The 144,179-nt window shown below is 40.7% G+C and overlaps 1 protein-coding gene and 1 pseudogene across 1 annotated transcript; one reads left to right on the top strand and one right to left on the bottom strand.

Moving 5' to 3' along the window:
* Positions 1-24,879: 24,879 nt before the first annotated feature.
* LOC146982726 (E3 SUMO-protein ligase ZBED1-like) lies at positions 24,880-27,211 on the top strand (annotated as a pseudogene).
* Positions 27,212-38,182: 10,971 nt separating this feature from the next.
* On the bottom strand, positions 38,183-109,980 carry elfn1a (extracellular leucine-rich repeat and fibronectin type III domain containing 1a). Its single transcript, XM_085783852.1, has 3 exons — positions 109,177-109,980; positions 62,872-62,962; positions 38,183-42,793 (listed from the first exon to the last, which is right to left on the bottom strand). Exon 3 carries the CDS (start codon positions 42,413-42,415, stop codon positions 40,043-40,045), a length of 2,373 nt encoding a protein of 790 aa, XP_085639978.1. The 5' UTR covers positions 42,416-42,793; positions 62,872-62,962; positions 109,177-109,980; the 3' UTR covers positions 38,183-40,042.
* Positions 109,981-144,179: the final 34,199 nt, after the last annotated feature.

Genomic DNA, 144,179 nt, shown 5'->3' with positions numbered 1-144,179 from the left:
TTTTGTACCCTGCTGGCCAGGCGTCTGATTTTGTTAAATTTGAAGCATGCTTTACCGCCGTCTTACAGCCAGTGGGTAAAGGAAGTTCTGTACAATTTAAAGTTGGAGAGACTTAGGTTTTCCCTCAAAGGCTCTCTGCAGAGCTTTGACAAAACTTGGGACCCCTTGCTATCCATCATAGATTCACAACCAATTGTACCCGAGGAGTCAAATGTCTGAGTCTGTGTCGGTGAGGTCAGGTGTAACTGCCGCCCTCAGCAGAAGAAGGTGAGGTAGAGGAGATGGTTGTTGGTTTGATGCTAGGCTGGGATCCTACAATATCCAAGTCAAACAAAACTTTGTCTTTGTCATGTGATTTGTCTTTATGAGATGGTGATAATGGTTTTGGTAGTTATTTTTGTTGCTCCATCCTTGTTTACAAGTAACAATAAATAAACAATAAACAACAGAAATATCTGTGAAATGAAGAGGACTTGATATTACCCTGATCCTTCACATAGCTGTCCTTGAAGCTCGTAATGGTGTGCACATGGAAATTTCATAAAATGCATTTATGGTTCATTTGGATGTTCCTCATTTCTTTCCCATTTCCTTTCTCTTCATGGGTAATAATAAAACACATGCATCAGCAGTACACTGTACACAATCACTGCATTAATCTATTACAGTATATGTCAAAGAATATTGCACCCCTAATCCTCATTAAATACTTTATGTGTATCTGTGTACCACCTTCAGCTGTAATGTTTTACTTTAAATCAGATAACACTCTAAGTTTATAGTGTAATCATACTACATTAATGTGTTAGATTATTTCTTGCAGTAGCTATGCAGAGTTTCCGCAGCTTGCTAGTGTCTCCGTTCCTTAACAGCCCTTTATATCTGCAGCAGAAGCAAAGCGTTGAGCTCCTCAGCCCATCCGCTTTCATTAAGACAGAGTGGTGCTCTCCCTTTCTACAGTAATTGACATGTGGGTGAGCAATGACTTACAGTGGAGACTTTCACAGACAGGCCAGCTGAAGGGAATATCAAGAACTAATCAATATCGATAGCAAACAGCCCAAATGAGAGAAGCAGACAGTGGAGGGCGGGGGTGGTGGTGGTGGAGTTCCTGTTTAACAGTCTGCAGGCGAGGGCTGAGAGACTTAGTGGGTAGCACTGGGAGTTTTAATAACACCGAATCAATGAGCACTGCCCGCAAACCTTTCACAGTGAAGTTATTAATTGGGTAATGAACAATGCAAAACTGTCACTACAGAGTTTTGGTCTTCCAGCAATTTAAACAGGGCCCATTTACCAGAGCAGGACAGATCCCTGCCTGCTTTGTATTTATGTTATGTAGTACTTAGCCAGGCTACTGCAACTCCCTCTGCTTTGTCTCTAGTTAACACCCATGGATTTAGAAGCGATAGGATAATTCAATCCATGGTCTCCTGTGTAAAATGTTGTTGTGAGAAAGATCCTGCAGCATCTTGTTAGTGCTTTACATGATGTAGAGGTTACACAGTATGGGAGATTTGTCCTCCGTTATCCTGTCAGCCGAGCATTAGTCACCAAACAAAGCCGTGTGATTTATCTCAAAATCTATTATCAAAATGAGAAGGCAGAAAGCAGGGCTCATAATTCAGTTGACACTTTATGGTGTTTGTTATTGGGAGCAGAGGGGTGGGAACACATACAGATGCTGAAATATGGCTGCTGACAGAGTCACTAATAGAGCTACTGGCCTACAAAGTTAAAACACACACAGAGTGGCCTCACTTTAGAAGTCCCCAGCTGAGCCTGGATGAAAGTGACAAACTAAATGAGCTGTTTTGGTGTGTGTTTTAATAAAGCTCAAAAAGTAGCCAGCCTGTGCGCACACAGCCACACACACACACACACACACACACACACACACACACACACACACACACACACACACCTTGTGACGGACAGGCACTTGTAGATGTAAATGAGGGCAGATGATATTTAGAGCAGCACCTTCGTTTTGTGCATGTCGGCCCATAATGCAGCTCAGCATTATGCTGAAGGAAACTGATCCGTTCGTGGCATCTTATCATCACGTCCTTTTATAGTCGAGCAACCTGAAATCCAAATTCATGGAGGCATAGCACGGCTTTATAACCCGATACCTATCACTGTTACTCTGCTGACATAGTCAAGCCAATGCTGATCTGACTGTGCAGCCATTTGCTTTAAGTGGTCAATTCTTTGATGTGTCTGTGATTTAAATATACTGTACTTGAATGCCAGACAATAAAAAAGTCAAACTTTCCCAACTGGCAGCTGTGTGCACCTCATTACAGTATGATGCTCTTGTTTTTTGACTTTATGTGTTGAACTGTTTTGACGTAAATAGAGCAGACACCGCTGTAAATGGAGCAAACACTCCCATCTCTGTAATTTCAAAGACTGATTAGAGATCTGTTGTCTCATGTGAATTGGCCATTAACATTACAGATGTCCTGCAATAGAAATTACCTTGCAGACAATCTCCTGATGATGCAATCTGTTCGGAGAGAGCTTAAGATCATTATGAAGAGACGCGTCAAAGTTGTGTGTTCATGTTGTTTCCTCACTGACATGGCGCACACCATCATAGCTGAACTCATTAATCTTCTTGAGTGTGCTAATGAATGCAGCATTACTAGTCTTCACGGTTTGATGTTCGAATAATGAGAAGACTAAGCCTGAAGTGCACGAGGCTTATTAGAATTACGACATCGAGTACACAGGAACCGATGCACTACAGGTTTTATGACCGCTGACACTTGGCATTTCGTCAGAGCGACATGTTCCAATCTGGAGGGAGTGCAGGTGTTGCAGCTGTGAGGGCCGCCTTGCTGCAGGAAGCCTGATGAACTAAATGGGCTCCGGGCTTCACTCACTTGGCTGATCTGTTGTTGAGAATGAAAAACCAGCAGAGGTGAGAGGGTTACAACGAGCGCGACCAAGTTCAAATCCCGAGCTTAGAAGAGAGTTTCAGCATGAATTAATGCAGCTGTGCTTGAGGGAATATAATATAAATGGTTTTCATGGGGGCTGAAAAGGTCGTTGCACAAAAAAAGTGGGCCAGCTGTTTGATGTTAAAACAACCTAGAGTGGTAATTTCCTGAGAGACATTATACTTAAATGGAATGTGAACGTTCAGATAGTAAACATAATCGTATTGGCAGACTTGAAATGACTCCTGTGTTACTCGGAAGGCTCAAAGGTCCCGAGAAATGAAAAATGTCTTTTCGTCATTGTTACTCCGTGGCCCTGTGGTGTATTGTTCTGCTGTCCATCATTATATGCCAAAAACATGTCACAAAAAGCTTGTTCATGTTTTTTGTTTATACCTAAGCCATTTTTTTCCCATGACACTCTGGCCTTTCTGTACAGAGCCCCACCAACAAAATGTGAGCACAGGTTTTTGGGTGAATGACAGAGCACCTGGAGGTTTCCTCTGATTGTAAAGAAAAGCGAAAGTCATCTGTGTTGGAGCTTAATTGTACCCAGCTGAAAATTCATTGTGTTCGTAAGTATGATGGAGTATGTACGAGATAACTTGGTCCTCCTACACTTGAAGTCTTATTAATATTCCACTAGAGTTTCTTTGAAGATAAAGTCCCCACTATCAAACCAGAGTGAAAAATCTACAGCATCTCTCCAAAAAACTGTTGCAGGGTAAGCTTTGAAAGCCACAGCTTGATATGTGAAAATTGATCTGATTGGCTGATTTCATTCTTCCCTCATGAGAATAAATATTTAATTGGGCTCACTCACAGCAATCTGAAAGAAAACCGGACCATACATCACAGGTGTCATGTCTTCTGATTCAACAGTTTGGACATCTGATCTCTTATAATGCACCCATAGCATTAACTGATCTACTGTAATTCATATATATTTTAATGAAGTGGAATGTGAGGAGGTGGGAGGTACAGTCCGGAACGGAAGTCACCGAGCCGGTGACTGTGATGGTTTTGACTCATTCTGTTGCAACTCTGTCCCCGACACATTGCATATTAATACAACTGAAGGTGAAACAGCAAATGTGTTTTGTGGGAAAGATGATTGCTGTTTTTTCTTTCTGCGTGATGAATTAAATGCTATAATTATTAGACAGTGGACGTCACAGGATGTGGTGGAGGTGGATGTGAAAACAAATCACTTCTTCTGTAATAAGACCAGTATTTTTTTTCTTAGTCACAACGAACGACATAAAAATAAATAAAATCAGGTTTTCTTGTCACTATGTGGTTCTCTAGTATCAAGATATTTGTGATTTGACAGACAGGTTGAAGAACAACATATTCTCATTATATTACAATGAAATGTAATCTGTTCATAGTTAAAGCCTTTCTTGGCTGTTGTAGTTCATATTATATAAACCTCGATGATTTCTAGGAGACAGTGTTGCCTGTGGCTGGTACTGTTTACTTAGTGGCTGGAATATTCACCATTTTGTAATCCTTGCCAAAGGCATTTCAGATATTGGAGGAGAAACCAGTTTTTCTTTTAAGTCAAGGGGAGCATCTTAAAAAATTCAACAATGAATGCTTTTTATACAATGAATATAAGGTGTACCCCTTTCCAACAGCGACTTTTGTACAGTCTCTAACACATATTCTGTGATCATTCATTGTATGTTTGTGTCTGTATTACAAAGTCTGGTAGTTTGAGCACGGAGAGACCTTAGTGCCCTTTCTTTAGGCAGTGTTGGGCTTCATGTTTGCACGGTTACAACACATTGCATCTGGGAACTGCCCAAGAGAACTGTTGTTTTTATGTGTCTACTTTAGAACAATTAGCGGCTCCACTGGAGCAGTTAGCGATGTTAATACTTTGGTGACTACTGTCAAAGTGCCCTTGAGCAAAGAGGAGGTGAGTGTGTCACTTTTCTCAGGCGTGATGATATAAATTTGTAACTTTCCACAGCTTCCTGTCAAATTGTCGTTTTTTGTAGATGTCACCTCAAAATGTTGGTGTGAAACATAACTTTCCAACCTTTAAAACAGGTCAGACTCTTTAAGGACTTCAGTAAAAAAGTAATTTAAATCCAATCTATGAAAATAAGTTTTTAATGGAGAATTAAAATAGGAGACTGTAGTTGTTAGAAACAACCTTCCGCTGGAAATCTGCCTGAGTTTAGGACACCTGATGATAAACTCCATACTCCCCTTGGTCTTAAACCTGAACATGGGGACAATTGGAAACAATAGGTCAGCAGTTTTTAGGCTAGTGTAGGGAGAGAGATAAGGTCAGCAATTTAAGGTGGGGTAAAGCCAATCCATTCCTTAAAAACAAACAAATAATACAAGTTTAAAGTCAGTTTTGAGGGCCACAGGTAGCCAGTGCAAGGAATCCATAAACATTAGAAATATGGTAATATTTTCTAGTTATTGTGAGAACCAGGGAACAGTATTTTGTACAAGCTGAAGCTGTTGAATTGGTTTCTGGGGCAAGCCACAGGATAAAGAATAGCAATTTACAAATTAGCTGTAAATAAAGGCATGAATGTGGGTTTTAGCATCCAGGAATCAGAGAAAAATCTCATCCTAGAAATACTCAGATGACACATTTCTCTGTTTATGACAGAAGTCTGAGGAAAATATCAGGTCAGAATGAAGAATCACCTCTAGATTTCTGGCCTCTTGTGCACGGTGCAAATCCAAGAAAGCAAATCTTGTAGACTGACTCAATAGATGTGGGTGATCATCAAAGTAGTAGCTGATAACTCATACCTTTGCTGATGTCAAGACAACATTTGGCTTGTTCCCTTTTTTCTACAGTCTTGTAAATGGAAATGTTAGATTATGTATTCCCATGCTAGGTAGAGATCTAAGACACCTCTCTCTGATTTATAGAGAACATGGTAACTGCTCTGATTATTAAATATAAATAATTTTTGCTTTCCTTGACATTGTTTTACTCGTAGCTGTATTTGCAGTTCTGCTGTCATCAGTCAAAGTGTCAGAGAAAGAGCAACACTTCTTGGCTGGCTTCTTGCTCACTCTTTGGTTGCTTTTGTCTCTCTACCAACATTCACAGTTTTTTTTCTACAGTCTTTTCTTTGTGGGGGAATTAGCCATTTTAATGATATCGCTCGCCTCGCCATGCTAATGTTTCCACCAAAACAAGTTCTACAGTTTTGCAGGGATTCTGGGCTTAGCTCCTGCTGGCCATTGTGGTTTGTTTAAAAACATGCAAGCAAGACAGAGTGTGTTTTTTCCCCCCAAAAGCAGAATGATAATGGGAGCAGTCAGACCATTCTCTAGCACTGACACGGTGCAACACTGAGAATGGTAAAAGGTGAAGAATAAACCCCTTGGGGATCCCACGGGTAATAAATGCACTGACAGATGAGGCGTTCTCTACACAGACATAGAAAGTCATGCATTCAGATAAGATTTGAATCACTCGAGCAGTACTGTACCTCCCGCCCCACCCATTTTACTAATCCATCGATTAATGTCAAAGCCAGGAGAGAGGGCTAACAAGATTAGAACAGAAAAATGTCTCTAACAGCCTTTAGTAATACAGTTCCAGTGTGTTGATACATTTGAAAACCTAACTTGCACCGTTCAGACAGAGAATGCTCTTTCATGGAGGATGTGAGCTGTTTACAGACCACCTACTCCAATAGTTTGGCGAGAGTAAGGTACATTTTGGTCTAAAATTTCTTTAGTGTCCATTTTTACCTACATATACTCATATACTACATGACTCCAAATTGGACAAGAGCTTTTGCAGAAGATGGAAGAGGTGAAAAGATTGAAGATGAGATGAAGAGAATAATATTAAATTAAATAGATAAGGGCTATAGGAAGCCAACACAACAAAAGTAAAGTATTAAAGTTTCAGAAACAAAAACTTTTTCTTCTGTTTCTTCTTGGTAAATGTGGGTTTTGTTGTGAACAGCTCTGATCATCAGTAGCAGATGGAAAGAAAAGTGTCCCCAGTTTCAAAATTATGCTTTCTATCAGTCTTCCACCCTTGGCTTATCCCTAAGAGTTTTTGTGGCAGTGTATCAATGTCACGCCTTGCCTTTCCCCTGTTATTTCAAAAATGACCAATACTGCTTTTTCTCTGGAGAGAATGGGCATTCACACGAACACAAGGTCACTGGTCAGGAAACATCTGAACTTAGATTGGCTTAAAGTAAAGCTTTTAACAAAGAAGCAGTGTCTCATGAAGCCAGTTTCCACCTGCAGTTACAGTACACATCCATCAATTCACTACAATAGCCATAAATTGAAATGTGATTGTATATTTTACATAGTTCAATCACTGTCGGGAGGAGTGAGTGTGTGGTTCTTGTGTTCCTTAGGCGTTGGCTGTCGAAATCAGTGACCTGAGGTCATCGGCTCAAATGTAGGAATCAGACAACCTTGTAATTTTCACTCCTCAGTCAGTTTTTATTCCTTCAGCTCAAGCTGCCAAGGCCTCACAACAGAACTGTTAAAACTGATTCAGTGAGACAAGGTCATCATTTTTGCCACAAACTCTTAAGCAGTTAATTTTGTGCAGAGAAAGATACACACCACTGTATTTTATTGAAAATCTGCTTGGGCATTTGTCTCAAAGCAAGTCCTGCTCCACCACTGCTCCCATATATCCAACTATTCAATATCCAGGTTTTATTATAGTGGGTGTTAGATGGTGCTACAAGAGCACAAGGGAGATGTGGGAAGTGACTGCAAAGCAAGAGTGAGGAACAAATCAGTGGATCTGTGAAAAAAACTCACTGAAGGAAAGAAGAGAGCTGTTCTCAGCCTCAACTGCTTCATTTCAGGCAGATAACAACCATCCATGGATGTCACGTAGTGTAAAGAATAAATAATTCCTTTGCTTAAAACAATAGGCTCATCAGCTGTGTGTATCCTAGACATCAACTCGATCAAAGGCTGCCCAGTCCCTCACAACCAGATTTATAGTATAGTTCTGGAGAGTGGGTGGACATGCTCACTGTTGTGAGAAACATGTTTCTAATGGCTTTGCATTATGAAGTCATAAGTACTTTGTCCATCAAGTTAAGTAACATGCTATGTGATCTGAAGCTGTGGATGAACCCCCGTGTAGATCTGAGCCCAGTGAAGTGATACATTTCCATTTAATTTCTCATGTGTTCTCATTTGCAATGACATGACTTGCATATTTATTGGAATTCACACGCACTTTGATCACCAAGCCCTTCATAACAAATCTCTGCTGTTATAAAAGCAAACATTATTTATGCATTGTTTCTAGAACTTGCAAAGATAATTTGTCTGGTTTCACACTTTCAGTATTTAAGATTTGAAGACACTTTGTTTTTAACACTTCTAAGCACTGTGAAGACTCAGTTTTTAGTATTTTTCACTTTGGACATTAGATCAGCTTTGTTTATTTTATTCCCTCAAATTAATAAATAATGATGAATGAATAATTATGACATAATGATAAATACTTGTTTGCAATTATATGTAGTTGATGTTAACATTTATGTCAAGAGAAAAGAAATAGTAAGTTATGTGTGCCATCAGTTTAACATGAAATGAATCTCGCCTAAGTTTGTTGCATCTTTCTCTTTGTCATATATTATTGAAAACCTAGATCAAATCTTCTAAATGGATTATTTTGCAGTAAAGTTACAAAATGCTGAGGCTGTAGTTGCTTCGGGAGATAACTGAAAAGACATTGGAACAGTTTGCAGCCAGACATTCATCTTTCCTTTGCAGAAGCTTTAAAAAATGTCAGCCAGCCAGTGACAGTGACCATGATACAATGATACCCCAGGTATCCGTGTGCTTGTTGTTTTGTAACGATGAGACTATGTGTTTTTAGGTGTCCATCAGGGCTTGAAATAAGCACCTGCCCCCCGTCCAAATAAAATTAAAAATTAATTGTAGGTGAGTAGTGTCATCAGGTTACAAGCCAAGAACAGGTGATGAATGTAATGCTGATACTCCACTAAAGGTGCAAACTGAGGGACCAAAAATAAACTTATCTATGCACAAAACAGAAGACTTGAAATATACACCTAAGCATATTAATAATTTCATTTTATTCCAGCTAAATAATACAACATATAAATTGGTAATTTATGAGGAACATTCTGCATAGGGCTGGGTGATTATCTCGATCTGGGATTAATGAACATTAAAGTGAACTCATGTCATCCTCCTAAAGTGAACACATTCTCTGGTTTCTTCAGGATTCAGTCAAGATGCTCCTTGAATTGGCAGCATCAGTCAAAAATACATAGGCCTATCAAATCAGATATCGAGAATCGATCAATATGGATTTTTTTTTTTTTTTTGCCATATTGCCCAGCCCTAATTCTGCATTATTCTGTCTTATTGTAGAAAATATCTTTATTTTCTGGATTGATACATGTTTCTCTACAGCACTGTGCATCAGCCTGATGCCTTTGCGACATCACTGTGGTGCATGAATATGACAGTGATAAGACTACTCCATCAAAGCTTCATGCTGTTATCTGAAATTAATCAACACCCCTTGAGTCATTCGCAATCGCGTGTTCATTGCGACCATGATATAAAAGTGTAAAATTTGTTAGATCTAAAATGGGTGTAACCCTATAAGCATAATACCAGACTTATTGCGTTTTTTGTTGCATTCACTGCTGCACCAGAGGCTTTGATCTGAGATGTATTTACCTAATATCTCCTGCTTCCTATGGCGCTCTTGAAATATTAAGGAAATTTAAATTTTCTTGGAAGTAGTTATGTGAAGTAGTTATGTAACAAAGTAATTTCAGTGTCTGCACCCACTGTGCTTAAGTTGAAGCTTCACCGTGCAGAAAACAAACTAGAGTACTAATAGAGTACAGTTTGAGTGTGATTCTTTCTTTCCGGTACATAGGTTTTTTTTGGGGGGATGCTCCGATCAGCATTTTTGGGGGAGAAATAATGGGAGAATAATAAAACCAGTACTAAAATAAATAAATACAATCAAGTGCACAAGTAGGGTCGTGCTCCTTCTGCAAGTGTGGGGAACTTGTCCTTTTAAACATATTTTTATTTGAAGAAATGAACAATGATCAGATATTCAACATACAACATTTTTCTTATTTTCTTTTCCCCCACCCATCCCCATCGTGCTGCCAATATGAAAAAATAAATTAAAAATATAATTAAAATAAACTGGTGAGTGAGAAGCACACCTCAAATGTTATACAAAGAGTTACAGGGGGGAACTTGTCCTTATTACAGTAGGAGCCATCCAAACCTTCCCATCCCAGCCGGCTGACAGCTGAAAAAAAGGAAAACATTACGCTCGACGTCACCTGCAAACCATCTATTTACGCCACACGCAGTCAAACGGAGAAAAACAGTCTCAGGTAGCTACTGTTAATAACTACACGTGTACTTTATCAAGCTGTTATCAATAAAGACTGGAAAGAAGGGGGAAAAAAAGTCTTGTTATGCAAACATAATGCGATCTTTCCTGATCTGCACTTTGAGAGCCCACCGATCAACCTGTTTTGGGTTCATATTGGCCGATAATGATCGATCGGAGCATCCCTATAATAAAATAAAATAAAAACTTGACTAAAATAGAGCATAAAATATTAGTTTGCAGCACAAAACATTTTTATCCATTATGTAAGACTAAGACAGCAATTATAATCAGGTTTCACAGAATGGTAAATATTTGTACTATTGTAGCCAAACAGGAAAAGTAATCTGAAACTCATCACAGAGTGTTGGAGCTGTACAAGCTTGAGGCGGTAATTGTAGTTTACAGCGATAGTTAAATTTCCAACACTGGCAACATGTTGAAAACCTCCATTCAATCACTCTGGAACAGACTACTGCCAGGAGCTAAAAATGAAAGTATGCTGTTCACTGAGGTGGCAAAGCTGTCCAATACAAAGCTGCTCAGTGACTGACAGGCTGTCATGAACAAAGCATTAAAGGCAAATTAGTTTTCCATGGTTCTGTTTTGGAGACAGTTGACATTAATCAGGAGGATGTAGTTGATAGCCGCACCTCATATCAGCACAAGTCACAACTCTTAGTGTCATTGTTCTTAATTAGTGCTGCCAGTGTATTGGCCAGTACTGTGCTTTGTTTTTTCAGTTGTTATTGAAGTCATGAAGCAGTCTTGTTAAAATGCAGCGCAAGTGTTTGATCTGTAACTTTGCTTAATGGTTTTAGATATTAGATGTTTCTCCATGTCGGAGAAAAAGCGGGTATTGTGACAGCACTTTTCCCCAGGCTAATTATTCTCAGTAATTACAGTAAACAGCTATGGTTAAATGTGTGACACTTTGTCAATGTGATTTTCGTATAGAAGTATGTTGTTAGAAGTATGTTGAACACAAGTTGGGGAGGAAAAAAAAGTTCCTGCATGAAGTTTGGAGGTTCTGTAGCCCACATTTGTGTGTGGTTTCTTCCCGATTTAAATGCCTACAAGTCAGAGTTGAAGGTCCTAATCCATCTTGTTGCTCAGGGATGTGAAGTTGAAGTATTTGTCTTGGTTAGATCTGTCACACAGTGGCAATGTGTGAAGAGTGTTTCTATCCTTTTGCCCACTTTGTACCAGCAGTAGATATAGATTTCTGTCAACCTGGGAGCAACAGGTGAGGGAAGAACACTATGAATCATTGTTTCACTATTTTTCAGATTCTTCTCTTTTCATTGAGTGTTGAATTAAATCTTCTAATATTTTGTGGCCAAAAATGTATTATTTTTTAATTTCCTTTTATCATACATGCAACGTTCTCCTTGGATGACTAGAATTTAATTGCTAGAGAAATGCACTAAGGATTTTTTTTTTCTGTTCAATGTCAAGGTAAAACCATCTAGAGACTTTAGTCCAGACATCCTTACTATGTATCACCTACAAGTCTATTTTGGAAAACATAAGTGGCAGAACAAGTATCTGTGATGACGTTACATCTTTCAGCAGGTACTCTCAGGGGAAAACAGAGTGGCCTTGACTCTGACGCCTCCTGACAATTTATCCACTGCTCTACATTTGCTTTACTAATAAGCATTTGTCAGCTGTTTGTAAACCTGATGATGGGCAAAAAGAATCTAATAGGACAATGTCCATTTGCACTCTATGGATGGGTATTTGTGTTTAAAACACACAATCAGATTATTTGCTCTGATGTTTCTTTACAGCAACAAGCAAACCTTAGCTTAACACTAACTTTGACCTACACGTTACTGGCTAATTATCTTTTTAATTGCCACTCTTTCCATTATTTCCCTTCTGCCTCAAGTCTAATAACCCTGTAGGTAGAGGGCCAGACATATCAGTACATAATGATCTCCAGGACTTACACCCTGATCTTGATACATCTCCGATGATGGAGGCATTCGGGGCATGTTGGGAGCAAATGACAGGTTATTTAAAATGATGGATTGTGTCAGTCAAGGCAACAGTTTGAAATTTTAATGAATATTTGAAAACAGTAGGACCCTCTGAGCCCCCGGAGGTAAACAATCCTGCAGCTGATCAAACATCATCTTCTGACTGTGGGAAGTATCTACATGTGTGTCGGTTTAGACTTGTAGAAGATAAATGATCCAGATTGTCTTTGCACAGGAGGTCAGTGTGAGATTCAGTATTTAGTGAAGTAAGGTTGAAAACTCCACATATGCCCCAGAACAATGTGAATGGACCAGACTGAACCATAATGTCTCTAATTAAAGCAGGCCATTTAAAATAGTGTATTATATCATAGACTGACGATAGTCTGGCCAGAGTGCAGCTACGAGTACAGGCGACAGTTGTCGGTCAGTGTATTGCCGTCTTTTCAGATTTAGTTGCATATGTTTCTTGATTATCTCACATAATGATAAAGTTTAACTCCGTCACTTTCCAATGCAGCTTTCAGTTGCCAGACCCAGTCTTGGCAATGGCTGAACAGCAAGTGATGCAGTGTTACTACATATTTTGCACCAAAGCTTATTTGTCTTTGGAAATGAGCCAGTTGTTCTGGAAGCAAGAATATCATTTGATCTCTTGACCCAAGAGTCGGGCCATTCATCTTCTCTGACATTATAGTTAACATTCGAGGTGTCTGCTGCAGGTGCCTTTTTTTTTTTTGCTGCTGCTTCAACATGCTCCTGGCAGCTAGGAGAAACATTAATGCTTGCATTAGTTTGCTGTTTACATTACATTGTCTGCTTCTGGTTGAAGATCTGTGTGATTCACAACTGTAACCCTAAGTAGCATCACAGAATTTTGAATAAGCTGCTAAGATTAACGTGATTTGTTGAGAAATGAGTCGTGTAGTGTCCCCTGGGTAATGCAGTTCCTACAGGGTCAATTCAAATGGCTCTGAACCTTACAGAGCTCACTATTGATTCCACATATTGATTGATTCTTTTAAATCAATTAATCCACTAATCCAAAATGTCAGATATTAATAAGGATAAGAACATTCAAGGTGACACCTTAAGATCATTTGCGTGGCTCAAACAAAAGTCAAAAACACAAACATTACACTATATATATTTTTTGTTTTATTTGAGACAATGAAATAAACAGAATGAACACATGGCTTCTCTCCTCTGACCTGTCTCACTGCTCTGTCCAGGTGTTTCAGAGCAGAAGGCAAATTAAGATCAATCACACAGACTATACTGTCTGCACTACTTCACGGTAATGCCACACTGGCATGCTCTCAGAGAATATATCCCACTACCAGCTGGATACCTGGCCCACTCACTCAGCAAGCATATCCACAGCAGTTTGGCCAGAAAAGCAGGGAGGAAAAATAAAGAAGGGATCGATCACTCAGACTCGACAAACATATACTGCATACAGAACCTGGAGGGGAAAGGATTCTCCATGCATGAAAAACACTGTTGCTCAGTTTGACACTGTTCTGCCTTGAGTTTTTGATCACTGAGTGTGGTTGAGTTGGGGAACATTAGGGACGCAGGGGACAGCGGAGAACAGGTGGATCTAATTGTCTTAATCACATCCTGCGCTATCCGAGCACAAATGACATTGAATAGTTTCAGTTTTAGATTGTTATTCTTACTCTCATATTGACGTGACATGACTGCTAAAAGGACTGATGTTTGGCACTAACTGAAACTGTTTAATGCTTTTTTCCCCCCTCACATATTCAGCGGGAAAAGCACAATCACAACTGAAAATATTGATGATGGCTCAGTTACATTTAGGCGTCCTAGTCAGCCATCAGCTCGTACGCATAATACCAGGAAATTGAAACCGACAGAATTAAATCTAATGGAGCCATCTGTAATATTATTACTGTCTAGAAATGTCTAGAAAGGTATATTCTGCACCGCTTGCGGAATGCTAATGGACTATTCACTCACTCACCATTGTTGCAGGAGTTGCAATACTTTTATTAATTGTACCTTAAGGCTGCACAGATACAGATAATCATTTATTACATGTATGATTATATTTAAATGTAACACTTACCATGGATGTGCTCAGAATCTCTCCTGATCTTGAGCACTGTATTTATGCTCTGCCATTAGATTTAATTCTTAGAAGATCATCAGTGATGACACAAAATTACCACTTTCTAGTGAGCAGAGAGTTTAGATCTTTGACACTGATGAACCAAAACTGTTGCGCGTCTAATGTGTTTTGATATTAGTTTCGGACACAGCCAGTGAGACAGCATGCACAGAGTGTGAAGTCTGAAACCAAAACAGCCAAATGGAATTCAGCTGGTCCTCATTAATTTCAGTATTTACAGCTGTGCTTTTCAAGCTGTGACATGTCAAAATGTCTTCAATGAAGAAGGCAGTGAAGCAATGATAGAACAATGTGGTGGATATTTTACAGAGTGTGGTTTATTTGCATCAGGCAGTCCCAAAAGACCAAGAGAGCAGTGGTGCGACAACATATTATATTATATTATATTATATTATATTATATTATATTATATTATATTATATTAATACAGTTGCATAATTAATTCATTTTAAACTTTTCTCCAAACAAAACAACAAATACCACTGAAATACGGCTGCAAGTACAGTCGCCAGTTTTAAATTTAGAAGTATTTTGAGAACTTTACAACTCTCAGGAACTGGCTCCCATCAAGGTTAACCCTGTACTCATGTTTTATTTATTTTACACAAAGTGTACTTCCTCGTCTGGATGAGCTTTTTTTGGTAAATGGGTAGAGTGTTCCTAAACAAAAACAGACGCAGCTGTGGAGGTCAACAGGGCTGGAGGGAAGTGGATCATCCTGTTTTATCGTCATCTGTTGGAAAACTAAATGAAAGACTGAATGAAGGAATACGTTTCTATCTGGATCCATGAGGTGGTTCTCATCAAAGTCTTGGACAGTTTGAAGGCTTTTCTGTTACAGATTCAGTTCATTATTTGTACCAAATCTCTCTCTGTGGCTTTTATATCATATTCATAAAAACTCTTTAACTCGACTCATGCTCTATTAGTCCAGCACCATTTTTATCTTTCTGACTTTCAGTTTTAAAATTAGAGGATGTATGGAAGATACATGAGCTATTGGTTCACATTTCCAGCCTAGAGAAAAATCTGTATTGAATTAGTGGACAGTTTTTCATGAGGAAAGGAATAATCTAATATGACTCTTATAAATCTCAGTGTGAGATCTTCTCCTTTCATTTTAGATGCCATATCACACTATCCATCCATCCATGGAACCTCAACCCACTCAGGGTCACATGGGGCCGATGTCTATCCCAGGATGCACTGGGTGACAGGTGGGGTACACCTCTAGAGAGTTTGCCGGTCTATAGCAGAGCTAATACATACAGACAGACAAACAGATTTCACACCCACAGGCAATTTCAGGGTTCTGTCACCTGACCTTCGTGTCTCTGTGCGGACTATGGGAGGAAATGAGAGCACCCAGAGGAAACACATGCAACCACATTAAGGCCATACAAATATCCAGGCTCACTCCAACACAGGCAAAAATAAAAACAATTCTCATGCTGTGAATCTTGACCCCCCCCCTCTCCCCCATATTATCAATGTGAAGAACAACAGGAAAGGGTGCAAGTCTTTTTGATAAATTCACTTTACTGCTCTGATTTCACATCAGCACCATTTAATAACTGTTAGACAGAGACCTACAGCTCATTTTCTTTACTGCGAAACACAAACAAAATGCAGGAATCTCTGTTCACGCTTTCACAAGATGTAATGAATTTATTCACAGCCACCTACATCCATAGAATTTTGATTTCTCTGCATGCCAAAGCTGTAAAATGGAGAACAAAGCCTAATTTCAGGCACAATGCATACTAACACACCATTCCCTGGTCTAATGCATCTCATTCTCTATTCAGCAAGTGTGTTGTTGTTAAGTAGAGTGCAGAAAAGGTTCAGTCCAAATTATCACTTTTTTCCACAATTTATCTCTCAAAAGTAGTTTCTGTTGCAATGACAAAGCACAACATTGTGTAGTTCTAAAATGTGAATGTACAAAGTGCAATATCCCCAATGTTGTGACAACAGGATCATTTGATAATTTTCTTGCTGAACATGAATGTTCTTCCTGGGGTGGAAGATATGGCCAAAAGATGGGCTTGTTAGAATTGGCACATCAGTATTAAGTGTTAACATTTCCAGTAAAGCTATTCATATGACCATAAAAGATGCACAATGACTGCAAAGTGACAGAAAATAACTATAAAGAGACACATAACAACCACAAAGAGACCCAGAATGGTTACAAAGACACATAAACAAACCAGGGGATGCAGAAACAACCACAAGGAGACACACAAAGCAACTACAGATGCAGAACAGCTGCAAATAGATGCAAAACAATACAAAACAACTCCAAAATCACTCAAAACAACCAAAATGGGATCCAAAACAATTGCAAAGAGAAACGACTCAATGCAAAATGACCAAATTATTTACACAACTACTGATGCTGTTTGTCATCTGTTTCATCTCTGCAGTGCCTGATTGGGAGCCTTTTACATTTACATGTCCAGGGCCCCATTGTGTCATAGTCTGTCCATGCCTGTGTAGTGTTTATTTGACATTCATTTATTACTGTACTCTGCATAAACATTTAAATATTAATAATGTAGCTACGTGTTTATTAAAGGAGCACAGCTGGGTTAGGCTCAGGGTTGGAGGGAGTCTTAGCACATTTTACACAAAACAAAAGTTTTCAAACCTGCTCCTGAATCATTTGATTGACTTGAGTCACTTGATCATCTGTAACTGTTTGGTCTGTGACTGGCTGGAAACCTGTCCAAGGTGTTTCTTTCTGGGCCCTCAGCAGCAATGCACACTGGGAAAGGCTCTAACCCCCATATTACCTGTGGGCATGGAAAATTAATGAGGTAATGACAATCTGCTAATTAGAAATTAATTAGAAAACAGTTGCATCATCACTGATACAAGCAGCAATTCTCCTGTAATTTGACTCTGTGCAGATGCCTCGTTTATGATCATCAGCCTCTTCATTTCCTATTGTCTAATTAATGCTCGGATTCATGTGTTTAAAAAAGAGAGAGAAAGAAAAAACAGGAATTGTGGAATATGATGAGTGCAGAGTGATATCTCCTGCCAAAGAAAATCATGACACTTCCTCCCTTTTCTGTGGGATTTAACAGTCAATAGCAATGGCATAATAGAGAATTGTTTCTCACTAAGAGATAGAATAATGCACCAAAGTATCAAGTATTCAGAGGACTCAGAGGAAAATGCTTTTAGTGTATGATGGGATCATGAGAAACGCTAATAGATTGCAATCTAAGCTATTTAAAGTCATGAAGCCTCTGTCTAATTGCATTTTTTTCCGCACCACAGTCATTTTATTGTGTCAGCCTGCAAAGCTCAGAGTAAGTGATTTAAAAAAAAAAAAAAAAAAAAAACAAGACCATAATTCAGAGCATAATATAGCTCACAGAGATAAGAGTTGGCTTGCTGTCATACAGAACATGAACACTTAATGTTCTCTTCTCAACTATGTCTTGAAGAGCACTGAAAAATAATCTGTATCATAAATGTCTGGTTATTAATGAATACATGGGCTGTTGGTGGACATGAGTTGATAGTGGCCATGAGTGCAGTTCATTGACAGTGAGTGAATAATTTCTTTTTCTTTTCTTTTTTTTAAACACATCTTCTGAAATCATGTCACTATCAGAGCAATCAGTGACAGCTTCCAGAGACTTTATGATTGCTGGACAGATTAGAGGACTGTAGTATGCACCAGAGCCTCATCCAGGAAATAACAAGTGCCTCCGCAATCAGAAACATGTCCTCCAGGAGAGCAGGAAAAAAAAGAAAAAAAGAAAAGAAAAACCCTGTGATTGCGGTGTTTTGAGATTAAAAGACACCACACTGAGGACATAGCAGTGGTGAATTCCCAGCTGGGACAAAAGCATCAACAAAGTGTGACGGAAAGAAATCTTACATCGTGTGACATCATTGCTCAAGATCTCTCAGAGATGCATACGAAAACGGAGCGCAGCAGCAGGACGTCATTTCACTCACAAAATGATTCAGTGCCTCAGTGTTATCTGAAATGTTCCCTAATGGGGTTACAGCAAAATGTCTGAAACATTTTTCAATGCTATCTTTTTCTGAAAATACAGAGTTCAGCTAAACCCTACTAAAAAAATGACCTTTTTCTAGCATTCATGTTTTGTTTGAAAAAAAGATGAAGTTGTTTTATGGTAAACAAAGTTACTATTACTAGCCAAAATATATTGTCTGTATCCTTAAGGCCCAACAAATGTTTTCCTTTCCTTTCCTTTCTCTTAAATTATTTACACCCTCAATTAAAACCTACCTGCTAGCAGTCTCCTCCTCCACTACCGTTGCTGGCACTTTGTTGCATTACATGTTGTGTTACTCCTACTCATGGACCAGTGGGATAACAGGGATGGGTCGAGAAATATTGACTTTCAGATTCGCCAACGTTGATTCATAAAATCTCACAGAGCGATGATTTGATTTGGTTTGCTTTCTACAGTCTAATGTACTGTAGATGTGACAATGCAATCTGGTCATGTGAGAGACAAAAACGCGGTAGATGCCACTGACGTCTGATAGCAGATTTAGATTCAGGATTTAAAAACACTCAACAGTGAAGAGCTGGACAAAAGCAAAGCCAAGAAACTGTGTGTACCTGCTGGTACACATTATAGCTGGTGCACTGGGGTATGTTAGCATTACCCACATTTAATTAATGTAACCAATATATTGCTAACTGAATTTATATGTGATTGATTTGATATTGAACCAAATAAGGACCCATCAGTGGCAGCTCAGTGCCAGCCGTATGGGACGGCGTTACAGGCAGAGGCAGAGTTATGTCACCTGACAACAAAAACAGGACTCCCCTCATAAAACTATGCTTGGGGCGTCTCGGTACAACATTAAGTTTGCAGTATGACCCGCACCCCCCATCCGCTCTCACTCTCTCCCCCTCTCTTTCTGACACACTGTCACTGTAACACTGTATGAATAACAGAAGAATATTTAAATAGTTAGTTTTAACTCATTCTGGATAATCAGACCTCTACTGAGGTTAAAGTTGGGCAAGGTTATGCTGCATACACGAGGTCATAAATATTTCTAGAACCAATAACAATAAATCAACCTCCTCTGTTAGAGTGGAGATTTATTAACATCCAAAAACACTTTCAAGTCATGATGAAATGCAAGTTGGAGCTTCTTCGCCCTCTGACATGACATACTGTTCTTCCAAGTGAAATGAGTTAGGTGGGTGAGCTATAATATAGCTGGAGCTGAAGAGGATTGGCCTTCCTCCACACCTCCTTCACCCGTATTGTTCAATCAGGAGGACGGGGGAGAAAAGGGACAAAATTAGACCTCAACTGCACTGTTTTTGAAAACGCAAGCAAACTTTTTTTTTGCCAACAGAGCCAAGCACACACCTCTGCTCTGACCCGTGACTCTGCTCGGCAAGCTACTGACGAGTCAACGGTCAAGGGCCGTTCCACGTGCCGCTCCAAATCACATTTGATGTGTGAAATTTATGTATACACCCCCAAGGATGAGTCATGAGATATATTTTAATATTTTACAGAAAGAGAAATTGAAAATAGAGAGAGGCATTTTGACAGAATACACAAATATACAGTACAGTATACTGTAGGCGATTTGTCAAGACTGCATGAGACTTAATCAACTTATAAAATCCAGGCTTTTCTTACTGTATAACAGCCAATGAGTGTTCAGGTTACAGTGGATGGTGGGTCAGTCTGGCAGCACATATCCATTACTTTCATTATAGCCCACTGTATATGACAGATATAAGGAGGAATGTATGTGGTTCCCAGATTCAATCATTCACTCACTGTTTATTTTAAAAATTGAGGACATTTGTGTATTTATGTATGTGTTGTAGAAGTAGGAAAAGTCCAGGTTACTAATAACATTAACAATGGCTTTATCTTGTGACTGAGAGCCAGTATGAGCACTAAGTGGGACACCGAAACAACAAAGTGGAATTCAGCCATCTTTAATCATATTAACACCTGTTACATGTTAAAATGAGCTATTATTTAATTTGCTCAATATTTCGACAAAGCCTAATACAACAACAATATTTACATGTAATAGCTTACCCTGGACAAAATAGATTTCTTTTGGACTTGTGTTGTTTGTGTGTTCGTCTCCTATAAAATGAATGCAAGTCTGCACCTACCACACTCCAGCTCTTTAATTCAGGCAAATAATTAACATGCTACTTTATACGCTGTGAAAGGAAATGAACTGATCTAACCTAATGTAAGTGTGTTCAAGAGAGTCCTCACCTCTGAATTGAGTGGTAAGCAAATTCATAAAGCTACAAGGGGGAAATAATTAAAGCCTAAAAGCTTTTTATCTTCCACAAGAATGGAACCATTGATTTTTTTTTTCTTTTTTTTGTGTGCTCAGCCTCTTCTCGTTTGTGCTCCGCTATGATCAGAGGAGTCTTTGTTTGGCTGGGAAAAAAAAAAGATGAGGACCAAAGATGCGGGGAAGAGACAGACAGGCTCATTATCGCCAGAAGCAAAAGTTCCGGGAACAAAAGTCATGTGACCTGTGTGGGCACATGTCTTATATTTTCTAGTGTCTGAAGACTCTTTGATTTGCTCTCACTTTCATATCGTAATGAGCCGTGTGGCGTCTCCTGCTCCAACATGTAGTGTGCTCAGCACTTCTTCTCATCCCTGCCAGTAGTGTTGACTGGTGGTCCCTGTGACCTGCCTGTGCACAGCGCTCATTTGAAGGATCATTCACTTGTTCTGCTTGGCGATCACTGGCGCACTCGTCTCGGCTGCTGTGCCGTGTATTAATGAGCGGTCCTCGGTCTTTTCGGCTCGTCGGAATCATCCATCAGCATAAATCTTCTTTAACAAGAGTGAAGAGTTTCAGCCCATCAACATGAAGGTGCTCATAGATCACAGGCTTCAACACCCCTTGGTAAAGAGAATTATAGATTCATTCATAATGCTATTTCTTGGGGGATAAGCCACAGCAGTAAGCACATCAGTCACTTGGCTACATATGAAAATGTAAGTGCCGTATTCCACTGAAGTAAAAGCACCAATACCATGATGTAAAAATAACCCATACAGACAGAAAACTGTCTCCTATGACTGGTTATAATACACCATATTAGTGGACTATTACTGTCAGTGCATTGCTCCTTAAGGCACCAACTAGTACTGTTTTTTTTAACCCATCGGAGTGGAGCTAGTTTTTATAGTCCTGTGGTTCCCACAATACAAGTCAGGCCCCTTCAAAGGGTCACAAGATGACTAAATGTCTAAAGAACTGTAAGATGATGAATGAGAGAGGAATGAAACTGTTAACTTGAAGAGATGCACAAAATAAAACGGCAAAATTGAATTAAATGAAAAAAAAAAGATCACTGTTTTAGTTATTTACGTTAGTAAGTTTTTTTTTCTTATATCAACAACCCTAAGATATGCAGATGTGCTTTTCACAATTGTATGATGTTAAATAGAAGAAATTATTAATCCATTAATAAAGAAAATAATTGGTAGATGATGCATTGTTATTCATATAATGTACTATATCTTTTGTACAGTAATTTGTCCAATCTTAACTTTGTTGTAAAATCTGATATGCAAATTGTGATATGTGCGTAAAAGTGCAGTTCTTAACAACTCATATAGATGTTAGAAACTTGGCTAAGGGTCAACAGCCAGAATGACTAGGAACCACATTTAATTTAGCAATGCATTGTAGTCCATTTTGTAACCTATATCATATTCTGGAAGTATTTATTAACTACATCGGTCAAATAGTGAAATAAAATCCAAGATTTCCGTCTGAAATGAAACAGAGTAGAAGTTAGAAGCTTAAAATGGAAATCTAACAGTACATACGTATGTCAAAATTGTAATATTACAATGAATTATACTTGCCCACAATACATAATTAAATGTATTACCTCTCCTCTGTTACTAAATGAAAATTATTTTTAGTTCATTATTATATTCAAATACATTATATAATTTAATTTCCCCCCCTGAGAGCTCGCTGGTCAGTCTCCATGCTGGAAATGCTATTAGCTTATTTCATCACCCTGCAAAGTAGCTTTATATGAGCTCGATCTGTTAATTATCCCAGTGATTTGATCTTTGATCTTTGTGCAGGTTTCATTTTTAGAGCCCACTGTAAACGCTCTGTTCTTCTTAGTTGATCACCCGTATCCAATTAGACACTGAATTTGACAAGAGCTGAGGAACTTGGTGGTGTTTCCTCCCCTCAAATACTCTAAACCCAGAACCTTAGTCATGCTCTGCTGACAGATGATTAATGCTCTCTGTGCCATGTCCAGGGATAGAGGGTCTCCACTGCGAAACTTCAAAGAAAGGATGACAGGGAGGTGTGTGTGTGCAAAAAGTAATCTTTCTTACAGTAAAGGGGGATCTTAAAAAAAAAAAAAATCTTGAAATGAAAGCAATATCTGTGGTTTGTGTTCCACCTCGACTACGGACATGATCTTTTGTCTTTTCATAGTGTGGCTCTTCCAGGGAAGGAAACAACATAAACAAACGTGTTTGGGGATTAGGTTGACCTTTTTTTCTTGTCATTATCTAGCTGTTCTGCTGTGTCCCCTAAAATATTTGTTTGTGCAGGATCAACAGAAGCCCTTGGGTAAAGCCCTGGTTCTGTGATCAGTGTACTGCGCCCTGTTTCCTCAACCGTGACACGATGGAGTGCAGCTCCGAGTTCAGTCTGTGCTCTGTCTGAAATCACTCACCAGCTCGCACAGTCATTAATTCCCTGCATAATAAACATGGACTGGGTTATTAAATAGAGAGCAGATAATTTTGAACATTCATGAGTCATTAGGGATGGGTATCAGATTGGAACCGTACTGCTATCGATACCACTTATTGATACACTACACTCTCATCTTTATATTTTCTTATTTTATAATAAAAAAGAACTAATTACTCAATGGAATTTATAACAACAATATAGATTATTTATGTAAACAAAATATATTAATTTCAGAACCTACCTAGAGCCATCAGCTGACTAATGGTTACTTTTCATCATTAACTAATGTTGGTGTGGGTTGTGTTGTGTGTGGGCTCCAGGCTGCAGGAACCAAAACACCTGACGCAGTGATGGATGAGCCACGAGCTGGTCAGTCAAAAACTGCATTTCTCTGTCTGTGTGTGATGGACTTTCACTCCAGAGATTACTAGTGTTCACATACACTTTTGAATATTTAGTTATCTCCACAATTGTCACCAAGAGCAAAGAGTGTATGCGTGGGTGTTAAAATGCCTCATAATGTCACAGTAGGAAATATATTTTCTTAATTTCTCAAGAACTGAGAGCAGCACCAACAATGTCGGAACTCCAGTAATCCAGGAATGTCACCTTGGCCCCTGTTTAATACCAGGTTTTGGTACCTGCCCCTATGAGTAATCATAAGCTGCTGTTCAGCATTTTGGATTTTGGGGAGTGGCCAGAAGAGTTGGAATATCATATCTGGGATCTCTGTTTACGTTTGGTGATTCATGCTTCATGCTGTGTGCTGACTGAGCTATGTTGTTTTCAGAGAGCGGGGTGCCGCCCGAAGTGAGCATCATTCATGCTTTAGAATAAATGGTGTTACAGTTTGTGTCTCGACAAATAAATCAACCTTTTTTTTTACTTTTCTGCTTATTTATACAGTAAAATATAGAAGATATATTGATCCATTAAAAAGACATGTATGTGGTTTTAAGAACCAAAAACTGTTTTAGTGTTTACATCTCCTCTCTCAGGCTTCTCTAGTAACAAGAGGTTGGTGAGTCAGTCAGAGGAGAGACCTTTCATGGCTCCCGGAGGATGAATCCAAATGACTTAGAAAATTTTAACAATCATCCGCCGGGCTGAAAATTTCATTTCTACCCAATGAAATGTCTCAATATGTCCATGTTGGCCAGACACTCAGATTTCTCAGGGGTTGTATCCTGACTCTGATAATCCTCCAACTTTCCATGCAGCACATTCTTCAGGCTGCTGTGCCCAAGTGCAACCGCAGAGCCGCTTGAACTGTCATTTTAGATTGAGGAATGAAGCCTTCCCAAATCTCTCTTGTCACTAGGGCTGCCACGATTAGTCGACTAGTCACGACTACGTCGACTATTAAAATCGTCGACAACTAATTTAATAGTCGACGCGTCGTTTTTTTTTTTTTTTAACTTTGTTTTTTCTCTCTAAACTGCTGCGGCACCTTCCACTGCTGCATCTGCCTTTCTGTCCTTGACACACATGCGCAGTAGTGGTAATCTGGGTCAGCCGTGATGTCACCGGAAGTTATCAGACGGACTCTGGTAGGCTATCATGGCTACCCGGCGGCAGCGGAGCTCAAAAGTTTGGGAGCATTTAAAAAAAAACAAAGAAAAATGTGTGCAATGCAATATCTGCAAGGCAGAACTTGCCTTTCACGGCAGCACAAGTGCGATGCACGAGCACCTGAAGAGGAAGCACGTCGTTGTGGCTGACGACGATGAAGAGGGACCGTCGTCTAGGTAAGCTAACTGGCTAATTAGCTGCTAACATTAGCGTAAACAGAGCGCTAATTTATATTGATACTAGCTGTACACGTTGACATTAGCGATGACGATTTGATTCATTAGCCTTAGCAGCACACATATTTCATGTGTTTTTTGTAATGTTATAACAGTGATGTGTTTTGAATAGGAAACGTGTTAACGCTAATGTTTTCTAACGTTATGTTTCAGTGCTAAGAGAGTACGTTCCTCTTCAATGGACGCCTATGTCACAAAGCCAGCTACATGTACTCCTCAGCAAGCAAATGTCCTGACTGAGTCCATACTGAACATGTTGGTCACGGACATGAGACCACTGTCCATGGTGGACGATGACGGGTTTAAAGAGATGATTAAACAGTTCAACTATTTATCATGATATCATTATCATGACAACTACCTACCAGGCAGATCCCACTTCACCACACTGATGGAGAAGAAATATCATGCAACCTTTGAGAAGGTCAGTCTCTCTTTCTCTCTCAATTTCAATGTGATTTATTGGTATGAATGTAATAAAACAATATTGCCAAAGTAACAATAACACAGTAAAATAAATAAATGATTTAATAATTAAAAGTTCATAGATCTCTCACTCACTCTCTCCCCCTCACTCACTCTCACACACACACACACACACACACGTTTATTATTTAACCTACTTACCTGTATTTGATAACTGAATTATTGAATTAATAAATAAATTTAAAGCTTGATGCATAAACTGACAAATATTGTTATGAAAAAAGATACTGTATATAATTTTCTTCCTAATGCTTACTATTCTTCCAAATCATCTCATGTCTTTAAGGTAAAGGAGACCCTCAGAGGCATCAGAAGTTCCCTCACTCTGACTGCTGATGTGTGGACCAGTCGTGCAACAGAGGCTTACCTTGGTGTGTCTTGCCATTTCCTGACTGAAGATTGGAAGATGAAGACCTTCAATCTTTCCACCATGCCTCTTGAGGAGAGGCATACTGGTGCAAATATAATGACATGGATGGAAGAGGTTTTAGCAAAGTTTGACATTTTGCCCACAAAAATAAAAGCAGTAGTTCATGACAGTGGTTCCAACATGGTGGCAGCAATTCGACTGCTTGAAGAAAAACATGGATGGGCCTCTATCCGCTGTGCTGGACACACACTCCAGCTCATAGTCAACACTGCACTCAAAGAAAACACCATCAGCAGAGCACTAGGTGCTGCTAGGCAGCTAGTCGAGCACTTTAAGAGAAGCGAGCTGGCTAGTACAAAGTTAAAGATGAAACAGGAGCAAATTAATGTTAAGAAAAATGCACTGGTCCAGGATGTCAGTACAAGATGGAACAGTACATTCCATATGATAGACAGACTCCTCGAACAACGCTGGCCACTCACTGCCACTCTCTCCGATCCCGAGGTCACTCCAAGGGGGAAACACTACTTCGACTTGAAGCCAGAGCAGTGGGAACTGCTTCAAGAACTGAAGGAAGGGTTGGCGCCTTTTGAGACCGCTACTGTTTACCTTAGTGGACAGCAGTACACAACCATTTCAGGTCTTCCACAGGTGGTCAGAGGGCTGACACGGGCTGTACACCAAAGCCAATTCCAGACAAGCTCAGGGAAATCTTTCATTACCAGTGCAGAAAAAGGGAAAACACAGAGATGGGGCAGTGTTTGCACTATCTCAGCAGACAAAGAAAATCCAGTTATTCTTGCAGCGGCCTTGGACCCCAGATACAGAAAACTGAAGTTTTTGACTCCTGAAGATAGCATCAGATTGCAGGGGAGTGTTGAGGTGCTTGCTGTAAAAGAAGGAAAAACGACTGGGACACAGGATGCAAAACTGCAGAGGGCCAATGGTTCAGGCAGAAAGAGTGCTCTGGAAACCCTCCTTCAGTCTGACACAGACAGTTTGAGTGAAAATGAAGATGGAGAATCTGAGGAGGACCGCAAGATCCAAGCTGTGATCAGTGAAGTTCAGATGTACTTTGGAGAGGCCACTCTCTAAAAAGGATGATCCTCTGAAATGGTGGAGTGAAAATGAGGGGCGTTTCCCCACGCTGTCAAAGCTAGCTAAATCTTTTCTGTGCATCCCTGCAACCTCCACCCCGTCGGAGCGGATTTTCTCTGCAGCAGGGAACATCTGCTCTCAAAAGAGAGCAAGCCTTTCTCCAAAACATGTAGAAATGCTAACTTTCCTGGCTATGAACAAGAGCATTGTGTAGTTTGGGATTATATAGAGTCAGAGTGTAGTAAAGTTGAATAGAGTTGTGAGCACTGAGCACAAAATGCACTTTTGTTATTTGAGTCTGTGAGACCAAATCTTTAATAATTCCTTAGATTCAGGTGCCTACCTCATTGCAGCTATGTTTGATGCCAAAGAAAAATGAAGGACAGAAAAGCCTTAAAGTCCCTGGAAAGTGAAATTGGAGTTTTGTTTCAAAATATATTAAAAGTGTTCGAAATGTATTGATAAAAACATGCAAAAAGACCCATTTTTGTGCAGTGCTTAATTTTAGAGGTTAGGGTTTCACAGTTTCACTCTGCTTCAGTGGTCTTTGTTTTTAAGGGCAGGCTTACAGAGGGGGACGCCGTGACGCACTGGCGTCCCTACTTTCATAACTCCTCCCATGTGCACAGTAATATTATAAATACTTCAAGAATGCCAACGACCGTCTGCTGCCACTACCCCTAGAGCTACCAGCGCCGCCGGAGCTACCAGTCCACTAGCTTGGTCTCTGTCTTAATAAAATGTAATGCAGACTTATCAGGTCATTGTAAAACATTTATTTATTGATGTATATGTGGTGTTATTTGAACATAGTCTATACAGATCCCAGAGGCAGCGCTGCTCTTATGTGAAACATGAAGCTCCACTTTTAATTCAAACAAACTAATGAGACTGCCACCGTGGGACCAGCCGGCGCTCGGTGGCAAAACTCTAAAAGCTAAAACAGCCACAGTCCAGGTGAACCTCTGCAGCGTCCGTCCCACAGCTCACCGCCACAGCAACGGCTACACCGGCAACAAAACCGTGGGCCGCCGCCGTCAGCAGACGAATCTCCGCTTGCCCTGATAGCATTAGCTCGGCGGCTAGCACTAGGCCCGTCGTCCTGTGCTGACGGTGGCGGCCCTCATTGTTGTTGTGGTGTAGCCTTCAAGGCTCCCGCTGCTGTGGTGGTGAGCCGTGGGTCCGATGCTGCAGTGGCTCGGGACCATAGAGGCTCGGGGTTTGAACGAACGGGCTAGCCGCCGAGCTAACGGTTAGCGCCGGGCTAGTCGAGCTAACGCGTTAGCGCCGGGCTATTAGCCGCCGAGCTAACGCTATCAGGGTAGCGGAGATCCGTGTGCCCCCAGCATATTTCCCTCACTGCTCAGTGTGTATCCGAGACATTCAGATAAGAGCTGGACTCAGACTCAGGCTCAAGCCCGTAGCTGCTCGGGTACGATGTGACAGTTAGCAGTAGGCCATTTGATTGACAGTTGAAACTTGATTAAGCTCAGCAAGTGGGCGGGGCTTATGTGCCTGCAGCAGACATCCAGAGCTGCGAGAACTGCCTCATTTAGTCATGATTTTAAAACCTAATTTCACCTACTTAACGAATTTTTCTAGCATCTAAAATTGGCAGGATGGTTAATAGGACATATGTCTGGGATGTGATTAACTCAGAAAACGAATCCAGTGTCACTTTTCAGGGACTTTAAGTAGGCCTATTTATTTTTTATATCCTTTTACTCAGCTGTTTGCACTGTCTACACAGTTAAATAATTGTTTGTTACAAGCATATTTCATTAAAGGTTTAATGAACTATCATTTTAATTGTCTTCATTTTTAGTTAGCATATACCTTAAACACTTCAAGCTGAAAGCTAATGATTGTTATATAAGAGCAGCTGCATGCTGGTGCGATAAGATGTATGTTACACATTAAATTTACGCATTATCCGATTAGTCGACTAATCGAAAAAAATAGTCGGTGACTAGTCGACTATCAAAATAGTCGTTTGTGGCAGCCCTACTTGTCACTCACTCTCTGTGTAACAAACACTTGTGAGTCACAAAGTGAGATTCTGGGTACGAACTAATCATCATCATTTTGAGTACCGGTAATCACTGGTAGATGCAGTTTCGCTCCATGGCTTATAAAATACATCTATAAGATGTTGCATATTCTGTCGTGGGATTATTTAAATGTATATACTATGGACCATACAGTGGATACATCTACACAATACTACAGAATAGTAAATAGTGGGGAAAATCTAATTTGCAGAGACTTGGTTGAGATATGACAATCCATCAAAGAAAACAGTCAAAGCTCCTTTGTCACTATTAATGATAGTTGAATTTCAATCATAAACTGGCAACTAACAAACAATGTTATGAACTTGAATACAGCAGTAAAACTTTGAGGGTGGTCCAGCAGTGCCTCTGCAGTACAAAGATTAAATGCGGAGTACGGGGTTGAATCTGTGTGTAATTTCTGCCTTAATGCTAACCTCTGTTGTTCAGCGATGTGAGAAACAAGAGCAAATCAAAGTCAATGCCTTTCACAGTCTCGCTCCTTCATTTCCCTGCAGGCAAGTCAAACAAGCTAACTGCAATAGAAAGGCAGCAAAAGCGGCACCGTAAACAAGTTATTGATGGCAGATGGAAGTTAAGCAGTGAGCATCTATGTGGTTATTGCTTTGCCATTAGGGTTCATTGCATTTTTTTAAGAAGATAGTAATACACACTTCCTAGGCAGTTCACAGTGTATGGGGCTAGGAGCATGTTGATAAGAGTCTTCAGACTTTAGACTTGGCTTCAAGTATGGAAGTGTTGTTGTTCATCTGAAGAATTAACAGATGTCAAAGTGGTAATTTGAACGGTTTGTGGGAGAAAGAAAGCAGGACAGTCAGACCTTCAACAGCCTTGGTGTGTGTCTGTGATTTTGAATGCAGTCTGGACGGTGTACTTGTTTACTTGCCTCTACCAATCAGCAGCCCCTGCAGATATTTACTACTCATTCTGCTTCCAGAAAGCAGCGAGAGAATGAGCAAACACACAGAATCTTCAATATGGTGATCCCGACTCTGAATGTGCCTGGACTTTTGCTTTTGGTGAAGAGTGGCTGCAAGGACATACAACAAGCTTTCAAATACAGCCTTTTACCACCTGTTACAGCTCTAACAACCACAGGGCAGTCTTGACAATGGCAGAGCTCTTGCAGTGTCCGGCCACATTATGTCATGGGTCTCCAGAAGCTTTGTTAGGAGAGAAATGTAATTCTGCTCCTTTTCCGCCTCTGCGATGGATGTAAAATGGCACACCATGACACCGATGCTCTTTGAGAGAGAGAGGGTGTCAGTCAGACCGCACATTCACTGTTATTCTACACAGTACCTGGGAAAAAAATACTTCTAATGTCACTAAATTGCACCACAAATACACACCTGAACAACATGGGTTCAGAAAACGCACCGTAAATTTGTAAGTTAATCCACTGCTGAGTGCTTACTGTCATTACTTTAATCACATTAAAAAAATATGTGACAAGGTGAGCATGGAGACAAGTCTGCTAGTTGAAGAATTCATATCAAAACGAGACAGACAAGCGTCACTGACATGAAAGGAGCTGATGTGATTTTCGGTGAGGTCTATATTGGTGCACTGTTACCAGCTCTGCAAGCTGACCTGATTTGTCTTACAAATCTTCTTTGCTGCCGAGTGCAGCACATATGATGTCATGATGAGCCACAAAAACAAATCCACCTGCACATTTGCCGTGTTACACCCAAAAGTACATGAGAAAATGGGGCTTGATTACTCAAGAACAGCAAGATTCTCACTGAAAAGAGAAGGTTGATTCTATAATGATATGATAAGATCATGGGGCGTCATGCTGCATAAATGTGTGCATTAATGATGAAAAATGGTAGGATGGGTCGTGCTTATCTGTCTCAGTATGAATTTCACCTTAAATGATGGAAGCTGGACTGGGGGGCAGCATAGTTTGCCAAAAGAAAATGGTATTGTTCTTTTTCATTACCATAAAAGGTTTTGCTCAAGAGGCGTTCATAATCCAGCCTTTAACTGTTTTATATTTCATTAAAAAAGTATCAGTACCAATAGTATCTATTTACAGCACAGTCATGTCTCAAGCACGGTTTCAGTGTCCACTGGAAATTGCAGTGCATCTGTTCCTCAGCTGCTACATTTCTAAAGCAGTTTTCTTTTCCCATGTTTTTTCATGTTTTACAGCCAAACACATTTGGAGCTCATTTAGATGAAGTAACAGAAGATTTATGGCTCCTCTTTTGTCATTTTAAACTTCTCTGTCATAACTTTTTTTTTTAAAGTCAATTTATCTGATCACGAAGCACAGACATTATCAGTTTGATACTTGACACCAGACACAATCTTTTTGTTTGTGTACAATCCTGAGAAAAATTTTCCCAAAATGAGAAGTTTTTTCTTTTTGATTGCAGTCATAACCTTGGTCTTCTTTGAAAGGTACCACTTTAAATTCTTCTAAGTCAGAATGAGTACAAGAGATACCAAATCAAAGTTATAGAGGCCTGATTATGGTAGAAATGTAATTTCCTTTGTATCTCAACTACTTTTTGGCACCTGTGGTTGTAACTTTTGAGTGGAAAATACTTGAGTTGTAGCTATAACTCAGATGGGATCAATTCTGTCAACAACTGTTGCAGTGATACAGTATGTGGATAATAAAATGCTTTGCACGGATGGAATCAGGAGACTTCGATCTTTCATACAATACTTAATTTGTCAAGATTGTGTGAAGACACAGACCAAAACACTGGGCTTTTACTTGAGGTTGTGGTTAGTCTCACTGTTATTTTGGTACATGTGTGCAAGTGCTCCCTAGTACTAGAATTTGCTTAACTTTGTCAACAACTTAACAAAGAAAGTCCCAACCTCCAACTCTAGCATAGCTGCAGTTTAGATAAATACGTTCACACCGCAGTTACAAGTGACCTGAATCTGATTTTTTTCGCTCATATGTGACCCATATGTGATTTGCTTTTGACAGTGTGAACAGCACAAGTCGCATTGAATCTGACTTTTTCAAATCAGATTCAGGCCACTTTTAAATGTGGTACTGAATCGGATACGTATCTGATTTTTTGGAATGCGACCGCAATCTGAACAGCCAGGTCGCATTTAATGCGACTTTGACGTCATTCTGACCCACGCTGCACTGTTTTGTAAATTAATGACAAATAAAGTTGATTGAAAAACAAAAAAGCGCAACGGTGACAGAGACCCATGCAGGTCCGACAGCGCAGCGAGGACAGTACGTGAGGAAGAGGAAGATGAACTAATGAACGATGAGCTTGGTTGCTATTGTGTAAAATTTAACTGAGGGATTTAGAAATAAAGGCCATCGGCTGTAGCCTACGTCACACTGAGATGTCAGATGATGAGCCAGGCAGGCAGACTGCATCACATCAAAAGTCGGTGAGTTTAAATTCAGACTCTTTTTTTTTTTTTTGTAAGCATAATGCTGTGGGTATAGTGAGGCTGATGGAGTGCGGGAGGGGTGGCGGGTTCGAATCCGACGTGTTTTTTTCTTCTTTTTTTTTTTTTTTTAGCATCAAGCCATAAAGTCCTACAATACCGGTTGCCGTTGCCATGGTTGCTTCCGTAAACACCGTTGTGGCGTGATGTCATCAATGATCAACTGCGCATGCGGGTCACTTCAGGAGCTTGAGCTGTTCACACAGCAATCCGTAGACAGGCCACATTTAAAGACGTAATGTGAACAGCCAAACAAAAAATCGGATTTGAGCAATAAATCGGAATTGAGCATTAAGACCTGCGGTGTGAACGTAGCCTAAATATCTGCAGGAGTGTTTAATATTGCAAAATTATAAATACTTACATCCTCTCTACTCTGAACAATTAGATCATAATTAGATTTGGTTATAGTTATAATTGATAGTAACATTTGTGAATATTAGTAATGTTTTTCCTGTTTAAGGATGCTGTCCCTGAGGATAAGTTAAGTTTATTTATCAATTGTTTAAGTATCAATATTTTTTAATATTAGAAATGTTAAATTAATATAGAAAAAAAAAAAAATCTGAAAAGTCTCTGATAGTCTATCATTGATTAACTGCCCTATAAGTGCCAAGTGCATGAAGCTGAGTATTGCCCCAACAATGGTCATGGTCATAGAATAATTATTTTATCTGCAATGCAGCAGCTTGGCCGTGGCACCATTGAATTTCACACTTGTTCTTTTGTCCGACAATAGAAACAGAAAAAAAATATTCAAATAGGAACAATTATATTGTTATTTCAGTTCAGTTCCACATTAAAACACAGTGTGATCAGCGAGCTCTCTATACTTCTTTGTATTTCCACTAACCAGATACAAGAAATGCTACTTTTGCTGTGTATACAATTACAAATGCATTGCATCACAGAATATTCAATAAACTGGCTATAAATGTTTGCATTATGTATGCAATATACATTCAAGAGCTGGACTGATTTAAAATAGGCCGGCTGATAAGGAGCAGTACGCATTCAATAGAGAATTGCCAAAGTACGGTTGAGGTCATTTAGACTCATTGTCACAATCATAACAAACACAGATTCCTCCAGCAGACAAGGGGCAGCTTAGAGGAGGATGAAAATTAGCTATATGTCAGCTTTGTGCAAAGACATCTTCTTTCTTGCTGTCACTTATAAGTATGTGAATATTTCATTATTAAGCTTGTACAGCACTTCTGCAGGAACTTGTGGTGACTGTGTACAGTACAGTGGTTATTTCTACATCTCTCAAGTGAACAGTTTGAACACAGATGGCATGAAAGTGTCAGTACTTCAACGAGGCTTTATCTACCCAACGCCAATGACTTGAAGTCTCTAGACCTCAACCCAACTGAACACTTCTGCCAGATTTTTGATGAATATGTCAAAAACAAATATGCTGTTTGCTACTGTTAACACAAGTTTGAAGATATAAAGCCCCTTAGCCATGGCGATCATTGAACTTGCACCGTTTTACACTCAATTTTGAGTGCAGGACATGCATTGTGCACGTAATGTTGCCATATTTGTCAGTATGAACACACAGATTGGTTGGCCAATACATCATTATCAGATTTTAAGAGCCCTTAGATATTATTGGCAGTATTGGTCCTCAAAATCCATTAATTGTTGCTCCAGCAAAGATTAACCCAAGAGGATGGACATAGAAAGAGCAGCATGTGAGACAGTATTACACTGGCTATAATTATGCATCAGCTCCAAAAGCTGCAATGAACCCTGAATGTGATGCAAACAGATATGGTGAACAAATAACCATTAGAAAAACTTTCAATGTGACTCTGGCATAAAAGTCGTCATAATAAAGATGCTGAGTGTATACTGTATGTGCACCCTTAACTTTATTTCACAGTACTTTGTCTGAAAGCAGATAACATAGTATTAAGAAATAAAATAAAAAAAACACATTTTTGTGCTCTTGTTTGTTTTTGATGCACTTGAACAACAACTGTTGATCTTTCTAAAGGTTTTCTCAACACTTTAAACTCTTATTAGACACAGAAGTGCTACAATATGCAAGTATAAAAACATGTTGCTAAATAGCTAAATGAACTAGAAACCTGACAGCTCTCAGAAGATACTGAAATGCTTTTATAAAAAGAACAACAAATGGAGACTCATCAACAGTATCAACATTGAAATTAAAGCCGCAAGCGGCTATGACGGGCCCTCGCTCCACGCCACTCAGCGTCCCGCTCCCACACCCCCCGGTCCCCGCTACCCCTGGGGCGCTCTTCGAAACCCCCATGTGCCACCGGAGGCGGGCGGCTGCGTCGAGGGCGGTCCCCTCATCAAACACGTGAAGTTTCGAGCTAATCGGACAATGTCGATGCAAAACACTACATTTCCTGTGTCCACAAGGGGGCTACTTGAGCGAGCTAGCCCACGATGAAACAGAGGTGTAGAGGGCGGGCCTCTGATCATGTCCCTAAATTTTGAAGTGACTACGATCAAGTATGTGGGCGTGGAAGGCAAACGTAATAGCATGGCGACTAAACGAGCAGTTGGCCAACTTTGTCGCCCCCTAGCAGCCACGCCGTTTGACGTAGAGAAAAGCTTTTAATAGTGTTTGACCAGCTCGGTCTCCTGATGACTTGTAGCGAATATGAAGTCAATCGGGCAAAATCCGTAGGAGGAGGCAGTTCACGGTGGAGCGCTATTCCTGTCTCCGCCACAAGGGGGCCATTAGCCGTAGCTTCATAGCATTCATGAAATAGCTTCACCAACTTGTTCGGCATGTTTTAGAAGTGGAATGAAGTTGATGGGGTCAACGATGTATTTTTAATGAATTTTAGCGCACTTCCTGTTACCACCGGGGGGCGCTATGAGTGACGTATGAAAGTAATATGTCGGATCGTTCAGGGTCACGCCCTCATCATGTGAACCAAGTTTGAAGCCGCAGCGATCAAATCTGTGGGCGTGATAGCATTGCAAACTTCTTAGCTGCTTCGTGGGACTTGGCCGTGCCCTAGCAGCCACGCCCTTTGACCTACACACCTGCGGAGCACAAGCCGTAATCAGCTCAGTCTGGAGATGTTCTGTACCCAATTTGAAGTGAATCGGGCGAACTGCCTCGGAGGAGTTCGTTTTGCGTCAAAGAAATGCTAACCAAAATGGCCGACTTCCTGTTGGGTTTAGGGCGTGGCTCCAATTCAATTTTTTGTATGTTTGGGTATGATACAGGTGTCTGTCGAGTTTCGTATGTGTACGACAAAGTAAGCGAAACTTGTCTATGGAGAATTTCGGAAAAACTTCAAGGGGGCGCTATTGAGGCATTTAACCACGCCCATGGGAAACGACTCTATCCGCTGAAAGAGCTCGCCATTCTTGACCTGTGTATGAAATTTCGTGAGGACACGACTTCGTTAAAGCCACGAAAAAGGCAAACGTAATTGTACGATAAAAAATCGTCAGTCGCCGCGGCGGCACACGGCCGCCGTTCGTCGTATCTTCACAGCGTTCATAATGTAGCTTCAGCAACTGGTTCTGCATGTATTAGAAGTGGAATGAAGTTGATCGGGTGAAGTATGGATTTTTAATGAATTTTTGCGTACTTCCTGTTACCACCGGGGGGCGCTATGAGCCAGGCAGGAAGTCGATACATCAAAACGTTCAGGGAGGAGCCATCGTCATGTCCTTGGAATTTCAAGTGGCTACGACGAAGTATGTGCGCGTAATTGGCAAACGTAATTTAAATTGGGATGATACACTTTCGCCGCGGCGGCACACGGACGCCGTTGCTCGTAGGGTCAAAGCGTTCATGATGTAGCTTCACCATCCGGGTCTGCATGTTTTAGAAGTGGAATGAAGTCGATTTGGTCAACTACGTATTTTTAACGAATTTTTGTACGTTTCCTGTTACCACCGGGGGGGCGCTATGAGCGACGTACGCAAATAATATGTCGGATCGTTCAGGGTCTCTCCATAGATTTGTGCACCAAGTTTGAAGCGTCTACGATGAAGTATGTGGGCATGAGAGCCGTTCGTATTTACATGGCGAGCACCGAAACAGTCGCCAAACTTCGGGGCACGCCAGAGGCCAAGCGCTTTGAGCTACAGACCTGCGGAGCACAAGATAAGCTCAGCTAGGTCTGACGATGTTCTGAACCCAATTTGGAGCCGATCGGGCGTAATCCCTAGGAGGAGTTCGTTTTGCGTTTACAAACTTTGAAGCAAAATGGCGGACTTCCTGTTGGTTTTAGAGTATGTCATTTTATGAAATTTTTGAAGATCTCGGGTTGATAGTTAAGTATACCAAGTTTCGTCCAAATCCGAGACGAAAAATGTAATTCCCTATGCGCGGTCTAGGGGGCGCTGTGGTGCCATTTGGCCACGCCCACATGCGAGACCACCACAGTACGCCGAGTTGCCACAGGTCCCAGGTGCGTGCAAAATCTCGTCCGTTTCTCGGCTTGGGAAAGGGGTCGAAATGGCGTTCGAAGTCGGATAATAATAATAATAATAATAATAATAATAATAATAATAATAATAAACATTTGCATTTCAAGGTAGCGTTTTTTCCTGCCAGGTCACTTGAGTACTTGATTACTTGCTTGGTTACTTGTTGCTTGTCGGTGATCGGTGTGGATGTCGAATTTCAATAGGGACCTCCCTGGGTCGTTGACACAGGCTCGGGCCCTAATAAAACAAAGAAAAAGGAAATTTACACATGTACACATATCCCAAAATCTTAAGGCGGTTGAAATATTAAGTCAGACAACCAAGTTAACACTTTACAAGGTGCTTACATAACACATTCACGTCAGGCTCATGAATGCTTCATCTCACATTAATGAATAATAACAGCATCATGACATGCTTACATGAAATGGATGCAGCATCATGACACAGAAAAAATATAAATGGGTTAACTGATGCCTGCAGTAATACTTAGGTTCTCAATGTCTAATGGAACAAAAAAGGAGTTGATGGAAAAAAAAATCACACTAGACAAATTCATTCCCTCGGGTCAGCTCTTCTCTCTACTCACAGCACATATGTTGTTGTACATGTCTGTCCCGTTTAATGCTTTTTAAGTCACTGATGTGGAAGTGTTTCATATTTATTTATCAAAATGGAAGGTGAGCAGAATCACAGGAGCGGATGAGGTGATCTGGCATGCAGTAGAGTCAAAGCTGCAAAGAGTAGTTGCCAGGTGCTAAAGAGGAAAATGCAACTAAAGAAAAGGTGTTTGTGCTCCATGTTGGACTGTTTTATATGATGAATTAAAAAGTAATTGGTTTTCTTTGAATTTTTAAAGCAAGGACCACAGTGAGTGGGTTTGCATGTACTTGTGGTTTTGGTTAGTGTACGAAAGAACTTGAATATTATAATATAATAATATTAATATAAAAATATGTAGCCTATATTTAAAAGAAAAATAGAATATTGGGCGATAGTGGTGAGAAGACTGTAGCATTGTTGAAATTAATGCATCATATAATATTTCAGGCATGTTTTCAACATTGTTTTCATTTGGTGAAGTTGAGATTTGACTGACACTCTTTTAATTACCTCATTTTGTTGCACCGTCTTGTTTAATGGCACCTGACTGGAAAATTAGCACCATCAACGGTTGATCTCAATGAGGCCAACTGCTACAGTACACGCACCAAACAGTAATTTCTTTTGGAGGTTTTCTGGTCATTCGTTTGAAAATTGCACAAAATTTGGATGGACATTTGACTAATGAGAGCAGAAAAGTTGAAATAGAAAGAAGACATGCTGCTTCTACTGCTGCTTGGGGAGTAGTTCTCTTGGCTTCCTTAAATTGAGACAAATATCTCTGCAGCTCTGGAGATGACTGGTGTGAAATTTAACTGCTTGACCTTAAAGAGCTGTTCTCTGCTGTTAGATTAACCCACATCCTACACCGACAGTTATATTCTAACAAGGGAGTAGGAAAATTGAAAACATATTTATTGCTCATTCATAAATATGCAATGAGTCATCATGAGCCTGTTCAGAATAAGTTATATAAACAACTTACAAAGACAAAGCGGTAAGTCTTATATACTCAAAAAATTTCATATACAAATTCACAGCCAGTAAGTCAGAGGATTCAGTTTCACATTCTCAAATTTTACTTTAGCATGTAGATATTTGTCTGGTACGTAGTTTTCATAATATACAAAAAGATCGAACAGCCTAGCAGTTTAAAACAAAATGAACCCTCTCAGCAAGCAACAGGGCCCAGCCGAATAACAGACTACTTTCCCGCATTTATCAGATCAAACATTATGCAATATAGTACACTGGAAGAAATATTAAAGCAAAGAAAAAAAACCCACAGCCAGTAATAGCATCAAATAAATATTTCCATGAAAATATACATAAAAGCTGCCATAGACAGATCAAAATATGTATCTGTTACATTCATCCATCGGGCTCTCCTTCAGGGGAAAGAACAGCTTGCCGTGTACCCAAACAACAAGTGACAAAGTACAGCTGCCCTCCCTTTTGAAGTGTTAATGATTAATAGTTGGCTTTCAATACCTTATCGCGTGTATGGATGTTAGTATTTCCCAATGTTTCCACCTTTAAAAGAGTAACTGATACAATAGAAAAAAGAGAAGTCAACATGGACCTACTGCTGTTCGTTCATACGATTCCCAGACTGTGCACAGATATTGTAAACACTTCAGCTTTTTCTACTTTGGTACTAAAGATACAAATGATGGCTCATGAAACTGATGAGCTTCATTACAGCATGTGATGATACTGCATCTTGCCCACATGAAGTCTATCAGCAGCCATCCAGAGAAAACTGCATTGTGTGATTTAGGGGACTTTAAAACTGAATCCATCTGTATCTCATATATGCAAGTAAAAGCTTTAAGAAATTGAAGAATAAAAAAAAAACAAAAAACAAACAGGCGGTGATGGTTAAAAAGACAAGTATTCTGACAGGTTTAAAGTGGGACATGCCGTTCTTTGAGCAACAAGATAATCTAAACAAACAGCGCTCCATTTGATAAACCTGATTCATCCACTAATACGTTTCCATTTACACAGCAAACATTGCAAATATAGAAACCCATATCTGTACATAGTTTTGTTGAATTAAACAAATGCAGGGAGGGAAGAAAAAATGTTCATTTTGAATGAAATGTCCAGATAGTTCATCAAAAAATATTGAGGTTTCATTAGACATATCTTCATATAGTAGTTTCATATTACACAACAGCAAATCCACTGTCACAGGACTTGGCCATGCGATACCCAAAAACCTATAATCCATTGTAACATATATATTATTAATTTGCAATATATTTTCTCTTTAATAGATAAAAGTTTTCCCATTGGATGCTTTACATAATATGACAAATTTAAAGAATGTTAACCCCATTTTCCTCACAGTCAAAAGAGAATTTTATACACGTGAGTGAGTAGTTGATTATAATATGGAAGTTTCCATTGATTCAATTGTCAGATGAGGTTCTTGTGTCATTTATGCAATGTGTGGTCCATTTTAAAAACACCTAAAGAGGTTATGATTTATGTTGGGCTGAAACACCTTTCCAGTAGTCTAAAATATCATGCAGGTCCTCATCCTTTGCAAACTGGACTTTTTTACGCAGTGCATGCCCTGCAGCCATGTACTCCTCATCTTTGTGCCGTTTCCGGTGGAGTTTGAAGCGCTCCCAGATGCTGTGTGAGGGTTTGCAGTAATACTCGGGACTGGAGGAATAGCTTAGATTGTGATACTGAGAGGACAGCTGGGAATATGCTAAGTCTCTGGAGCGGGAATGAGTAAGAGGCTCCAACATGGAGGACTTGTGGCTCTCTGGGCCTTCAAGCTCCTCTATCTGGGCATCGGGGTACGAGTGCCGGTGGTCACTGTACTGACGGATCTTCTCTGCCTCCGCCCTCAGGATGTTGGCAGCAGGTGTTACAGTGAGGATGGTCTCTCCTGTTGGGGAGGTTTTCTCTATGTACTTAGATTCAGAGCGATAAGGCCTGGGGCTCCGCATGGGCCCTCCTGTGGCAGTGCTCGGCCTCTTTGGTGAGACATCGGAGGTCCGATGCCTCTGCAGAGAGTGATGGTAGCTGTCCTTGTACACTGGGGACAGCAGACCAGATTTACTCTGTGGGTGTTCTGATATTAGCACCAGCTGAGGCTCTGCTGTAGACACTGCTCCAGATTTTACCCCTTGAAAAGAGGTGGATTCCGACTTGAGAGCATCTATACAGTTGTTGATTATCTGATTGACTTTGTCCACCTCCTTTGCAATGGTGGAAATCTCTGCCACCGACCCCTGGCTATTTCCAGGCATTCCCATGTCACACTCTCTGCGTTCATGGTGGTCCACACTTCGCACCTCCATATAATTTCCCTTCATCATTTTAGGAGTATCACTTATCTCTTGAAATTTGTACTGCTCCATTTCAGCAGCAGATGGTAAGTACGGCATACGCGCCATGCTCTCTCCGGCCAACAACTGCTTCTGTGACATTCGAGAAATAGTCCCTCCTTCTAGTTCTTGTCCGTATTTGAGTTCCATGATGTTTTTCTTCAGACTACCTGCTTTTTTGTGCTTTTCATCTTGCTGACGCTTCCTTCGCAAGCAGTAGTAGACCACCCCGAGAAAAATGACCATGCTAAAGAGGCAGCCTAGAATTGTCATAATGTAATGAGTAGCAGTAGCATTGTTCACCGCTATATCCTTCTCAATCCGAGGGCCAGTAATGAATGACAGACAAGTGTGATTGTGTCTTAGAGAGTTACGTATTGAAGCGACACAGTATGTGTAGTTAGTGTGGGGTTTTAGATTTTTTAGTTCAATATCCTCCTTTATATCTTTTAGATTTTGAATATCTGTGAAGAAGCTGTTATTGTAGAGAACCAGGATGTACATCTTCCTGAAGGGATGAGGAATCTGAACTGTGATGGTGGCACCTGTATTAGTCACTTGCTTCACTTTCATCAGAGGGGTTACCTCTCCAGTACTGTAGGTCGTACTGATGGTAATGTCGTCTGGTTCTGTGCCCGAGGGACAGTCTTCCAACCCACAAAGCGTTGAGTCTGGTGGGGGTGTTGACGACTCGGTGGGCACAGCGATAAATGGCGTCACGTAGTCATCAGTACACACCGTTGTGAGCATGTGAAGCGCATTTCGGTATGTTGGATTGTTAGGATTCTGGCTCAGCAAACTATAACCAGAGACTCCAGGTGGGGAGTCGCAGACCATCCGCTCATTCGTCCTGTTCGGGAAAACCGAGAGCCATTTGACAAAACCAAGTAATTCACATGAGCAGTTGAAAGGGTTGGTGTAGAGCTCGCAGGTGGTCAGTTTCGTCAGACTGGTAAACGTTGACCCGTCTAACTGCTGGATTCGGTTCATGGAGAGGTCAATGTTCTCTATGTTGGGGCATTCCCAAAAGGCATTAGGTGTCACAGTCTCAATCAGGTTTGCCTGGAGGTAGAGGTACTGCAGCTTTCCTAAACCCCTGAGGATTCCCTCTGTCAGGTTCCGCAATTTGTTGAAGCCCATTTGAAGGACTTGTAAGTTAAACTGAGCAGAAAAGGCCCCGTCCTCTATGTAGGAGATTTCATTCTTTGTCAGGTTCAGGTAGGTCAAGTTGGCAAAGCGACTAAGGGCAGAATAATGGATACTTTTGATCTTGTTTTCATTCAGACGAAGGTCCACAATGGTGCTGTTGATATGCTGTGGGATGGCCTCATAAGGTGGTTGATTTTGGCTACAAATTGCAAGCCATACAAAGCCCTTTTCACCCTCAATTAACCAACAGTCTCCACTGACTTTGCCAACATGAGTCAAATATACAATGGCTACAGACCAAAACAAGGCACTCATCACCATGCCTAAGCTGCAGGCCATTGGTGCTTCTCTGAGAGTCATGTGCAGGGCCAAAAAAGTGAGAAGAGGGTGTTATCACTGCAGTTTCAGTGCAGCTTAGATGGTCCTGTTGGAAAATCTGCTGGATGTTCAACTGTTCTCCAAGCCAGAAACAATCCTTTTATTTGTGTCCTCTTCATTGATGGATGGTGCTGTCCCCACGTTCCACTCAGAAAAATGTTCAGTACCTGCCTTTAAGCTTTGTTTCTTTCATTGAGGTTTGCCCACAGTGAACTTATGGTGGTGTTTAAAAGAGATTTCACCACCCCAGGTTGGCTTGTGCTTTTCTCCTTAGAGGATACCATCATTAAATGGTGTCATCTTATTGTTTCTGCCAAAGTCTTCCTTCCTCTGTCTCTCTCGTGTGCACCGAGGAATAACCTGCAATATAAAGACAAGAAAACAAAGTTGACATTAATTATATTTTATCAGACTATGAAATGCACATAAATTGCATATGCTAGTATTGCAATGTTGCACTCAGATTTCAGGATTCATGTTTACTGCAAGGTCTCTCCTTGTCCATGGCCAACCAATTATTTTGTACACAATTTAAGAGGTGTTTGCAGTCCCTGTGGCAGACTGCTATTAAAGGAAACCGTTGGCCAATTACCACTTGACAGGTTGGGAAAAGCAGAGTCCCTGTTTTCACACCATTAACCTGAGGACTGTCAGATGCAACTGAGGGAAGCCAATGTTAAGAAGCTGCATTAAAACAATTATACAACACCACACGAAATGACACTTTGGATCAATGTATAAAAATTTTCTCCGAAAAACTTCATGCATAAATTAAAATCTTTTAGCACCAGATTATATAAGAGAAAAGAGGGAACTTGTGTTCAAGGTAACTAAGTTGGATAAAGATCTTTTGCAAAGGGAGACGAGCCATGGTTACAATATAGGAAAACAAAATTGCTCTGTAATCTAAAGAGCAAGCACCAGCAGAATTATTTCCGGTTTAGTGATAATGGGTACATTTTTAAAGGTTGGGTTAGACTAAAAGCAATTTTCTTCTCTTATTTTGAGATCTCAGAACATAAACCATATGGTCACATTGCCAAAAGTGTCTCAATCTCAAATTTCATTTAACAAGAGTCTTTTAAGTCACTATGACTCTAGAACCACTGATGAAATGTTATCAGTTCTTGCATTTTAGTTACTGTATGTGAACTGGATGTCAAAACCCCTCAATTACCATATTGCCGTAGGTGGAGATTGTTATTTTAAAGTGGTCTTGTGTAACTATTGCTCAACATCAGCCACTGTCACAGTTGCAGCTTCTGGGTGACACTCACTTGTATGATGATAGAATTGCACTGTGGCAAAAGCACCAGTAGAATAAGCACATGAAGTCAGCAGACTTGCTGTTAAATGTCAGCTGCACAGCAGTGTTATCTAAAGCTACCTAACATTAGCCATCTGGTCATAGCAGACCATGGAAGGATGCTAAAGTAAAAACCCATCAGTGTGTTGAGCAAGGGCATGTTTTATAGTTCTGTCTGTGCAAGACAAATTCATAGCACAACCTACTCTATTCTTTCACCAAATCACTCAGTATTATAGCCGTCATTATAGCCTTTAATTGTTCATTCGTCAATGCATTGCCGCTGACAGGGAAATAAAACATTAATGGGATGCTTTGCTTTGCACAGGTATGCAGTGGTGGATGAAATATTGCAATTATGAATAATACATTTTCTTTTCTTGAAGCAATTAATTGGATTGATTTTTAACATGGAGGAAGACAATGTGTATACTGTATTATCTGAGGGAGGAATCTATACTGTACATGTATTGATCTACAAGTTGTGAAATGAGCATTTAAATCAGTTGAGCTTGTAGTTGGTGCAGAAGTAGAGACAATAGCATTAATTTACAAGCTTTTATACTCCAGATCAAAGAGAACACTATTTGTTAAAGTTAGGGTTGTCCTGATTAATGATTGATGATTAATGATTAAACTTAATTGATTACGTCGGTTACACAAACACACAACAGCAGACATTCATATACAGAGGGAAAAAAACGTTCATAAACAGTCAAGTGTGAAGGGGACCCGGCACCCAGTCCCAGCAAGCCTGGAAAGTGAAAGTGAAACTGAGGGTGTTTTCACACAGGCAATCAAACGTATATTGGTATGCAGGGATTGAAAATATGAATGAATAAATGAAGAATTTAAATAAGAAAAGTGTTGATTTTTATACATTAATAATATGAATCGACAAACCAAAAACTTCGCTAGATTGGTTGAAAAATGAGTCATTTGATTGATTGACTAATCGAAACAATAGTTGATAGATTCATCGAGAGAACGTTTTAAGACAGGACTAGTCAGATGCCCTGATTTATAAAGGGAAATACCAAAGCAAAATGTGCCAGAGATGAAGACACTGCAAAACTGCCTCTGCTCCTCTCTCTTACTTTGCCAGTTCTGCCTGACACAGGTCAGGATGATTTGCCTTGTGGGGGGGACATGGGGGGTGAGATGGGGCTTTTGTGTGTTAGAGGACATGTCTCCACACAACAGAGATTATCACACTGTTAGAAGAGATTAAATGTGACAGTTAATGGCAGAGGGAATATACTTCAAGCTGAAACCCCACCTGCCATCTTAGACCTAAAGACCATTCCTGCTGTCATTTGACCTTTTGTGAGTTGGGTTTATCACATTACAGTCACATGAGTGTCGTGGTTCCCCTTATCATACATCATGTTGGCGATGTGGTTGGTGCACGGAAATACAAATTGACAGTTTTTTCTTTTGGTTGTGGCACAGATCTGTGACCAGCACCACTACTGAGACTAGTGTCTTAGTAGAGGTTAAGGGTTAAGTGGGACTAATGCCTGCCATTGGTGATTTAGGTGGTTCTGCAACCTTATGTCATCACTCAACAACCCTGTTCCTTGGAAATTTGCAGATTTATGTTTGCTTTGTTATATTTTCTCGAAGTACTATTTTTATATTTCTGTACCATCTTAGGGAAGTGGCTGAGATAGTATAACAAAAGCACAAATAAAGGATGTAAGAATAGGAAAAGCTTGTGGTTTGGCTTATGTACTTCAAATTTACTGTTGATGTAAATATTTAACAATAACCACAGTCTTTACATAACATCAAGCAATTGCTATAAAAATGTTAACCATGCTTAAGATGCTAACTTTGGTAACCAAATGGATATGTTGTCAGTAAACATTTTGTGATTTTTTTTTTCTTTTTTTATAGTTCATTCAAATGTAGTTGTGTGTAAAGTGTAATTCGGTGTAACAAATGGATGTGTTTATCTTAATATTTCCAAACACACTTATTCTTCGACAGAATCCTCCAGCAAGCGCTGCACTGTGTGCTGATAACCTGATACGGTGGAACAGTGGAGCTATAATCTGAGGCTTCAAATGTTTCACATAGATTTGAGTTGGGCCCAGAGGGTGAGATTTTATGGGAATCTGCGGTATAGCTCATATATTAGCCTATTTGTGCTTCATATTCCATATATTTTCTATAAATAAGGTACAGTATGTTTTCATTGCCTCTTTGCTTTTTCAGCTTTCCCATACCCACTCTTTTCCAGATGTGGTAAATGAATGCATACCACAGCATGCTATCTTTGCCTTATAGTGTATGCCAAAACCACTTTTAGTTAACGTTGATATTTTGTTTAGTGGCAGTCATTATGAAGATTTTACTGGCAATATCAGTCCACAGCCACCGGCAGACCTTGAATTCAGATCTGTGTGACTGTGGTTCTCTGGAAGAATTTCCATACATAAGAGTACATACATGAGTTTCATTCACAAAATTCATAAAAGACTGCATTGTAAACAAAGATGAAAGACAGTTTTGGTGCAGAGAAACTGTTTTGTCCTCCTTGCTTTACACACTGTAAAGAAATAATCTGCTACAGGCCCCAGATAATCAACTAAAGGCACTAGTCAGCTATTCAAGTCCAGATAAAGAACAGGAGTAAATGCTGTGGCGGACGACACTGCAACAGAATGTCAAAGGCTGCCATAACAAAACCACCGTCATGATGACAAAAGAAGGGCGACAGAGGAGCAGCTAAGAAAAGCACACTCCCCAAAGCCCCTGGGAAGAAAGAGGTTCCAAATCAAATGTTCCATGAAATGAATATGAAAAATACAGCTCGACAGAATATCTGGCAAGGCGAGAGATCTCTTAAAGAAAAACGTTGTCTTGTTATTATTCCCCAGTCTCTGACCTTAATCGCAAAATACCACACAGCATTGACTGAGCTCATCCGACCTGACCTCTGCTAGCTCACGGCGTGGCACATGGTGCGCGGCCTTTTAGTGGCTAAATGGAGGTTTAGGTCAAACTGGTGAAGTCGCCTCTCATTTACAATGCATTGGCTCTGTTTTGTTTGTACACAGTGACTCAGTCTAGTGAGCCTCCAACTGATTCACTGCCTCACTAGTGAAGCCCATGCATAAATTACAGACAGGCTAGCTCCCCTTGTAGGGGTAAACACAAAACCACAAGCACACTCGCACTGATAAGTAAAATATCTTGTACTTGACAAAACATAGTTTCAACTACAGTATGAAACTGTAACTGTGCCTTTACTCCTGCAACTGGTCTTGCGGTAAATCCACAGCATATGCCAACAAAAACGCCTGCAGTGGCCTGTTGCTGAGGGATAAACAAAGCAGCAATCTACATCAAAATTAATTTTTACTGCTTTAGTTTTATGCAAATCACACCTTATTGTATATTCAGATCTTGAACTGAGCCCAAGGCAGCCAGCACTGTACGTTGCTGTGTGAGAGCTTAGGTCTATTTGCCACCACAGACCCACTTTCCATAATGGCAGCAATCTGTATGGTCCAGTGCTAGCCCTGAGTGCAGCAGGCCAGAACACCCAAGGCATCAGAGCTGAGTCTATTCCCCTATCAGACACAGGCAGCCATTCCACAGTCTCTTTTCCATTTAGGCTTTATGCTCTGGGTAATGAAGGCTTTTCTTTTTCTTTTCCTGTTCTGTGGATAACCTATTGAAACCCTGCTCTTGAAGAATGATTCAAACACAGCCTTGTAAATTTCTGTTCCAGTTGCTCAGGGCTCCTTCATACTTCACTTCTACTCGGTAAATCATCAGCTCCTTTTTTTTTTTCCCTTTTCCATGAACCTAGAATTACTGCCTTGATGTTTTACGCCTCCACCAACAACTCAAGTTGCAGTTTACATTCATGTCTGTCCAGTCTCAGGTATTAACTATATTTATTATTTGCTTGTTGAGAGAAGCAACAAACTAATCCTCATACGTGTTCACATGCTTCGTCAGAACACCAAGCTGCAGCTTTGTCAATAGTAACAAAGTTACAAATAGATGTTACTGCATTGGATGCTTCACATGCTTCCTATGTGCCTGAAAGGGGACATATGATGGAGATACCACTTTTTGAGGGCTTTTTAACATGTATTTGGGTGTTTGTCTTGCCTTCCGGCCCCCAAAATGCGAGAATTGACAAAAAAAAAATCTGTAATCTTCTTAATCTTCAAGGTAACAACTGTTGTCTGACAATGATGTAATTACACCACCCCTACCTGATACCAGTAGAAGGGGCAGGGTGGGGCAAGCAGTGGTTCATTTGCCTTTAAAGGGACAGGCACTGAAACCAGCTGTTCTGAACAGGGCTGTTTTGAGCAGATGAAAAGAGAGCTGTGATGTTTGATCCTTGGGGTATTTTGCCCGAAGCATGTCACAGATATGTCTTAAAGACACCTGGGAACTATTTTAATTTGTGGAAAAGGGGCATAATATGTCTCCTTTAAATTGGCCCTTGGGGATAAATAATGTTTTTTTAATTGAATTGAATTAAAATTTAGTCCAGCAGCACAGAAGAACACAGAAGAACATCTGAGATTTTATTTTTAGGCCATATTTCCATAGTCACAGTTAAAACTTCAATACCTTAAGTATGGCAGCATTTCATATGTCTAATAGAATAAAATGATGAAGTGATGAAATGTAATCAATGCATTCAAAAAGGTCAAATGTCAACTGTTTGACACCATAAATACATTTAATACAGTTCCTTATAAGTCTTCTTGATATGTATTATTGGACTGGACAGATGTGGAGGTAAACTATAATGTGACTGCTTGGCGAACCTGCTGATAAGGATTGAAGAAGGTCTTATAGTGACAGTTTGGGTTGCACTTAAATGGGAACCTTGAAGCTGCAGCAGCTCTCTGTCCCTCAGCAGATGCTTAAAATGTGAAGCAGGAGAGTTGTCCTCTCTCACACAAAGCCACATGAGTGCTGCTCCACCACAAGAGCCAGTGATTCAAGGCAAACTTTGACAGAAGCTTCTGGAGACCATATAAAAAGAAGAATGAATAAAATGTATTATTATTATTGTTATTACATTATATTATATTATAAGAAGAGGTCCTGAAATTTACATGTCTGTATATTGTATGCAGACCATTCAAGCCACACCTCTCTGGCTATCTCTGCCTCTCGGTACCCTTCTGTCAGTGGGTCTGTCCAAACAATTCCACAGTGCATACTAAGCGAATGTTTTTCTTTTCTATCTCCAAGTGTCTACAAAAGCACGATATCGAAGGATTTGTTTTTATAATTTGAGGGCCTGATTTTTGTTGTGTCTCCCCACGCTTCCTCTCTTGTACTTTGTGACAGTGAAGGTGCCTCAATCTCAGAGGACCCTCCTCATCCATACCAATGACTGCCCTTTATTTGATGTCATTGAAAATGCATGCACTTCTTGCTGCGAAGAATGAAATAAAGTAAAGATGGGAAACCAGAAGTGGAGAATCAATTGAGTTGAAATGGAACTACTTCTCTTGGGGAAGGAAAACATTGTGCTCATTGAGGTACTGAATTACTTTGGAGAAAGGGAGAACGAGGGCACATATGCTTGGGTTATATCAGAGGATATTAAAGTCATACATTAATTATTCTGGGAATATTTCCTGGAAGAGAATTGATGGCCCTGTCTTCATAGAATACTGTTTGGTAAAAGTTCTGCACATTTTATGGCTCCGGTGATATACTTGTTGGACTTTGTATGTCTTTTTTTAGTGGATAGGAACTCAGCAAATTGATTTTTTTGGAAGTATAACCTAACTTCTTTTATAAGTAATGAGTATTGTACACCACCGCAATGCATAGAATTCATTTGTTTTACAGACAAAGCCTTTAAATCCCACACCACAATTGGTGGTCGAGTTGCTTCCTCGTAAAGAATGGAGCCAGAAAAAGCTTTCAGCACAGTATTTATCTCAATGTGACCTCCAGAGAGATAAAGTGGTGAATAGAGTGATAAGGAACTGTAGCTGGACTCGCATAATGTATATGAACAGCTGACGATCAGTTACGAGCCAAAGATTTGTTCAAGAGAATTGCAGACACCAGTTACTCTTGAGATCAGCACTGATTCCCCAAAATAAAGCGGTAACATTTCACAGAACATCACATTAAGTATTTTGAGTAGCCTATATTTTTATAGGTCTATCTATTCTATGTATTTACTGGCATTATTTCTTACTTTGCCAATTCTGCCACAAGACGCATCATCCAGCAAAACAATCACAATGTGTCCACTGTTTTGCTGTGTAGGGGGATTTTATCACATAGATGTTGTTGCCAATACTTGGGAGTGTTGATGTCACATTAGATAACCAACCAGCACATCTGTTGCAACAAAAATAGAGAAACTGAAAAAAAGTTTATAAACATGGATGGTTTCCACAATGATGGTACTGTAGTCCCAAATTTAAGATGATGATTAGGCATCATGTTGTTAATGTAATTAATAGCTAACTGCTATGGAGATTTAGATATTTGTATTGATGTAGTTTCCACTCAGTGTAGTTCCAGGTCCAATGTTTAAAACAGATAATAGGTAAGGTAATTACAAACATCTATGTTGACAGCATGTGATCCTGCACCATACAACTTATATAACTCCAGAGGCATTAATCAACATATTAATAACATGAACATGTCACAGCACTTACATAAAAGGTCATGTCTGTCAATATGCTTTGTCTCTAATGGTTGTGGTAATTATAGACTTATGTTTATGTGCATACACGATAGAGGTGACCTATTGAAAACATGTTGTTTACTTAGTCTATGCTGTTTTTCTCAGTAGATCAAGTAAGCAACATTTGTGCACTATTGAAGCTCTCAGATCCATATCCATATACAGTCGATAAAAAATTGTACAGTCACAGAGGAAAATATGACAAAGACGAGGAAAGGGAGACATTTCTCTGGTATCACATCAAGTTACTTAACCTCAGTAAAGATCCCATACACTCAGTCAGTGTTACCTGGACCAGATTTTCAGAGGTAAACATCCATCAAAAAGTCGAATAAATTAGGTGAGTGATCATGGAAATTGTGAGTGGTCACATCGTGGTTGGTCATCCATGTCTGCTAACTAATTTAATGCCCTTTCTGTAGCCTGTATATTATCATAAATGTTGAATACTGGACAAGAATACAGATAAGGCTTTTATTTATATTATTTTGCCCTTTTATCTAACACACTCAATGTATTTTAGCAGAGATTAATACAGACAAATAATATCTTACTCTTGCCAATTAGCACTGGTCACTGCTAATAAGCTGCAAATTAGCATTAGGATAATAAGTGCTGCTGAAGTGTGGGCTGATCTCAGTTAATGCTGATCATACATTAGTGCTAAATGTCAAATAACAGATCCTTTTTGGATAATTAAGGCCCTGAGTGCAAAGGTTGAGCCGATACAGAGATGCACACAAGCGTCCTGAATTTGAAACAGCCTCTTGGTTTATTCTCAAGTTACATTCAGTCCACTTACTACTTGGTATTCCGCACAGGTGTCATACTTTGTAAAACTTTAAATGACTTACTGCCCTGCCATCTCTTGTAAATTCCCAATATCTCACTCTATTGTTCTTCAGTGTATCAAGAGTCCTTCGGCAGGCTCATGGTCTGGTACGATTCAAGCTTAGACGAGGACAAAAAATCTCATTACAAACTAAAAGCTCTACTTTGGGTGACACCTCTTATAAAGATGATAAGCCACAGAGAATGGCATGGAATCACGCTGCACTGATGGAAACAGATGCATCGGTGAAACCTGGCAGGAGAGTTAAAGCAGCAGGCCTGCACCGTCGTTAGCAGACAACAGCTCAGCCCTCCACAGCTCTGGTAACATCACTGCTTTGATCTTTGCACTGTAAAAAATGCTATTTCTTCACAAAACCAGATGCATCCTGAACAAGGAAGGAGGTGGAGGGGGGTTCAACTGAGCTATAGGGAGCATTTATCAAAGGGACAGGAGCAAAGTAGAGTTTAATTTAATTCTGTACGTCTGAGAGTAAGACACAAGTTGGAATAACACCTGAAGGTTTAAATGCAATTTTCCAGACCATCAACTGACCATCAGCTCAGCACGTTATTTTGGCCTCCGAGCCAAAGTGTCTGCCAGCGGCGTTTCTAGCTGCTGACTCATGACATGTAGAACAAAAGTACTGTGCATCGGTGTGACAAAAACTTATGAAAATTCACTATTCAGGCGGATTAAACCAAGCTGTTCTGTGTGTGGAAGTCTTTAATATATATACTTTTATGAATATCTAATGTTTGGAGAAATTATAAAGTGCGCATATGCTGACAAAAATCTGAGATAAGACGGGTATCCTTATCTTTGTCAATTTCTCCCACCATGCCCAGCCAAGTTTTCCCTATCAATTAACCTTCAGAGAATGACTGGAGCTAATTCAATTATGCTGTTCAGCAGGACCACGCGTGTGACGGACAGCCCAACCTGCCTCAGCTTCCTGATTGACAAGCTGCGAACAGGAGCAGCCGGCCTGTCTGACCCGACGGACTATCTGACACATTTAGGAAGAGGACATTATCACTTTGAGATTAGCTCCACAAAGGGAGCTGTGAGACAAGTTTGACTCAGATAATCTACATTTGGAAAAGTTAGTTTGGTTCCCAGGGAATTAATCAGCTTCTCACACAGTTTTACCTTAATACAGGAAGGCCCCATCCCCATGCATTTTCTGTCTTTTTATTTTAATCAACATCTATCAAATGTCTGACTCACAACCACACATAAAACCATGATTGAACCCACTCCAGGAAGCCATTTGAAACTATGGGATGCTACTGAGGCAAATGGCTTTAATGCGTTGTCCACAGCAGCCAATAAATATCAAATATTTGTTTCATTTTCTCTTCCAAAATTTCAATGATGTTATAAAACTGAGTGTTAAATGTAAACAGTGTCTCATCATGCATCATCCTGTACAGGTAATATTAAATGGCAGCTTCTTTAAATGTTATCTTACAGAAAAAGTAGTAACTGTATGAAACACATAGATTTCATAATGTGGTTTAGTTAAGAAGACATCAATCTTTAGAGTGATGTTTTTCAGTGGTATGTACAGTATAACCCAGAGCTGCTAGCTACAAATCCCACTGACATATTCTACAGTAAGGTCAATATTTGACATGATTTACACTGCAGAGTTTTATTTCAAATGTGTCGACAAATTTTGGCTTTGGGTCAATGTTAAACAGTAAATTTACCAAGGAGCTATGCTAACAAGAACTATAGCTGGTCGAGCACATTTGGCTAGTTCAAGTTCACACTGCCACAAATACATGATCCTGATTTGATTGACCTCTTTCAAAGCTTGTTCATACCTGTTGCTTCATACAACCTAACCCTAACCATGAGGTTAAACGCTACTTCATTCATGGCCTTGGCTTGTTGGAGGGGAGCAGCAACAAAAGCCAGTTCCTTTTCAGCAGAAGACGACTTGGCTTCAGCTCTACCTGCAATTGAATAACACGTACTGTAGGTGAAGGCTGGAGTGGTGGGTGGTGTGTTTTCACATTCCAATGCATGAAAGCCACTTGCCAACTAATGGTGGTGATGGCAAAAAATAGCAAGAGCAACAGCCTAAACTAGAATATGACTTGAGACTATAGCTATAGTGATTATGAACCATCCAATGTACAGTAGGATCAAGATAACACAACAGCAGGAAGTGTGATGATGACCTTGCATCTCTGTAGTGGTTTCATGTCTCTTGATAGTTGTTTTTTTTGTCTCCCTGTAGTTGTGTTGTTCCTTTCTGTCATCGTTTTGCATCCTTAGTAGTGGTATGGTGCATTATAGTCGTCATTATACCTCCTACCTCCTTTTGTGAGCAAATGGTCTATAGCTGTTTTGCATCACTTCTAAGTCATTTTATGTGTATCCTTTGTCTCTTTGTGTTGGTTTGAATTTTTGTGGTCGCTTCGTGTCTCTGGCCAGTTTTCATCTCTCTGGAGTTGTTTCACATCCCTTGGAGTAATTTAGAAAGTTTTTGTAATACTTTATCACTTTATGTCTCTGTAATGCTTTTTCTCTCTGTCATTGTTTTCCATATTTTTGTTCAGGTTTTACATATCTTTGCAGCCATTTGAGTGTTGTTGTTTTGTTTTTTTTGCCTCTCTGTATTTGGTTTGAGTATCTGTGTGATTGATTCTTCAATAGTAAAATGTTAGCAGTCGCCTCATACAGAGGCTGTACGCCTGAACCCTTGGCCTCCTGTGCTTGTGCTCCATAGGCCTGTTCTGTAATCCATCCGTGGGCGGTGCATTTGAGCCTGTGGTTGTCACTGACAGTGGATCTGAGCGGCGGTAGCAACAGACTCACGAAGCAGGGGGCTCATCAGTCTGTTATGTAAATGAGTGTGCATGAGGATATGAAGTAGAGTTGGTGTTCAGCGAGACCAGCTGATGATCATCTGATTTTGCGGTGGAATAATGACTCCATGTTCCTCTTTGAACCTACAGTACAGTGTGAGCTTCTTTTTACAGACCTCAAAAAGAGTATTAAAGTTGGACAAGGTGACAGTAGGGAAAAAAATCAATCTGTGTTGGCAAGGATGTTAGAGAAGTCTGACTTTCCTGATGCAGCAATTTAATCCATCTATGATGAGCAGAGGAATGAAAGGAAACACGGGGGTGGCAAATGGAAACAACCACCTTGTGCGATGGCAGTGTTGAAAAATAAAACTGTCTCTGCCTTGAAAGAAAAGTTATTGTTTCTGACAGGGGAAATTCTCTCAGGCTCACCAAGGGGGGAGAGGATGCAACGGAGAGCTTGTTCACTATCAAAGGAGGGAAAGGTTTGTGGGTTTACCACAAGAAGGCCACCTTTAGATTTGAAGGAGATCTCAACACAAGATGACAGGCACACCACTGGGAGGACTTTTATCCCAGTTAGGCTGGAGGACACAACAAATAAAGGCTTTAAATGCTAATGGACATTAGTAGAGATAAACTGACATAAAATGCTCTGATAGTGCTGTGTCAAAATTTGCATTTTTATTGCTGTTGTCCATTTGAATTTTCTTCCACAAACGCACGTGGGAAGCAAGCAGTATTTTGGCTGATTTAAAAAAAAAAAAGAAAAGAAAAGAAAAGGGAATTTTTTTCTTCACAAAGGAAAAATACGGTTCTAAGTGCTAATACAAAACAGTGGGAAACAAGTCATACTGTGTTTGAGCAGCTCTCACTTGTGATACTATTGTTGTCAAAGCCAGAACAAAAGTATTCACGGTTGCGTCTCACATGCCTCGTGTCTGGCAGGTATTTTATTTGAACGTTTCCTATTTAAAGGGATAGTTCACATTTTGGCAAATTCGCCCATTGTCATAATTGTCAGCATGTTGTTTTGAGATCCACAGGGCAGAGACGTGAGCTGCTTAGGCAACAGTACAGTAGGTACAGTAGTCCCCTGTCCCTCATCAAACTCATAAAATACACAATCCCACAACTCCAAAACACTCTCGTGGACAAGTTGTGATCTGCACATTAACCATGCTATGAAATAATCATGTATGTAACATTACGGCACATAAAGCAAATACTCAGAACTACTTGCGCTTTTGAAATCACTCCGCCCAGCAGCCGTGTCTGGGATGTAGCTCCAGCTACGCATTTGCCGCGAATACAACTCTGTCTCATACTGTTAAATTATTTAGCGAGGTGAATGTGCTGCGGGTCACAACTTCTCCACAACAGCGTTTCGGAGTTGTTGGATGGTGTATTTTATGAGTTTGATGAGGGACAGAGGCCTACTGTATGTACTGTTACCTGAGCAGCTCACGTCTCTGCCCCGTGGATCTCAAAACAACATGCACCGACAATTTAAGGTAATTAACCTACTGTACCCCTATGACTATAGGGATGATGGCAATGGGCGAATTTGCCAAAATGTTGAACTATCCCTTTAAAGGAGCATTTTTAGTGAGGCTTTTTAATAGTTGCTTCTGTCACCAACACACATAACTCAGATCCTCTCTATAACAACATCAGCCTCTCTCTTTCTCCGACAGATGTACCTCATCTACGCTGCCCATTGCACACACGCTATTCTTGTAAAAAGCTTAGCAACAGGGGCGAGTAGTCAATAAATGTCATCTGTGTCATAACCTACTAAGGAGATGAGGCAGAGGCAATTATCATTCTACATCAATGTCGAAAGGTCACATGGCAAGATACGTATATTACATGGTGGACAGATGCCTTATGCAATGTGATTAATCGCTTTGCCGATGAAAGCGTTCTACTTTTACCATGCCTTGTTGAAATGACTGCTCTCAGTCAGGCTGGAGAGACGCTGTTTCCTCTGTGACACAGTCAGACTTCAGTGTGCTGTTAAATAAATGCTTGATCTTATAAAAGCTGCAAGTTTGAAAGAGACTGTGAAAATAAAAGCAAGGTTACGTAAAGTTACAGAAGCTCCAATGAGGTAATGTGGAAATCATAGCAAATATAGGTAAAGCTAATATTAACAACTTGAGGACAGATGGAAAGTAGGACTAAAAAATATGTCTTTGTTGCCTCAGACCCACACACATCACATCATCTTTGTTGGGTATGATTGAACATGATTGATAAAGTAAGTGGATATTGACAAAAACGTTTTTTCATGCAGTTGAACTGTCACTGTTGAGGTCAGTTTGATCAAGTTTACAGTTGAGCTACTTACACAGTAGTTGTTTGTATTGATCAGTTCACTCATTTGTCCATGGTGTTCAGCCGTTCACACATTTCAAGTGTTTATCAGCTGGTTTTAGGCATCAATTTTATGCATTTACAGCGGGGAAAATAAGTATTGAACGAGTCAACATTTTTCTCAGAAAATATATTTCTAATTGAACTATTGACATAAAATTTTCATCAGATGTCGGCAACAACCCAAGTCATGCACACATACAAAGAAATCCAAACATTTATGTCCATAAATTAAGTAATGTGTAATAAAATGAAAGGGAATAAGTATTGAACCCATGAAGGAAAGGAGGTGCAAAAAGTTATAGAAAGCCAAGAAAGCAGCTGGAGTCTGTCAGTATTTAGAAAGTAATCCTGTCCCCTATCAGTGCAAAGTAATATCAGCTGGTTTAGTCCAGTTGACGCCTATAAAAAGGTTTCTCATCACCAACGTGTCACACAAGAGGCATCTCATAATGGGGAAAAGCAAAGAGCCTCTCCAGACCTTCAGAAACTTATGTTGCAGAACATACTGATGGCATCGGTTACAGATGTGTCTGAATGCACCGTTTTATCTGTTAGTGCCATTATCCAGAACTGAAAATAACATCACTTCACCATGAACTGGCCACGACCAGGTGCTCATCGTAAGATTTCTGACAGAATCAAAAGAATACTAAGAAGAGTCGTCCAAGAGCCAAGGACCACTGACAGAGAGCTTTAGAGAGACCTGCAATTAGCAGGTACATTTATAAAAAAAAAAATGCATTTCCACCATGGCCTCTATGCATGCTCACCATGTAAGTCTATTGACGCGTTCAGTACTTATTTTTGCTGCTGTACATGTTCTGTTCAACTGAAAATTCACACAATATCTCTAATTATTTCAGCTATTTATTCATTACTTTTGCTAAACCATTTATACAGAGTTCCCACACACTCTAAACTGAAATGAAATAAATTAATCTGTGATTTCTATTTGTAACTACACACCTATCATCACAAAGTCTATTGTGTTATAGGTTTTTCTATTTTGGTGGTTAGCATTTTTACCAATGAGAAATATTAGCTGCAATAATAATAATAAAAAAAAACCTTATTGATATTAGTTGCTAAATAAGTTAGTCTTGTTTTTGTTCATATGTTTGTTTACAACTAACTTGCCCTTGTAGAAATAATGCTACGATTCAGTGTTCTTCATTTATGAACACACACATGTAGGAGTGTGTATACAGGTATCAGTGTATTACAGTCGACTATTACAGCTGTTTATTTAATTGCTTCATCCCCTCTCACTCCCTGAGGGTGGATTAATAAGTAAATACAGCTGCTGTACAATAAACCTGGGTACATGTGAACGTTGGATATTGCACAGTTGGAGACATTGGATGCTATAGTGATTAGAATAAATGAAACTTAGACATCATTATTCAGTGTGCCGTTCATAGATTAATTACACCTTCAGCTAGCTTTTCGAAGCCCACCGGATGAGTGATTGTTGTCGGGACCGTGCCACAATCCTGACACATTACCGCCCAGGTTGGACAGTCAAGACACTGATACTAATCTATAATCCATCTGAGGTGCAATTTTCAGCATTAGTGCTATTTTCCAGGAGGATAAAGGTGATGTAAAACACATAAATCAATCCTGAAAGTTGAGGTCACTCCCTTAACTAAAAATAAACACAGTAGGTTAAAATGGTAACTTGAAAAAACACAATATAATAATATTTTAAAGTCATGTCAGATAAGCAGGGTGAACTAACACCATTAAAGGCTATTAAACACATTTTTGCAAATAGTATTGTGACAAAACAATGCTGTGACAGGTTTCTCAGTCATGCACAGTAGCGTGCTTTCTCACCTGCTGAAATCTTGTTATCTTTCAGACCAAAGAGAACTTCTTAAGAAAGTCATTATACAAGATTAAATGTGCCATAGGAAGCTTATGTACCTGAGACAGTTTCCACATTAGCTTTAGCTTCCTGTAAAGTTTATCCAATGCAAGAAAGTGAACAATTGATAGTCAGAGATAATTATACAGGCTCATTAGATGTCTCTAAGGACACATTTGCCACCATGTTTTGTTGTCATATAATTAATGTTATTGGTATCTTTTACAAATTTCCAGCCTCAAGAACAAAACATGTTAAATGATGAAAGTAAAAGAAAGAAAGGATAAAAGAATTGAAAAGGTCAGCAGTAAAAAGACATTTTAAAATGAAGGCCAGCGTTTGACAAGAGGAAACATAAAAGCAGATGGCCATGGGATCCTTCTTTAAAGGTGAACGGCCTCTGCTTTTAATCCTATTCTGAAGACGATAAACCCAAGCCTCAATTATCTCCTCTTTTCTAACTCGAGAACATGCCTGACTAAAGTCTGTGTTTTCAAAACAACTGACGCATTAAACATGCGGATCATTGTGTTGTGTTATTGCTTCACTTTGACTAGCTAAATCCCAATAAACACAAGAGGCTTTGTCTTCTGCGCTCCGACTGAATGAATGACATGTAATAAGAGGGAAGAATTGAGGTGTCATGATTGGAGAAAAGTCTCCTGTCATGCAGAGAAAGGTGCTGCAGCGTTTTGTCAGCGATGTGGAAAAAAATCATTAAGGACTCTGTAATGAATGGCTGACAGCTGTCTGTCAAAACCCATGTAGCCCTGTTTTAACTTCCATTCATTTTCTCCACGATTGCCTTCCTCACTGCAAAGTCACAGCCCGCGTGTCTCCGCACGTCTTCATTATCAGAATATGGGACTTCATTAAATTAATGGAGATGACAGCATAAGACCCTGGTCCTGTGATGACTTGCTTCAATCACTGGAATGTCATTGTAGCTCATTTTACAATGTTGTAGAAAGACTCAATTAAATTAGAATTATTCTTTGTGAATGAATTTGTCCAAAACATAAATAACATCATTGTGTGGGATGACAAGATACTTTGCATTGCTTTTCTGTATTTTGTTACTTTCATGAAAAGTGCAAGGTCACCACTTGGCCACTTCTACAAATTGGATATTAATAAGGTTAGAATAAAAACAGATCTATTTGGGAAAACAGGATTGATATGCAATTATAATTTAATTTCTTTTACATGCAGTTGTTTGGTCTGTGAGACGCCAAACCTTTTTGAAGCGCAGCCAGTGAAGGGTTTATAATGGACTCATCTAAACTTTTTTCAGGGGTTTAAGTGCTTTGTTTTGCAAATAAGACGGAAGTTTTAACACTGACTGACAGAATATGACTCGATCGTGCACACACAATGATTGCTGAAGGAATGTTTTGGTCGGATTTGAATCCTATTTATCGGTGTCAGGGAAAAAGCCTTTCATCTTAAACTAGCCATAATTCTGATAGATGTAGGTCTCTTAAGAAAAGTAATGGACTGAAAGAGCATCAAGTGAGTAAAGTGATTTTCTAAAAATTAAAGTACATTAGCACTGATGACAGCCTGGTCAAGGCAAGTGGATGAGGTCGATTCTAGGAAATGCACCAGTATGTATCTACCACAGAACCACTGAGGGGGCAGTCCTGGATGTCGGTTTCATCCTGATTGAACGCTGTAGTTCCCAGTAATAATGTAATCGCATGAATCAAGACCTGTAAACCAGCCATCTAGTCTTTTAAATATGGATTGTGCTGCGATGGAGGGCCGTGGTATGTTGCATCGATCTTGTCTAAAATAGCACAGTGGTTAAAAAGAAGACAGGGGTGTTATATGTAGCCACTATGTATTAGCAGCATGACATCTAAAGTCATCAATGTAACTACATAAACCAAGGCTATATATACAGGGAGTTGTTTTCCCATCCTGAAGGCATTGATCACATCATAATATGCACTGGCTCGTGCACCGCTGCAGCCAACGTGCACATGAAGGCGGAGCAGGTCAGAGCCATATTGATGCATTGAGCAAGCAATGAGGAAGGGTTAAATTCCTTTGATGAGGAGGGAACCCAATAATCGGCAGCCATACGGATGTTTTATAATCACTTTATGTGACCAATTTAAGGCTCCCTCGGGATCCATGTCTCTCACAGGCTAATCCATGATGCTCTTTACGGTAATCCATTCAAATAACTCTTCTCTAGTGCCATCAATTAGGAATCCAGGTTGATGGAGGACCTGGCACTACAGTACATAGCTTGATAGAGCTAAAGCTTAAAGCTGGCGTGACCTGGACAGAAGGATGATCATTACTCTGGTCAATGACCTAACAATATTCGATGTCTAATGCCAACTCATGCACATCTTTTATGTATATTATGTGTATAAATCTGGACAACCACAAAACAAATCAAAATTGTACAACCAGAGACACACAGCATGCATGGTAGTCCCCAATGTAGCCAGGATTTTCACATTTCCTGTTGAGCAACATTGCACATCCTGTACAGATCAGTAAAGGAACATATCTCTGCAGGGAAAGTAGGAAATATAGGTCCCCTAAAACGATATTGCTCTGGACACTCTCTTTTAAAATAAAATAATTAAACTGGGAGTTTTGTGGTCCCTCTCCAGCTCTGGACCCACAGACTTCAACCTCAGTTGCAACAGCATTACATCTTCACTTCTAATGGCAGTGGTTAGACCCGAGCTGCACTAAGCTTTAATGGATTGCCAAACTTGCTTTAGGATGACAGTTAATAGTATCTATTTGTTGGCTGCTTGTGCTTTTCTGTGCATAATATGGTTTCATATGGAAACTGCAAGAATTGGTAAAGCAGGCGTTTTCCTGGACAGTTCGGCATAAGAAAAATCCCTTTGGCTGTACTTGAAAGGCAGCGAGGATTAAATCAAAGTCATTCATCCAGCACTCAAATTCACATTTGATATATCCAACAGGGATTTGGCGTGTGAAGTCTCTCCAAACATGCCGCTCCTTATATGATTGACACAAATATATACAAAAGGGTAATATATACAAAGGCTCATTGTCTCTTAACTTCTGGTTTCCGTACAAAAGATGCAATAAATGGCTAACCCCCGCTTGGAACAAAAACACTGTAAACATGAAAGACCTAAAGTACAAACACTTTAAATTAAATATATCAGAAATACAACTGAGAGGTTTTCTTTGGTCAGTCAGTTTCCATAGGAGCTTTCTGGCAGATCACTGAGTATCTCTTCACAAGCACATTTAGATGATGACACAGGATCCACTGAATACATTACTCTATCGTGAAAGGGTTTTCAAACACATCTTAATTATTATCATTCCTCTACAGGCCCTGTTGTAATATTGTGTGTCTCATATCCACGCTAAGTCAGCCTTCAGTTAATGCTATTGACATGTTAACTGTAAAGGAGCTGTATAACCACGGTAGCAGTTAGTATATGTAGCTAAGAATACATTTGCAAAGATTACAATGTACTTTTTCCTCCTCCTTTTTGTATTGAATAAAAATGATTTAAAAGGAGGTAAACAAAGATACCAAATGCCTGACCTTATACTGCAGTTGTTTACTGTTAATCTCAACCATCTTTCATGCTGGTATTTTACAGTGTCTACCTTTAGCTACAGTTAAGATAAATGGCAAGAGGAAAGTGTTACATTTAGAAAAAGAAAAAAATCCTGCACAGTCTCTGGTGAACCACATGACACGTGCCTCGATGAAGCCGTAGGGCTCTCCCCATCTGCTGTGCTTTGCACAACCAACTAGCTGAGTAACTAGTGAGTCAGTTAAGAAGGAAATGTTGTGCAGGTTAGGAACATGTATTGCTAGAAATTGAGTCAGTGGTGATTCAAAATGTCAAGGCCACATCTCTTTTGTGAGGGGTTCTCTTAATTAGCACTAATAGTTCAGTGTGCACGCACACCCACATCCTGCCACAAATGTTCCCCATTATTATTGGCGGCGGTGAACTGTGGTGGTTTTTAATTATTTTGATAATTCAAGTTCAGCAAATGAGTAAATCTCGTCTGAGAAATGTTACATCATCAGAGGAGGAATAATAGATTTTGCAAAGTTATAATGTTATAGAAAATAAAATCATTGATCCTCTGGAAAGGTGCTTGGATGATAAAAAGAACAAAAAAAAATTACACTGACATTTTAATGTAATGCTCCTGCTAAGATTACCTATTACACTGAGACACTTCCTCCTGAAGCCTATAATAAACATGTAGCTTCTGGTGCTGCTGTACAACTATAAATGAAAAAGCAGAGGTTGGAGCAGGGAAACCTGAACACGACATAAATCCAGCGCGATATTCAGACCGCACAGCCTCAGGATGACATGTCCTTTGAGTGACTTGTCTTTGGCACTGTACTGTACTTGTCATGTTTATTGACCAGTGGATTAGCGATGGATTCTCTGTGATCCTCTTAGGGGGCGTTTGCTCATGCAGAGCTGCAGTTGACTCAAACCACGAGGTACGACTGTATACCAAATATCTGCGCTCACCTCTGTACTCTGGGTTGAAGTCCACAGTGTGAGAGAGCATCCCTGGTGTCCTCCAGCTGTGCAGATGTTCACTGATTTCTCCTCTCCAACTCTGAGGGGGGAAAGGAAAAGAAGAAAAACAAAGATGTTGATGCATTATTTCCATCAAGCTGTTTGTTTTCCAGCAGCAAACCTTCATGTGTGTGGACTTCATGTGGAGACCTAGTGTGTAGAAAGATTTTTTTATTTTTAGTCAACATGTTGTATCCAGTACACAGAGGCCAGTCTTAATGGGCCATGTAATAAAAAGCTTCTTCTTCAGAGGATAACCTTCTTTGGGCATTTCAGTCCAAAGTGAATTCAGGAGCATGAATGTTCTTTTTCATCTCTCTCTCTTTTTCTTTTTTTATACAGAATTGGAACCACCTCATTAACCTTATCTTACAAGCACAAGCTAATGAAATCCTCTGTTTCAGTTTCCGGTCTTGACAAAGTTAGTTTTACTAATTAATTAATTTTTACTCATTAATCAAACATCAATCCAACCCCCGCCCGCCTCCGCCTATCATGAGAAATGTGCTGCACACACACACCGCCCGGGGAGGGGGGAGGCTGCATGGGCACATGTTCATGCATTTTTATTGAAACTTAAAATGAGGAGATAGCAAAAGATTTGTAACAAAGAGAGATGGATGTTTTGTATTCACTACAATAAGTGAAACAGAAATGAAACATAATTTCCTCATCTTTTATCCATGCTTCACCCTTGCTTCTGTGCTTCTCTTTCCCGAGCCTTTAAAGCATGCAGCGATGCACGGCTGCAATTTTCCCCACCTACATACATATTAATGTCTGTAAAAGACAAGCGCCAGATTACTGCACAATCAGTATTCATATTACTTCTCTTGCTCTAATGAAACAATTCTGTGTTCTCATCTCCTGTGACTCAGAGTGTATGACATGCCGTATCAGATGAAAAGCACAGGCAAAAAATTCAATCTCCAACAATCAGTAATGGAAATCTGCAGAATGGGTAGATTTCCAGTAAATGAGAGGACAATAGATAATGCGATTCAATTAGCAGCTAAGGCTGCTATTTGCATGCTGGTGAAAGGGGTGATAGTTTAAGTGGCCCAAGGCAGCTGTCTTTCAGCAAAGGCCAGTGACAACACAAAAAGCAGCGGAACCAAGAGAAAAGGGGGAGTTTGGGGAGTCTTCAGCAGTTTTCTTTTAATTACTCATCATAATGACTCCATTTAGCTGTTCAATGACCCATTTTACGGCATTGAACAGGCATGGGAAGCTCTCTGTCCTTGGCAGGGTCAGTCCTGCAGCTGCCCCTGCTGCCATGCTTCAACCAAAAGGGAACTTTTTCCTTTTTTTCCCCCCACTCCCTTCTGGGTTTTAACACATACAGGTTGCTCAGTAATATCCCCTCACAGCACATTCACACATGTCCAGTATGGCCTCATCAACACAAACAAATTATGTACTGAGAATTGAAAATAATTATTCATACAGATAATGATTTCTGTTTATTTTGTTGTTGCCAGTCCTGTTTCAGTTGCTGCTTCTACAGTATATCATATCAACAGGCAGGGACTTCTTTAAAAATGTGCGTTTACCAGCCAGTAAATGCAAAGGTGATGGCTATAAAGATGGATTGTGGTTAAAACAAAAGTGCAAATAAATGTGCAATTAGACGGGGAATGCAAACGATTTTTTTATTTATTATTCTAATTATTTGAATATGTTGAAAAGCAAATGCCAAAAGTTATCTTCAGGTTAGAAAAAAAAGTTAAACTTAATTCATCTCCGAAGGGAAATTTGTTTGTCACAGCAGCAAAAAGAGAAACAGGACATTTGAGTACTAAATAAATAAATAAAAGCTATATAAAATTTTACGATATAATTGTAAAATACATAATACATGAATATACTTTAAAAAATAGTGTGCTCTCTAGATAGAATAACGGATTAAAAGTGCTTGTTGGAAGACAAACTAAGATAAAAGTAGTTTTAAAGTGCAAGGGGATAAAAGTGCTACAGCTGATTAAGACCGACAGCACCACGTTACAGACATTAGAGGCTATCTATCTAGAACTGTTAAAAGTCTAACTGCTATTGGGATAAAAGACCTTCGGAAACGCTGTGTTTTACATTGAGGGGAGAGTTTCAGTCTGTTGCTGCGGGAGCTTTTCAGAGCGCTCACCGTCACTTGCAGGGGGTTGGAGGTTCAGTCGAGTTTATTAATTCTTATGAGACATAGTGTGCTACAACTGCATACAGTATGTGAAGCTGTAGTATAGATTAAGCAAATTTCATTAGTTTTATGTGAGTTTGTAATGTTGTTTTTTCTCGTTTGCTGATGTATCATGTTTAGCATGCACATTATAATGAGATAATTTACCCATGATTTTGTCTACTTCATAATATAAGGAAGTTTTATTGTCCCCATGAGGATACAGAAACAAAGCCACAGAGGTCAAGTTTCTGCTTTGACTGCTCGCTGCATTATCCTGTAGCTAATGTTATTGATTGTGGATGCAGAGGCTGCACTTATATTCCCGGTGGCTGTACTGTACGGTAGATGAATATGGGGGGGAGGGTCCTTTAGTCCTTTATTCTTGGACACCCATCTGGCGTGTGCCCTACAGTCAAAATCAGTCACAAGCTGAAAATTACTGGCTGGACTGTCTTGTCGGTGAAATCACAGATAGAAGTCAACAGTATAAAGTGCAGCTAAGATATTAATAACGTTCTCATTTACCACATGAGGGTATGACATCTGCATGTTGGCTACAGTATGTTGTTAAGTACGTTTTACTTATTAAAATACTTTTTTTTTTTAATAAAGTCAAGTTATCATATGTAACATCTTATGTGTTTCTTGTGTTTTCTTGAGACAGTCACACGGTGAGAAGACTCACCTCATGTGTTGCTTTTCATGTGACCTGATGTACGTGTGGTTGGGTCATTTTGCAGCCTGGGGGTGGGGGGTGGGCAGCAGGGGGAGAGTGAAGGTGGTGAAGGCGAACAGACCCCATATGGTCTTGAGGAACAGGAATTTCTGGCACATGTCCAGGATGCTGACCCAGAGCAATGAAAGGTTGAGCACTGGCACCGATCTTCCTGATTCTGCTCGGCTGCTGACGCGCAGGGAAGCGCTCATGGATATGAGGACAAAAATAGCTTTGCTGTCGTCCTCGGCTTGACGCAACTGTTTAGAATTTAAAATTCTGCCAGTTTACTCTTCCCCACGTCAACTTTCTGTCAGATGACTTGCGTCACAATGTGGCAATATTTGGTTGTCGTACATGAAGGACGTTTCAGTCCATTTAATTCCATTTGGAAAAAAGAAATTGAATTTGCAAACAGTGGATGTGAGGCTTTCTGTGTGAGCTGCTTAGGTACAGTCTGTTTGCACAAAGGAGGCAGGTGAAATATGCAGGAAAAAGGTGAACCCAAGTCCAATTATGTGTGCCCTTCTCTTTGTCTTGTTAAAAAGGCAAACCGTCTTGTTGTGCTCGTTCATTAATTGAAGACATTAGTGTGCTGAAGTGCTTTTCAGAGTAAAGGCCTCTTCATTTAGGTGGTTATAAAACAAAGATATTGTAGCAGAGAGTGTGATTTTCTAAATGAATATTACATTCAAATCAAAGCTACATTCTCTCATTCCCCACAGCTATAATGTCACATATTTCACGCTCCTGCAGCATTAAGTCGGCGAATAATGAATTCAGAACAGCGTGCACATAATGTATGTACAGTATCTTATCATAGCTCTCGCTGTTAGTGGCACCAGCGAGGGCGAACAGTATTTACGGCCATCCTCAGCACCGGGCACATCAAGTTGATGCTTTATTCTTTGCCGCTTGCGGAGGGTGAAATCTTTCAGACGCTGCTAAGGAAGAGACTTCATGCGTTATATGTTTTACACTTAACAGGGCTTCAGACTGCCCCTAAAGTTTGAGACAGTACAAGTACATTTTTCATCTACTTGCACATGAGCAACCAGTAATATATAGTATTTTGAACACTGGTGAAACATGGAAGGGGCAACTCAAAGAATCTGAAATCTGTCATTACAGGTGTCAGGCCAAGAAATCCCTTTAGCCACCGTAGCGTAGCTCTGAGCAGCTTGCGGCTCTGCTCTGCCGTTCTAAAAATAGCTTGCACCGACAATTAAAGGTAACGAACCTACTCCTAAAACAATAGGGATTATGGCAATGGGCCAATATGCCAAAAATGCTGAATTATCCCTTTAAGTAGTTACTTTGAGACTCCGGATAGAGTTTGCATTTCTACCATACAATGTAAATGAAGATGGATGTAGTCAACACCGTGACACTCATAGTTCTTTGAAGAGTGGTTTTGAAGCTCAGAGTGGGCTGCTCCACTGTCGCCATCTTGGCCGAGCCCGACTCCACTTAACCACTGGTTTATCCAAAAAATTGGCAACGAGGAGGGGTGTATGTGAAAAGCTGAACAAAACATTGGGTTGAGCTTTGAAGGAAATTAAGAAAACTAAAGAATTTTAAATTTTCCTGGTTGTGGCTGATATACAGTGTTGATGATTTAAGCTCTGCCTCTAGTGGGAGTCGAGTGTTGTGTCTCTGGGTGGATCCGGTGGGCATCAGGTGTTACCAACAAGCATCAGCAATTGAGAGTGTATCGTTAATCATGCATTGACCTTGGCAGGTGGTCTCTCTGAACACTGTAGATAACTTTCTGTGGCATCCGACCGTTTGACTGTTTTTATTGGTTGCGGTAACCTGCTAGAAAAATAAAGACCCACACTCATGTCAAAATACATCATTCACTCTGATTTCTTACCTCTGTCTTTCAAGATTGTAAAATCACGCCGCATAAGCTGACAATTCACTGACAGGTTTATGTTATCCTGTAATATTACGTGTTAACCTCCACTGGCCTGTGGCCAAACAGCAGGAGTAAATCTGGGTGTGGAAATGTAATGAGGTGACAGAAGCACAGACTGTACAAGTGCTGCTACTTGCCTAGCAAACTTCACTCAGAGTAATACGTGTTGAACTAAACAATTTTTGATTTTGACAAGGTTTTTTTTTGCTCGTGAACACATCTCTGCTTATGTACTTCACTGATCAAAAGCTGTCAATCTACAGTAGGTGCACCTCACTTTGAAGTACTTAGAAATGTGGCAGCCAGAGTGGAGCAGCCTGTACAAAAGAATAATAAATCTCTGTAGCACGTACAGTCGCTAGCGACAGACTCCACAGAGTGAGCAGCACACTGGCTGAAAGTATCGCTGGTGTCTGACAGGTCTATTTTAATGCATATGGAGTGTGTGATAGGAGGTGTGTCGTCAACACTGCCGTCTGGGTCAGTTTAGTCGAGCTCGTTGACTGAACCTGCGTTGATCATAATTGCAAATAACAGAGAAGTGGGGAAAAAAAGGAACAATCAGTGCAGGAAATCACTACCTGGGGTTGTGTAGGGGCGTGATATAAACACGGGTGATTACCGCATTCGCCATGAAATAACCGAAACATGGGCTAAAGGTATTAAATTTCCGTATCGTCTGCTGCTTCTCAAGACGTGGAGCTCTTGATTTTTCATCTGAGTGACTCTGTCTCAGTTAAGCCTGGAGGTATGGAAGTAGAAAGCAACGCAGCTAGTTTCTCTCCATGGGGAATAAGACGGTATGTGCTGCCTGTTGAACCCACAAACAACAAGCCCTGAGCAAAGCAACACACACACGCACGCACGCACACACACACACACACTCAAGGATCCTTCCATTTAAGCATCATAATGTGTACATACAGTACACTCATGCAACCCATGTGCATGTGTATATGCACACAGTAAACTTTGATATTGCCTTTCTAAAAATAGAGCAGCAGTATAATACCTACTGTACCTTCAACCATTGCAAATGCTATCTACAGTAAAAAAAAAAACACACATTTGGAGGTAGAATGGGTTTTCTGATAGCTTCATGAAAACAAGATACTGGTGTGCTAGTTCTTCACTCATTCAATATTAAAGTAGCATGGCATGCTTTCTAGAGCACACATAATGATGTTGTAATGGCTCTGCAGGAAAACAGAACGTGGCTGGTTGGTTGTGGACTTTGCTGCTGAATTACAGAACCGTCGGGTTAAGCTGTGGCCGTGTGAAAAGGCTTCCCGCTAACAGATCTAAAGGGAGATGGGATTATGCAAGATGCTGCCACTTTATCATGAAAAGGCTTTAAATCTCACATGTGTAAATGAAAACTATTGAAAATCACATATCACATTGCGGTATGTTTCAACAAACGTACAAGATCCTAAAAATGATAATCATTCCTTGTGATTTTTATTTGCATGACAATAAGGCGTTGAGTAATCCTGTACTGTATGAATCCACACGCTGCTTAATTATCAGTTTATTAATTCTGCTGTTGCCTGGATGAGAAGTTTTCCTTTCCTCCCCTAAATCCTAAATTAGAACTAATTAATGGAGTGGGTTACAAAGTCTTATATTTAATTCATAAAAAAAAGCAAGGCCACCCTTTATTTATCTTCATGAAATAAAATACCTTCACCTAAGGAAGAATTGTGAATAGCCTTACATTATATAGCTGAAATACTTTTACAGGAATACATCTCTCTCTATGTTTTGCGTAACATTGAACTCTCAGTGCACAGTGGTGTTGAATGTTCAGCCTGTCAGATTTCTTCCAAGGTGAGCGCTAACAGCGAGAGACCCTGAACTTGGGAGCAACTCACTGAGGAAACATCCAGAAGACACTATATTCTTTCACGATAGCTCAATTTAATGTGATCCCTGCTGGTTTTCTGAAGGCATGTTCGGCGAGTTTATGTTTTATTTTTTATTATTTTTTTATGCACTGTACTTCTCGTCACTTTATTACATAAGACTCCTTTTATGAAGCTGGCACTTGGAAGTGATGTGCCTTGTTATTTTAGCATGCAAAAGCCGTGCACTTAACCTTTTGCCACATTGAAGGAGAGTCTTTTGTTGCAGCCCTTTCTGTGCTCTGTGAACTGGCTGGACCCTGGGGTGAAGACGCACGGAAGCTTAAGTGGCACAAACTCCTGGGCTGTTTTGTTTTGCCCAGGGAAATCATTCATTTAATGCCTGATCTTTGCTTCTTGATTTCTTCTTTGCTCTAAGGGCAGCTCTGAATAGTAATGAATAGCAACCAAATGGTAATCTGTGACTGAGAGTGGCCTTGCACACATGCATGTCACAAAGGCATTAATGTACTCCCATGTCTGTTTTTTTTTTGCTCTCCAGGATTATTCATCAGGAACATCTTGTGAGGCGTTTTATTCTCGGTCAGAGTCGGATCTCTTGAGTGACATGGTTTGTAATTTGTTATTATCTGGAATAAGTGGGGTAGAATGATAAGGATGACAAGTATAACAGGGCCACTGCATGGTTTTACTCCACTGCCTTTATTGCTTTTAGCTGATTTTCTTCGGGGCAGGACGAGCTAAAGAGGCCATTGTGAGCTGGTATTCTAGGATTGCCTGAGAGGAGCAGTGAGGAACATGTGCATGATGGGAACAGACTAATGCACAGAGGCTCTTTTCAGGAAAAGAAAGGATTCATGCTACATTGTGCACTTTCAGTACGGAGATGTAGCAAGTCTTGTAAAGCACATACAGTACTATTCCTATACTGGTCCTTTTAGCACTAAGCATGCTCAGTACAGTATAACATGTGAGAGTGGAACATGAACCGATGCCGATGTGACAATCTTTCAATGCATTAACAAAAAGACTGGTCTTTGAGTCTGTACTGTCGACACATGATGTGATGAAATGCTGATGTTACTGTGCAGTGCTTTTCTTTTAGTTTCAAATAAAGAGCCTGTCTTGAAAAGGAGTCATACAATATCTCCAGCGCTGCTGCAAGGACTCAATTAGGACCTGCAGTAGTGCAAAATCTCACCAAAAGCTCCAGCATCAATTTAATATGAGTCCTGTCATCAGTGCCATCATTAGACCTGAATTCAAACTGTGATTCTGAGGCTTGCAAAGGGAGTTTGTGAAGCATCCCACGGTTCACCCTGGGCGATTTACACTAATTGATATCAACACTTTACCCCTGAATAAAAAAAGAAACGCAGTCTTCTCCTTATTTAAACTGGTTTATTTCAGAATATTCACGGTGCATGCTCTCTATTAATGGACATTTTTAGTTTCTTTGCTTCCAGCCATACTGTACGTTTTAGATGATAATTATCAAATTGAACTTGTCAAACTCTGGTCAGTTTGCTGAGATTGACTAAATCACAGTCAGGTTGTACAGTATGAATAGCTTTAAAGGCAGGCTGGAGTGTGTAAAGGACAAAAGGTATAAGCCATCCATAAAGAGGGGCTCGCAGTTTAATTGATGGGATCAGAGGAGACTTAGAGGACTGAGAGATGTAAAAGCCTGGAGTTGCTGCTTCCCCTGTGAGCACAAGACCTCCGAGTTGTTTGCAGATGTTGTTGAGATGACAGTAGGCTGTATTCAAGTTTATTATTATATCCAAACCAGCTCAAATTGAATATTTCACAGTGACAACCTTGAGTTGCCTGTAATGTCTCAAAAAAAAAAAAAAAAAAATCCAAGCATGAGACGGAAACAACACTCCCTACATTTACTGGTAGGCGATGCATATCTGGGACATGAAAAATGGCACGAGGTAGTTTGTTGCCCTCTCACGAAGCTGTGTGTGTGTGAACGGGGGGGCGGGGGGGAGTGTGGGGGCCCATGGGGCTGCACCGTACATATGTTAACACGGAAAACCTGCGAGACCGCGAGACACGGTGTGCAGAGTGCCCTCACACTGAGAGTGCATTCAAGCAGTTTACAGGGGCATGTCCCTATAGCACTCAGCTGAACACGCAGGCCAGACGCACACTGTACACACGTCCCTCCATGTTCGTCGTTTAGGAGCGAGTGGTCAACGCATCAACGTCCTGCAACACTCGGCAGGGGGTCTCATCCATTCATATATTCAACACTGATAAATGCTGAGAATCAATTTGGCTCTACAGGAGCGATTCCCTGCGACCGTTCATTAATCCACTCATGAATATGGAATCATTCAGACCTCATTGGCTCTTCTTACAGTGATGTGAGTAGCGGAGCCTCGGGTAAAATCTCTCCTGACCACAGTGAGTGAGCCTCACTTTCCAGGTGAGAGCACTTTATCCTCCCTGCTTCCCTCTGCAGTAGGCCCACTCAATAAATCACAGTGCAGCGCTCCGCCTCTACTCGGCAGCCGCTAAGATACCAATGTCAGTGCCTGTGAGGATAAATAGTCATGACTCAGCAGAACCTTTGGCTGAGAGAGGTGTGCCTTGGCTTTCTATTACAAGACTTCGGAAACAAATTTGTGAAAATACATGAAATTTGAATTCAATATGGAGAATGACCGCAGATGGATCATTTGACCACCGATTTCGTCAGTATGAGTGATGATCGGTGTAATTTGCCTCCTTTGCCTGCACTGAATAATTAAAAAGGGAAAATGAACAGACATCATCTATAATACAAAGAGTAGAAAGTAACTTGAGATGCATGCATGTACACGTATTGTTGTCTGTGAGAGACCTGTTCAAAAAACCTGGTGTAACATTTCATGGTTCAATTTACAGTGTACTACAAGAGAGAAAAATCTTAATATAAGTGTTGCAAAGCTGTTTGTATAATATATTATATAACACAAAATAACCATAATGGCCACAATATCTCTGTTAGAAAGGACTCAAACTAATGATATTGATCAGTAGATTTTAGGTTGACAACATGAATAAGAGCAATCTGTGCACTGCAGCTATTTCCCCTCATTTTCCTCAATCAGCACTCATGGAGTGGATAGTGTAACAAGCAAAGTGTCTGCACTAAAGGCATTATTCAGTGTCTTCATTTGATGGGTGTTGCCAGAATTGATTCATTAACGGTTTGAGTGGAGCTGGAAATGCAGTTTGGGGTCTGATGAAGCCGGTATTGCCGACACTGAAGCCAAGCCTTTGGCTCAAGTCTTTCTCCCTTCAGAAAAACCAATAGCACCAATTACAGAATAACAACATAGAGAGCAAATGTGATAAATAGCCAAAGTCTCACTTTCCTAAATGATGTAGCATCATTTCTACCAGATTCAGACAGAAAGAAATGTGTAACAGTCCATATTTTGCATTGTAATTGGGACTTTTACAGTAATTAAATGGCTATTTTAACATTTCAGTGAAATACTGTTATTTTCCAAAGGCTTTCTGCATTGCCTTTCATAATAAGTGAATGGAAAAGTCTTGTAGGTCTACAATACTGCAGAGACTATAATATATCATTATACTGAACACAGTGTGTCTGCATAAAGAAAGTGCAAACTGTACAGTAATAAAATAAAAATACTGCCGGCTTAAATAACCTCCAGTATTTGAGTCATCCAAGGATCGAAGTTGTTATTAAACTCTGAGCAGCAGCCAACTCTGTGTCCAGAATTATTCACTCAATTATTCAAAAATAATTTACTTGAATACCAAAACATCTTTTATAAGTGCTGATTTTAGCACATCCTTTTATACACTTTGTACTCACCCTGTATTGTTGTGCAATTAAATGTGGCCTGTTTTCTTTTTTATAGGTTGTCATTAAGTTCTTTTAATCAATATAGTTGTAATAGTTTTTCGAGTCCAAGTTGGCTACAGTGAGCTAACACCAGTGTAAAATTAAGTCTTATCAAGTTGGATTTCAACCCATTCCTTTTAACAACACACATTTTAATTGTTCTACAGTTAATTAAGTGAGCCCTCCGGTGATTGGCTCAAGTGCAATAGTACCGTCATGTCTGTAATATAGATTAAATAAAAAATAATCGACTTATAGCATGAGTTAATATGGATGATAAAGACCTAAATAAATGTCCATCTTCATTTTTATTGATGACACTCTAATTTGTACTTCAGTTAAAGATTTCAAGCTATTTTAATTTTAGCTGTATAGATCTGCAAACTTTACGTCAGTTCGATTTTGTGCTGAAAACTGATGTAACTAAACTCTTGATGTTTTCTAATTCTGGAAACAGGTCACTAACTCTTCAGTCTATTTCCAGGATAAAGTGATTGCATTTTTTCCACAGCACAAATATCTGGTTTGTCCTTTGAACTGCATTCAGCAGCTCATCAAAAAATAAAAACTGCTGTTGGATTTTCTTTTTCTTTTTTTTTTTTTTTACACAAATTGAGATTTGCCACTCTGTTACAATAGTATTACATCAGTACTTATGTAAACACCACACCTTTTTTCCATCATAAGTATTTTTCATACATCAATTTGCCTTCCTGTGCTTTTACAGTTACGTTAATTACACCCTACTATACAGTATTCAGGTTAAATAAAACGAATGAGTCATAGCAAAATTATCACTCCAGTATAGATTACTATTACATTTTCAGGGAGTCATTGGTGATTGATTGATGGTGTTTATAAGTGGAGGTGTTGGTAATGTGCCACTGCATTAGCATGCAGCGGTAACATTACTGTGACACATAAAGGTGACATGCTGTGCACTATGATGGATTACCTATCTGGCATAACATGAACACAAACAAAGACAAATTCAACTGGGGCGCTGTGACAAGATGATGAAAATCACTGAATTTAAAGGAGTAGGTGTGACAGCATACTGTACACTTCCTGCCTCAAGGTGTAAAAGTTGAATGTAGGCTGCGTGTTGATATAGAAAACACCAACTGAAAAAAAAAAGATCATATTTAATTAAAGATGAAAGCCAAAATCACTGCATACCAAATGCAGTGTACATAGCATTTATTTCATTCCTACATTGCACTTTCTGTGCACTCCTCCTTAGTTATTTAAGAGTCCACATACACAGTGTGGCTACTGTCTCATCGCTCAGCTTTCCCCTGCTCCCCTCCTTCTCTCATCTCTTCCTTCTTGTTTTCCCTCATGAGAGTTTATTATCTAATAGGACCTGAGTGGTAGTGAGAAAAGGGGAAGCAGAAGAGAGATATTTCGTTGCATACCTTGACCTTGGGCACCTTATGAAATTATGTTAGGAAGTTTAATTTAGTCCCAGTGGGTGGTTTTTACAGTGCAGATTTATGTAGCATCGTAGTGAATGCAGCAGACTGACTCGTTAAAGAAATTTGCTTCTGTCACAGTAATGTAAATAAACTGCTGTTTAGACTGTCAGCACAGTTACATGAGTAAGGTTCCTGTTCACCAGCAATTTGATTTTCTTTCTTGTTCCATATCTACCATTCGCAGCGCACTAATCACACAAGTTCACTTCGATTAATAAAAACATGTCACATCGAGCAGCTTGGACTCCAGGCTGCTTTAATGCAACTAGGTTTGCCATAATCCACTATAACTGCGCCAAGGAGATGAGTGCTTCAGATACCTTGGCTAATGTCTCATTGGAAAACATCATGTGCTTCTTTTCCTGGTTGTTATCTCTGGGTTAAGTTGTGGTATCGTCTCTTATCACGTGCGACATCTGTGCAGCACAGTTCATCGTGTGTCGCGTTTGTCATTTAAGATCCTTCACGCTCTCTGTGCTGCACAGATCTTTCGTATTGTTGCATGCTACAGTTCCAGGATTGAGCGTATACTGTGGAGCTGCTACTTCAGTTGTGGTATTTTCAGTTTTCCACTCGCTTGATTACTCTCTGTGAGCCCTCTTGTTGCATAGAGCAAGCCAGGCAATCCAACAACCACATCTCAAACCGTCTGGGGGTAAAGTTTGATCAAATCAGTCAACTCAATCAGACTGCAGACTCGCATAAAGTTTCTCATTTAAATTTAATTGACATGCGTCATCTTTTCCCCCCCTTCCTTCCACTTCACTATCATTTCTCCGTCTCTCTTCAGCTGAGACATGTTTTACTTGACCTACGGTGGCAGGATTCTTCTTTTCCCACATTTCTTCCATTTTCTTCCTGCCAGCCGGTACCTGCCGTTGTGCTGGATTTTTGGTGCTATTTCCAACATCTGCTTGTGCTGGCTGTGTTCCTGGGCTTTGCCTTTCTCTTTCTCTCTCTCTCTCTCTGCCTCCAGAACTCCCCTGCGTTGGTCACTGATGAGAAACGTCTTGTCTACTGAATGCATGTTTCTCCTCCGCTTGATTTTCTGGATTGTGGCGTCTCACTGTATTTTTGCTGTGTCATTTGTGAGCTGTTGCTCTGTGTGTCATGAGCTACATTTCGGCTATACTGTCTTGCCTTAAATGATCAAGATAAGCTCTTCCTGTAGTAGCAGTAGTAATATTTAGTTACAGAAATGGTATAAGACAAACTGACAACATAACTTGCAGTTCAGTACAATAATACTGTATATTCTATTTGCTACAACTTTCATTCCCTCCATTTATCTTCTTCTACACGGTTCAGAGGCTTTAGGTAATAAACTATCTTTCTGGTGGTGCTTAATGCCTCCTACAAAAGTCCCTGGCACAGCTAACATGACAACATAATAATATCATACAAAATGAATGAGTTACCAAGCTAAATACAGGGGGAGAGCCAATGGAAACGTTCAGTGATGAGGTCATATATCACAATGCTAAATACTGCAGTAACAGTACTCTCTCATTTGTTTTTTTGGCAAAAGATCAAAACCAAGAAGGTGTGTGGCCTGCTGCGCGGTGCATTACTGTGGAAATGGGAAAACGTAAGTGGTTGGAGAGCTTTTATTTCAAAGAGCAGCCACCTTAAGAATAAAACAAGAAAATTCAGTTGGGAAAAAAAAAGAAACTTATTGAATGCAGAAAAGCAAAATGCATATTACAGTATGGCCAGATCTGGAAGGAATATAAAGTAAATATATCCAGTTGGTCTTAATGGAAAGCTGCCTTTAATCAGTTTTCTATAAAGGTTGCCAAACTAGTAATTCATCTTTCTGCTTTAACTTTTTATGTTGTGTGTGTGTATCCAGAAATTTGTCTGCAGATTTATGTACTTCACTGTCAAGCAGCAAAACCCAAGTGTTAAAGAGAGAATGAACCTTTTTTCTGTCACCTCTCTTTATCTGATTGGTCGGTGCTGTTACTCTGGTGGCCTGTTAATGTGTGAAGAAGTACATGGTTTGAAAGCTGTGCTGATGACTACGCTGCTGCTGACCTTTCCACCAAGAACACACACCCTTGTGAAACTTCATTAAAATTCACTCTTAACATTTGCAGCTTTTCTAAAGATAAAAAAAAAATAATCAAAAAGCAGGTTTTTGAATGTGCACATCGCTTTTTTGTAAATGCCTCAATGTTGGATGTGTGAATGTTGACGTGTGCATGGGGATAAATGAATCTATGCATTGAACTGCAACATTGAAGCATCAAAGAAGAAAAGGCAGTGCTGGACATTTGTTCATGGGAAAGATTAAGACTTAACATTGCCCATGGCTGCTCTAAAACCACACTTCATAACAGCCTCTCAGCTCTGCAGCTGCCTCTTCTCTACCAGGGCTAACGGTTTTGGAAGCACCACTAACGGTCCCCACAATGCAAAACCCTCTCAGAGCTCGCATGAATAGAGCTGGCCCTCGATATTACTCCACGCTCACCTTAGTGAAGTATGATAATAAATGAAACATCCTCCTAAACACCCCATTAGTAAACCTTATCTTTTCACAGCCTCCTACAGCCAGCAGCTATCACACAAAAGCCCACAAGCCGTCTGAAAAGCCTCTCTTCTTATTCCTCTCTCTTTCTCTCTTTCCTCATTTGTCTCTCTTCTCCCTCCTTTTCACTTTTGCTCTCTCATTTATTCATCGACTTGTTTCCCCTGCTGCAGTATGAGTGTATGCAGATCCTTACTCTAAAAAGCCCAATACATCTAAACCAGAGGTTATATTTAAATGATTGTATTTGGATATATATTATATTTTCAAAAGATGATACTAGCATTACAAATCATCCGTGTGTCACCTAAATGAAAGGTTTTCTTGGATTGCTCATGTTCTTAAATGGCCTCATACTTCAGAGGCTTCTCCCAGTGTCCCTGTTGTGTTGTTTTTGATTTTCTGGATTGTTACTTGTATTTCCTGCCAGTGGGCTCTCTGCTTTTGTGACCTACTCATGCCTTATTGAGGTTCTTTCAGTGTCACTGCCTTTTGAAGTCTGTTCTCCGCCCTGAAGTCAGGCTCAAGGAAATACAGAAAGGCATTGGAGGCGTTCAAATTGACTTAGGGCTTCTCTTTGCCACATTCAAACCCACTTAACTGTTCCACCCCCCTAAGGAGAGACTGTAGAAAAACACTTTCTTACCTGACAGCTGAGGGCTGCCATTTATTTTTCATAAGGTCTGTTTTAATAAGTGCATTTTTGTAACTTACCACTTACCCAAAATGCCAAAAGAATATATGTAAAAATCCCAACCTTCCTGTCACAGACGTACCTTTATTCTGTTTCTAAATATACTGTAACCACAAGCCAGTGACTGAAAATGTTGGATGCTTTTCACACAGTTTTTCACACTGTTGTATCACCTGAAACTCGGTCTACTCCTCCTGCTGCAGCAGTAGGATTATCAGCAAAGACCTTTTTAAAGAATGTTTGGCCAATTATTGAAAGCACGATGCTCAGTGGAGCCTCAGCCTCTAAGAGAGACAAACCCACTGTGAATGAATTTAGCTTCATTGACAGTCTGTCTGAATTCAGACCACCTGTGCTCACCTGACTGAGGCAGCCTCAGCTCTGTCTGGACACGACTATGCCCAAGTCCCAGACCTGCTGCAGTTGGATTTATGTCATGTTTTTAAATAGATGAGTGTTTTTCTGGTCAAAGTTGAACAGTCAAGTGGGTTTTTTCAGGCTACTGTCATGTGGCTATAAATGTTTAGGCCTTTGAATCTCAGTACGGTGTAGTGAGGGTTTGTGAGAATAGTCCCTTTTTCCTTTTTTAAACAAGTGCACTTAAAAGTGGGATTTAAAAGGTATTTGTCTTTGCTCCCGGGAAAACCAAATGTTTTCCTTAGCCTGCACTGAATTATTTATGAAACCTAAAAGTCAAGGCAGAGATTGTGTTCACCTAAGTGTGATTTGCAGCACACTGCACATGCCTCCTCGCCATATGTCATTCTACCTGGTTGCACACCAGCCACCTAAAAAGCCTATGTGCTTACATCATCGTTCTGCTAGCAGGAAATGTTCGCAATAAAAAATAAATAAATACATAGAAAAAGCCCTGAACCATCTGAGAGAGAGGACCTGTACACAGTTGAAACAACACTGGCTATGTTACTACAGACTGTAACTTAAACTACTGACTCATTATCCAGGGCAAGTGACATAGTATATAAAGGGTATGCATTACACTCTCTTAATAAAACAGCTGTGACACTTCCCAGCCCACTCACAGTGAGTTTGTGTGATGTAGTGAAAGGTGAAATCAAAGGTGGTGTCATGAAATCTGCTGTAATGTAATCACTTAAACAATTAAAAACATGTAACAGACTTCCTTTTCTCAATGAATCCACTATAGTAAAGTATTACCACAATATTATGTAAACACATTCAATCTGAACCAGACTAACTGTTGGATTGAAGAGAATATTTCTTTAGCACTAATTAGATTTTTTATAAGTCACACTGCCTCACTATTTTCTGTGCGTCCTGGTTATTAGATAGCAGCAGTATATTACAAGTGTCTGCTATTAAGTGGTAAGGTTGGAAATGTGTTTGATTTAAAGTAAGGAAGAAGAGAAGCGCCTATACCTCCATTATTATGCCAGAGGCAGAAACTCTGATTTGTTTTAAGTTTATATCTTGAGGAGTTAAGAACACTTGAATTGCATAAATAACATGTCATCATAGTGTTAGTTATAGCTATATGGGTAATTTGCATAACTGTAGCAAGCGTTGCCAGGTGCAATAGGTACAAGAAAATGAATGCACGGCGATAATAGAAAACAAAAACCTTTTATTATGATTTTTTTTTTTTAGATGTTTTCTATTCTCTTTCATGCTGTCATGTATTCTGCTTTGTTGAGCTGTAACTTTGTGTTTCCTGTGAGTTGTCCCACACAGAGGGGGGCTCCTGTGTTGCGTCAGGCCACCCATCAACGTCTCAGTAAAGGTGGGACGTGATGGATTGTTCCTGTCTGACTTGTTAGGCAGTTGTCTATTGTCAGGGTCGATACAGACAGACCATGCCTCAGGATAGATGGGGAGTGGCAGGCGAATCCCCGCTGACCCGATTCACGGGGGTTAAACAATGAGAGCTGCATTGGGCCAGCTTCAGATATAATTACGTTGCTGTGTCAGTGTCAGGGCAGAGGTCGCAGTAATTGCACTTTACCACACAAGCCTAAGAGGAATGGTGTTGAATTGCAGCCCCCTCCACCACCACCCAGGAGGACTTGGTTATATCATCGTGACTGGTTGAGCACATGCAAATTTCGCCGAGCAGAGATTCACATAGATAGGTGGCAAAGAGCCTGAATAAAGGGCTCTGAAAGCAGTTTTTACAACTAGAGTTACAATACGTAACCATGGAAACCTTTTAATCAGTCCGTCCAATCTGTATGGTTGTACTTAATGGATCCTTAGCTTAGAACAATGAATCCACAAGTGCTGTCAAAGCCAGCAGGATGCATGCTTCCACAAATTGCTCACTTGCCTAATGACTGCCCATTTGGTGGCTTTCAGCACACGATGCCCCATTCATGCAATCAGTAAATAAGCCTGAAATTTACCAACTAAGCTAATGATGGGCACTAAATATCCCCTTGAATGCAGAATATTATCAGCATTTGCTTTAGTTTGCTTTTGTGACAGTGCAATACCCTTATCACTGCTGGTCACTGGGTCAGCTCACTGTGGTAGCAGCTTTGACATATTCACATATTCAAATTCATGTCATGTTATCCATGTGACCAAATGATACTTTTTGATTAAGCAAAACACAAAATAACACCACAATCCACGAACAGAAACAAAAAAAACATTGTTAGTTCGAAAGCATTTGTTCCACAATCAGCTGTTCAGCTGTACAGTTGGATTACACTTTACTTTACTCCTTGTGAAAGTGGCAACCAACTGTGTGCTCTTAGAACTGGACAAAGACTGTTAATTAGCATGAAACTTTTATAACTAATGTATAAAAACAGCATTTGCAGCCAATGATGTATGAACAAAAACTTTTTTCATATACTGTGATAGAAAAATAAATATTACAGCCACTGTAATGTTATTTTCTGGGCATAACTCCATGAACAAATCAGGACGTCTGAATGTCTGTTTTTAAGAAATCCACAGAATATCACATTTGTTTTTTCTTCATACATAAGATGTCAAAATCCCAATAAAAAATATTTCTGCTGGTCTGTCCTATATTTCCTTGTTTTATCTGGAAAAACAGGAGATTCTTGTAAAGTTAATTATCAAAGAAGACATGTTTGAATCAGTAGTACAGTTTTTAATAGTAGTGGTGGTAAACTAAAATTATCTTTATCATTCTTTATCATATCATTGCTGATTAACTGGTATCCGTTTGGTTACTTCTCAGCTCTACATTAATGCAAAAATACTCCAAATATAATATTGGCGATTCCTAACAGAGATATTCATCCTGGTAGAAACGGTTAATCCCCTGGTTCCTCACAGTTTATCAACATGTCATCCATCCAAACCGGTGTAACAGCCTTGCTCCTTCGCTAACACAGCCTCACCTAAAACAACAGTTACGTATGATGCAATGTGGGATTGTGCTGAACTTCACAAATTGTCAGAACACTTGTTTTCCCAGAAACCAATGGAAGACAAAAAAAAAAAAAACATCCCCCAAAGCAAACAGGCAACACATTCGGAGGAGTATCGTTCAAGAGACACTTTCAAAAACGGAACGGTTTCACACCAGGCAGACGCAGGCTGCTGCTTCTTTGAGAGAAAAGAGGCAACTGTCACTTCATTGAGTTGAACAGCTGATATGTAGGAAGAGGCCTGTCTTCTCCAGGAGAACTGAGAGAACACTTTACTTCTGTCTATCTTCCCTTTTACTCAGACACCTTAAACCATCGAGGTGTAAGGCGGCAAACGGTCGGTGTAAGTCACTTGACTTTTTCCTCGGCACCTGACACACGTCCATCACTGTAATGTACTGGAGGAGCTCAGGGGAGATGGGTCCTGTGCTCACAGTTGTGATTGATTCACGGCTCAATGCTCAGAAAGGAGTGGCGTTTTTGTCAGGAGCCAAAAAAATATAATAAAATAAAAAACACTTGTGTGACAGTTTGCTGCTTTCAAGTTTCCCTTTGAGCCTCAAGGGAGGTTTGCTGCTTAGTGTAGGTAGGACTCTAGAGTAGTAGACTGAGTTTTCATTTAGCATGAGAGATTAAATTCACCTGTAAGCCCTTTTATTTAAGATAAAGCACACAGAATATCTGTAAAAATGAAAATAGAAGAATCAGCAAAATCATTATTTGTCCCATATCGAATACACATGCAGTGTTTATTATTTCATTTTCTTCGTAAGAACCTAATTAGCCACTGGTTATGTAAAAATGAACTCAGTGTTTGTAGCTGTACAAACTCCTCCTGTAGATGAAGCTTGGAAGAATCACAGTCTTCTTTTTCGGTATACTTTAATTGCCAGTCCCACATGGCTGAACAACGCCAGAAGTTCAAGGTTATGTGCCGCCTCATGAATGGAGCTCAGTTTGTCTGCCCACAGAGCTCAGACAACCTCAGCTTTTCAGTTGTCACCTTCTCTTGTGCACTTTCTGAGTCTCTCCGACTTCAAAACTTGCTCACAGAACTTTACCAACTTCCTTGATAAGTCTTCTGGAAAAACTTGTGATGACGATCATGTAAATGATTTGAGAGGGGGGAAAGTTTCAGTTAGAGGCGTAATTAGTCTTTGCAAATACCACAAAGCCTTCAAAGACCTTGGGTAAATGAAGGAGCTGCAGAAACACTGAGCTGCTTTAACTGCTATTTATTTTCTGTTTCCAAATGTCAGTCAACATTTATGTTTCCGCAGCTTTGAATGCATTCATTCCCTCACCGTGATTAGGTAGTTATCAGTAACCATGACAATGAAGATCCTCTAATTTTAACAAAGAAGCCATTTCAACAAAGACAATGACCTCCTTAAGCTTTACCAAGTAGTTTTTGTTAGATCAGATTTGTGCCAACGTTGCCTTGTCAACCAACAGCATATTTAGTTGGATTTGTAGTTAGTTATTTGGCAGACTTCCTCCCTGACTTACTGGAGCTATACAATATCATGGCATGTTTGTTGCAGGATATTATTTATGACATTTAAAAATTTCCAAACACACATTCAAAGTGTGCACACAACAAACCTAAACTAAAAAGGTAAAAAAAAAAAGAAAGAAAAAAAAGACCGCCTACCACGGCTGTAAATAAGCAGAGTGAGGAGTTGGAAAGGGAAAAGTGTGACAAGAAGGGGTGAATTGTTTCTCTTAAGAGGCTCAGGCTCAGTGCTTGTAACAGACTATTAAACATTTTCTCAGACAGTGGTGGTCAGCGCACAACTCTCTGGTGTGGGAGTCTATGGAGGCAGGCAGGATAAACAAACTGTGTGAAGGAGCTGCTGTGTTTTTTTTGTTTTTTTTTTTGTGCGTGGCTGAGGCTGGACAGCCTGGAGGCAGAGAGGAGACTGACGTCTAAACTGCATCTTAGACAACACCTGGTGAGCTTATGCAGCTACAGAGCACCTCCAGCCTCTGGCGCAGCGTCCCCATGTGCCTTATCGAGCTCTGAAGGGGCTCAGCGACCATCATGCTTTATAGCAAGTCCTTTGATATAATGCTTGGCTCCATTTCCAAGTTTGGGTGAAAGTCGTGCATGTGAAGAAACCCCAAGCTGTTCAAGATGATGGAGACACAATACAGAGATTGAGCTCTGCTTGCTTGTGGATTTTCTCTCTAATCCTCAACACAAGGCTGTAAGGCATGTTAAAGGGGATTTACCACAGAATGTCAGTGTTACATGTTATTCGAACAAACACTGTAGATAGTCATTTGCATTGTGCATTGTCAAAGAGGAGTTTACTTTGTACGAGCGTGTAGTTAACACACTGGTGACAGGCACTTTGAAAACATCAAGCAAGAGCCTCATCTGTTAAAGCAGAAGTTCAGCATTAGGGAACATATGCTTGTTTGCTCTTTTCTCTGGAGAGTTACATCTGAAAATTTATACCACCCGTATGCTGTATGTAGCCTATAGTAAATCCCTATAGCAGGATGGTAACTCTGAACTGGCTACACGTTAATTGATAATGACTGAAATAGGAACACACATTTTTCCATATATTTATTTTCTAAATGTTTTCATTTTTAATCTGCTGAAAGTGGATGCACTTTCTTTTAAAACATGGGAACAGTAAACTTATTTCAGACAGATACTGTAATGTTAATGGTAATGTTAACCTGTCGGTAAGTTAATGCTCAACTTTTCTCCACGTCTCAGTGGGAAATGATGGAAGATATTAGCTGATTCAGGAACCTGACTGACTTTTGGAGGCAATGGGGTTTGAGCATCTTGGTGTTTCTCTGTTGCTGTGACTGTAATTCAAAATCCTCTCGAAGCAGTTGGCTCATACACCGGCCCTGAGAGTCAGCCTGACCACATTAGATCAGTGATGGCATTAAGGAAATGGTGTCAACCTCGGGGTGGGATGTGCCTGAGGCAGTTTTGAGTATCAGCTGGTGACGAAAGCAACTCAAGTCTTTTTTTGTACCAGTATCATTTGATAATACTTCAGCGCAGACACGTAGCACGTATTCTCAGCATGCTAAATAATGGATTTTGAGGATTAGAGACAAACAAACATGAAAAGAATCATATGTTTTGAATTTCTAATGCTTTAGATTCATAGTATACTCTTACAAAGGACAACCTGAAGCCCAGTGTGGCAGTATGTGAGCGTCGTGACTCAAAGTCAGAGACAAGAGGTATTATGAGCACATGTTTGATGTGCAACGCGGTGTGTGGCAGAAATCAATTTACGGGAGATAATTGTTCATTTCCGAGGGGAGAGGAGGAGGCAATGAAAGGCAATGAAGGATTGAGTCTACATCACTGTACACAAATGGCACTAATGGGGACAATGATCATCTCCAAATGAAGTCAATTACAGCAGTGTTATTCTCACACCTCCCAAGTCCCCATGTCTTCATATGGGCACAGCCATTCAGCCTGAAAAAGCTGATAAAAAAGTTGTTGACCACATCACGCCGAGCTAATAAACTCATATCTGTCCCAACAGTTTGACAGTTAAATAGAAACAGATGACAGCTGTTCGGGAAAGCTCAACCAGGGAGGTTGTGGCTGCAGTGAAGTCGATGGGATTACCTGGGGGATTAGGAACTGTAAGCACAATAACAAAATGGCTTGACGAGGACACAATTACTCTGCCATGTTTGAGACGAGCTGATAAAGGCCAGCAATGTGGATGTGAGGACCCAAGTCTCTGTCAGGTCTGAAATGGGCTCCTGCAGCCTGCTGACGTGAGGATGGAAACCTGACTCAGAGTGGGATTTCACCCAACATCAAATTATAGTTCTCACTAAAAAATCCAACTCAATACTAGGTTTACTAACGTTAATGTTAGTTTTTAGACAGTTTTATTATTCAGCCAGATGAAAATACCTTTTTCTATGCCCTGACGGTGGACTGGTGTGAGTGAGTGGGCTTCACTGCTGTCGCCATCTTGGCAGCGCTTGACTCCACCTAACTCCCACTTAATCCAAAAAAAGGGCAAAGAGGAGGGGCACGTGTCGGACCACGATTTCCTGTGCATGCCAGCTTATGGCAAGCATATGCTAATCCATCTGCCACTTAAAGTAGCCACACTGTCAAACATACAGAACTTTAAACTAGAGGTGTGTCAGTGTACAGTACATGTGTAAACGTTTACAGAGAATGAAACAGTAAACGTTTAATAAAAAAATCCCTATATGATACACACATTTTTTCGAGTGTGATGGCACCAGCAACTAATATATAATATATATTACGGTTATTATATTATTATATATTTTTTCATACAGATATTTTTTATACATATATTTTTGGGGGGCTGGGCAGGGCGCCCTGGAAAGAGAGGGCCTCGATTACGGACCACAGCGTTGTTTTCCACACAGCCGTCATTTAACTGCAGAATTGCAACAGTCTCAGTACAGATCACTGATCGCTGCTGCCGTTGTGTTTTTAGGGTTTGATTTTCGTGTCGTATCAGTTATCTGATGGACGCTACCGTGTACACATTTAAACGGAAAGCATTGCACAGTTTACACGTGTACATATTTTAGGACACATTCACATCCCTACTTTCAAATAAAACATTTATCAGGGCATTTTTTAACAGGCTGCTTACACTTTATTTTTCTGTTTAAATTGGGCATTTGAACATGGTAGTCTGTGGGGATTGTCACTCAAGGAAGTTCAGTGTTTGGCCTCAGTTTTCAGCCCCAGAGGTCACTGACTTGGATGCTACAAACTCAAGTTTTACCTGGAGCTGGTATAATAAATGTATTGCCATGTGCTCATTATATTCCAAATGCACACATATTATAATATACAAATCTGTAAACAATATTGACATTTCTGGGTCAGTTTGGGTAGTTAACTTAACAGCAGGATAGAAAATAAATAATAACTCAACACAATCCCATGTCTTGAGTGCTTATCTAGTCATGAATATGCGATTGAGAGCTATAATGACCCAAAATTGATTATTTGAATGATTCAGACCTTTCCCATGAATTCTTTCCAAGGGTAGCATTAATCTTTGGCCATATTTGAGACTCATGAAAATGTATCTAGAGTTCAGGGGAACGTCACAAAGTCACATCTTATTTCCACTGGCATTGAAAAGTCCTCTGACTGTTTGGAAAATTGAAATCCCACAGGAGAAACCCAAAATATATATCTTCCCTCTATCTACTTAACCCAACATATTGAAAAGTCTGCACATCATTTAGAGTGTAATCAGCCCTCTGCTGAAATTACATTAGATCCCAGACTCCCATCCATGAGACGCTCATCAACTTAACATTATGCTTGAAATTATGGAAGGCATTTGTGTAAGGGGGCCGCCCTCTCTGCTCTGATGAAACCTCTGGTGATGGTTTAGCGAACGCCACAGTCACATATCATTTTCTTGGGATATTAGACAGTCCAAAACAGAATCCATAAATATGAAAAACTCCCTTTCAAAACAGGAGAACCAATACTTAACTGCAGTGTCACAGTGATGCACAGCATCGAGCTCCTCCATTGATAATGAATGGGAAACGGACTTGGATGACTCATACGTAGTTTTCCTGGACCACAGCACAGGCAGTTTTACATTAGCTTGCTAATCAGAAAAGAGAAAACTGATGATGTGTGCTAAGAATAGAATATTTTCTTTACTGCCATGGTCACTTTCTTTTCATCCATTAATCACTCTCTTTCTCTATTGGGCTGTCTAAGTATGTGGAGGGTAGAAAAATCATTTTTCCCTGCTAATGTTATTAACAAAAGGTCAAAGTCTACTAAAAGAGGAATAATGTTTGAAAGCTGTCCTCTTATCTTTGGCAGCTATGTCTGATTGATTATTTGGGTGTTGCAAACTCTACAGTTGATTTCTCTTACAAGCCAGGATTTAAACATGTTTTTTGGTGATCCCAATATAGTGTTAGGCAATTTTATCATTCATTCGTATACACTTTTCATTTCAGCTTGCCTTGTGCTGCATCACTGACACCAATGTAATAGTTTCTATTGTCCTTAGAGAATAAGAAATAGTGTTGGTGGTCAGCTTGAATTCATGGCCTAAATGGATTCCAATAGTGTCAAGCAGTGCCCTCCTGAAGGTTTCTTCCAGTACCATTCACCTCTGCACTGCCTGTTTAAGAAAAGTGACCAGTAGCCACGTCTGGTGAACAAATGGTAAAGATCTCCTATAGACATTCAGACTCTTGTCTGTAAGTGGCAGACCAGAGGAAGTGGGAGGAGTTGCATGATGATTTTTTGGGTGGGGAAATGGAAAAATTGATTTAATGTTTGTTTCCATCCTGCACTGTTATGCTAGAAGTTTGCCCAGATGGCTCCTAGATCATCAGTGGGTGGTGCTAACTCTCCAGTTGGGTGCTGTTAAACCACTGCATAAGAAGTGGACGCAACAAGATGATGTAGTTAAAACAGCACCAGTCAAACAACAAATATTCACTACTAGCAATGTGGGAAAGTTGATGGAAATTAAACATTTATGTTTGTTTCATGAATTATTTTAACGATAATCACAACCCTTTCATTAGTCAGCAAGGATCTGATCTTTCCTTTATCGTCCACAAAGAGGTTATTTTATTTCATATTATCTTACATCTCTCCAGTCTTTCTCCAAATCTCAGGAAACCTTACCCACCCTGGCATCATAAAATCCCTCAGTTTCAATCTAATACCTTATTTCACGCTTTTCAAACTCACTCTTGCCCACACACCTGTCTGAGTGCTGTGTGCTTCAGTAACAATGCTGGGGGATTGCTAGAGCCTCTACTGGTGTGTCTGCATGTGAGGCGTTTAGGGGACACCTGCGAATTGTAGCTACAAAAGCTAACCTACATTACACTCTCCCCCTCTGAACTGCATGAATCTCTGCATGCACATCGATCACACGTCGTGCCACTCACCACCGCGAGTGAATTGTCAACCTGTGGGAAGCACCGCATCATATCGGCAAATAGTTTGATTTTTCCAGCAGTGATTTGTAATGATTTTGGAGGGTATAAACAAATCCTGTTGTCAAATGTTCTGCAGGACAACGAGAGCACAAACATGATTTTTTTTTATCTGTACAACCATCCATATGATCTTTGTGCAATTATTGTTACTTTGACATAGACTATCTTTAAATTTCTTGGGAAAACCAATAACTAACCTTATATTTTAAGATTTAAATTCATATAATTACAGCTGGATTAGGTTTTATTAAACTATACTACTAAAATTTAACAGCCACATCATGAATCCACAGAGTGTTTTTAGATATGAAAAAGAAAGACTTAAAGTGGAGTATCACTCGATTTTAACAGATAAAAAGAAATATTTTACATCCAAGTAGACATCAATCGTATTCATAAGGGATGGGGGGATACTCCTGTGCACCATAACCTTTGGGAAACGGCCTATTTAAATTTATATATTTCCAATTTCACAAACTAAATGAGCAGAATGTTTTGTTTCTGCTTGGATAGCAGCCGAAATGGGACATTCGCTTTGGAATTCGCTGTCAACGAGGTGTGGCGAGAGAGATGAGGTTGAATAGGAGCAGACAGATAGCTTAGCAAGAGGGGTTAGAGAAGGGAAAAGAAAAACAAGGTCTGAAAACAAAGGTGAGAGGAGAGGCGAGGGACAGGGGCGATAGGGAGAAATGAACAGATGAGGACAGTGAGTGCTGCCAGCTCGCTGTGAGTGCGTGCGATTGTGTGTCTGTGTGTGTGAGTGTGTGTGCGTGTAGCTGGAGGATAATATGGTCACAGCGGAGGAACACACATCTCACATCACACTCCACAGGTGGGTCAACAAGGGGCATCTCAAACAGGCAGGCAGGAGCTTATCTTAATTCTGAGAGAGAGAAAATCCAAGATCCCATCCACACTGACTCTCTGTAATCGATGCTGACAGGTAATTCAGAGGAGTGCATGGGATAGCTTACAGCTCGCAGGAGTGGCAGGGCATTTGTGTGGCCTTGGTTGCTACACTGCATGCAATCAAAGTGCTTGGCAGTTCTAATACATGTCCAGATGAACACATATTTTAAAGCTAAGGAACAATTCAGCAGAACGGTAATGCAACGGTAGAAGTAAAACTTGAAATTCACGATAAGATATTTGTCCTTCTCTGACTGGCTTGACTTCCTTCGTATGTAAATATTGCTGTGTTCATATGACAGGAGAGCTGAGTGGAATAAAAATGTTTTATTTACCGACTTTCAATGGCATCATGTTTTTCTTCTCCTTAACTGCCCGTCTTTTTGCTAAATCACTACACGTGTTAGCCAGACATGCTGTGTGTCATTGATTTCAGAATAAGTCTGGCAGCCCATGAGTTTGTATGTTGTGAGTGATACTGCTCGTGTTTTTGGAAACTTAATTGACTATGTAAGTTATTATTTTCCCCTTCTCTCTTTGATTGGACCCATAGGAGCATTAACAGGATGTAAAATGTCAAGTTCAGTGGATTCCACGAGTTATCTATGTTTCAGGAAACTGGCACCATTAACCGGAGTATATTCAATTAGCTGTTTGCATGGATCACTGGGTTACTTTAATACTGAAGAAAACTTTGTTCTACGTGATTTCTAAGCTGATGAACTGACATTTGAGGTGATTCACAGTGAATGTAAAGGTAGTAGTTATGGCTCTGAGAAGAAGTCAAGAAGTGTTGCTGTAGGTTGATAGTTCACATGGATTGCAATGTGCAAATTGCATTGTTCTTTGATTTGATTATTTTATATAAAATATGTGCATTTGTTGGTTTGCATTGATATGCACCGCTATCAGAAATCAGTACTTGTGCATTATAGATTTCAGCAGTTCAGTACAACACTGCATTGCCTCAGAACACAAAGTACCACCCGTATTCCCTGACACCTCTGTATCTGTTTCCTCTCCAAGTCTCTCTCGCTCTGTGCTCTTCAACAGTCTGAGTCAATAAAAACAATATTAAAAGGTGAGTGGTCCTCCCACTTTCCCATTTAAAACTAATGCTGGTGTTTTGGGGTAGAGTCAGACACTGCGTGACATAGAGGCCAAACCCAGAGGACAATATATAAAAAAGGAAGAGGAGGTGGGTGGGTGTGTATAGGCTAGCAGGGGGAGTGTGGTGGCTCATGGCTGTGTATCCAGAGCACATTAAAAAGAGAAGAGTGGCCCGGTCTAGCTGGTTCCTCAAAGCTGCCATTGGCATCCCTCCAGTTTTGTGAGAGGAGTTGTTATGTAATTCCACAAGAGTCTGTTTTCTCATACTTCACTGTTGCTAAAAACCAATACAGCCAGTTCACACTTAGAAAAATCCATGCGCTGAATGAAAAAACAAAAACAAAATGAAAACAGTATGTGGGGGGGATACAATGATATTTTGTGAATGTGAACTGGAGTAAGATGTAAATCCAGATAAATCTTCTGCAGACAGCAGCAGTCTTGTGTATGCACTGAATAATATTACAAAGTGTATTGTTTTGAGCTACACGTGCAGAGAAAGCTGAGCTGAGATCTTGCACCATGCATAAAATATACTTTGCATGCTATTTCCCTATGAGCATAAATAAATTCATTCATAAAGACTCATGGAAAATGAACATTGCATCACATTATAATGTGTTGTTCATAAATAAGGAAAAAAAAAAAACATTCACATGCAGGAGAAATGCGGAACCTCTTGTTTGATTTTGCACTGTATGTAGTTGTGCTTTTAATTTCAGGGATTTATCTCCCGGGAGGTTTAAGGCAGCAGCAACAATACAAATCAATGTGTTGCGTCTTAAACAACAACATGGTTTGTGTTTCCTTCAAAACCAGCAGAGTGTTTTGCACAGCTTTTCCCAGCTCTGGCTGTGTATCCCTGTATAAGTGGATGATCTCATTCATATGTAGCCGGCGAAAAGTTTAAAGCTCCAGCTCAACTGAGAGTAATTACTGGATACAGCATGATAACAGGAAGGCCTGTGGTACTTTGAGCTAGGGGAGAAAAAAAAATCTGCATGAAAACTGCTGTAATATAAATTGTATTATTTAAGTGTGATTATTATTTCATGATATTTTGTGCCTTCATTTGTCAGTTCACAGTAGAAAGTGACAAATAACATGTGGTGGGGGAGAACAGGGCATGACATGTGACGAAGGCCCCTCAGACTGAGGACAACGTGGCTACATGATGGCACAACACCGGGTCACCGGGAAGCCCCATGTGGTCGGGGCCTTGCATGGTTTGTGATGCATATAAATGCAAATGAATCATGGCAGGGCAGCTCAGGCTACAGCCCAGAAAAGCCAGTGGGGCTTTTACACAGACTAATACTTGGAAGAAGGATGGTCTGTTATTTTGTTAGGGAAAGATCCGAAAGTCAAATTTGAGTATTTGGTGGGAGAAAACATAAAATTAAACATAATACAGATGATAGCAGAGAAAAAAAAAAATTCAGACGATACCAGCTGCAATTTTTAAGCAGATTAATGATTTGATAGTTAAACAGATTATGCGAAATTGAGGGTTGTAATGAGCTCAAGATAGTATAACAAAAATGCTTAATCTTATTATAGTTCCTTTCACAGGGATTACGGGTGCCTTTAATTACTTCATAATAAATTGATGAAAAACATGTAAACACTGAAATGATCAAAACGCTGCCTTAACCTCTGTAACGCTACATTATCATAAGAGCATGAAAAACATGGGAAGCTGCATCTTTAAGCTTTTCTTTACAGAGCAAACAGACCCTTTAATCCCAGTAAGTCCGTTTGCAGGAGTCGGTTTCTATATTTAGTAGAACGAAAGAGAGGTTAACCGACCTCTTCAGCCCTCTTTTACAACTTGTCGGCAGGGAAAACACTTGGACTTGGTGGGAGAGGATTTTCTTGAGGTCTATAGATGTATAGGCTGTAATGTTAGTTCCTGCACTTTGGAGTGTTGTGAATGTTTCTGGGTAAAAAAAAAAGAAAGAAAACTTTTGATGAGAGCTGGGACAAGAGGTCAAAGTCACTTTGTATCACAGAGTTCATTTTGACAGAAAGCTTAACTTTTAATCAATCAACTAGAATGGCATCCAAAGTTCAAATGTCTCTCTCCCTCTCTCATTCACGGGCCTTTTAAACTCCGGAGCCCCCGCCTCAGTTGAATCCCTGGCTGCGGTCTGAGCTGCAGGGACGACAGCCAAGATTGCCCGCACAAACCCAGCTCCAGTGAATCAGCCTGGCCTTTTCCCCACTGATGTATTCAGCCACACACACACACACACACAAAAAAAACTTTTAAAAGCTTTGATGTACACGCCGGCCACCAGTGAACGACATTCTTTAGTCTATATTTCATTTTTAACGACTAAAACATCCTGTGCTCTTTGTATGATGGAAGCTGCGCAGTGTCATCACTTTGAACACTGTTCACATTAAAGATTTATAAACATCTCGACACATTTTTTTTTCTCTTTTCACATAGAGTGGTAATGAATGTAGAAGGATAAATATGCTTTGAATTATATGTGTTTTGTAACTTGACCCCATAAATGAGTCCACTTTGCACAGAAGTCTTATTATAGCGCTGTGACTTAGACAGAGTTGCATTCAAGAGTTTGACATATTATTGAAGTTAGTTGCATGCGTAATAATCCAAATACAGTCTTTTAGCCTTCTTTTGACTTATTTTGGTATGTTCTTATGTTCAGGCTGTGATGTCTTGGTCATACCTTGACAGTTTTAAGTGTCGCTCCTGTGACAAATCACAGCAGACGTCACAGAAACAGCACGTAGCTCTCCTGAAGAAGACTGGAGCAGCAGCAGTTGGAACTGTGACCAAGAAATCATAGCCTGAACATAAGAACAAACCAAAATAAGTAATGCTGCGTGGTACCGTACGGTTTGTAATTATTAAAAGTACATTGCCGTTCTCAGTCTCTCCAGTCTTTACATTTATATATATTTATCATCAGAGCAGATCAGAAAATCCTTTAACAGCAGGAATAATGAAAAGTGAAGGACCTAATAGTTTTAATTAAAACTACAGTGACACAGGCACATAACACCACACATAAGCATTTAACTGTGCAAATCAGATTAGACAGAAAAGGATACAGTTAGTCAAGCCTGAACCTCTAATAACAGGATGCGGAGCCCCGCATTCACAGTGTGGACTCCTCATGGTCATATCCACTCCCTCTGATGTGGATTTATACGCCAGTGAAAATGGATTATACTTTTTAATCACGCTCGTATCTTCAAAGACTATCAAAGAAAACTAAATTGAAATTTCAACCTTTTTTATGCGCGATTAACGTAATTATAATAAAGCTTTTTTCCCTCTTTTTTCCCCCCTTTTTCTGGCATTACATGTAGTAATGGGGAGGTGGAGGGGGGGTTGTCTACGCACATTTCCAGGACCATGTTTATTCTTTTCAATTCAATTAAAGATAATATAAGATAATTTACTAAATATGCAATTAGTGTTGTAAAGTTGAAATCATCCTTGATTAATGCAAAGACCCTTTTAACTCCTGCATGATTTGTTTAGTTGTTCGACTCAAATTATCATGAATACTCATATTATAATTCAATTGTTCAGTTTGATGTGCAAGATTAAAAAAAAAAAAGCTCTTCATAATTTGTAGAAAAAAACCCACTCGTAACAAGTTTATCATCATGTTTAGACAAGCGTCACTGTGACAACAGATGTAGCTCTTTGAAAACGTCCCCGGAGGAAGGACTGGAGGCACAACATGGAGGAATTGACAGAGGGACTGAGCTGGAGGCGGCTAGAGCTGAAGTCTGAGCGGGCACACCCACAGGGCTAATAGGCACTCTGGTCCTCATGAGAGGCCCTGTCCTCAAATAAAACATACAATATATACTGTAGTAATTTTCACTGCTCAGGCTTATTCCTGCAGTTCATCCAGCAGCACCCCATGAAGCACTCTGCGCCTGTTGAAGAGCCCGAGTGGTGTTCGTCTATTTTAATGGTTCGGGGAGTTACAGTATATGCGCGGCACTTACAGTCAGACTGTAGAACATCATGCTGTAAAACTATTAGCTGAAGCCCAGCTGGCTACGGATCCGAGCAGACATCTTTTACTGATATTGCTTTAAACACACACACATTCCCCGGAGGTGAGCAAATCTACAGCGCTGTGCTATATTATGTACTGTATGTCTGCTTTTAGGAATTTTTCCTCTCTCTGACACCATCTACTTATAGTCTGTTCCCATAGCGAGATGTCCTCTGGAGGCAGAACACATGTCCTGGTATTCATCACTCCCAGGTCATAAGGTTCTTCTCTCTCTGCATCAAATCGGTGACAAGAGGTTCCAGCTCTGAGCCGAGAAGAAGAGAGAAAACAGCAGGCTCCTCTTTGATTGTTTATGAGCACTACTACAGTACATATTTCCTGCCTGTGCCATGCATGCATGGACTGCATTTTATCCAGTATATTTCACTGATATAAATCTTCTTCATATAGAGCAAGGGAGCCAAGATCTGGATATGTTGTATAATGAGGTGAGCACCCTGCGCCACCTTTCATTTGCAGGTTGTTTCCATGCCCTGACACCACAAACTCTCTGAGTAGTACTTTTAAACCACTAGGGAGCCACTCAGTTTTTTCATCTTTCTGTACTGAACTGTAATTAACAACATGTAAATGAAGCCTTAAGTCCCCAAAAGCCTGCAATTTAAGAAACTAAAGTGGTCATTTACAAGATTCCTTTTTCCTGTGTTACTGCAGACTACAGGTTTAGTCGACTACCTGCTTATGGTTCACCATGGACCTTGAATTGGTTTTCCAAACACGTACTCACATACAAAACAGTGACAATCTCTCTCAGTCTCTTGATTCAACTGTAATATTCTAGTCAATCACTCAACGAGCAAATATACAGAGGTGAGAACCTGTAATGATCACTTATCTTCCACTATGGCAAAGAATAGGTTGAGCTACATGGGCTTAAGTGGACTGTGATTTAAACTTTGACTCCGACATGCATTAGCGCAACTGGGAACACACTTCACACACCACCAAAGCATATATACGCCAGTAGAATCCTCAACATGTCCAGACCTCAGCAGCATGTGGTACTACTGTATGTAGCTCCTATCGAGCACCTGTTGTGACTTCCTGAATTTTCTTTCATTGTGTTATTGTGCTTTTCGTACGTAAATAGTCTGCTTACACTGTCAGGAAATAACCTAGTTTTCTTCCATGAAGTTGTAATCTTAACTGCAGCAGTGCAGGTTCGTATGCAACCTGTGGCTCTCTGCAACATATCATTGTCTCTCACTTTTACTATCAGAATCAAGGCAGAAAAAAAAGATTGTGCTGGGACGTGTTATTCAGTGCTTTTAACTTCAAAAGTCACAATTGGGTATTGAACAAGCCAGGTTCATCATATTTTAGTGCCCCATGGAAACACTTTTGTTGTGTTTTTTTTTGCAAGTCATGTGTTGTCAAATTGATGTTTCTTAATTTGCAGTGTTTGTTTATTTATTTGCGAGTCTTTTGCAGCTTTTGAAGCTGGTGGTGATCTCTCAGGGCCACTAACAGTATAACAAGATATCTTTGTGATTTTTAAGAAGCAAAACACATCACAGTGAAGTTTTCCATCTCCTCTCTGAAGCTTCTCACTGGAGCTGTAGTCAGTTTCTGAATCCAGGTTTGGTCCATGGATTGTATATGATGAAGCTTTCTCTATTCAACCTGATTTGTTATTAAAAAGACATGGAAATCTCACTATAAACAATATGAGACAGATACAAACACGGTTGTTTTTTCCCCCTTTGCCAGCAGTTTTGGAAGCTGGTTGTAAATGTGAAGATTATTGGCACCTGTATTCTGCCTAAAGTGGGTGGGCAGAATCTAAATCCAGACAGGTTATGGAGAGCATCCAACTTTAGTTTTTTTTTTCTTTTTTAAAGCCACTTACTGACCAACTACTGGCCTTTTTCAACAACCCATCTTCAGCAATGGATGCTGTACAGTTTGAATTGCATGCTAACATTTGCATTCCACATTCTCAGTGTTTATCCAGCACATTTAAGTGATGACAGCCACATGCCGTCTCTTTACATTTGGACATCCAATCTATCCATTGCACCTTTTCTATGCTCTTTTTTTTTGCCCCCGTCTCTTGGTTTATTTAAGCAGCTGTGCTATTTTGCATTCATCTCTCCACCAACACCTGAACTGTGTTTGTGCAGTCTGTCTCCTGAAAACATGCCTTAACAGCAGACCTAACTCATCTCGTGGAAGGGTAGAAATCAATTTGCTGAAATTGCTAACACAGAGTACACCTCTATTATTATTTAGCTGCTGCAAATTACCAATCAAAAACTGGCGGATGGTAATAATTTGCTTCCACCGGTTTCTTCCTCAGCTTTTGATCAGTGTTACCGCCGTCAATATTACTGCTATTAGACAGACAGGGATGTTATGTTGAATTGCAGAGGACACTGAGGTTACTTCTAACACTGACATGGCTGCAAGTTGCCTCAAGTAGTGATTTTGAATCTTGTTTTTGCTGATTTTCATAGGTTAACATGCTCATGCTGGTGTTTTTAGGTGAGGTCAGGCAGCTGGACATCCCTGCTGGCTTAGAGGAGCTCAGGTTTGGCAACACTCACAGTGATAATAGCCAGGTCAGACATTCAGTGTTTCCTTTGTCTTACAATCTGCATACAATTATTGAGTCAAACTGTGCAGAGAAACCGCTCTGCTCTGCTCCGCATTGGAACGTGGACATTTTTTATAATTGAATTACTGACATGTAAACAGTCATGTACATATTTGCAGAGATCTGTGTCTTGGCTGTCCTTAACCCCAGACACATCAACCAAAGAGCTTGTCTAGGAGCCAGAAAAACATGGCACATGTTTGAATATGCAATGACCCAATGTGCGGTAAAGTCTATTGAATATTCAGTGTTCTAGCACACACAGTAAAAAGGTTTTACAGGCTCAGGCGGGATGACTAGCCAATTCCTTCTTCGGAGACATGCGCCTTGAACACCAGCTGAAATAAACCCACTTCTTAGCAGCAACCTGGGATAAAAATCATAGAATATTTTATTTTATCAAGGTACCATACGGAGTGGCACCTTGATCGTTGAAGAGGTGCACACAAAGACTGAGGGGAGAATATGTGTGTGAAATTGGCTTTATATGCCCATGGGAGAGGACGGAGTCTGTCCTCAAACACAAAACACTTATTGTGGCAAAAGGCTTTCATTTTTGGCACAAATGCGTTTCCAGGGTTTTCAGGTTTGTACAGACAGGAATCCACTGAAAGCTTGTCTCCAGCCCCTGTTCATTTTATATTACATGTATTCATCAAATCAAAGAGGCACAAACTGTACATTTTTCCCCCTTGTATGCATCGCTTTGCGCAGAATTCCAAGTGGTTTTTACTGAAGAAGACGGAAAGCATAATTGGTGCACAGGCTTTACACATAATCTCCATATTTATTTGAGGAATAACACCTCACAGGCCTGACAATCTGGCACCCCAGATCCCTTCTCTCTCTCTCTCTCTGCTCCGGTCTCACAGTGGGTGATCACCAGGCTGAGCTGATTCGGCCTGAAAGGCAGCGCTGTTTAATGAGCAATGGAGGGCGTGAGTGAAGAGACAACAGGTGGAGCGTCAGATTGATGCGCTGCAGCTGGGGACGGGCCACTTTTCTCGCCAGCTGTCGGCCTTTATAATAATCATTTAAAAAGCACGTTCGCAAAACTATTTCCTTCCACAATGATGTTCGGCTGCAGTTTCATCAGCTGCTGGGAGAAACAAGCTATATTCACAAGATGTTATTCATCTAGCTGTTGTTAAGAGACATCGGCTCTGAACATGGCAGATATCCAGGTAAATATTGATATGTTTCTGATTTGCTGCTGTAAGCAGCAGCAAGGAAGCTGCCAAGAAAGGTCTTGCATCCGATCTGAATCATGATCTGTAGTATTTGGTAACAGCACTCTCAAAACTTGGCACAGCACAACACTGACTTCATTGCTCTGGGCAGACCAAACATAGCAATTTTTTCCAGTTGATGTGGCTCAGTTCAGTTATTGCTTTGAAAGTCCAGTGTGCCGCCTCGCGTTGTTGCTCTGCAATCAATCTTCTCTGTAAAGGACACATTTCTTTTTAAAAACATAACTGCATTGTTTAATCAGTAACAAAAGTGGAAACACAGGTAACACAGTGGGGTTCTTTACAAACACTGTGAGCCTTAATTAATTTATCATGTTGGTTGTTTCAAGGTCTCTTATGCAAGTCATTTTGTGAAGCACTTAGGCCAAGGCCTCCAGAAGACTTCAGCAGATCACACTCTTTGAATAATTTGCATCATATTAAAGCTGTCTGACAGTGTCAGCGAGCAGTAAGTCAAGTATGCAGCGACGCTCTCCAGTATGAGTGTTATGGTACACTGTGGCCTGCTAAATGGTGTGAATACTGGCACACTTTTAGTATAAGTAGATGCTAGTGTGTTTTGCTCCAAGTTTGGAAGCAGTTTCTATGGTAACAATGTCCTTTCCTCACTTTCTCACTGACAATCTGTAGATTTAACCAGTATTACTGATTGAAAATGAACAAACTCTGCTACCAGTCTGTGCGGAGCTGTAGCACGGACTCACCGAGGAACATGTTGCGCTCTTTAATCATGACAAGACACATGTGCTTAGGTAAGAGAAGCTGCTGGGTGGGCAAAAACTTAAAAGCCGTACACCGTTTTGACAGAAGTGCTTAAAGGCTTTTAAGTAGAGCATTAGAGGTTTTCTGGCAGCTTGCACACTAGGGAAGTCAATAGCGATCAAAAGACGATCTACTTAATTATTTCCCCCACAAAACTCACCTTTGATCCCCACTATATAACAAACAAGGTCGTCTGCAGGTTGCAAAGGCGGGACATATGGCTGATAAAATTATTGATGAGTCAAGTCACCCTATTATTTACACCCTGCCCTTCTCAGCCTGTCTTTGAACAAGCACCCTCTTATCCGGAGCGGCTTGACTTTGTGAATCCTCTCTTTGTGAAATTGTAAGATTCTGAGTTGAAGTACTGAGGATTGGTGTGCTGCTGCTGCTGCTGCTTTGCTCAAAACTTCATTCACTGGAGTTTTGATAATCCCATAATAACAGAATTGTTCACAAGCTAAAGTGGGGAGTTTAAGTTTTGTTTCCCTGCCGTCTTTCTGAAGGCAGAGACGCAGAACTTCAATAGTAAAACAGATGCTGGGATTGTTGTGAGATAAAAGCCGTCTGTTAGAACAGCCGCACACTGAGTCAAGAGGCTGTTACTGCAGGAAGTGGAAATAATCACTCGCAATCAATTATGTCAAATTATTCTTCATTCAAAATAAGAATTAAATGTACATGCCACATACAGTAGTTTCTCTGACGCTTTTGTTTTGGAAAAAGAGAGATGTGTACGTATCAATACTGAACTGTGAAAATACCATTACGAGTACAAGGCCTGTATACAGTAGAAAATAATAACTTATTAAATGTGAAGATCAAAATGTAAAAAATATTTAATCCATCATTGTTCCATCATTTTAATGGCATTATATAGTATATATTATTACCGATTCATTAATGCGTTAGTAGAATTTTTACTCTCGCAGCTGTAGGAGTCTAATCAAACTTTTATTTATTTATTCATTTTACTTTGAAAATGATAATATGGAACATTAATGGTAAATTTGTCAGGAGAAATTAGAAGTTACAGTATTTTGAGATGGCATTAAACTGAAGTACTCAAGCAAAGCAGAGGAACTCAAAGTGTACCAGCAGACAAGCTAGCATAAAACAATGTAAAGAAAACAAAAATGCTATTTTTTAAAAAAGTTTTCAGGAGATATACATTTTCTATAGGTAACTTCAGCTATATAAATAAATATATATACGTATATATACTGTATATATTTCAAACCAGGTCTGGAGAAAGCTTCTTCTCAGATTGCTTTCAAAGAGAAGTGGTAAGAATAACCATCCACAGAATGTTAACAGCGTTAGTAAGTCATAAATCCAGTCAGAGAGGTCCATAGATTTCTATGATCAGGAGAACGCTCTCTGATGTTGACCAAGGTAACCTTGTTATTTGGGTCAGCTGGATGTTTGTGGGGGGGCTGCACATCAGGCACTCAGGAGCATTGCAGTACGTCCTCTGTATGGCGTCTATAGAGCCGGCTCACTGGGAAGCAATCGGCCCGGTCAAATCATCCATCAGATGTTTATACGACGACAATGTGGTCGTCTGCCATGTGAGGGAAGATTAAGGGATGACCTTCACACAGCATCAAAGTGCAGATGAGTCCTGGGCTGATCATCTGATTGCTCCTTGTCTTCATGGCTTTCACTTCAGATGATTGTACTCTTAAAGAAATGTTTGTTCAGCCGGCGAGGGGCAATTGAGTGCACGGCCAAACGGCTCCTCAATCAATGCTCCAAGTAAGAAGAGACATTACCCGGCAAAACTGTCAGTTGACTCTGAGTGGCAGAGTTTGTTTTGAACAGTGAAAGGACAATTCTGATGTCTGTTATTGCTGTTGTTTAAAAAAAGTCATTTTATCCAGTCTTTTTCTTTTAGCAATTCAAAGCTACGATTTTGTAAAAGTGAGTAATATTTTGCAGACCATTAGCAGCGGGCGGAAATTTCGAATCAAACAAACCAAAAAAGTTTGGTTTAAATGGACGATGACTGACAAATGGCCTCTCTATAACATCAACACACACACACAAAACATATCTATTGGTTAAATGAGTCATTTTGGAGACACAGACAATGAAATTGGACAGACAGTGTGACTGTTTACAATTGTGCTGTCATGTTGTGGGAATTAAAGGAAGCATTCAACAGCATATATTATATATTCATATGATATTCTTACATAGAGAGATGAGTAAACGAACCAGATTACAGTAAAGTCTCCAGTAAGAGATTTGTTCTCCTTGTGTTAGGAATATAATATAATATATATAAATACATATAAAAGAGGAATGCCACTGAAGAGTATTTGCAGGTCTTTGACATTTTTGCCATGCAGAGGCGGAGGAAAAGCTGAAAGCAGAGTGCAGGATAGAAATACCGAGGGTCAAACAGAGCCACTGTGTTGCACGCTGCCAATACCGAGGAAGAGATGAAAACATATTTAGTGCTCCGTGTTTTTGCAGAATCATCGAACATGTTAATTTCCTCTGTGTAACATGACTGTGCTGCTGTAGCTGCAGACGAGCACTCACACTGGAGGCATTTAACATTCATAGGGAGGAGGAGGAGCCCCTGGTATTGATTATCACCACTTTTGGCACCTAGCATCGCCCTCAAAGTACTTTCTGCCTGTCTGATGAAAGGTATTTGCCTTCAGTGTGGCACGAGTGGGAGTGGCTTCATTCAGACAGCATCTGTCATCTTTAAAAGCTGCTGGTTTTAAATTTCATAATTGGAAGGAAACGGCAAACTGCCTAATCACGCTGCATTACCAACCAGGGATCTAATCAGCTGCATCTTCTAACGCTGTTTGTAACTGCACTGAAATCTAATATAATTATCCAAACAAGTGATGTAAGCTCACAGCAAAACACGACATATCAGCGCTGCTGTATAAAACGGCCGCAATTTGATCGATTGACAGCTCACGATTTAAAATATACTCTTCCTATTTGGGGGACTTTGAGTGGCTTGGACTTTGCAGACTTGCTTCTTGGGGTTTTATATTTCCCCAAGGAACCAATTAATGTGATTGGTGTCCTGTCTTCTCGCTGAGAGAGAGGAGGGGGGGAGTGTGTTTGTGTGTGCTTTGCAAGCACATGTGTCTTTGTGTGTCGTGTAACAGACAGGGCATGAGGACTTCCTGAAAGTAGTTTGCAGTCATTAAAATAATTGCTGGTGAATTGAGTAACTACACATTCTAATCATTTTAAGATGCCACTAACTTCTAATCTAAATCATACTATAAAAACATTACTTCATTTAAGATGATCAGCTACATCTGTGAATGAAACACGTCTTCATGGCACATTGTCATCACCGGATGGTACATTCACACTGAGCCTGTTAGGTTTAATTCATGAAAAAAAAAAGCAGTTCGTTATCCTTTAGTTTGGTTTGATTGAGCAGGTGAGATCAGCTTAATTCACACTCAAATGTGCATCGGAAAAAAACGTGCATCAAGACTGCTTTAAAAAAAGAAATAATAATAATAAATCAAAAGCCTGGGCCTCCGTCCCTTCAGTTGCAGCCTGTTTATGTTGAGAGCTCAGATGACAGGATAGTGTATTATCATTAATCATGTCTCTGGTGAAGCTGCAGCGCAGGATGCATTGTCTCCTCATTCTCGTCTATGATCACTGAACAGAGTCTATGGGACTAATTCTGAAACAATTCATCCATCATCTGTTTCTTTGTCAGACCACAAAAGGTGACACCTTTGAGCTCAGTCACCAGATCGCACTTTGTTTTCATTTGTAGCAAAGAAAATGAACAATGGACGTAATTACACCCACATCTGCAACCCACATTAATGGCAGTGAAATGTGGCCTGTGCTTTGCTTTTCCTCCGTGATTTACACCCTCAGCATGTGACTGTAGAGAATGATGATGTTTGATGGAGCTCATTTCATTTAAAGTAAAAAAAAAAAAGAATAACTAAGGAAGGCAAGCGATTCACATCAAATTAGCTTCTGTAATGTAACTGTGAATTTAGTCTGAACACCTTTTTTAAATGTGCAAAAACCATGCACATTCAGAAATAAAATGAAAGTTTTTGCAGTAATATGTGAAGACCAGGGTTCAGGAAACAAATTATATTCATAATTTTTTATAATTCTAGTTAAAATGCTTGATTGAAACATTTATCTTTTTTTGCTGGCTGGCAGTTGAACTTTTCTCAATGATGCAAATATATTTATGCTGTCTGGCTTTCTAAAACTGCTTCAGAATGGCCTTTTGGAAAATAATACAACTAATAAAAAGAGTTCAGTGTCATAAAATAAGATAGAGTTATTTTTATGCCTTGTACTTCGTGTGTGTGCTTGTGTGCAGTGTATTGGTGTGTGCTGTTGAGTGCACAATGCACAGAGGAAATATGTTACATACCACACAGAGCTGCTGCATACTTGGAAGCAGTAATGTGTGTTTGTGTGTGTGTGTGTGTGTGTGTGTGTGTGTGTGTGTGTGTGTGTGTGTGTGTGTGTGTGTGTGTGTGTGTGTGTGTGTGTGTGTGTGTGTGTGTGTGTGTGTGTGTGTGTGTGTGTGTGTGTGTATTCACAAACTGAGCTTTGAGTTTTAGTGTTGATCCACTGCACCCAAGTCTGTAATTAGAGGGTGACCAACACCAGAACGCTATAGGCTGTCAGTGTCATCACTGTGTTCCTCGTCATAGCCGTAACCTGATGTTACAAAAGCATGAATTTCCTGAAGGTAGTCACAGTCGCCTGACACACACATACACACACACACACACACACACACACACACACACTGCTTCTGAAGTGAGCTTTGACAGAACTGTTATGTATCACCAGCTTTAATGGGCTCTTATGTGCAGGATATTCATCAAGCAGAGCAGGTGCCTGCAGATACATTGCCATGGTGTTTCTTTCTCTCTCTCTCTCTTTTTTTTTTTTTTGCATCCCAGCATCTAATTACTTTGCCGAGAAGATGGCAAGGAAGAGACAGAGCAATGTTCAATACGCCTTACTCTGCCATTTCGTGACGCTTGTTTACTAAAGGTTTTCGTCTATCATAAGGCAGCCAGCAGGTGGCTGGGGAAACTACACAGAAAACAGTTCTGGCACTCTCGGGTGGATTAATTTTTGTGCACTTCTAAATTAATTATGACTGATTCACACCCTCAAGTGAATCCCTACATCTCCGGGTTGATCCCCACAATCTGTCAGTGGTGCCGTAGCTCATTCCAGCTTGTCTCCAGCTGATCCTTACTTCTTAGGGCAGATTGGGTTTTCAAGGAATATGTAAAAATCACTGTGAGTGGCAGTCATCTCATTTTGTACTCAACTGTAATCGCCACATTGAGAGAGGAAAAAAAAAAAGTACACAGGAAGAATGGTTCCACCTATGCTTTTTTTTTTTTTTTTCCTTGAAACGCGCCTGGAATCGAAAGGGCCATCACTGCCACTTTCAATAACCTCCCCTGAGTAAACTCAAATACATTTTTTACAGAGATGAGACCAAGCCACAGCTCTGAGAACGCCATGTGCAGATAATGACTCATGAGCTGCTGATTCAAGGTGAAGTGCACTAATGTTTTTTTTTTGCATACATTCTGCAAGATATCATCTGAACAAAGGGTGCATCTTTGTTTGCAGCGGCTGAATAAAATGTACCCAAGGGCAGTTGCATTTTTGCAGTACTTTTTGTATTTGCACTCTTATCTGCTTGTTACAGCCTTTATTAGATATTGGCAATCCGCAACCAATTGCCTTTCTTTGCTGAATGTTAATTTACTGTCAATAACCTTTCCTTTTCATGCCTCTTGTCCCGAGGCCCAACTCTGACGGTGTCATTGATGGTCCTGTCCTTCATCCTTCTTCACAATGTGCTCTGCACAAGTTTGGACCTGGCAAAACTGAACTAGAAATGTTGATCCATCCGTCCATAATACAGTAGGATAAACATGGCTTACAACTGTGGGTAGCAGGCTCATCATAAAAGAAAATAATAATAATTTTTTTAAAAACCATGAAGGTTAACTTATTGTGATAGATGAATCAAAGCTCTCTCCTTTAAAAAATCTGATGATATAACGCATCTGTTCCTCTTAATGTTATGTCATTTAACATCTCCATTGAGGCTTGTTTGGTGACAGTTATGCAATAATCTTTGGGGTTTCAATTTGTAGCCGATCAATTTCCAAGTGCCAGAATGACCACTAAATCAATGCCCATAGACCTCCATGGTAAAAAAACATGTTAAAACATGTTCGTTTGAGAGTATGGCCACTTGGAGTGACAGGTGGGTGAATGTATCTTGCCATGAACCAGACTGCACAGGTGTCTCTTTGCCCATTTTTAAAATTAGCCACGAGTTAGGTTGAACAAGACGCTGCCAAGCCGACAGCAGCATAACAGCCCACTCTGAGCTTCACAGCCTCTCTCCTGTAACCTGTGGGTGACGTTCAGTGACTTCCTGTGATGTTCAGTCCAACAGCAAACACTTGTTGAGCTGCTCGTTTTTCAGTCGCACCACATTAAGAGCAACTGTATCAAACTCCTGTTGTTTTAATGAAGAACTCAGTCAAAAATCATTTCAGCTCAGCTTGGCCTCCAGTGAGTGCTTCACAATAAAAAAACAGCTCATGATTTGCCAGTTGAACACGCTTGATGTGAACAAGTGCCAGTATCTTAATTCAACTCAGTGAACAGAGAGACTGTTAGTCACGAGATAACAGTAAAATCAGTAATGCAGGATTACAACAGTGCATCATTTCCTGTGTAGCCCTGATAATGACAGTTTTAATCCAACACATGAACACAGAACTCCTCCATGGACGATGAAAACTAATATATATTGACAGGTATTAATGACCGACTGTAAATAAGTTTAATTGCTATTGCACTAACTGTGGAAGATATTATATTTTTTCCTCTTCCCCTCTTTTGTTTTCCCCATGTGACTAATTTAATGACCTCTCAGTTTTTCACTACTGAGGAAAAACAACCCGTTCTTCTTCCTTTTTTCTTTTTTTCCCGTCTTTCTGAGTGTCACATGGGACACTTCAGGCTGAGGTGGTGCAACAGCTCTTGTAAAATGCCACACACTACTCGCAGCAAACCATATTGCCGTTTGAATTTTTACGGCTGTGGAGAGCTGTGCAGCTGAAATGCGCCATGCTGTTGTGCCATATGTTTCGCAGCTCTGTCTGCAAACCCTGACTGGTCCCTTTGATTACACTTTACACATTGTTAACCATACAACCAGATCATCATCGCGGCTTGATCGTGCGGCCGGCCAAGCCTCGCTAACTTTTCAACACGGGTGACGTTTTGTGTGAGGAGATAAACTGATTTATATTGCATGTGTAATGTTTTTTTTTATTGACAGTAAACTACATCTTTATCAGCATAAGCACACCCACATCTACCCATAAGTGCTCTCCACTGCCTGTCTGTCCTGTGTTGCTGATGCGGGGTAGATTAAAGGATGATTTCATAGCCCTAGTTTGTAGTATAAGGCAACAGGAAACACGGGGACAGAAACAGAGGAGGCATATCAGATTAAAGTCTCCCAATAGACTCAGACTGCGGATGTCACTGTTTCAATTTAAGGATTTCCAGTGCGTAAAACAGTTTATATCGTGTTATGTACAGTCCTCCCCCTGCACCCTGTACACAAATATGTGCACACTCACTGTATAATGCGAGTTGCAAGCATCCCCAAGTCAGACAATAGTTTTATATCAGAGAAAGTTGGTAACAAAGAGTTCTGGGTGCTTCAATTTAAATCATCCATAGTATAGAGCTGTGGAAAACCATAATGTGCGCTGCCATTTCCATTTAGAAAGGTTGGTCACATTTCCAAAACCGCTGTCCCCCCCCCTCACCCTCCCTCCCCCGGGATATCTGTCTCTCTCAAACAGCAATTTATCGTACGGGGCGGCCTCGTCTTTTCCACTCCTCACCGTCATGAGAAGCTGTAATTCTCTCTCAGTATCCTCAGCACGATCTCTCTCTCTCTCTTTCTCTCTTTCTCTCTCTCTCGCACACACACTCCTCCACAAAGAACCAAGCTAAGGCAACTTGCATACAAAAAAGCTGACTCAATCATCCAGCTGCATAATCAAGATAAGGGAGACGGGGACAGGAAAGAGGGAGATGTGAAGGCTAATGCAAGAGACGGCTTTAGCAACAGCAGCAAAACGAAGATGTTTTCAAACACTCATAACCATAGACATTAAAAGTTAGGAGATAGTGATTCACACTGATGGTAAAAGGCTGAGCTGGGGCTGATCTGCTGTTTGAAATGACTGGAATGAGGGCAAGCAAGTGACAATTAACAGAAAACTTGCAGTTCGGTGACATAAGACAGATTGTTTGAGCTTTACATATTAAATGCTTTCCAGCTCTAAATGTCACAGAGGCAGTAACACATTATTTAGCCGGAGCAGAGATGATACAGCACTCCTACACCTACGTCCATAGTGCAGCTGAGTGGAAAGCCACGGAATTGTTCCTATAGGCTTGTCATTTCTTTGGCTGTGACCGCAGGTGTAGGTTATATTAAAGCTGGCATTCTTTCAGCATTTTTCCACCCCTATGCTTTGGACCCCCCCCCCCTTTCTCTTTTCTCTTCTCTCTCACTCTCACTCTCTCTTTCCCCTCCACCCACTCACCAACCTCTGCCACCACCTCCTCCTCCTCCTCTTCTTCTTCCTCTCACAGAAAATCCAGGGAGTCTTCATTCATTTGTGTGAAACACTTCGGAGCTGGCTACTAAACATCTTTGGAAAATTAGCACATGTGCTGATGTATATAAAAAAAATCAATCCCTATGAATCAATCCTTGTGCAATTCAAGTAAATCAACGTGTCTAGCATGCAGTGTGTAGTGTAGTATGTATTTCCCAGACAGATGGCTCAGACGCAGCAAAATCCTCAGCTAATCTGAGTGAGACTGCACAGAGCCAGTGTACTGTAAGTAAGCACAAGCCTGTGTAATGACAACACAATAGATTCTGACCATACAACGCACTAAACATGTAATATTTGTGCTGTAAACTGTCTAAATTGTGACTTATTGCAAGGTTTGATATGATATATATATTGTCTTGTGAGCTTGATGTGCGGTGTGGTGAAACTGGCTGTCATTAAGTTGATTGTGTAGGCTGGGTAGGCCTGGTGCTGTAGTAGAGAAAGCTTTTTTTAAAATGAATTATCAAAATCAAAAATATGAAATAAGTAATAGCTGCGCTGCTTATCAGCAATCAGATCCCATTTACGTGTGATAAATGTCCGTTTTGGTGAGTGTGGACAGAGAGGTGTGGAAGTTGAGCCGTTCTGCCGTTCAGTGGAGCGGCCGGGGAGCTGTCCGCGGTGCTGAAGGCACATCTCAGGCGGGCGGTGTTATACAGGAGGTTTACAGTTGCAAAGTGCCCACAGTACTTTCACTGGAGCTGTATCAGGTGGAGTGCGTGCACGACAGCGGCTAACGCAAATCTACTGTGCCATAAAATGCACCCGTGTTAAAGGTAAATGAATACTCTCAGTGGTGAAACTTGAACTTAAAGACTGTTTGCAACACACACACGCACACTCTCTCACACACACTATAATCTCACACATGAATCGCAGTCGAGGCGATAAAAGTGAATCCATGTCCCGCTCACAGGACGCAAAGGTCTCAGAGAAACAGAAGATTAATGCACCGACTTCTGCAACTTCAGCTGAGCCTTTCTGTTCACTTAATAGTTACATGAGATTTCTTTTTTGAGACAAGGACAACAGATCGAGCAGTATAATCGAAAATATCCACACAACAAAAAACGTAAATCTAGAGACGAATGCAAAAGAGATAAAGAGAAGATACTCTATCTTATGTTGTGCGTAAAACTCTGCGACATTAAAGTGTAAAATCCAGCAACACTGTGCCAGCTTACCTGCTTGACGATCGCGGAGCAAGAGCCTTCTTCCCGATACAAAGCTGGCAGCTTAGGCTACTGTATGTCACCACCAACACAAGACATGTTCAAAGAGACGGGAGATTTGTCTGTCAGATTGTCAAAAGAATAAAAAACAAAAGTGATAATAGTAACGGTAAAAAATTAAGAGAGAGAGAGAGCGAGAGAGAGAGAAAAAAAACAAGAATCCCAGTTCTGTGTTTTCGGCTTGCAGGCGCACAGAGCGGCTGCTGACTGCGTCGAGGGAGAGTCTCAAAGATCCATTTAGCGGTGAGTGATTTAATTCAGGGCTGAGCTCCTCTCAGCGCTCGCCTTTATGTATGCTGAACAGACCCGGAGCCCTGCTTGGCTGTTTCTATTACACCGAGAGCTGACACCGGCCGTTTAACCACAGTCACAGGAGGCGGGTAGGTTAGGCAGCCAGGCAGACAGGTAGGTAGGTAGATAGCACTGTATCTACTGTATCAGTTAGAGGGAGAGAAACTGCGTGGAATAAGTGCAGGAGGAGCGCGTGTTGATCCTCCCGTCTCGCCGAGGCAAAGTTTAAATCTCGTAATAAGATTGTTTGTCACCGCGAGGCTATAAATGGTGGCGGGTTCAACACGGATGCCGGGAGGGTTTATGGCAACTCCTGCGGCTGAAGTAAAAAAAGAAAAAAAGAAAACGCGTGGTCGTCACTCGTCAGTGTTTTGTAGAAGAAGAAGAAAGGGGAAAAAGCAAAAAACGTAACATTGTCACGTTAATGAAGACAGCCGGAGTGAGAAGTGTCAGCGACGTCACATGGGGCTGTGGGGCTCGAGCAGCCGCTGTAAGAACAAACTTTTCCCCCCCCTCCTCTGGATATGGGCTGCACCACCGCGCTGGAAATGCTTTTGAATTGCTCAATTTCACAGTGGGGTTGGGGGTGTGTTTAATTCGGTTTTGCATGAAAGGAGATAATTTTTTTTCCTCCTCCTACAAAGGTCCATTTGGTCCGACCAGCAGGGGGCCCCTTAATATTCAAGAGAATCGATTAATATGTCCATTTAATCCTTTTTAGTTTGACTGTGTGATGTTTATATTCTAAAAAAAACTAAAAAATAATAATGTGTCTACAGAGAGTTTAAGAAAATATAGAATCTTTATAGTGTGGTCATAATAATGCAAATATCAGGTTTATGTCATGACAGCAGGCACACTAATATAAATGGAGGCTGTTAATGAGTCCCAGTTGACAGGTAAAAAAGAGACCACATTGTGTTTGTGCTTGTCTGTAAATTTCAGGGTTAAATGGAGGAGGCTTGGGGAAAGGGAGGAGCCAGGGCAGCTATTGAAGTAGACCATACTTCACTGGGGAGGTCAGGCCTTGGTCTCCGTGATAGTAAATCAATATATATCAATGATAAATTATTAAATGGGAAAACCTCCAGATTACACCCCTCCTGTATGCACCTGTGCTCTGGCAGTGTGACAGAGGACGGCTCTTAAAAGGAAAAGGAGGTGATATCAGTAATTGCAAATCCAATATTTCGCAAAATTATTTAATAGTAAACATACAGATGTGATCATAACATGATCTTACCTGCAACTGAGTTATGGCGAAGTAGGTGGAATCCCTGTTTGAATCGGATCAGCACTGAAGATGTATAGAAAATGTAGCTGGACTAAACCTGATCTGTGCCTCAAGGGTTAAACCCAGAATGTCTCTCCCTGTGTAAATGCAGTCCCAGATTTAATTTATGGAGAGTGCAGCCTGATGTCCTCTGTAATGACGTAGTCTGGGGGATGACCCGAGCAAGTCGGGAAGCAGCAGCCAGGCTGCAGATGCTCTACTCTGAGAGGGAGCAAGTGGTTGTGTGAGGACTTGGCACAGATGCTGCAATGTCTTGTCTCATTGCAGTAGTCACATTGGAGCTGCGAAACGTGGACAAAGACGGCTCGGTGCTGCAGCTACAGCACTGAGGACGGCAGATACACTCCCTAATATCTCGACGACCCCGGGGTGAGCCTGAAATGTAACCCCATAGAGACTTTAAAGGTTTCTGTGCTCACCATTGCACACCACCCTGAATTCAAAAATACAGGTATGAAGATATCAGGATCCACAGCTGGTACAATAAAGAACAGGTCACAGCAAAAGGTCTCCTTCTTTTCACCAGCTAAAGCTACAAGAATCCTGACAAACGCAATGTTCCTGCTCTTATTCTGAACCAAAGGTTTCTTTCTTTCTTTCTTTTTTTTTTTTTTTAAAGCTCTTTGTTTTGTTTATTTTTTATTCAGATGCGACATGAGGACTCGGCACTGTTCAGAGTGCAGCAGATGGGATGGGCTTTCATAATGAACCTTCCCAGCTGAATTTACCTGGAGGGCACAATTGCTTTAATGTTGTCCAGGTATGAGCTTTGATTCCCAATGGAAAGAACTGCCTTTGTTCATAATATAGTAATGATTTATAATGTTCAGTGGAAGGTAAGTATGTATGCCATACAGGGGAATATATATGTAAGGCCGTGGCATCTTGTAACCCTGGTGCTGGAAAAAATGTAGGATCTAGTTATCGCTGTGATTCGAAGGGATATGATAGATGAAAAACACGCCTTGCATACAATCCATGGTGGCACTATGTGTGTTTACGATGTAATATTTAATCGTCTTGTTGTTGTGTCACTCTGCATTCAAGAAGCTTTACCTCATTCCCAGTTAAATTGATGCTTTGAGGCGTTTTAACTGGAAGCTGAGCATTATATTCAACCTGATTGTCCCTTCCCAACAAGCAAGTGCAGCTGAATTAGTTACTTCACAAAAGTCTACACATGCTTAAAGCTACATTTTATTACTTCCTCCCAGCAAATGCTCAAATCAAACATTAGTCTCAATTATTGTGCCTCTAATTTTCCAGTCTACTATTTCACGAATGGCTAAGCAAAGTCTAAGCGTTGTATTCAAAACAAGAAACTATTTTCTCATTGATATGCATCTCATTTTCCTCATTCTTTAGCTTTCTCACACTTATCTCGTATTTACATATTGACAATTTAAGTTTATTACAAATGGATATTTTAATACAACTTTATCAGAGCTATTGTGCAACAAAATGTTAGAGCGAAACAATCTGTCCTCGAGAGTCCAGACACAATGGTAATTTAAAGCCGCAAGGTTGGTTGCGAACAGGTCTGCTAGTAGGAGGCCACTTAATACAGTCTACATGCTTTATGTTACTGTATATCAAGTGTAAACCAGGAAGCCATCATGAAAACTGAATGAAGATTGTCACTCAAGGTTGACTTAAAGTATATGCTCACGACAGGAGGCGATATATCAGACGGCAGAATGACAAGCCGTTTATTTCTCCCTTGTGATATCAAGGAAATATGACCATAGCCAATAATCGAAATCGATCAAATTTTTTTTTTAACACGATCTCAATTGGAGATAGCTTTATCTCCCAGCTGTAGCTGCAGCTCAGTGGTAGCTTAACTGGCAACCCAGAGGACGAAATGCCACTGACGCTGTATGTGAGAGAGCGGTGGGTGGCACAGGCCAAAACACAAAATCAAAACATAAGCATGATTTGCAGGCTGCAAATAAATTTTTTAAATGCGAATATTCTGGCTGTACTATTGTTGTCAGTTAAAGGGATATTTCAACATTTTGGCAAATTCGCCTGTTGCCATAATCCCTAAAAATAGTTTTAGGAGTAGATTTCATTACCTTTAATTGTCAGTGCAAGTTGTTAAGAGCGACAGGGGAAAGACGCGGCCTGCGCGGTTTTTCCACATTTACCACATCAAACTAAATACATAATCCAACAACTCCATCACTCTTGTGGACAAGTTGTGACCTGCACATTCGCCACGCTATGATACATGAGGCAAATACTCAGAAATACTTGCTTTTGAATCACACCTCCCAGCAGCCGTGTCTGAAATGTAGTTCCGGCTATGCATTTGCCTCGAAAACAACTCCGTCTTGAAACGTTCCATTATTATTTCATAGTGTGGTGAATGTTTGTGCATTCAACATGACTCCTTAGTCTCTGGTGACACATTGAGTGATTTTATGATTACTTGCTGTACATTTTTTACATCCAGTTCCTTTAAAGCAACTTCCTGTTTTATGGTCAAACATCGAGATTTGCCGCACAATACAGTAGCCACACAGTTAGATTAACACTTTTTCATGACGCATCATGAAGGTGTTCAGCATTTTCTGTTCAACTTTAGGACAGATTGGAAAAGGTGTAATGGAGTTATAACAACTTTGCTTTGAGAGATTCACCACAACACCAGAGCCTCTTTTTAATTTTCTGGGAGATGTGACTATCTACCTTCATGCAAGATTCATAAAAGACGTAAATTGTCACCTGGCCTGATATTTGTGCAAAGTTTCATGACTCTTCAAGTATAGGGAAGTGCCCTCAAATAGGCAATTCATTTTTATGAACAAGGCACATATAAAGAGGAAATAGAGCAACTCCAATTGGGTCCCAGCTCCCATTTAAAATGTAATAATCAAATGTAAAATGATCTAATCATGTGATGTACAGGCTTTGGTGTAGATCAGTTACTGTTGTGGTTATCTCAGATTGGTCTCTGCAGTGTTTGACATTCAGCACAGAGAGAATAACTGAGCAAAGGGAGATCACTGGTACTACTGGTTGTAGAAATGGAAATCAAGTTAAGAACATCTGCATATCACTAAAATTTAGATTTTCAAATGCTATCGCATAATAAGGACTTTTGAAAGACAAACATGACAGCAATTCTGCTTTTGTTATCAGACTTTGACTTGTTTTGCAGCGGAGAAGAAGACTGCTAATGCTTCATGTAAATCTGGAGAAGCTCCTGCAAATGGAGAGATTATAATGTCACTAAATGAAGTCCAGTCAGTCCGGGCGGAGAAGAAAAGGAGACAGATAGGTGGAATGTATTATTCAAATCCTTCATTTACTGGCTAAGCCAATTTGGTGCTGAGGCAAGTAACAGTGCTGGCAGTAATTCAGGGGAGGAGACGGTGACTGCTGGTTGATATAATGGAATATGTGCTGTCAGTGAAGTGCAGGAGATCCATCTTACTGGTGAAGCAGTGGGACGGGCAGCCCTGCTTCACCAATGATAATGTTATGTGCCAGAAATAGGGAACTGCACTCAGAGGTGCTTGTTGCCATTTAACAGCCCTACTTACATACCTTGTTATTGTCCTCATAGCAACACACAGACACGATAAACAGATGGAGTGCGTTGCCGCTTTATGATGGGACTGCACATGGCATGGCATTAATGCCTCTCTGCTAGTGTTCCCGTCTTCTCTGTTGTTACCCCTGTTTACATATGACAAATAACAACGGGAAGATAAAGCCAAGGACGAAATGAAATAAATGACAGCATGGTAAAGAACAGTCAGCTGATTGTGGTAGAATAATAAACAACACAGTGAGAAAATTGAATTGCATGGTGATCTACTTTTTTTCCTTTGAGTAAACCATGACACAGACATACATATATTCACACTGGAATACTAATATTAGCAGGAAGACAGTGCTCACATCCTTTACTTCAGTAAAAATCCAATAACATGAGTAAAAGTGCACATGCATTAACAGGAAAATGTGCTTCTTCTAGGTTCAAAAGTACTCAATGCAGGAACATGTCACCACTAGTGAATGCGGTTTTATCTATATCATATCGTTATAAAAGATGCATTAATATTTAAGCAGCATTCACAGTAGCTGGAGATCATTTTAACTACTTTATATGGGGCTGGTTATTTTCCTGACTGGTCTATTTGTCGTTTGTACAATGTGAGAAAAACCCATCATAATTACCTCAGATGTCTTATATTGTCTCATTAATGGTCCAGTATACAATAGATAATATATGATATACTGTACAATGTAAAGTGCACAGTATAGTATTATAGGAAATTATGGGCCTTTCTCTTCCTCTTTAATAGCTTCATTTGAAATTCTACCTAGTGGACGACAGCACAAAGCAGCAAAAAGACAAATCAGAGCAGACGATGGGAGGAGAAATGTGCATGTGGGCACCGGTTTAACCTGCACTGCACTAACCACAAAAGTGGAGTAAGCAAACTAACTCTGAGTTATTTGCATAAACACTAGGTAGAGCACTGAGTGGGACTAGGTTATGACACAAATCCCAAGCCATGAGCCTTAGTGGGAGTTCCATTTGCATTCATTTAAATATTTAGTCAGCATAGACAAAGAGAGATAATATTTCTCCTCATATTTTATTCCATAGGTTCCCCCAAACTTTTCAAGTAGCATCTGAAATGGACTTTGCAGTCGTCACCGAGTGAGGGATTTGTTTTCATTCATTCACGCATGTTTGGGTTCAGCTGGTTGGAAGCTTCTTTTGTTACGCTGAAATATCAATCACCTGTCGACTAAGACAAGGAGACCAATTTGAGATTTTATCTTCTTATCAGTGGCTCTGCAGGGGTAGTGAAATGTCGCTTAAGCCAAGGTATTACCCCCGGTGAAGTTTATTGTGTCTCCGCTTTGCCTGTGTCTACACTCATCATCCAGCAGTCAAGGTGTCAGACTTACCTCATAATTTCCTCAAGAGCCAGAAAAAACACAGTGTGAGGGTCATACCGGCTCTGTAATTTAGTGAAAATTATGTTCCCTCTCGGCGCCCCTCCTCCTCGATGTTTCCTGTGAAGATATTTGACAGCTTGGGCACTGGGAGAGACAGACAGCTCGCAGTGGAGAGCAGAGCGTGGGCAATCTCAGCCAACACTCAGAGAGGAGGGCCGGGGCCCCATGGTGGCTGCCTCAGCATGACCGGTGGGATAAACACACCACCTACACTAAAAGCCTTACAGAAGAGACACGGCTATACCAACAGCTGTGACATGCAGCTTGTTCCCCGTGACTCGGGAATGAACAAGGTTTATTTATGGTTTTTGATGGAAGAAAAGCTGAAAATACTTGATGCTGGTGCTTTCAGCTCTCCCAGCTGAGCTACTCTGGTTTAGGTTTAGGGTTGACCACCCCTCACAAGCCCCCTCACCATGGGAATTGAGTTCCATGTCTGTAAATAGTGTCCGGCTTGTATTGATACACTTACGGCGAATGCACAGTGGGGTTATTTTGACAGTGAATGCAACACATATATAATTAAAAATGGCTAAGTGCCTGAGTGCCTGCTTTGATCATTTTTTTACCTACTACTCCTTCGCTTTCCATTAGCTTCGAGGAAAGATGTAGGAAATAGGACTGTACCTATATTTTACATGTAGTTCTGACCAGCATTGCACCACATGCATAATTCAGAGGCGTGTTCTGCCCTGTAGGCTCAGTTTATCAACAGGTACAATGATGTTACTCAGATCGACTGATATCATTTGAGTATCATTACATTTTTTTCCATAACATCAAGTTGACAAAAAGTTTGTTAATAAGTTTGAGGGGCAAAAATTAGGAACATTTTCGTAGATTTCTCCCCAGTAATGATTGTATATAGATGAACAGAAGCACTGGGTGTAGGACAAACTGTACAATACCTCTGTATTTGAATAATTCAAATTTGAGAGTACTCTGAATGCAGAGCAAACCCTTACTAGGACCTTTTATTAACAAGCTTGGCTGCATGCCTGTGAAACCATGAGATCCTCTGACTCAATGCCATCGTTTATACAGTCAGCAATCCTCTCACCTGTCTGCACACGTACTGGCAGCCGCTTCATGCCCCAGAGAGGTAAAAATAACTAGTTAATTATTCATCTTGTGGAACTGATGCCATCTTTCATCATATGAAATGTCTTAAGAAACATCTCAACTTGACATTGCGGACGGAGACTATATACCAATAGAGATGCAGATGAGGAAAACCTCTCAGTCGTGAAGGGGGTGGCGCTCATTCAGATTCCTTTATGATCTTCTTTAGTAGCAATTATTTGAGCTAATGTAAAGGCAGTCCTGCTAATATTAGCTGATAACTGTATGTCAGACCCACATTTTGCAGGAAAAATGCTGCGTTTGTACAAAAAATAACTGCTGACACCTTCACATTAACTTTCGGAGCTAAAAATACATTCATAACACATGAATAATATCCTCTGAAAATCTACATGGCACTTTCATCAATACTGATTCAGCCATCATTAGTGGCTCATGCTGACAAAGGGTTGCCTTGCTTTCATGTCTAGTTTACAGAATGCAAAATTATTTTCTACTCTGGCCACCACTCAATCACACTCCATCTATCCATCCATCCATCCATCCATCCATCCATCCATCCATACAGTACATCTGTCCATCTGTCCATCCTTATATATGCTCAGAAATACACGGTACGTTATACTTTTGATGCAGTGTGATTGTTGTTCAATAGACAGGTTATCTCTTCTGTTTTTAGCCTTTATGCTAAGCTAAGCAAACAGGCCTCTGGCTGTAGCTTTCTATATACCACTAAATGCATATACATAGAGCGATAGTTACCTTTTCACTATCCCTCTAACCACCGCTCCTCTCTGCTCAGTTTTATGAAGGTAAATCTGTACGTACAAATCCATAATGACAATAATATATGCGAACATCGTGATGAAACATTCCTCATCCTACACAATTTTGTTTATTTTTTTCATTCACAACATCTGACTCATGTTATGGGGATGTAAACAGAATGATGTGGGTTCAGGGGCCAGGGACGTGGACCGAGGCTCACATGTGCTGTATTTACCACACATCACTCTCGCAGTCTTTTCAAACCGGTGTGTTTTTCTAGCTGCTGCTACTTGTGTGTGTGCGTGCGTATGTACTGTATGTGTGTGTGTGTGTCTGCAGGCAGTAAGCAGCGAGGCGCCCACCAGTCTGCATCTGTCTGACTGCAGCCAGGGAGCCCGGGCCTTCCAGTGCCCTATCCATAAGAGAGCTGAGCCTAGCAGGCAGCCCACACAGATGCTGTGCATACCGACAAAAGGACATCCGCCTACATGGTGTTGTCTAAATGATTCCCCAGCTCACGTAACAATGAGAAACACAGAGCAGATTGTGAAGTGTATGATCAGTGGAGGTTGGAAAGTGTTTAGAGAAATACTTGCCTCAGTTCCTGCAAAACTTTTCATTACTGCTCTGCAGAGTTGCTTGAATAAAGAGAGGGAGGGTGAAAGGTTGCGAGCTGGTCTATGATTTCTGACAGATGGCGAAGGGAAAGGGATTGTTTTGATAAACTCGGGCTAAAAGTGCTTCAGTCTTTTGAACGCCACTGCATCTGTGAAGGTGAGAGGGGGGCAAGTGAAGTGCACTCACACACAGTAGGTACATGTTCAGCTATTATTGCAAGTGCTGATATTGAAGCTATAAAGCAATAAAAGCATGGCTCCCACTCACACACACACACAGGCATGTATGAAAATACACACAACCGCACAGACTTTCCTGGGAAGTTGACAGTCGAGCAGAGCTTCACTCTCGGTTGAAATTTTCATTCTGGTTTTGATTCCTCAAGAAATCCCTCATAAGCTTATTAGTGCGACATGTTAATTACTGTTCATTAACACAGGATTTAATTCATGAACTCATATTATATTGTATATTATTTGTAATAACTTTGTTCATTTTAAATTACCAGTTTGCACAATGAGCACAGGGATGCTGTTAAAATATCTTGCATCAGCAGAACACTGCTTATTATTGATGTTCATATTTGCATAATTTCCATCCATTATCCTTTAGCTATGCCTGCTTATCCTTGAGAGTTGTTAGGAGGGGCAGGAACCTCTCCCAGCTGACATGTCAAGCATACAACCTGGACCGGTTGCCAGTCAATCACTGTGCTGACACTTAGACACAGTCGAATAGTCTTTGTTTTTTGTTTTTCTCTTCTTTTTTTTTTTTACCTAACTGAGTAGATTGACCAAGAACTGTGTAACTGGAAGCCATTAAACTCGAAGGGGAAGGATTTTTATCCTTCATGAGAAAAAGGAGGCTGTAATGCCCCGTTGCTGTTTGCAGGGGTAAAATTTACACTGATGCACCACTGACTGCTAACACAGCAGACACATGTAAATGTAGAAACAACAGATCAATTATTGTGACATGATCCAAATCATTCTGGTGCTTTATACCTCACTTCTATTCATCCTTATTATTCATTTAATGGCTCAACATTCCCAGCTTGTATGTTTCTTTCATATTATATATCATAAACATTTTTCTTGTTACTTCCTATGACTGATTAATGGTTAAACTGAAAACATACTTTCTTAGGAGGTGGGATTCTGATCTGGACAGGAATTACAGGCCTGTTGATTTCGGCTATGTTTTATCTTCCTAAGAAAACAAAAGCAAAGTTTCTTCTGATTGTCCTCAGAGAAACTGGTTATCTTCTCCTAAGTCCTTATAAATTCTTCATCACACTTGTCTTTGACCCTGTCATATTTTCCTTTGAGGTCAAGAGAAAGTTTCCATGAAAGGACGAACAATCGTGAAAAACTCAAACCATTGATGTTCTCATCCCTTCTCATTTGAAATCTAGAGTCTGCATTTAGTCTTACTGTATGCTGTGTGGAAACATAACACTTGTAATGGCCAAGGCTTACATATTATAGAAAAACAACCATTAGCAGTGCCATTTTCTTGGTTTGCCAAGTGTTTACACAAGGGAGTGTTGGAGAAATGTATTTTCAGTATTCTCTGTGTGGACCTTTTAACAAAGCTCTTTGCTTTAATTTAAAGAAACCATATCAGGTCTGCAGGGCTGCTTAATTAAACTAAAAGAGAATTCAAGAAACTTGTATTTTAAATTAGTGATGTATTGTGCAATAAAACGATTATAGTCTACAGTACGTCAACTTTTGCTGTAACCAAAACTCCAACTGAGTTTTATCTCCCTCATCCTGAGCAAATATGATACCGCTGCTTACAATCAAATACAGTTAGTGTCAAGTCATGCATGAGCTGTGTACAGCACAAGCTGCTAATTGTCATCTGGCCAGTCGGGCCTCCGTCACCACCAGGATATACAAACACTGAGCTGGCACAGAGAGCTCTGCAGGGTTTTTAGATAGTTCCAGTTACTGATCTGTGACATTAGCATGAAGGCTGTTGCAGTCATAAAGAATAGAGTGTTTATGCAAGAGAGATTTGAGCTGCTGTCACATAATATACTCCAAATATTATTCAAAAGCTCAGGAATTTAAAGGGGCCGTGGTCCCTGCCACGGCCGTGCACTTAGGTGAAGTCTGTGGAATCTATAAATGAATTACTGGGGTCATATTGATGCAGAAGGCGGTGTGTGTGTTGGACTATACACTATATTAATATTTTGTTGACAGATCATGAAATATTGATCACTTCTCAGGTCTCGGCTATTTTACCCTGGATTATTTTCGGAGGTATTTACTGCCTGACAGCCTCCACCCCTTAATACTCTGCTGTTCTCTGAGAAACTGCACAGAGACACTGAGCAGTGTTAAAAACATAGCAGTAGTTGGACAGATACTCCTGTGTTGCTACTAAAAGTTTAAATCAAATCCAAGGGAGGCACTCTGCAGGCCTCATACCTCACATAAAACTTTCAATATTTCCTCCACTTCTTGCACATCAGGTTGTTTGTTCGAGGTGAAATGGGAGTACCACCTGATTCTTCCCATCCGAAACATCTGCGCAGCCCACATAATGCTGCCGCCGCAGTACATCTGAACTTTTATTTTGATTAGGATTGTGACTAGCGGAGATAATCACTCATCACTTTCTGAGAGAGCTGCTCTCGGAGGAAAACACTTTGAATCAAGTGACTCAAGCCCTGGAGGGGGGTCCCTTAAAGGAGACTACAGAAGCCAAAGGAAAAATAATTCAGAATGTGTCTTCGGGCTTTATGAAAGGCTTGATGTGGAGAAATCAAAATGCAGCTATACTGTAAGCCTGCAGAAGCAGCGTTTTTAATAATTACTGTAGATTTTAAACATCGCTGCAACTCCCTGCTACCATTCACTGTGCCAGGAAGAGTTATGAATACTACCGCTCGCAGTGTTTACAGAGGTGTCGAATACGCAAATCAGCAAGTATAAGGGCAGCAGCTGGTATTGCTGTAATGATCCAATGAATAATCTGCTGTTGGCAAAAGCAAGTTGCTTGTTACGTCACAGTGAAATAGTAACATGTTTTTTTTTCCCCCAGTGCAGTTCTGCAAAAGAGATTGAGGAAAAGGCTTGGTCTGACTCAGAGTTTCAGGGGTGAATTAAGACAAATTGATTATGGTTAAAAGCTCTTCTTGTCATGGGCAGACTGGGACATGATAATGAGGGAGTTTGTGTGAAACAGAGGAAGGGTTTTAATGCTGTATGAGTTTGGTCTCTCAAATGCAAACCCGAGAGCCCCGAAGACAGAAGCAGCATGTAGGAAGGACCGCTGAGAACAGCTCCTGCCTTGTTTCCGGCCTGCAGCTTTCATGTGTGAGGCATGCAGCATATGGAGGCAGTCAGCTGAAAAGCCCAACGGCTCCTTCAGCAAATACAACATAAAACCCTGTTTCATTCTGGGTATGCAACCATGACTTTCTGCTTCAATTATATACATATATGTTTATAATTTAACAATTCTAGAAATGCATTTCTTCACTTTCTTATGTCAGATGAGTAGATCAGTCTTCTCTGTCCATTAAATATAAGGCAACAGCCAAGGGTTGGTTTGCTCAACTGACTGTTTGCCGAAAGATCAGGAATAGTAAATACTAACATTAAGAGCTGTTCCCTTTTTTGCTAAGAGCTGCCCAACAGAGGGAAAAGCAACATTAATGTAAGTTCATGTCGCTATCACGTCTTTCTCCTATTGACATTAGCAAAATAGCCAGCTCGCCCTGGTCTGTCTCATCACTTTTCGATAGCGAGTCACTACAGTAGTCTCCAATCTGACCTGAAATCATAGCGCTGCTCAGAGGCCACATTATATAGTCTTTTGTGTTGTGTTTTGTAAACACAACACTGGTTGAAGCTTTTGTCTTGAAGTGACAGTCTCCACTCAAAATGTTTCCCCCTCATGGCCCTTTTCCACTAGAACAACTCGACAGCTCGACTCCACTGGGGATCATACCTGTTACCTGGTACTTTTTTTGGTATCGCCTCTGGCAATGTTCCAAGCGAGCTGAGCTGACACTTAAATGTGACATCAACCGACTGCCGACGTTGATTGGCCAGAGTGTCGCCACTGGAAAAGTCATGAGCGCGACATCCGATGCAAGAATCAAGCAGACGACTGTGTTTGGTGGCTGACGATAGGATCCAAATAAGAGAGCTAGACGGAGCAACTGTAGCAGCCGCGCTATGATGACACCGCCCACATTGAGAAGGTACTATGAAGTACTCAATTGTAAATGGAAAATGACCAAAACTGAGTCGAGCCGAAACGAGTTCTCCGTCTTTGTGCTAAGCTAAGCAACTAGTGACTTTAACAACCGTTTATATTGCATAGAGAAGATTGGGCCTCATTCACCAATATCTTCTTAAGAACCTTCTTAGATTCTTTCTTAAGTTGTTCTTAAGAAGTTCCTTAAGAAAACCCTACGTCAGATTCATCAACGCGTTCGTAAGCCTCAGAATTGTTCGCAGCTGTGTTCCTACTTGATGAATGCCATCTCCTCGTAAATTGAGGGCGTGTGCCAGGTGAGTCTAATTAACATAGGATTAGCATAGGTAACCGCCCCATCAATGCCCGTAAAAGGGCATGAGACTGCAGGGCCGTGTGCACACAGCACCCACAGGCACTGAGCAGAAGAGGTGAAGTGAGAAAGAAAGTTGAAATGCTCAAATGAAAATCTGGGAGGGAGCACCAGACTCCAAACATAAAAAGAACTTTAGTAGTGAAGTGGCGCTACTGCGGCAGGAATGAAACAAAGAAACAAACAAAAGGCTCATATTTAGTTTATATTTTTATATTTATATTTAGGCTATATTTAGTTGCGTCAGCAGTGGATGCAGCTCTTCGGTTGTTATCAGAGAGACCACACTCTCACGTGTGCCATCATAAATATCATCATATTATCACATATGAAAAAAAAAACAGTTGTGTGTAGTGTGAACACTTACAGTAAGTGCACTGCACAAGCAGCCCGCAATTAGGAAAAAAAAAAAAAATCATATCGGCAGCTGTATGCCCCCCCCGCCCCCAAAGAAAGATATGATATGAATTAAGTGTCTATAATGTTTTTTAAGAGACTGCAATGATTTGTCAATTATTATTATTAATATATATGATTATTAAAAACATCATAAAAGATAAGAAAATAATTCTTATTCAAATCATATAATGTCATACAACTGCAGAACAAAAGAAAACGCTATAATCGGTTATTTTTGCAGAAGTCTCAGCACCTAAAAGTGCGTAAGTATACTCCTGACTGTTCGTAGATTTTGTTCTTAGTGAAGAACAAATTCTGGATAAGAAAACATTCATGAATGCCACAATCTTCGTAAAAACTTCGTAAGTAGGACTTAAGAACAAATTTGTTCTTAAGAACGGTTCGTGAATGAGGCCCATTGTCCTTATTTTAAACAGAATTAAAGCAGAAGTAAGCGATCCGGTCGTTTTGGCTAACTTCTTGTCAGCCGATGGAGTTAGCAGTCCCCGCCCTCGTTCCTAAGTCACCACATTCACGCGCATCCCTTGGCTGCACACACAGAGAGGACCGCCCCTTTATGCCGTTCTCTCTTCTCATTGGGTAAAGGTTGTAGGATACAAGGAAAGTTTTCTCCTCGGCTTACAGCAGAGCAGAGAGTGACTGACAGACCCATGTTTCAGACCAAACACTCTATATAAGTGATTGCTGTCGGCAGATATAACTATTTAAAGGAGTCATCACCTGGTTTTTTATGTATCCAATCCCCCTTAAATTGCTTTGAATCAGTTCTTAAAACTTATTGGAAACATTTTTTTAAAAATTCAAACATAGAGCTTGTTCTGACACTTTTTCATACGACAACTTTCTCTCGTGAGAGTAAGCGCGAGGTTTTGACTGGTCCAGATGTTCACTGTATTAATATGTAATGAGGCGCGCATTGATTGGACGCAGGAAGGACAGAGCCGGAATGGTGGCTGGCCCAGTGGGCTACATGCAGGCTGTATTGGAAACTATGCTGCTCTGTCGTGTACCGTAACCATGTTATAACTTCATAAAATAAAACAAAATTTAATCAGTTCATTGTAAAACATGTATTTATTGATGCAAATGTGGTGATTTCTGTACGTACTGTAGGCTACAGAGCCCCGGTGCAAAGCTGCTGCTGCTCTGTGTGAAGCTTCACTTTTCATTCAAACAAACTAATACGACTGCCACAATTGTTAGATTTCATCAATGAGACCAACATTTATCTCTTAAAAAGAATTTAACCAGTCGGCGGTAAACCTCTACAAACCTGCGGGTAAGTTCATTAACAACCGTTTCCTCCGCGGGCATGACAACGTAGTTTGACCGGTTAACGAGCACTGAAGGCGGGTTGCTGACGAGTCACTCTCCGCTCCTCTGCCTCGCTGGAGCTTCACTTCTCCCAACGCGAAGCAAACTTCTAAGCCGTCATTTGAATAAACTAACCGCACATTGGGGATCTAAACCCTTACTTTCTCGCATTAAAAAATATTAAAACTAAAACTAAAGTGACGAAATAACAGCGCTACAGTGGGAAATAAAACAACACGTAATGGCGGCGCGGCGGAAGTCGGGGTGGTGGAAGAGAGGTGTGTTTATGAAAACAGTCTCCACGGTGACGTCACCGTAGGAGCAGAATCAAAATCTCGTAATTTTGCTGTGTGCAGCCTCATGAGCTACTCTGGCTTAAACAAAGAGCCCAAACCAAAAAACTCAGCCACTTTCAAACCCCAGGTTTTCAGGCAAGTTTCCACTGAGGTCCAACACCTTGCAAAAATGCGATTTCCGGGTGATGACTCCTTTAAGACTTATATTAACACAAATATTCTGCTTACTTCTGCTTTAAGCACATGGGGTCATTTGTGCAGGAGGTTATTATGACCCATAGTTACCTTCTGTTGTTAGGAGACATCTAGTGGTCGTAGCAATTCTGGCAGGGGCTAAAAAGAAAAGTGCGGTGATTAAAGCAGAAGTAAGTGGAATATTTGTGTTAAAGCAGAAGTAAGCGATCCGGTCGTTTTGGCTAATGCTGCGTTCCAGGCAGGCTTTTGAAACCGTAAATTACAGCTTCAAGTCACAACTTACGATTTTGTAGCGTTCCAGGCAACCCACTTGTGTTTTTCCGAACTGTTTTACCGGTGAAAGTCACTATAACGACCACTCGTAACTTCCGACCCGTGAACTCGCACCAGATCGAACTGGTATGACTTCACAGGTCGGAAAAACACGAGTTACGGGCTGCCTTGAACGCACCATAACAGTCCTCGTCCCTACGTCACCACATTCAGGCGCATCCCTTGGCTGCACACACAGCCCTGCATGCCGTTCTCTCTCCTCATTGGATAAAAACTGTAGGATACGAGAAAAGTTTTCTCCTCGGCTCAGAGCAGAGCAGAGTGACTGACAGACCCGTGTTTCGGTCCAAACACTCTATAGAAGTGATTGCTGTCGGAAGATACAACTATTTAAGAATTATATTAACACAAATATATCACTTACTTCTGCTTTAATATAAGTCTTAAATAGTTATATCTTCCGACGGCAATCACTTACATAGAGTGTTTGGTCCGAAACACGGGTCTGTCAGTCACTCTGCTCTGCTGTAAGCCGAGGAGAAAATGTCTTGTATACTTCCTTGTATCCTACAAGCTTTATCCAATGAGGAGAGAGAACGGCATGAAGGGCCGTGTGTGCAGCCAACGGATGTGTGTGAATGATGTAGGGACGAGGACCAATAGATCCATGACGAGGGCGGGGGCTGCTAACTAACGAAGTTAGCCAAAACGACCGGATCGCTTACTTACTGTAGTATAAAGTGGGTGGTCGGGAAGGAGGGACGGGTGACAGAGGGCTATTGTATTATATTATACTGTACTATATTATATTTTTGTAACCATGAAAACAAACCCTAACCATGCTATTATAGCAACAATGAAGAAGTTTGTTATACCATTATATATTCAAATTTCTTTATTAGGATTAACCCCTTGAGGTGTATCACCTCGTTTTCGAGGGGGTCATCACAGTGTTTATTATTGTTACAATGACAACCAGGGTTGGGGCCTGCCACCACAGGGGCAGAAACACTCCTATGGGCTGTATCAGAGGGGTGGGAGCAAAAAACCTATGGTTGTCAGGGTCAGAGTTTATGTGGTACGGACACAGATACGGAAAACTTCAACAGAGAACTTCCCATCTGATTTGTTGAGATATGGGATTGTGCCAGTGACACTTTGAACTCGAAAACTCAGTTTTAGATGAGATCCATTTCTCATACATTCTTTGACCTAAATATGATTCAAGTGAGATATTACCTCAAACTCTCAATGTGAAATTGCTTTTCAATTGCTTATCAGGGGAGATACGCACAAAAAAAAATCTGGAATTACTTTACAAACACTGAGTTTTCTCTGTCTCCAGACTACAGTTGTGTTTTTGTAGGTTTGTTAAAATCTTGCAGTGGCTTCTTCAATCACAGACTTGCGTGACCCTGTGATGCCACCACACACAGACTGATATCACTGGAGCGGGACAGATGCAATCACAGTAATCCTTCCTCGTATGTCTGAGGCTCCATATGATGAAGCCATTAAAATGATTCAGGTGTCTCCGCAGCCTGGAGTGGGTCAGAGCATAGCAATGACGACCCCGATGACTCTGACCACCGGGGATGAAGACGTCTGCTTGTTGCCCACCAAAAGCTAACACCTGCCTGTGTATCTCCGCCTCAGTGTGTGTTTGAGTGTGTGCGTGTGTGAGGGTACTGTAGATCCCTGCTGAATATTTGGTGAAGGGCAAAAAACACTTGTGCGCCAACACAGGGAATAACAACGACACTAATGTCGGGCATACGGGCAGGCGAAGCGTGCTTTTAATTGATAAGTTAGATGAGTGGATTTGTATTCAGCTATTCAACATTACGGAACAGTTTCAGTTTATTGTTTCCACTAGTAGGATATCATTTCAGTTGTCCCCTGAGTAGAGAAAACTGACTGCATACACAAATAAGCCCATTTTATTTCCAAATAAATGGTGGCTGATGGGTAATATTCACCATTTGTGCTCTTCCCCATTAACAAATGTCGCTCCCACCTATTTTACAGCTGCATCGCTTGATGACACTCCAGGGGAACAGATGTGTTCAAATGAATTTACCGAGAACTCTGATGTGAGAGAGATGGTTTTTCATTATTTTCCTGTCATTCTGCTCCATGCAGAGTCATCAGCCATAGCGTGAGTTTCAAAACCCAGAAACAAACCATTTCAAACTCTTAGCACCGTTAAACAGCATGTACTGGACTGCAGAATAACACATGAGTATTCATCATTATGCAAATTACTAGGGTCTCTTTAGAAGGCTCAATGATTTCATTTTCAATTGTACAATTTTCTCTGTTACCTTTTAAGTTTTCCTCCCTCTTTCATTGTTTTTTTTATGAACATCAAGTCCGTAACAGCTTGGGTTTTAAATTAAATGGAAGTTTCAGAGGATGCCTTGGTGTATTTGGTTATGCCATGTAGAGCTAAATGAAAAAAAAAAAATCTCATTCATTTTATTTCTAAAAATCTGACTGCAAATGAGTGAGTAGCTGGTTGCCTCACTCACCTTTTTGATTTTATTTACAGTGTAAAAACTTACAGCCATGATTTTATCCAGCCTGGTTTGCTAAGTAAAACCCTATTTCTGGTATTTATTTTTTCTTTTGTGGTGAAGCAAATATACAATCACACATACTATATAAAAAGGCTACAACCCTCTAACTCTGCAAAAAAAAAAAAAGTTAGAATCATCAAAAGCATCAAACATCATAAGCCTCTTTCAGCAGTTGATTGAGCCTTGTCTTAAGCTGTCATGAGCAAGTCTGACTGTCACTGGCAGCTGACATCACCTGTGAATGAGGCCTGATACACCTTAAACACAACTTATTTAGCTGCCTATACAAAGATAATTATTCGAAAGAGACTGTTGGCTACGTCTCCTGGTAAATGTGTTTGCAGCTTGCATTAATATGTGTTGCCTTAGTGTTTGTCAAACCCAACTACTGCCACATGTGGGATAATAAATTAAAGTGGAACAATGCAAGATTTTTACCTTATGCTTTTTTTAATTTATTTTTTTTACCATAATTAAATAGCTTCATCCATCCATCCATCCATTGTCCGCCGCTTATCCGAGTCCGGGTCGCGGGGGCAGCAGTCGGAGCAGGGAACCCCAGACTTCCCTCTCCCCCGACACTTCCTCCAGCTCTTCCGGGGGGACCCCAAGGCGTTCCCAGGCCAGCCGAGTGACGTAGTCACTCCAGCGTGTCCTGGGTCTTCCTCGGGGCCTCCTCCCGGTGGGACATGCCCGGAACACCTCACGAGGGAGGCGTCCAGGGGGCATCCTATACAGGTGCCCGAGCCACCTCAGCTGGCTCCTCTCGATGTGGAGGAGCAGCGGCTCTACTCCGAGCTCCTCCCGGGTGACAGAGCTCCTCACCCTATCTCTAAGGGAGCGCCCCGCCACCCTGCGGAGGAAACTCATTTCGGCCGCTTGTATTCGGGATCCAGTTCTTTCGGTCATGACCCAGAGTTCATGACCATAGGTGAGGGTGGGAACGTAGATCGACCGGTAAATCGAGAGCTTTGCCTTTCGGCTCAGCTCCTTCTTCACCACGACGGACCGATACAATGACCGCATTACTGCGGCCGCCGCACCGATCCGCCTGTCGATCTCGCGCTCCGTTCTCCCCTCACTCGTGAACAAGACCCCAAGATACTTAAACTCCTCCACCTGAGGCAGGAACTCTCCCCCGACCTGGAGGGTGCAAGCCACCTTTTTCCGGTCGAGAACCATGGCCTCGGACTTAGAGGTGCTGATTCTCATCCCAGCTGCTTCACACTCGGCTGCAAACCGCCCCAGTGCATGCTGAAGGTCCTGGCTCGAGGGAGCCAACAAGACCACATCATCCGCAAAAAGCAGAGATGAAATCAAGTGGCTCCCGAACCGTACCCCCTCCGGCACTTGGCTGCGCCTAGAAATTCTGTCCATAAAAATAATGAACAGAACCGGTGACAAAGGGCAGCCCTGCCGGAGTCCAACACGCACCGGGAACAGGTCTGACTTACTGCCGGCAATGCGAACCAAGCTCCTGCTCCGGTCATACAGGGACCGTACAGCCCTCAGCAGAGGGCCACCGACCCCATACTCTCGGAGCACCTCCCACAGGATGCCACGTGGGACACGGTCGAAAGCCTTCTCCAAGTCCACAAAACACATGTGGACTGGTTGGGCAAACTCCCATGCGCCCTCGAGCACCCTGCGGAGGGTGTAGAGCTGGTCCAGCGTTCCACGGCCAGGGCGAAAACCGCATTGTTCCTCCTGAATCCGAGGTTCGACTATCGGCCGAATTCTCCTCTCCAGCACCCTGGAATAGACTTTCCCCGGGAGGCTGAGGAGTGTGATCCCCCGGTAGTTGGAACACACCCTCCGGTCCCCCTTTTTGAAGAGAGGGACCACCACCCCGGTCTGCCAGTCCAGAGGCACTGTCCCTGACTGCCACGCGATGCTGCAGACGCGTGTCAGCCACGACAGCCCCGCAACATCCAGAGACTTGAGGTACTCAGGGCGGATCTCATCCACCCCCGGTGCCTTGCCACTGAGGAGCTTCCGGACTACCTCAGTGACTTCAGCTTGGGTGATGAATGAATCAACCTCTGAATCCTCAGCCTCTGCTTCCTTGACGGAAGGCGTGTCAGTGGGATTGAGGAGATCCTCGAAGTATTCCTTCCACCGCCCGACGATATCCCCAGTCGAGGTCAACAGCTCCCCTCCTCCACTGTAAACAGTGTTGGCGGAGCACTGCTTCCCCCTCCTGAGGCGCCGAATGGTTTGCCAGAATTTCCTCGAGGCTGACCGGTAGTCCTCCTCCATGGCCTCCCCGAACTTTTCCCAGACCCGAGTTTTTGCTTCCGTGACCGCCCGGGCTGCCGTCCGCTTGGCCTGCCGGTACCCGTCAGCTGCCTCGGGGGTCCCCCGAGCTAGCCAGGCTCGGTACGACTCCTTCTTCAGCTTGACGGCATCCCTTACTTCCGGTGTCCACCACCGGGTTCGGGGATTGCCGCCGCGACAGGCGCCGGAGACCTTACGGCCACAGCTCCGGACGGCCGCGTCAACAATGGAAGTGGAGAACATGGTCCATTCAGACTCAATGTCTCCGGCCTCCCTCGGAATCCGGTCAAAGCTCTCCCGGAGGTGGGAGTTGAAGACCTCCCTGACAGGGGATTCTGCCAGACGTTCCCAGCAGACCCTCACGATACGCTTGGGTCTTCCAGGTCTGACCAGCTTCCTCCCCTGCCAGCGGATCCAACTCACCACCAGGTGGTGATCAGTTGACAGCTCAGCCCCTCTCTTCACCCGAGTGTCCAAGACATACGGCCGGAGGTCAGATGACACGACTACAAAGTCGATCATTGACCTCCGTCCTAGGGTGTCCTGGTGCCACGTGCACTGATGGACACCCTTATGCTCGAACATGGTGTTCGTTATGGACAGACTGTGGCTAGCACAGAAGTCCAATAACAAAACACCGCTCGGGTTCAGATCGGGGAGGCCGTTCCTCCCAATCACACCTCTCCAGGTAACACTGTCGCTGCCCACGTGAGCGTTGAAGTCCCCCAACAGAACGATGGAGTCCCCAGTTGGGGCACTTTCCAGCACCCCTCCCAGGGCCTCCAGGAAGGCCGGGTACTCTGCACTGCCGTTCGGCCCGTAGGCCGAAACGACAGTGAGAGACCTATCCCCGACCCGAAGGCGCAGGGAAACGACCCTCTCGTTAAGTGGGGAGAACTCCAACACATGGCGGCTGAGCTGGGGAGCTATGAGCAAGCCCACACCAGCTCGCCGCCTCTCACCATGGGCAACTCCAGAGTGGAAGAGAGTCCAACCTCTCTCAAGGAGTTGGGTTCCAGAGCCCAGGCTGTGCGTGGAGGTGAGCCCGACTATCTCTAGTCGATACCTCTCAGCCTCCCGCACGAGCTCAGGCTCTTTCCCCCCCAGCGAGGTGACATTCCATGTCCCTAAAGCCAGAGTCGTCGTCCGGGGATTGGGTCGCCGGGGCCCCCGCCCACGGCTGCCACCCAAATCACACGGCACCTGCCCCTTATGAACCCTCCCGCGGGTGGTGGGCCTACGGGAGGGCGGGCCCACGTCGCTCGTTCGGGCTGCGCCCGGCCGGGTCCCGTGGGCCAAGACCCGGCCACCAGACGCTCGCCTGCGAGCCCCGACCCCAGGCCTGGCTCCAGGGTGGGGCCCCGGTAACGCCAGTCCGGGCGACGTACACTTCCTCGATGTTTTCATTTTCATAGGGGCTTCAGAGATGGTTAAATAAATGACTTGTAACTTGTTAGGAGGAGAATGGAGGCTCTATGCCTTAAAACCTACCGTCTCTTGGATGATAACCAACCTTGCAACCTTGTAAAGTTCCCCTTTAAGTTATTTCTTTGCTGTTAAAAAAAAAAAATCAGTCTCTAAAGTTGAAACTTAGGACAAGGAAATTTGTATTATTAAGCACTTTTTCCAGCCACTGGAAGACTTGCTCTGGCTTTACAATATGTAGACCAAAAAGTAGAACAATCAGAATAAAATATATACAGTATCACAATGTTATAACTGCACTCATGTTGGGGTCACCTTCACTTCAATATTCAGTACGGTCATTTGTGAGTCCCACAGTATGGCCCAGTAGAATTTGAACAACCCAGCTATAGGAGACATTATGCAGGTTTACCCAAGGTTATCTACACATTCACCATGACGTGTCCACAGTTCTCGTTACTGCTAAGTAAATGCAACACTCTTTGGTGCATTGTACCCACTGAGTGCTCTTTCATCATCAACTACCATCTCTGTAATTATGATAAAGAGGATTAATATCAATGTCAAAGTTGAAGAATCTGAATTATAGTCTCCAGTCTGTGTCGTACATGGTTTAAAAGGCAGCTCAGTAATAAGAACTGTATTCAGTTTGATTGTTCCATTAATTGGCTGAACTCCTCAGGTTTGAAGGGGTTGGGAGGGGGGTTGCAGATTGGCTTCCGCAGACAGGGAAGTGGTTGTGCAGTGAACTTCAAATGTTATTTGATTATGGAAGAATAACTTCAAATGACGGTAACATTAAAAGGGCGGCTTAAGTGAATGAGTCACATTCTCGTCCTTTCTAGAATTACCAGAATGACCATTTCCACATCTGTTTAAGTATTGCTTTTATGAATGTAAAGTGATTCTGTAAGGATGCTGTGCCTCAGTGAGTGAGACCAGATAAACTAATAGCCTAAGTAGTTGTTGTTGTTGTCTTTAGGCTGTTCCCATCACCTGCTCCATCATCATTGAGTATATCATACCTCAATGTCTTTTTTTTCCTACACATACTATCCCAGGTGATTAATTTTGTAAACTGATTGACTGGTACATCTACCAGCATTATGTGGAATATTCTCTTCTGCCATGATCAATAAAAATATGCAGTTGATGATAATAATGAGATGCACACACAGGGCGGACTACCATAAATTAAGCAAGACTGTATATTTGTTTTATGTATGAGCATGTTCACATTCATTAACCTATTGAGTGAATAATATCAACGTTCAGAAATATGAGTGAAGCGATGAAGTACATGCACATATGTCGGATGTTCATGCAAACAAATCAGAAGTGTCTGTGAGTCACATGCACAATCTGTGGGGAATCTAAAAATCAAAGTGAGGCCAAAAAAAGAAGGGGGAAAGATGGAGCAACATATGCGGTGACAATTTATCACCGCGCAGGCTGTGAACCTTATGCAACACGTCTCTCAACTTACAGCGTTGCACGCAACTCGTTCAATCACTTTACAGTATCGTCGCGTGCTGTGGAAGGAAATTACCCCTGAGTGCTCTTTAAAACTCACAGAGAGTGACAGTCGGCTTTACGTGTTAGTGTGCCGCTCTGCAAGAATCCAAAGAGCTTTACATGTGTCTCACATTTTTATGGGCGTACAGTATGTGTGAGTGAGTGCAGTTGTGTGCTGAATGTGTAAGTAATGCTCAATTTCTAAAACCTGGATATTTTGGCTCATGAGTTTACACCAAACATTCAGCTGATTCAGCTGGAAGTGAATTATTTTGATGGACACCAGCTCCATGAAAGGAGATGATGGCTGGTCAAGCTCACCAACTTTGGACATTCATGGTTCCCAGAGGATGAATCTGAGTGAATTTGGTTCACTTTTTTCTTTTTTTTAGGTATAGATTTTTTCAAGCTGTTGTTTTCTCCTGTCCATTGGGATGAAACTACAATGTGTGATCTTTTGGTGACCCATAATTTTAGTCCTTCCAATAATTGGCTTTATGACTAAATACCTGCAAAGCTAATGACATCCCCATCACAATCATCTGTGCTTTGTGTGCAGTGATAATTAGCAGTTGTCCACTTCTTGACATTTTCTTGTAAAACCTCAATAAACTACCAGGCTCTTATGAGCAGATATTGATCAATGACACTTTTTGAATGTTTACTCATTAAAACCAAACGGGAACGTAATTAGAAGCTGGATGTCTTTGCTCTCAGATACACTACTACAAGTTGAGGCGGTCTCATTAAATCAGCCATCAGCGATTCATTAGCACTCCTGAATGGCTATCGTTCAATCTTTAAAGCACAATGCCAGGAGGCTCTTTTATTTAATACCCATCAAGAATCGCATTCATACCACTAGTGTCTGCCTTCCTTTAGACTGAGAAAATAAAATACCTATTAACCTTTGATGTCGCCCAGTGCATATGTAAGAGTTGGAGTCCCAGAAATCATTAATAATGCGCACTCAAGTGGCAGATCCAAGACCCTGCGGTTGTACATGTGCACAAAAACTGACTTCATCAGGATACCTCATCTACATACAATCAAACTGTGCAGTAAACCATTAAGAAGGACGAAGACAAGGTGGGCGACTCATGTAGGGGATCTACATTGTCTTGACCAACAAAGGCAGGAAATGAATCAGTCAGCAGAGGTGTCGGTTGGAGGGGAAAGAAGCCTCCTCTCTTTTTTTCAGGCTGCTGGCGACGTCAGGCAGGTTGAGACTGGATCTCTATCTCCGAAAACCTCAGGCTGTCGCGCTAGAGTCAGAACACACTGAAAACTGAGGCTGAGCTCTCAGCGGCTAAAGAAGATAGATAATTCTCCTCATAAAAGAAAAACAGACTCATTATTTTGATGAGAAACAGCTGGTGTGCTGCCAATTAGGTGCTGAATTTACATTATTAGTGAAATTTGCTGTTGGCGCTAATGTTTTTTTCTTTTTTTTTTTTTTTTTTGGTCCATGGGTTCAGAGAAAAAGCAGGCTCGCAACAGACAGGCATCCTTGTCCACTCTTCCACAGAAAAAGATATTACTTTGGCAAAAGTGGAATTGCAAAAACATAGTGTACAAAGAAAAAAAAAACAAGTCGGCGTGTGAAAGCTGGCAAATCAACATAGCAGATGGAGTGAAAAATATGAGATGTGATTGCGATCTTCAAAGGCTCAGGTTTGTGTTATATCCTGTTAGGTTTTTTTTTTACATCAATAAATCATGAATGTTTGTTGCACAGATGGCATTTTCATTCCATTCAAAATAGATTGTACATTTCAATGAACACTCAAAGTTGACATCGGGAAGTTTATAATGTCATCAGTGTTGATGCTTTAGCTGTCTGGACTGAACTCCCACAAAACCTTGGAAGTTAGATTGCTAATAATAACACACAACAGTCGCTGACAGTCTCGAAGGCTAAATGAAAATCAAGACCTCCTGACCTTTTTCACATCAAGTAACTTCGTATTGCTTGTTTAAAATTCAGAGGACATTTTCATTCTTTGGGGGAGGTCATGGAGGTGAGAGGGGCACTTGAATAGGGAGCCATTTGAAATGATAATTTTCATGACAAAGAGATATTTTTGCCATTTAAATTCATCATCATGATAAACTTTATTCAATTAGCATTCACCCCGTGTCACAAAGCGATGGGCATATTTTTCAGCGTGTTACATTTGTCGAACTCGTCCATTCGTGCCGGTGGTTTCTTATCAGATGTTCAGGTACGGGAAAAAAGGGCACAAGCAGACGCTCAGTGATATAATTGTGTTCGTCCTTGACATCCATTGGGAGATCTGGGACTTTATTGTAGCTGAACTGGCAAACAAAGAGGAAAAGGTTATTCATAGAAATAAAAATAAAATAGCTGCTGAATATTGGTTACATTATTCATCCATTCACATTTTTCTCTGTAAGTTGTAGATGTGCTAGTATAGTATTATAGTAACACCTGGGTTAGCTTAGCAATGGAAACAAAAGATGTCTACCAGCGCCTCACCAAAGGTCGTTACCTTATTGGATCTTGCCTGTTTTTACAAGTGGTTATGGGTGGGACTATTTCATGCACTCCACCCACAGACTGTATAGTAAGTAAAGATGGATATAGCATCTGTAGCAACACCCTTAGGTTCGTGAAGAGTATTTTCGAAACTTAGAGCGAGCTGCTCCGCTGGTTCCATCTTGGCAGTGCTCAACTGCCTAATTCCTTGCTAATCCAAAAATAGGCAAAGAGGTGGAGCATGTGTGGAGCCAAGACTGCCGAGGTTTGGCAGACACACTCACCCGCCTGTCACTCAAAGTGGCCACACACTCAGTTAGGCACATCATGCTGTAGTTGGACATTTTAACATGGCAGTCTATGGGCTCTGGTGGTCCTTTGAAGAACTGCAGTTTTTGGCACTTGAGCCCAGGAGGTTGATGATTGAGTCGACCCCAGGGTGAAGACATGACAGCACCAGTGATATTTGGTATTTACCACCAGCCTCTTCTTATTTAATCATTCATTGAACAGTTTCCTCCTGTAAAAATTCAATAGATGATACAGTAGATGTTATTTAAGTTCATATAGCATGTGTTGAACAGACCTTGATGCTCTGTACTTACTCCAAGGTCTGACACTGTACTGAAGCTTTTGTGATGTCCTTCACTGGATGAAAACTATAGTTGGTTGATGTCGCAGTTTGAATTGACAGTCATTGGGAATGAATAGTTGTCAGCATCACAATGTTGAAGTGAAATTATGAATAGTGCCACTGTGCCTTCATATCATATTGTGATATAATGTTTTATTTCTTTTGGAGAAGGAAACAATGAGCACATTTTACGATGTGTGCATCTGATCAAACCAGTCCTATGTTTCTTTCCTCATCTTGACTTTATTTAAATTAGACTGCCACTGCCTTATAACTCACAGTTTCTCTACAGTACACAGTTGCACAAATATTTGCCTGACTAAATTAGAATTTATGAACATAATGATGTTACTTTGTGCTGCTGCTGGAGAAAGGTATCACACGTTATGCAGCTGGTGCAGAGCAGAAAAACTTGTACAATAAAAGGAGACAACTGTTGCATACCTCTATCGTGAAAGGTGTTGTGGGTTTCAAGCTGTGAAATCCTTTTATGAGTGACGCTCATTCTTCCTTTTTCACATCAGGTTAATTCTGATTTATACTCAAGGTCTTTCTAACTGTAGCTGTAAAAAAGTGAATTGATTAGTATGGTGATAAACTGGATGCTTTTCTTCAAAGGAGGTTGCTGAAACTCCCTCCTCCCTCCGAGGGGTGTATTGTTACAAATAACTTGCCTCTGGGCTGTTCCTAATAATGTTTTCCCCAGTAAACAGTAAGAAAAGATGATGCAGTGGCCTGTGGAGCCAGCGCTTAATTTATATTCTGCATGTAGCAGCCAAATTCAGATCTGAAGTGGTCTGCGGCTTTTGGTATTTGCTAGAACTGCCAAGGTTCCTCCTTTTGTGTCATATATTTGAATGCTGCCAGCTTACATTTAAAGAATAAAACCCTCCTAATCTCATAATGAAAGATGTTCATCGACAGAGTAAACGTTGTTTTTTTTTTTCTGTATCTCGGGCACACGAAGTACTCTTTTAACTCAGAAAGACCTAAAAACCTAGTGCAGGCTTCTAGTACATAAACACCGCTTTTCTGTTTCGCATCCACTGAGGTTGTAGCATCCCCAAAACTGCATGTTCATCTGTACACTCTGACCCAGTGAACACATTCGCCCCACAGAGCAGCCAGCTGACACTGGCTCCCTGTCCAATATGCAGTTTTTGACATGGTCGTCTTCAAATCCCCCCATGGTCTTGGACTTACCTGATTCACTGACCTCATCCAACCCGACACGCTCCACTCCTACCACCACTCTCCCCCTCACCCCATCTCTGCCCTCACTGATAAACTCTGCTCTGATTTGGTCATGGGGATTTTAGGGTTGTAGACCTGCACATCCACCATCTTCCTTACTTAATTTAAAACCATTCTTTTTAATCTCACCCTGCACTCATGTATAAAACTTTTAAATTGTTTTTTCCATTATTGGTAAGTAACAGAAGGATGCGATTCATCCTGGCCAAACCATATGTTTGTTGTAGAGACAGTAACAAATGACTCTCTCTCTCTCTTTCTCTCTCTCTCTCTCTCTCTCTCTCTCTCTGTTTTATTTTAGAAGGGATGCCTGTCCAAGCTTTTTTTCACACTGTTTAAAGAAAAGTGTCTTACATGACAAGTCTAAGTCAAACCTCTCCTGCTTCAAAGCAATAATATAATAATATGTTTGCTGGTTCAAGGGAAGGATGAAAACACAAATTACTTTTTTACAGAAGAATAACCAGAGTGGCTTTTCTTTAAAAATGTGTGAAATTGTTTTTGTTTTTTGTTTTTGCAGCAGAAGGTGATCCCAAAGTACTGTAAATATCTGACTTATATTAAATCAGCAGTTCTAAACCTTTTCCTGCTTATGTCTCACTAGTGAATCTCAAACATGTTGGCATACGGACACCAAATAATGCACCAGACCATTTTTTATTGAATGATGATGATTGAACATTTAGGACTGAACTGAAAAGCAAGTGAAGCTCAATTTAATTTTGTTGTTTGACCGGGCTCCCCCCCTGTCGTTCACTTGTCTATTCACCATCTGTCACTTGAATCCAGTCTCTGCTCTGGGTATCGTTTGCCAAACAGTCAGTCAGTCAGACAGTAACAAGTATGATGTGGTCTAGCAACAACATCAAAAGTTCCTATCATTGGAAGTTAAAGGCTTCAACATTTTTCAACAGCTGCAATATTTTAAAAGATTGCCTTGTTACAATACATATAAAACATACTCTCTATTTTGTTTATCATCATTATTATTATTTATTTATTGCAATTTTTTTCTAATAACATGTCAGGTAACTTGTAATACCTCCATAGACCACAGGTGGGGAACCACTGTTGTTAAGTTTTCTGAAAATGAATATTTAATTAGATCCTACACAGTTTGCTGAAATAAATCTTTAACTAAATCCTAAATTAAGGGGTTTTTCTAAACTAAATATTTAACTATATTTAATTGCTGAAATTGTCAAACTAAATATTTAAGTAGAGTTAAAAGCAGACATTGCTCTTCCTGCATTACTTCTCTACCAAAGAACTGGTTTCAGGTAGCTCCACTGCAGTCAGTTAACTTTTTACTCTCCAGGAAAAAAGTAAAACTGGTTGTAATGGAGAGTTGAGTCCTGTTGAGGAAATGAAACAGGGCTGAAGAAAAGCAGCCAGACAGCAGCTAGACATAAAAAGCTCCATTGAGTTCTCCACTCAGTCGTAAAGACATCAGACAACTTCAGATGTTGTTTTTTTTCTCGCATCTTAGAAAGGGTGGGTGGGGGCGGGGGGAACCCAAATTGAAAACATGAAGAAGCGACATCCGTTTTGCAGGTCTTTGATTCTGATAGCAACCTTTGCACAGAATTCAATTTTGACCTGAAAATAACATATCCCTGTTTTCAACAACATGCAGCTTTGAGATTAGAGGCTGCCTCAGGCATTTCTAAGAAAGAGACTTTAATTAAAAAACACTTATCTGCCGTTTTTCCACTGATGATTATATTCAGTGGCAGTCAAAAGAACTAAGCTGCTTTAGTAAACACACTAGACCACATTCGAAACATTCAATAATGAATATGAATACTTCTTACATATTCACAACACAGAGGAACAAAGTTGTGACACAGTAAAAATGAAATCAGAGAGGAAGTAAAATAATCTTACATAACATTCAATCATGTTTCCTCTGTTGAAATTATGGGCTGGTGTTGATCTTTTTATATTTTCAGTCTCATCCAGTGAATTGAAATTAATGTCAGTGAGTGTTTGGAAAAAACAGCGCAGTAATAGTGACCTCTTTGTGAATCTCAGCTCTACCTCTCTCCACTTTGTTTGAATAATGGAGCACTTGTGTCGTTGGCGCTGTAATAACAATATTATAGTGCTATCACAAGTAGGTATGGCATTTGTTGTGTGAAATGATAATGTTGTTTGTAATGTGGCAGCACAGATGGTGCCTCAGAGCTTGAATATTTATGCTCAGTCCGTGTCCATCAACTCAGGCCAGAATTTCTGAGAGGACACCAGGTCGGACCGGCATCTCCTAATGTAGAACAAAGACAATGCTAATGCAGCACTCAATCCCACATGTTAGCTTTCCACTTCAACAGAAACAAAGACTTTAGTCCATGTGACAATGAACTCTGAGGAAAAAAGTGAGGGCTCGCTAAATCTCACAGTATCATCTTTTACAGTAGTTACATAATCTTGAACACAGCACAGGGGTCAGGCACGGTGACTGCTGTACTGAAAAGACTGAAGGACATCTTCTCCTCTATCTGGCTTTCTGTGTCGCTGTATGTGTAGTAGTAGTGTGTGTGTTTGTGTGTGTATGTGTGTGTTCTTTGACAGGAAATGTCGGTCTTTTAGAAGGAGGTTGTGTGTAAGCAAACCTTCTTCCTCAAGTCGTCAAAAAAACATGTTACATCTTTAATGGATCAGCATATGTTAAGGAAATCCTACTAAACATAAAGTGCTGGTTTAGGTAGATACAAAAAGTTATTATATCACTATAATTACATTTTTTTGTTTGTCAAAAAGAGTGTTCATACGTTTTTACAAAAGACTTGATATAGAAGAATTTGTAACTTATTTTCATGAAATGTTCAAGGTCCTTGGTTTTCACCATTAGCTGCTGAATTGAATAGCTACAGTAGCAAGTCTAAGCCTCTGGCAACCCGTCAGTGTTGTTTGCTTGCTTGTTGCACTGAATTCTGGGATATGTTGGGCCCTGGGATAGGGATAGAGCCTCTGTTGCCCAGGAAAAGAGCACATTTCTCTTTCATATGTGAAGGCTTTCAAAAACAAACTAAGCTGTTTGTTAGTTATGTTCAGCCAGTGTTACTGCAGCATCAACAGACTTCGCCATGAGCTTCTTCCAGTGGCACAAGCTGGCTGCTACTGAGTTAGCACTGTAACTAGCTTGTCTTGTCACTCATCACTTTAGGCTGCAGTCTGCCATGAAGACTCTTACAAATAGCCTCTTTAAAGGGATAGTTCACCCCAAATTCAAATTTCACTCATTTTCTACTCACCCTCATGTCGACTAAGGGCTGGGAGAAGTTTCAGAGCCAACCGTGCCTTTTTGGAGTTACAGGGGGTGTCCGCGCAGCAGTGCATTGCCATATGACGATCGCAAACGGGGCTCACTTTTCTTCATGCAAAAAGACACACCAAAAAACATTCAAATACCTCCATAGTGCTCGTCTGTAATGTCCCTCTTGTATCGAAGCCCGACATGAGAAATTGTTCCAAAAAAAATTAAATAAGTCTATAGTTTAAGCTGTGTCACAGGCAGAGCAGTGAACTGAGACACTGGGAGTTTCCGCTACAAACAAGCTTAAAATATAGACTTATTATTTATTTTTTTTCTGAACAATTTCTCATGTTGGGGCTTCAATTCAAGAGGGACATTACAGACGAGCAGTATGGAGGTATTTGGATGTTTTTTGGTGTGTCTTTTTGGACAAAGAAAAGTGAGCTCCGTTCGCAACCGTCGTATGGACATACAGTGCTGTGCCGAGTCCCCCTGTAACTCCAAGAAGGCACGGAGGACTCTGAAACTTCTCCCAGCCCTTAGTCGACATGAGGGTGAGTAGAAAATGAGTGAAATTTGAATTTTGGGTGAACTATCCCTTTAAGTTACAGTGAGGAACTCATTCTCTGTGCACTGAGGATGATCCAGAGGAACCAGATTACCTTAGGTTAGATGATCAGGAAAAGTCTGATTCAACTGTAGCTTAAAAGAAACTGTACATCCAGTGCCAAAAAAACACTTCATAAAATACTGTAGCTATCAGGTATGTTTCATCATGTGACCTGTGCTTGGTTACTCTGCAAACAGTTGCAACTTTATTTAACAAAAGCAAGAACAAAGTTCATGAAAAATATGGAATGAGCTGCAATGACGGTGTTGAACAAACAACTGTCATCAAACGTTTGGCAAAAATGAAGTTGTGACAGTGCCAACAATCATATGTTTAGTAGATTTTCTGGAGCTGTCTGTTCAGTCCAGACAGTATTTGTTCAGCAAAAATCATTTGTGCAGCGGCTCTGTGTAATATTTGAGGTTTAGGTGCTCACAGTGACAGAACTGTGCATCTGTTGTAATCCAGATGAAACAGTAATATTTAGAATATTCATTTTCTTCTTCTTGTTCCAGTGATGGATCACATTTCACCAGCGCCGTGAGCACACAAGTCGTCTTTTATTAGTTTCTGTTACACAGTGGGAGAGATTGGGGACAGCAAACACAGACAGAGACTTTGTGTACATGAAAGTCGTTGGTGTGTTTCCTGCGAGCGTGAAACAATGCTAGTAATATGCCAAAAATAAATGTCTACAGTCTACAGTCCTCTAGCTGTTGTACTGTGAGTGTTATCAGACACATTTCAGGACAGGAGTTTAAAAAATGTTTTGTTTCTTTAAACCACAGAGCAACCATCCTTACAAATTCTTTACTAAACAGGTGTAAATATCCACAAAGAACAAGTTTCTTCTCTGATAAAAACATACAGCATGATCTCAGGCGTCTAAAACAAACCCCCTGTAACCCTTAAACCTTTTTATTTAATCATATTACTGTAAGTCTACATATAAAATATATATTGTGATCCTGCCAAAAAATATTCCTGAATTTAAATTATTTTGTCTCAAAAGCAGAGATAATAAACCTCAGTCTATAAAGTCATTAAAATGTCTTGTATTGCTTTAAAATGGCTGATTACTGAGTGGCATTTAATTGCCTATGCTGGATGGTGTGTATCAGTATTCCTGCCAAAGTGAACATCACTTGAAACCTTTCATAAACAAGCTGAATATGAGGTCTCTCAGTGCCACCTTTCCACATTTCTTAACTTTTTCCATGTGGTATTATAAATAATGATGGTGGCAGATGCACGAACATAAATGTGAACTGTAAGAAGACATGTCAGCAGTGTGCTTTTCTCACCTTTTCCAGACAAAACAATGGTGCTGCTCTTTATAAATCTACTCAAATCAAAGCAAAAGACCACTGTTAGTATGTCAGGGAGAAGTTGTGTGCAGTCAGCCCACACATTGTACAGTTCACTCAGAAACACAATAGAAACACACCATGCAGTCATATACAACAATAGGCTAGAATGTATACACTGTGACGGTCATTTAGTGTCTGAAGTCCTCACTATAATCCCCCTACCCAACAAACCCCACATCCCACACACCCCACACATATGACTACTGGCCAATGGCACTAACTCCAGCTGTAGATTGAGATTCGGTCTGGGAACTAGGGATGGGCATTTCGAATAATTTTCTAACCGAGTATCCTAACCTTGTCGTAACCGGGTAACCGAATACTGTACTGTTTTTTTTCTTTTTTTTAAATCAATAAGCGGTGCTTATTTATTAGTCCACACACTACATTTTGGTGCCTTCGGTCCTCTCTGCCTCGCATCGTTTCAGGAAATAACTGGGAAGGTTTCAGAATGTTTGTAAACTGAAAGCATATTTTCTAACAGACTTGATGACACCTGTCATCTCCCTCCCGACGGTTTACGCCGAGGGAACCACCACAGATTATGGTAAAAGGTTTGAAAGTCCGAGGCTTGATCCAAAAACGTTTTTACACAGCAGAAAATCACATTGCTTGATCCGAAACTGTTTAACACTACAAAAAGCCGAACCATGGCATGATAATGTAGTTTGATCCGACACTAGACTCTAACGTGCCGTTTTTTTAATCCTAGGTTAACTGGATAATAAATTCATAACCGGATAGCAGATTGCCTACTCGGGTACTCGGGTACCCGCGTACTCGGTACTGGGAACCACCCGTTCATTTTTTCTTATTTGAGGCGTGGTTTACGAAAGCCCAGAGCTGTTTATTGGAAAAAAGACTATCAAATGCATCTGTATGTAGCTTATACTGTAGCCAATTGTATCAATCATACCTGATGACGTATGTAGAGCGAGGGTTAGATAATGAAATAGTTTAACACTAAACGTGGCTGAGCCCCCTGCTCTATGCTCTATTTTAGCATCACTGGATTAGCGTTCTTTTAGTGTGTATTGTTGTGCATTGTTCTGTTCTGCCCTGGCTGATTTAACATAATCTCTCTTCCTTCAGGATCCCCTGGTACAGCCTCCCCTTGTACCACACAGCCCTCCCGTCCTCCTTCTCTTCCCCCCATATCCCTGCCAGACTGTAGAACTCTGGACGTCATTCATCTTTTCTCTCTCTCTCTCTCTCTCTCTCTCTCTCTCTCTCTCTCTCTCTCTCTCTCTCTCTCTCTCTCTCTCTCTCTCTCTCATATTCGTCCTCACTTCTTTGTGTGTATATTATCTTGTTGCTGCTTTCTTGGCCAGGCCATGCTCGTAAAAGAGATTTTTTTTATCTCAAGCAATTTGCCTGGTAAAATAAAGGTTAAATAAAAA

The sequence above is a fragment of the Trachurus japonicus genome, chromosome 8 (genome assembly GCF_045865225.1).
Source record: "Trachurus japonicus isolate A0001 chromosome 8, Traja_1.0".
Taxonomy (NCBI): Eukaryota; Metazoa; Chordata; class Actinopteri; order Carangiformes; family Carangidae; genus Trachurus; species Trachurus japonicus.
The sequence above is the reverse complement of the archived record's forward strand: the minus strand, read 5'-3'. Positions and strand labels throughout refer to the sequence as shown.

Excerpts from the sequence above, each read along its gene's own strand:
- elfn1a (XM_085783852.1), bottom strand. The coding sequence starts at position 42,415 with ATGACTCTCAGAGAAGCACCAATGGCCTGCAGCTTAGGCATGGTGATG.